This window comes from Hemiscyllium ocellatum, chromosome 9, assembly GCF_020745735.1.
Source record: "Hemiscyllium ocellatum isolate sHemOce1 chromosome 9, sHemOce1.pat.X.cur, whole genome shotgun sequence".
Classification (NCBI taxonomy): domain Eukaryota; kingdom Metazoa; phylum Chordata; class Chondrichthyes; order Orectolobiformes; family Hemiscylliidae; genus Hemiscyllium; species Hemiscyllium ocellatum.
The window spans coordinates 85,397,260-85,541,438 of NC_083409.1; the positions used below are offsets into that span (position 1 = coordinate 85,397,260).

General features: G+C 40.4%; 1 protein-coding gene across 2 annotated transcripts; it reads right to left on the bottom strand.

The window, feature by feature from the left end:
- Window positions 1-24,214: 24,214 nt before the first annotated feature.
- Window positions 24,215-36,852, bottom strand: dmbx1b (diencephalon/mesencephalon homeobox 1b). 2 transcript variants are annotated; one of them, XM_060829900.1, is made up of 4 exons: window positions 36,690-36,852; window positions 31,577-31,755; window positions 28,337-28,691; window positions 24,215-24,621 (listed from the first exon to the last, which is right to left on the bottom strand). In XM_060829900.1, exons 1-4 carry the CDS (start codon window positions 36,841-36,843, stop codon window positions 24,215-24,217), a joined length of 1,095 nt encoding a protein of 364 aa, XP_060685883.1. In that variant the 5' UTR covers window positions 36,844-36,852. The 2 variants fall into 2 exon arrangements, with proteins under 2 accessions (XP_060685883.1, XP_060685882.1); XM_060829899.1 differs by having other exon boundaries at window positions 31,577-31,791; window positions 36,690-36,843.
- Between the last annotated feature and the right edge of the window lie 107,327 nt (window positions 36,853-144,179).

The window sequence follows — 144,179 nt, forward strand, 5'->3', positions numbered from 1 at the left end:
GATGATGGACCTCCAACAACCACGCCTATCTTCCTATGTGTCAGATATGACTCCAACAGGTCGAGAGTTGTCCCCTGGTACCCACTGAATCCAGTTTTGCTAGGGCTCCTTAATGCCACACTTGGTCGAATGCAGCCCTGATATCAAGGGTTGTCACTCTCACCTCAATCTGGAATTCAGCTTTTTTGTCCATGTTTGAACCAAGGCTGTAACGAGGTCAGGAGCTGAGTGGCCCTGGCAGAATGCAAACTTAGCATTACGGAGCAGGTTATTGCTGAGCAGCTTGATGACACCTACTATCACTTTACTGATGATTAAGAGTAGACTGATGGGGCGGTAATTGGCTGGGTTGGATTTGTTTTTTTATATATACTGAACATGCCTGGGCAATTTTCCACATTATCCAGTAGATGCCAGTGTTGTAACTGTACTGGAACAGCTTGCCTAGGGGAGCATCAAGTTTTGGAGCACAAGTCTTTGGTACTATTGCTGGAATGTTGTCAAGGCCCGTAGCATTTGCAGTATTTAGTATCTCTGACTGTTTCTTGATATCAAGTGGAGTGAATCGAATTGGCTGAAGACTGGCATCTGTGATGCTGGGGACCACTGGAGGCAAGATGGATCATCCACTTGGCACTTCTGTCTGAAGATTGCTGCGAAAGCTTCAGCCTTATCTTTTGCACTGATGTGCTGGACTCTTCCATCATTAAGGATGGGGATATTTGTGGAGCCTTCCCCTCCAATGAGTTGTTTAATCATCCACTGCCATTCATGACTGGATTTGACAGGACTGCAGAGCTTAGCTCTGATCCACTGGTTGTGTGATTGATTAGCTCTGTCTATCACTTGCTGCTTATGCTGTTTGGCATGCAAGTAGTCCTGTTTGGTGGCTTCACCAGACTGACTCCTCATCTTTAGGTATGCTTGGTGCTGCTCCTGGCATGTCCTCCTGCACTCTCCAGTGAACCAGTGTTGATCCCCTGGCGTGACGGGAATGGTTGAGTGGGGCATATGCTGGGCCATGAGGTTACAGATGTGCTGAAGTATGGTACTGCCACTGCTGATGGCCCACTACGCCTCATGAATGCTCAGACTTGAGTTGCTAGATCTGTTCGAAGTCTGTCCCCTTTCGCACAATGATAGTGCCACACAACACGATGGAGGTTATTCTAAATTTGAAGGCAGGACTTCATCTCCACTTGGACTGTGCAGTGGTCACTCTTATTGATACTGTCATGGACAGATGCATCTGCAGCGGCAGATTGGTAAGGATGAGGTCAAGTATGTTCTTTCCTCTTGTTAGTTCCCTCGCCACCTGCCACAGACCCAGTCTAGCAGCTATGCCCTTTAGAATCTGACCAGCTTGATCTGTGGTAGAGCTGCAGAGCCATTCTTGGTGGTGGACATTGAAATCTCCCACTCAGAATAGATTTTGTGCCCTTACCATCCTCAGTGTTTCCCCTAAGTTTCATTCAACATGGAGGAGTACCGATTCATCAGCTGAGATAGGACTGTCCATGCTACATGTTATGATGCTACCAAAGTAATGAAAAAAAAGATGAAGTTTTGTATCTGAATGTGTGCAGCATTCATTACTAATTAAATAAATAGACAGTTCCCATTTGTGTCAATAAATACAAGATTATAGACTCATAAATGCATGGCTTCTAAATGACAAGGAATATGCCCTGAATATTGAGAGAAATATGATGTATAAGAAAAATGGAAAGCTGAGTAAAGGTAGAAGGTTGACATTGTTAATTCAGGATGGTATTTGTGAAAAAATTGTTAAAGACTACCTTGGTTCAGGAGATCAGGATGTGAAATCAGTTTGGGCCAACATGAAGTGTAATAGGGGAAAGAGGTTATTGGCAGACATGGTCTATTCACCTTACTTTCTGTAAACAGGATTAAATTTCACTTCCAGGTTGAAATATAGTCTTTTAAACTTACATAAGTGCAACTAGATGGACATGAAAGGTGAAAGTGAGGGCTGCAGATGCTGAAGATCAGAGTCTAGATTAGAGTGGTGCTAGAAAAGCACAGCAGGTTAGGCAGCATCCAAGGAGCAGGAAGAACGACATTTCGGGAAAAAGCCTTTCATCAGGAATTGCCTGATTCTGATGAAGGGCTTTTGCCCAAAACGTTGTTTTTACTGGTCCTTGGATGCTGCCTGACCTGCTGTGCTTTTCTAGCACCACTCTAATCTTGGTGGGCATGAAAGCTAAGCTAGCTGAAGTGAACTGATTAGGGATGGACCAATAGCGACACAGTGGCAGACAATTAAGGTGATATTTCAGAACACTCAGGATAAGTAAATACCTACACTAAAGAAAAATTCTAAAGGCTGACAATCCATAGTTAGCTAAAGAGTTCAAGAAAATTTCAAACTTATAGAGAGCAGGGAAGGGGTGTTAATAATAGGTAATTCGAACAATAGTAAAGTCACTATAGTCCTGTTTCCTTATTGCAGAGAGGCACAACTCGTGGTGCGTCAGCTTACGGGTCCCATATCTCAGGCAGGATTGAGAAGGAGAGTCCTTCTTGGTAACCTCAGCTAGTGCACGAATTGAACCCACGCCATTGGTAGTATTCAGCATGGCAAGGCAGCAAGTCACAGCCAACTGACTAAACCACCCCCTTAGTAAACAGCATGGAAATGGGGGGGGTGATATGATTAAGCATGTCACTTTTCTTTTCTCTGTGGAGGATTAAAAGAAAAAGTTCCAGTACTAGCTGGAAGGTGGAAGAGGGAATGGAACGTAGTGAAGTTACGATCACGAGAAAGTGGTACAAAGCAAACTGCTGGAGCTGTGGGCTGAAAAATCTCCAGGTCCAGATAGACTTTGTCATAGGGTCTGAAAAGAGGTTGCTAATTAAATCATAGTTGCATTGGTGTTAATTGTCGAAATTTTTCTTGGTTCTGGAAAGATTCCATTGGACTGGAATTAACAAATTAAGGTATAGTAAGTGTCTTTCACCTGTGTTATCATTTCTTTTGCAACTTAGACAAAAAATGTTTTAATAGAATTACACATCATCTTGCTACACATCCCAGATTATTAAACTAATTGGATTATCTAGCAGTACTTGCACTGGAACAATGCTTAAAAGCTACTTCTAATAACATGAACATACATAATCTTCGGCTCTACATTATAGAACAAATACAATCTTCAGGATTCTGTAGCACTAATATACTTTGCATTAGAACTATTGTTATTCCAACATTCAGCTGAGCATGGAGACACGAACAAATACTTGTACACCTACAGTTTAATATAGAAATACCCATCTAATAGCTTTTTCAAGTCATTCTGAAAGTTCAGGTGGGAAGGTAGTAGGCAATCTATATCTGCAATGTGGTAGACATGGTTCATTGATGGCCCTACCTTAAAATGCTATTTGCAACGTAATATGGTCACCTTGTAGACTGTGATGGAAGGTGTTCCCACAATGTTAAGATACTTCAGAGACAAACATATCAATTTTACAGAGAATATTTCAATATTGCAGATGCCTTCTTGTCATAATGTACTGGATCAATTGTTAACTGCATTGAGGCCCAGCATGGGTGAAGCATCATTCCACATAGTAGCTACAAAATCTCATTCCTGAAATAGAACAATGCTTTAGCCTCAACTGGAGTATTGTATCAAATGCTGTGTATCACACTTTAGGAAGGATGTCAATGCAAGGGATGTTATAGAAAAGATTTACCAGCACAAATCTGAGGATGAGAGATTTGAGTTCTGTGGATAGATCACCATAGACAGGAGATGTAATAAATATGTTCAAACTCATGACAGGGTAGATAGGTGGAAACTATTTCCATTAATGGAAAAGCCAACAACCAGAGGCATGAAGTGACTGACAAAAAACTGGAAGTAGCTGAGTGAAAAAACATTTTGCACAGTAAGTGGGCCTGGAATGCAGTGCCTGAGAATGGTGGTGAAGGGGGGATTTAATCAAGGCTTTCAAAAGGAAATTGCTTAACTATCCAAAGGGAAAAAAAATCTGCAGCCTACAAGGAAGGGCAAAGAAGTGGATATGGAATATTTTTATGACTGGCGAGGTCAGCATTTAGAAATGTAGGACCAGGAGTAGGATCTTAAGCCCATTGAGCCTGCTCCGCAATTTAATGCAATCATGGCTGATCAAACACTTCAGTATCATTTACCCACACTAAACCATTACCCTTTGCAACATTGCTAATCAGAAATCTGTCAATCTCTAACTTAAACATACTCAAAGACTGAGAATATATAGCCATGTGGAATTACAAATTCTAAAGGCTCACAACGCTTTGTAAAAACATTTTTCCTCATCTTGGTCCTAAATGCCATCTCCCTTATTTTTTAAGTACTCTGGAATGAAGCCTAACAGGCACTGGGATTTGATTACCTTTAATCACAATACCATTTCCCTACTGATATTAATTCATTTCCATTTCCTTCGCATTAAGCTCTGTTTCTCCCTACACTTATAGGATGTAATTGTGTCTTTCTTTGTGAAGACAGAACTAAGATCTGTATGTAATTGGCAGAATCCCTCATCTGTAACCTTCTTTTGTAGTCACAGTATTCAGAGGCTGGTTCCAGTTCAGTCTCTGGTCAATGATGACCCACAGTATGTTGGCAGTGGGGAATTCAGTGTTGATAATGCTATTTAACATCAAGGGGAGATAGTTAGATTCTCTCTTGTCGGAGACGGTCATTGCCTGAAAATTGTATTACTGCTGCAAATGTGTTGCTGGTCAAAGCACAGCAGGTTAGGCAGCATCTCAGGAATAGAGAATTCGACGTTTCGAGCATAAGCCCTTCATCAGGAATTGCTCTTATTCCTGATGAAGGGCTTATGCTCGAAACGTCGAATTCTCTATTCCTGAGATGCTGCCTAACCTGCTGTGCTTTGACCAGCAACACATTTGCAGCTGTGATCTCCAGCATCTGCAGACCTCATTTTTTACTTGAAAATTGTATTACGCCAAGACTCAGATGAGGTTCTCGAACTTTCTATGTTTCGACAAAGGATACTCCAAATTGTTAAGCTCCCAAATAAATGGGGTTGAACTGGCTCCACATTTTTATCAGCCACCTCATCAGCTGGTTGGAACAAGGTAACTTTAAATTGGTTTCCTTCCTTTGTGGATACCTTCCTCCCAGACCTCAACAAACTTATGTTATAAAAGGAGCCAACTTAGTCTGGCTTTCTTGAATTAACAAACAGAGTGAGTTTATTAATTACTACACATAAGAAGAAATATTGACACAACAACCAAAGATTAGGAATAAAATGTGAGTCCAAAAAGATAAAATTTAAAAGTGTTTGTGAAGAGCGGACTGTTGAACGTTGTGTCTGATGCAGTGAATGCTGTAAGTAGAGTTGATGTTGATAGTTCAACAGTCAGTTTCATGATCCTTCATTTTGCAGTTGGTTGAGAGCTTGTTGTTCTGATTCCTTTTAGTCCTGAATGAATTCCAGCATTCAGGGTGAGAGACAGTCCCTTTATTTTCCTGTTTCCCTTTTGCCTGGTTGTTGGCTAGCTGATTTCTAGCACTCAATGAGAGAAATCTTTACTTGTAACATAGGGATAATTAGGAAATCATTCTTCAACTGTAATATTCCGAGCATGTTAACACAAAACCCTGTCTGAGAATGTTCAGTCTCCTAGAGCACTCCAGTAGAGTTGAAAGTGGATTTTTATGTATACTACAAAGATAATTACAAAATGTGTCTGCAGCCTGTGTTGCGAAGCAGGTGCCTTGCTGTTGAACAGGCGTGGTCACCATCTCATTGTTCTTGTAATCACAGGAGATCACAGTCCAGTCTGTTTTGAAGTTTCTTTCATGGCTACATTTACTGATACCATGGAGCAAGCACTAAACTCTCCATGAACATGCATATGCACTTTAATTGATGTGACCATGAATGGGGAAGGAGTTAGGGACAGTCTGGGGAGGATGGTGAGATTGGGCCAGAGAGGAAGGTCGGGGCAGGGGGGAAAATATCAGGCAGGGAGTGGGTGGAGATGGGAGAGTTTGGACTGGACCCTAGAGGGGAGAGAACAAACAGGGAATGGGAGGGAGAGAATAGACAGGGTGAGGGAAGAGAAAAGAAAGCAGTGGTTGGGAAAGAATATACGGTGTATACTGAGGAGAGAATGGTTGGGGCATTGGAGGAGCGAGAGAACAGACTGCTCAAACCCCCAACCCACACTCTGCCCCATCTCCTCATCCTCCTATTCCAGAGTCAATCTCTCATTCCCTCCCATAGCATTGTTGTTTTCTGCCCATCCATTTTCCCTCCACCCAGACCAATCCCTCCTCCCCCACCCCACTCCATATGATTCCAGTTTCAATGTCATGCCTGTTCTGTGCACCCATGCAGTGGGGACTGTGCACATGACACAATGATGTACAGGGTCTGAAACCATGCTCGAGTGTGTTTCTGAGTGAACACATGTACACAGTTGCCCTGCAGTTCCACTGTTAACAAACACTGCTTCTTTTAACACCTTTAGGTATTATACACCATTAGTACCATGCTGAGTTTGTGCTAACCAGCCATTTAGTTCACATCTGCAATTATTTTGTCCCTCGCCATCCTCTTAAAAATAAAATTTGGAAATAACAACTAAAAACTCCAGAATATTTCAATGTTCTGACCTATCATTGTAACACATGTGTCGTGTGATTACTATTTGCCATTTATCAGCCCAATCCCATGTCTTGCTGCATACTGGCATGGGCAGCCTCAGTAGTTGAAGTGTGCTGAGTGGTGCTAAACATTGTGCAATCATCAGCAAGTATTCTCACTTTTGACTTCATGGTGGCTGGGCTGAGGGTGCTACGCTGAGGAACTCCTGCCAGGACTGGCACTATTGATCATCAACAACAACCGACATTTCCCTTTCTGCTCAGTATAATTCCAACCAATGGCAAGCTTTCCTGCTGATTTGTATTGACTCCTGATGTCACACTCAGTTCAATGAATCAAGGACAATCTGTCTTAGCTCACCTGGTCTGAAATGGGAGTTGGTGAATAAGAATCTTTTATTGAATTTTTTTTTTGTCTAAAGTCCTTTATTTTTTCTCTAGTTGAGTGCTGTTCTTTAAGCTAAGAAATACTAAGTTTTATTGCACCCTTAAGTAGGGAGAATACAAGCCCTGAGAGAGGTTTTAGCAAGTCGCATAGTGCCTGGTTCTGAGCTTTTAGAAGATTGAGTTGGTTGTTTACAGAAAGGATAAATGAAGGCCTCCCTCAGGTTACCTTGTCCACACTGACTGCTTCTTTTGTTGCACAGATTGAAAGGGAACAATTTGCTGAGTTAGACAGAGTTCAGTGCGCGGGAGGAAGGTGATCATGGAAGGACCACAAATACTTTAAAATGTACCTTATTATTAGTCATACTGGACTTTGAAGTAAACAAGATGAGTTGGACTCCTATTTCTGATTCATTAGTTTTACTTTTTTTCTTTCTGCGTTCTTCTTTCATTTTCAGTCTGTTATAGTTTACTCTCGCTTTGTTACAGCTGAAGAGAGTAAGTATTGGTAAGTTATTCTGCAATTCAAATTGAAACAAATCATTTTTAAAATTCCAGGCTGGCAGGTCAGCTCAGCCATGACGTAGTGCATACTTTACTGTATTTGGGAAGTTATGGATGCACCGTGTTTTCCAGGCAACACATTTGCAAGAACCTATCAGGTGCCTTTTAAATGTTGTAATTGTATCACCCTCCACCACTTCCTCTGGCAGCTCATTCCACACACGCACTACCCTCTGTGTGGAAAGGTTGTCCCTTAGGTCCCTTTTATATCTTTCCCCTCTCATGGACGAGGAGAAAGTGAGGACTGAAGATGCTGGAGATCAGAGCTTAAAAGTGGGTTTCTGGAAAAGTGCAGCAGGTCAGGCAGCATCAAAGGAACAGGAGAATCGACGTTTCAGGCATAAGCCTTTCTTCAGGAATGAGGAGGGTGTGCCAAGCAGGCTAAGATAAAAGGTAGGGAGGAGGGACTTGGGGGAGGGGCGTTGGGAATACGATAGGTGGAAGGAGGTTAAGGTGAGAGTGATAAGCCGGTGAGGGGGTGGGGGCGGAGAGGTTGGGAAGAAGATTGCAGGTTAGGAAGGCGGTGCTGAGTCTGAGGGTTGGGACTGAGAAAAGGTGGGGGGAGGGGAAATGAAAAAGCTGGAGAATTCTGCATTCATCCCTTGTGGTTGGAGGGTTCCTAGGCGGAAGATGAGGCACTCTTCCTCCAGGTGTCGTGTTGCCATGGTCTGGCGATGGAGGAGGCCAAGGACCTACATGTCTTTGGCGGAGTGGGAGGGGGAGTTAAAGTGTTCAGCCACGGGGCAGTTGGTTGGTTGGTGCGGGTGTCCCAGAGGTGTTCTCTGAAACGTTCCACAAGTAAGCAGCCTGTCTCCCCAATGTATAGGAGGCCACATCGGGTGCAGCGGATGCAGTAAATGATGTGTGTGGAGGTGCAGGTGAATTTGTGACGGATATCGAAGGATCTCTTGGGGCCTTGGAGGGAAGTGAGGGGGGAGGTGTGTGCACAAGTTTTGCATTTCTTGCGGTTGCAGGGGAAGATGCCAGGAGTGAGGGTTGGGTTGGTGGGAGGTGTGGATCTGACGAGGGAGTTGCGGAGAGAATGGTTTTTCCAGAATGCTGATAGAGGTGGGGAGGGAAATATATCCTTGGTAGTGAAGTCCGTTTGGAGGTGGTGGAAATGACGAAGGATGATACCATGTATCTGGAGGTTGGTGGGGTGGTAGGTGAGGACCAGTGGGGTTCTGTCCTGGTGGCGATTGGAGGGGTGGGGTTCAAGAGCAGAGGAACGAGAAGTGGAGGAGATGCAATGGAGAGCATCGTCAACCACGTCTGAGGGGAAATTGCGGTCTTTGAAGAAGGAGGTCATCTGGGTTGTTCGGTATTGGAATTGGTCCTCCTGGGAGCAGATGCCGTGAAGGCGAAGGAATTGGGAATATGGGATGGCATTTTTACAGGGGGCAGAGTGGGAGGAGGTGTAATCTAGGTAGCTGTGGGAGTCAGTTGATTTATAGTAAATGTCCGTGTTGAGTCGGTCATCCGAGATAGAAATGGTGAGGTCTAGGAAGGGGAGGGAGGAGTCTGAGACAGGTAAATTTGAGGTTGGGGTGGAAGGTGTTAGTAAAGTGGATGAACTGTTCAACCTCCTCGTGGGAGCATGAGGCAGCGCCGATACAGTCATCGATGTTGCGGAGGAAAAGGTTCGGGGTGGTGCCAGTGTAGCTGCGGAAGATGGACTGTTCCACTTATGCAACGAAGAGGCAGGCATAGCTGGGGCCCATGCGGGTGTCCATGGCTATTCCTTTGGTTTGGAGGAAATGGTAGGATTGGAAAGAGAAGTTGTTCAGAGTGAGGACCAGTTCAGTCAGTCGAAGGAGGGTGTCAGTGGAAGAAGTGGAGGGGTTTGAGGCCTTCATGATGGGGGATGGAGTTGTATAGGGATTGGATGTCCATGGTGAAGATAAGGCGTTGGGGCCGGGGAAGTGAAAATCATGGAGGAAGAAGAAGAATGAAAGTGCAATGGTGATAAGAAATTCCATAGTCAGAGGATCAGGCAGGCACTTATGTGGCAGTGATGTGAATCCAGAATGCCTCTTTGGTACCAAGATCAAGGTGTTATAGAGTAGCTGCAGGGCATTCTTCTTGGGAAGCATATTCAGCCACAATATGATCTATTTTGGTACCCATGACTAGGTAGGAATGAAAATGGGTTCTTGAGAGGGTAAAGAGATTGAAAGGTAGGACTTCTAAAGCAGTAGTCTCAGGATTCTTCCTAAACCCATATGCTAGTGAGCATAGCAATTGGAGAATATTTGCCCAACGAATGTGTGACTGGAAAGCTTGTGTAGGAGTTTTGGTATCAGATTTCTGGGGCATTATGATCAGTTCTGGAAAAGGTGGGATCTGAACAGCACCATAATAATTATCCTTGCAGAGTATTTTCTAGTGCTTTCAGAGAGGGTTTAAATTAAATTGACAGGGAGATGAGACCATCTCCTGCTCAAGCAGGAAATGGGACACAGAAACTTAGCAAATGACTGAAAGATGGAGAAAACAGAGATTAAAAAGTGTACGACACTGAAGTGTAGCATTATTGCAAGGTTTTTTTTATGTAAGTGCAATGAGTGTAGCAAATAAAGCTGATGAGCTGAGGACATAGATAGACACATGGCAACAGGATACCATTGTCTAAATGGAAATTTGGCTTGAAGAGAGGGGAGCCCAACAGCTCGACATCCCTGGATATGTTTTCAGGTAGGACAGTGAAGGGAATTAAAAAAGGTGGGAGCATAACATTATTGGTTAAAGAATTGGTTACAGCTGTGAGGAGGGATGTTATCTAAATGAAGCTCTTTATGAGGCCGTGTGTGTTGACATCAGACAAAAAAGGAGTAACCGCATTGTTGGGTGTGTATTATAGACTTCCCCAAATAGTGGGACAGTGGTAGAGAAGCAAAGTTTAGGCAACTTTCTGACTGCAAAGACAATAGGCCAGTAATGGTTGGAGACCTCAAATAACCAAATATCAAAAAGCATACAAACATCATAAAATTCACAGTGGACACAAAATCAAGAGAACTTTTTTGGCCAGCACATATCAAAACAACCGAGTGAGGGTATGGTTCTAGATTTAGTCTTCGGAAATGGAACTGGTCAGATGGATGAAGTAGCAAGGGGTGAAAATTTTAGAGATAGTGATCATAATACAGTTAGATTTAGCATCCTTTTTGGAAAGGACAAAGTAGAACAAAAGCAAAACTTGCAGAAGGCAAATTTTACAAAGCTGAGAGATAGTCTAGCAAAAGTGGACTGGCCACAGATACATGAAGCCAAGTCAGTGGCAGATCAGTTAGAAGCATTCAAAAGCGAGATTCCACAGCTATTGTATAGACACAGTATCACAAAGGAAAGAAAAGGGTAATGCTGCCAAATTTAGAATCCCCGGGTTATACAAAAGTGCACAGAGTAACTTCGAGCAGAAAAGTAAAGCTTTTGCCAATCTCAAAAAAAAGCCATACTTCAGGAAGCTTAAAGGAATATAGAAAGTCTAGAGGTGAAATGAAAATGGAAATTAGGAAAGCAAAGAGAGCATATCAAACAATACTTACTGATAAAATCAAGGAAAATTCAAAAACGTTTTATCAGCATGTTAACAGCAAGAAGCTGACTAAGGAAAGGTTAGAGGCTTTCAGAGATCTACATGCTAGCTTACGCATGGATACAGAAGACATAAACAGAGTTCTTAATGAGAACTCCTAATGAGGATTGACTTCTTTGAAAGATAAATTACCAAGGCTGGATGAATTGAATTCTAGAGTGTGAAAAAAAGCAGAGAATGGTACGTGTGTGGAACGGGCAGCCAGAGGAAGTTGCAGAGGCTAGTACAATTACAACAATTAAAAGGCATTCTGGATGGGTAAATGAATAGGAAGGATTTAGAGGGATATAGGCCAAGTGCTGGCAAACGGAACTAGATTAGGTTAGGATATCTGGTCAGCATGGATGAGTGAGACTGAAGGGTCTGTTTCCATGCTGTACATCTTGATGACTCTATGACTCTAAGGGAGGAAATAATGGATGGTTTGAGGATTATTTTCAAATCTGCATGAGATACAGACTAGAGGATTGGAGGTCTGCTAATGATTCAAAAAGGTTGAGAATGATAGGCCAAGTACTTACAGGTCTGTTAGTCTGACCTTGGTGGTGGATAAACTATGAGGAATTAAATTAGGAAATAGGATTAACTGTTTGTCAGAGGCACAGATTAATCAGCAGGAAGTCAGCATGGTTTTGTTAAGGGGAGATTGTGTCTAAGGAATTTAAAGGAATTTTTCGAGGAAGCAACCAGAAGAATCAATAAGGGTAATGCAGTGAGTGTTGCCTATGTGTATTTTTGATGTGGAGGTGACGGTATTGGACTGGAATGCCTGAAGAAGAAGCAGGGTTTCCGAAAGCTTGTGGCTTCAAATAAACCTGTTGGACTATAACCTGATGTTGTGTAATGTTTTGGCTACATGGAGCTCAGTGAGGCCCTACATGGTAGACTAGCTAGCAACATTAAAGCACATGGGATACGGATAAATTTGGTGAGATGGATCCAAAATTTGCTTAGTGACAGGAAACAAAGGGTAAAGGTCAATGTTTTGGCAAATGCAGAGCAATTTCTGCAGTGTTCTGCAGGGCTCGGTTTTGGGTTCCTTGTTGTTTATGGTATATATCAATGATTTAGACTTAAATGTGAATGGCATGTTTCAGAAATTTGCAGACAGCACAAAAATTGGTCTATTGTTAATAGTGCAGAAAATGTCAATTGCAGGATGACATCAATGGTTTGATTGAGTGGGAGAAAAAGTAGCAAATGCAATTCAACCTGGAGGAGTCTTAATAAATTGGAGGATGCTGATAAGGGTAGAGGAAGAGAGAAACCATGGCATATATGTCCACAGGGCCTTGAATATGGCAGGACAGGTAGATAAGGTGGAAAAAAATGGCAGATTGGGTGGTTTCCTTCATCGGAAAAGGTAGTGAATACAAAACCAGAAATGTTGCCCTGCTATTGGAAGGCTATTATTAAATTGGAGGGGTGCAGAAAAGGTTATACAAGGATATTATCAGGCTGGAGGGTTTGAGTTATAAGGAGAGGCTGGGATATTTTTCAGTGGAGCATACGAGGTTGAGGGGTGACCTTATAGAGATTTATAAAATCATGAGGGGTAGAGATAAGGTAAATAGCAAAAGTTTCTTCTCAAGGGTTGGGGAGTTCAAAACCAGAAGGCATAATTACAAGATGAGAAGAGAAAGATTTTAAAGAGACCTATGGGGCAACTTTTTCACACAGAGGGTGGTTCATGTGTGGAATGAACTGCCAGAGGAAGTAATGGATGCGGGTACAGTTACAACACCTAAGAGATACTTGGATGGGCACATGAAAAGGAAGGGTTTAGAAGTATATAGGCTAAGTTCAGGCAAGTGGGACCAATGTAATTCAGGATTCTTGGTTGGCATGGACAAGTTGGATTGAAGGCAGAAGTGGGTACCGTAGATACTGGAGATCAGAGTCAAGATTAGAGTGCTGCTGGAAAAGCACAGCAGGTCAGGCAGCATCATGGGAGCAGGAAAATCGATGTTTCGGGCAAAAGCCCTTCATCAGGAAGGACTTTTGCCTAAAATGTTGATTTTCCTGCTCCTTGGATGCTGCCTAACCTGTTGTGCTTTTCCAGCACCACTCTAAAGTTGGATTGAAGGGTCTGTTTCTGTGCTGTATGACATCATGACTGTATAGTGCTATAATTATAAAAAACATTGGTTAGGCTGCAGCTAGAGTTTTGTTAAAAGTTCCAGGTTATCACATTGCTGTAGGGTCATAATAGCACTACAGAGAATACAGAGTGGACTTACAAGGATGTGACCATTGAAATCTAAAGATATGAAGAAATATAGGATAGTCTGGCGCTGAGTCTCCTCAAACTGCAGAAGCTGAGGATTGACTTAATTAAGGTGTAAAAATCATTGAGGGGCTTGGATAGAGTGGACAGGAAGGCCTTCTTTCCCTAACAGAGAAGTCAATTAATAATCGAACAGGTTTAAGGTGGTTGGTAGAATTAGAGAGGGCATAAGGTACATTTTATTCACCAGAAAGCATTGGGTGTCTGTAATTTATTGTCAGATTTAAGGTTATGATGGAAACCCTCAATTCATTTAAAAGGAACATAGAACTACACCTGAAATGCTGTAACCTGTAAAGCTAGGAACCAGGTACACAGAAGTGGGATTGGAATGGGCTGTTAGTTTATTCAGTCTGGGGAAAGCATGATGGGCTTAATAGCCTCTTTCTGTAGCGTAACTTTTCTATGACTCTAGGATTTTACTGGAGTTCAGCTCTTTTGTATCAAGGCTGTACTGAATGACCCTGGGCGTCAGTGTGTAGTAGGCAGTGTCACCTGATAGCATTGTTGACAATCCCTTCCATCACTGTACTGACAAGATACTGGAAATCACAATAGCAGATTATCCTGAACAGCCGTGAACACATTTTGTCTAGTGTCAAATGCAGCACAGAAAGCATTTGCTGCAAACACCTTCCACTAGTGATCATGTGTCGCACCATGAGAGGAAGTATTGATCTTGCTTTCAACTACATAGCAAATTGATAACTGTGGAAAGGGACCTTCCGCCAATGATGTGGCCTTCATATATAAATTAGAGAACAACTCACGAAGGAATTATGCATAATACCAAGGAGAAAATCATGACAGATTCTGTACTGCTGGTGAGAGAGAAGGCAGCACTAAATGTAAGTAATAGAAATGATTATTAAAATGACATCAACAAACTAGGTAACCTGTAACTGGAAAATAATAATATCCAATGATTACAGGTGAGTAGAAAGTGAAGCAATAGACTTTGCCAGTGCATTTTTCTTCTGGGGATAAAAGAGCTTAAATGGGTAGCAGTTGGATATTTCTGGCTCTCCCATTCCTATTGGTCATCATCCAAAAAGACAAAAGCAGCCAATAGAAAACATTACCATTTTGTGATGTTCTTGCTACATTGGTGAGGAATTCATTTGGACACCAACAACTAACTCTAGAGTGGAACTTATGGGGACAGGAAATTTCAAGATTCTTTAAGTCTGAAGAAACTGCAGAATAGTCCATTTAAATTGGTTCCTCCCACCAACTAACAAGCTAAGTGAACAATATTCTCCACTGTCAACTAAATGTGGATTGCAAGCTCATAATTCAATGATGACATGAATGGCATAGTATGCAAGACTGATGTTTTCCCAACCCTTAACATATATCATAATTCACCATGACATTCTGTATACAAATGCTGGAAGTTAAGATCAGAATATGATCAGACATTCTAAAAAGAAAGGAAGACTTGGAGACACCATAAGGTACAGATACCTCACTTTATATACATACAGAATTATGTGGCTATTCAGATAAATACAGATCCCCCATTAAAAATCATCAAAATAAACATTTATAGTGCCTACAGTAAAACAAGTCAACAAAATTTCTCAATATTTGAGTTATTTTTACATTCTGTGTGTTTTTTTTCCATTACAAGCGGATGCACAATTGGTCTTGTAGACCTTACCACGGTAGTTGAGGCGATCATAGATTATGCCTCTGGAAACATGGGTTTATGAAGGAACATTTGCAAATGAATTGCTGGAGTTCACCCCATGATTGCATTACTTATACAGTACATACACACAATCAAAAATTCCCTTTTTTGAAAAATATTTTTAAGTGACCTTCACAAAGTGCAGTTTATCTAATTAGCTGCAGAAGCTTTTTATAATGAAATGTTTTACAAGGCCACGTAGCACAATACACTTAATGCAATTCACTCACTTTTATTTTTATTTTAAATAACTGCTTTGCACTTTCCCTTTTTGCAAGAGGCAAGCTCCTTCAGTGGCATTACACACTACAGTTCAGATACTAAATTATCATTGGCAACTTAGTTATTTACAAAAATCAAACAAATCACAATTACTGTTTTGAAAGTACCCAGAGTCATTGGCATTTTTGAAGTAGGCTCGATGAAGTAAATTAATGCTAACCTTAAATGTTATTCACTCATTATGAATTTTCATGGAGAGTAGAAAACTATCTTGTACATTGGCAAGAAAGAAAGATCAGAGCTTAAGTGGGAAAGTTCCGTTTTTCTTAACATTAATATCAAACCTTTTGGTGAGTTGAATTTGAACTCATGTCTCAGAATCTGTAGAATATATACATGATTAAATGATCCCAGAACAAGCAGGTTCCCATTCCCAGGGTATAGTTTTCTTTGCCAATGAAGCAATTGACTTTAACAGTATCACATTGGCTACAATATGTTATGGGGCATGATGAGAACAAGAATAAATTTTCTCTTTCTATAACATCCAAGAAAGAAGCAATGAGGCTGTCTGTTCCCTTCAAAACTAAATAAATTCCTTTCGTTATTGGTCAGATTTAAAGTCAAGTTAAATACAAAGTATCCTCTCCATTGCTCAAATGTTTTATTCATCGATAGATGGTTTGATATTTATCTTCTTGATGGTTCAGATATTATTACATCTAGGAGCTAGATTTAGCACCACATTCTTATCATTTCAAACATATACTGCCATAGTCTGTTCATTCCATTTAACATTTTGCAATTCACTGAATACTTTGCAGGACCATGTGCATGAGTTGCTCCATTTTGAAAAGTAAGCACCCACAGCAAAATATATTTTATACTAAATAAACAGTAATTATTCAATGTAATTGGTAATGTTGAAATTTAAAACAGAATGCATACTTTGAACCTTTGTGATGTGATTTTATTTTTCAGAAATATTGAACAGATTGTATAATAAATTATACTCTTTATTCTTACTCCAAGCTCTAGCTCTATGAAGCCAATATTATATGGTAAAGAGGAGAAATGAACAGTGTAGTCATCTCCTCTTCACTCATGAATCATCGTATAAAGAGATCAAGTCCTCATCAGTCAGTGACCAACTTTCATGCCCTCATGACTCCAGATTTCTGAAGTACACATTTTACTTTTTCATAAAATCTAGTGGTTGGTATAAATTATTTGGTTGGGCATTATTCTATGTATCCTCCATAAAACAAGCAGATTGTGATACTTTCAAAATAGTGTTGCTTGATTGCATGACTATGACTTATCTAATTAATGACTCCCAATTTTCATTTCTTTTTCTAATTTAAGATAGCTTACATGTATAATCATAACTATCATTGTATGGCTAACAGAAAGTTGTTGACATTGGAGCTTTGAAAGCATGTTATTCAGAATGTATTGACTTTCCCTTCCAAGTATTAAAAAGCGATGTTGTATACAGATAGAATGTTGTTTTTCTATAGTGCATTGGAGAACATGCAATGAATCATGGTCTGAATTTTTTTAAAATGCACTGCTAAGGACTCTGAGTTCTTTGATTAATCTAGTGTTGAACATTCTACAGAACTGTGGCAATTACTGAGGAATAAGGAAATAGGAAAGACTCTTCTCACCATCTGGGTAAGGCAACACTGACTTGATACACAGCTCATCAACACAATGGACATGTATTTACATTTCAGAGACAACACTGGCTAATCCCCATTAATATTGTAACCTAGGGATTAAGCTCACACCTCACTAACATTTTGAAAAATGTAAATAAAAATGATTTCATCTGTACAGAAAGTATTTTACAAATAACTTCTGAATAACTGATTCACATTTCTATTACAGTGGTTACATACAGATGTGATATTGTCACACCCTTCCTCTACCACAGATTGCCTTCTTCACTAATGCCTAGCAATGAGTAGGAAGAGGATGCATTTGAAATTCAATGCTGTCTTTTACTGTTTTGTTTGGACATAAGTTCAGTGTCAGGTTAGGAACAGTCACAGTCAGAAAAATATTAATCGTATCACAAATAAACCTTTTGGCATAAGCAATAAGTTTAATGCTTTTCGAACATAATGATGGTATTCTAGAAGATGATTATTTCTTCCCATCTCTTTTCTATCTGGTATCAATAAAATTGATGATTTGGGATGTTAAGATGTAATGTGTTATTAGAATTCCTTTCAAAGGGCTCAGCAATCCAGTATTTAGACGGTCAGTGTTAGGGATATGAATTTATGTGATTCAATGTAAGAAATGTCAGTGCTATGAATGAACTGCTATACTTGCTCTGAATTTAATGTTACTACTGAGCACTTTGGGGACAGGTACAACATTGATTAAATAGTAGCTAAAATACCCTTTATTCTGCCTTCAGCATCGTGTCTCAACCCCACTTTACATCAAGTACACTAGTCATTCTTATTAACCTCATTGTGACACCTTTTGGTGTATGATGAGTTCCCTGTGGTTGTCAGAATAAAAAGAGTAGTCTAGCTATATTTCTGTTCAAGTTAAGAAAAATGAGGAAAAAAAGGTATTCCATTTCATTACTTTCATCTAGTCCTTGCAGGGGAATATCTTTTAAGATAAGTTTATAGTCGACAGTGAGAAAGTCCAGAAAGTCTAAGACCAGCTGATATTTTATCTTGGCAGATTGTCCTAAATGTTCATTAATGTAGTAAAACATTTTTTTTTCAGTTTACAACTAGATACTGGTGTTAATTCATTTAATAGATACCAGACAATATCTTTAAAGCATGTTGGAAATATCTAATAGCAGATGAATAGAAGACATTTAATTTAAAAAGCATTTTACCAAGAAAGTAGTACTTACAATATGAGTGTTTAATGATTGAAAGTCTTCTTCCCACTATTTTAATGCTTACATTAATCCATGTATTTTAAATGGGTTAATGCCACCAATAGGATAGCAGAGAGTGCCATAAAAATGTGATAAGTATTTTTCCACTAATATTATTGTTTAACAATAACTAAGAACTAATCTAGTTATTTATTTTATATAGAGAGAATTTAACCTAAATGGCGGCAAAGACTGAAAATGGTGTCTTTGTGTTTTACTGATCTAAATGGATTAAGAATATTAAGACTACAGGGACACTGGCATTGCAGCTTGTGCATTGTGCCTCATTATGGCATGTAAGTGTTTAACTATACAATTTTGATGTGGACAAGACCTTGTGACTCAGTTGTCATTATTAATAATCTTTTATATCAATGATGATTTTTCCTTGTAGATGGCTGAATGAAAGTGAGATGTCGGTGTTGACTGTGGGTTTGCAGGTTGCATATGAGCCATATCTCATTCTTACAGACTTTCCCATAATGGGGCTTTCAGTTGCCACCTGGTAGGTTTGATTGCAGATTGTTAGTGTGAACAGCTCCATTCTCTTCTATGTCTCTTGCTGTTATCTCTCAGTGGTTTTACTTGTTGATTGAAAGATTCTGACATAATTTTAGCCAGATGGTCATTGGGATATGGGTCTGCATAGTGAGGGGCATAGACATTAGGAAGTGGTCCACTGTTAGGCTGTGAATAACAGCTACACTTTAGCCAGCGATCAACATAAAGGAATGGGAAAATTTTTTAAATGTGGTAATATCAATCCAAGGAATTTTAATGGGCAAAATAGTTAGAAAATAATGTGAAGTTATAATTAACTGTTGTTAGCATTTTTTGATACATAGATAGATTCTGAGAACTTTTATTTTAATGAAAGCAGTGAGCTTAAACAAGACATTAAGGCCAGATTTCTTTTCATGCTATTTCACTCTGAACTGACAACGTGTTTTATTGTTCATGATTTGAATTGTAGAATTTTTATTTGGATGATATTGCTATTAATCTGTGGTGTAATATCATTTAAATTTGTAAATATAGTCAAGGATCCATTAAAAATTGTTAGCAGTAACAGTGCTATTCATCAGTGTGGCCTTTGATGAAAAAAATCAAAATAATGTGGCTTCTTAGCAGACAGATGATCTCAATGCCATACCAGTTTCTGCTTGTAAAATGATTCACCTAGGGAGTGCTGCTGAACAAAGAGACCTTGGAGTGCAGGTTCATAGCTCCTTGAAAGTGGAGTCGCAGGTAGATAGGATAGTGAAGAAGGTGTTTGGTATGCTTTCCTTTATTGGTCAGAGTATTGAGTACAGGAGTTGGGAGGTCATGTTGCAGCTATACAGGACATTGGTTAGGCCACTGTTGGAATATTGCGTGCAATTCTGGTCTCCTTCCTATTGGAAAGATGTTGTGAAACTTGAAAGGGTTCAGAAAAGATTTACAAGGATGTTGCCAGGGTTGAAAGATCAGAGCTACAGAAAGAGGCTGAACAGGCTGGGGCTGTTTTCCCTGGAGCGTCGGAGACTGAGGGGTGACCTTATAGAGGTTTACAAAATTATGAGGGGCATGGATAGGATAAATAGACAAAGTCTTTTCCCTGGGGTTGGGGAATCCAGAACTAGAGGGCATAGGTTTAGGGTGAGAGGGGAAAGATATAAAAGAGACCTAAGGGGCAACTTTTTCATGCAGAGGGTGGTACGTGTATGGAATGAGCTGCCAGAGGATGTGGTGGAGGCTGGTACAATTGCAACATTTAAGAGGCATTTAGATGGGTATATGAATAGGAAGGGTTTGGAGGGATATGGGCCGGGTGCTGGCAGGTGGGACTAGATTGGGTTGGGATATCTGGTCCGCATGGACGGGTTGGACCGAAGGGTCTGATTCCATGCTGTACATCTCTATGACTCTATGACCAAACATCAAAATAATTTCATTTTATTTGATTCCATTCGGATTGAAAATTAAGTTATATATCAGAAAAAACCTCGAATAATTACAGTAGCAACTAACCAAGATGACAGCAGGATCTTTTCCTGTCCAAGCCACAGTCTGCTGAACCAGATTGTTTCCAACCTCCCTGTCATAATTGACCATGAGATGACCTTCCCACAACTTATCCTCTTCATCACCAATATCACAAACATTTGGCTCTATATAATGTATATTCTGCATTCTCCTCTGCTACTGAGCCAGAGCCATGTGTTTCTTTCTCTCTCCAGACTCAAGCAGGCCAATGTTATTGGTTGACATCAGACCCTCCATGCTTCATCAACATAACTCTGCACCAGATCTGGTCCATCCACCGACAATGTGCTTGCTAATGTTCATTACTGCTCTCTTTATCGAGCTTCATGAAAAAGAAGGGCAGAGGAAAAGCCTTAAGGACAGCCTCAAAGCATTCCTAAAAATAATGCAACATCCCCACCAGTTCATGGAAATCTTATGCTGCCCAATTTGGAGCAGAAATATCCACAGAGGAGCCAAACATTTAAACTGGCGCAAGCAGGAGAAGGAGAATGTGAAAACCCAAGCGTCTCACCCACCCATCTCAAATATTTTGGAAATGACTTGTATAAAATGTGGCCACAAGTTAAAGACTAGGCTCAAAAACAGAAATTGCTGGAAAAGCTCAGCAAGTCTGGCAGCATCTGTGCAGAGTTTACGTTTCAGGTCCGGGTCACGTTAACTCCGATTTCTCTCCATAGATGCTGTCAGATTTGCTCAGCTTTATCAAGAATTTCTGTTTTTATTTCTCATTTGCAGCAGTTTTTTTTTGTTCGGTTTTTAAAGTCTAGGCTACCAGCTTTTCCGGATTATCTTCATTATAAAATCTCACTCGCTGCCCAATCCCAAGCAAGAAACAGGATTGTATGCATTCAGGAAGAACATTTGCCTCCTGCGTCGGCAGTAAAGACATGTAAAATACCCAGGATCCCCGCTGTCTCTCTGAGGAACCTTCAGTTCCTCGGCACCCCAACTCTGAAGGCATGCCATTGCACGACCAGCATCACGCTTATAATGCAACGAGATACCCAAGTATGGTGCACGGTGTCTCCTTAAAGATAAACATTGCCATCAAGAAATTTAGAAACATGCACCCATGTTTTGTGTAAGTTGGCAATGATGAAACACTTTTGAAAAGGGGGAAACCTTTTATTGAGAACTTGCTAAGTTTGACCTGGATGGTGATATCAATTCAAATATCTGCAACCGTCCAATGTAAGGAGGTGGTTCATTTTAAACAGGAGGTGCCCATAAACATCTCTCTTGGCATTATAAATTCATCACTGAGTTAAGTTAATCCACGGAAAAGGAGCTGGCGCCCTGACTTCGTGTTTGAAACGCGCGTGTGAAATTGAAGTCAGCCCTCTTCGTTTTCTATTACAGCGATTTACAAAAACTGGTTGGTGAGTTGAATTTGGCGGCGCCGTTCCCTTCTCTACAAGCGCTAAGAGTTGGAAACGCCCTCAGCGCCGTGTACTGCGGCCGCGCCTGCCCGCATGCAGCGCCGATTACATAGACGGAGAAATTCCTGATCATTGGCGCAGCTCTCATTCAGCGCAGGGCGAAACGTTTCCAGAGCCTTGGGTTTCACTGTCAAAATAATGTTACCATTTCCTTTAAACGTCATTGGATCCATCATATAGATAGTTTAAGTGAGTGGGCAAAGGCCTGGCAGATGGAGTACAATCTTAATAAATGTGAAATCATCCATTTGGACAGGATTAACAGTAAAAAGGGCTGTGACTTGAATGGGAAGGAATTGCAGCTCACTGCTGTGAAGAGGGACTTGGGTATCCTGTGCATGGATCACAGTAGGTTAGGTTGCAGGTGTAACAGGTAATTAGGTTGGCAAATGCAATGTTGTCTCTGCATCACTAAAGGGATTGATTAGAAAGTCAGGGAGGTTATGTTGCAGCTATAGGATGCTAGTGAGGGCACAATTGGAGTACTGTGCAGTTTTGGTTTCCTTACTTGAGAAAGGATATACTGGCACTAGAAGGGGTGCAGAGGAGGTTCAGTAAGTTGATTCGGAGTTGAAGGGGTTGGCTTGTGAGGAGAGGTGGAATAGACCCTGGAATTTAGAAGAATGAGGGTGGATCTTATGAAACCTATAAAATTAGGCAGGGAATGGATAAGTTAGAAGTAGAGAGGATGTTTCCACTGGCAGGTGAAACTAGGACAGGAGGGCAAAGTGTCAAAATTAGGAGCAGATGTAGGACTGAATTGAGAAGGAACTTCTTCACCCAGAGGGTTGTGAATCTATGGAATTCTCTGCCCAGTGAAGTGGATGAGGCTTCCTCAGTTAATGCTTTTAAAGCTAAGAGAGATAATTTCTTAAACAATAAAGGTATCAAGGGTTATGGTGAGAGGGCGGATAAGTGGAGCTGAGGCCACAAAACGATCAGCCATGATATTATTGAATGGCGGAGTGGGCTCGAAGGGCCAGATGGCCTACTGCTCCTGGTTCTTATGTTCTACTGTAAATAGCATCATAAGCTGAGCAGACAACGTAAAGACCAATGTGAAAATCTACAAGTGATATAACCAGTAAGATCCTCCAATCAGTCAGACTATCACCTCAGCAATGTAAGGGAAACTATACAAGCTACAACCTCATGGTGTAGTGATAATGGCCCTGCCGCTGACCGGGGCAGCCTGTGTTCAAAGGTTGGTTAAAATTCAAACTCATAACTTGTCAGAATTTCTGTGTGGTACCAGCTTGAGTTTGAAAACGGTTGTTAACACTGGGCTGCAAGTTACACCCTTCTGTCTAGAGGTAGCTAAGTCCTAATTGCCTCGGACGCCGTTTGTGGAGGGAGACACTGCAGTGTCTCAATTCTACGTGCTTCTAAAATTTTAAAGAGGCGTTTTATGATGTTCAGGGGAACAGATTTCAAGTATGATCCTGGAATGCGATAAAAAAACGTCTGTTGCTGCGGAGCTTCGATTGCACAATTCCAATTCAGTAATAACATAAACGGAAATCAGCAGGTCTGACAGCATCTGTGGGGAGAGGAACAGAGTCGACGTTTCCAATCTAATCATCACTGTGAAGAACATGTTCTGAAGAAGAGTAGCTGGACTCAAAAAAGTTAACCTCTGCTTTCTCTCTCCACAGATACTGCCAGACCTGCAGAGTATCTCCATCGGTTCCGGTTTCAGGTCCTCAGCATCCGCAGTCCGTTGTTTTAACAGGGCTATAATCCCTGCTGGTTCAGTAAGCAATCCTGCAGTCAAAAGTGGGAAAAGGCAGAATCCGGGACAGCTCGGGCTATCTCGAGCAATTCCCACTACTTTCTTTGTATAGAGTGGCCTGTTTAAACGCAGTTGTTAAGAATCTCGCTGCCAGTGCCTTTTTAAAAAAGCAATTTGGAAACAAAAAAGTAAGTTTTTTTGACGGCTCGGTTTTGTTTTAACATTGAAAACTGATTACAATGATCCCATCCGGCGGGGCTGCTTCTTTAAGAAGCGCGGTATTGGGGCGTTGTAACTATTTCTCTTTGAGGAAACACGTGTTTTGCAAAACTCAACCTTGGGTAGTTTTGGAGCGGTTGGGACATTGCATCAGTAAAATCTGACTATCAACTGTCTACCAAATGTTATGGGTGGGCATTAAGTGATTGTTTTTGTTTCAATTTGAACAGGACTGGTGAGATATTAGTTGAAAGGGTTGGTTAATTTCAGCTGCCCTTGTAGAAGCGCAGTGCCTTGATTTCCTCCTACTCATTGAATAGACATTTCTCATTTATGGACGTGACTCTAAAGCATCTGGTCAAACCCAGGAACATCTAAATAGACCTAAATGATGTGTACGGTGTGTTTGTTTGTACGTTTCTCCAGACAAGCACGTCGCCTTCCTGCTGTTCCTGTCCAGCCAGCCGGGTCAGTTTGGTAGACTGTCCAGTCCCAGGGACGCTGCGTGCTGCTTGGCTCGGAGCCGGAGGTTCTCGATGCTGGTCGTTTTGCTGTTGAGATTGGGCAGGGCGCTCGACGCTTGCAGGATCGGGCTCGACCACACTTGCTGGGCGTGCGAGAGCGACTGGTAGTAGGACTGGCAGTGGAGCGAGCTGATGGGCGCTACATTCATATTCATGCCCAGGTATGGCATGGCCGGCGGGCTCCCCATGTCGAAGGAAGAGTAGTGGACGAGGTTGTTGGTAGCTGCCATGTGCTGGCGGAACTGCTCTTGCAGCCGGAACAGGCTGAGGGGAGAGGACGAGTAGGAGTGAGTTTGCACCAGGTTACTCCCGCTGCTGGAAGCTGGTGTCCCTGTCGTGTTAATCGGCGAATCTGTTTGAGGCAATGGGGTACAAGAAAGGTGCACGTTTAGTCAGAGTGTAATCTTACTTTTGTGTCGGAATCATGGAGGGTTTATGCTTTTCTGATGTAATTCAAACGATCACATGAAACAACACAGGGCACATGGACTGCAGCGGTTCAAGAAGGCACCTCACCATTACCTTCCCAAAAACAACTCGCGATGGGCAATACATGCTGACCCAGCCAGCAACTCAGCAGTGTTTTTAAAACAAAAATCTCAACTGCTTTGCATAGTCGTATTCATATCTGTGAAATATCAGCTACACTGTGTGCATCACATTCCCCATCCAGCGTTGCCATATTAACCAAAGTTAGCATGGTGCTGGAAAAGCACAGCAGGTCAGGCAGCATCCGAGGAGCAGGAAAAGGGCAAAAACCCTTCATCAGGGATGAGGCTGGAAAAGATAAATGGGAGGGGGTGGGGCTGGGGAGAAGGTAGCTGAGAGTGCAATAGGTGGATGGAGATGGGGCTGAAGGTGATAGGTCAGAGGGGAGGGTGGAGCGGACAGGTGGGACAGGTCATGAGGACTGTGCTGAGCTGGAAGGTTGGAACTGGGATTAGATGGGGGAAAGGGGAATGAGGAAACCGGTGAAGTTCACATTGATGCCCCGGGGTTGAGTAGCCAGCCTGTCGACAGCATGACCACACATTCCCTGCTGAGGGCGACTGAACTAAGCAAACTCGTTCATGCTTCACACTCCCATATCCTCCATAAGGCAGTGCAGACAATTGCAGAGACTGTCTTTTTTGGAGGACCCATTGGCCATATCCTGCAGGGAGAAAGTGAGGACTGCAGATGCTGGAGATCAGAGTCGGGAGTATGGTGCTGGAAAAGCACAGCAGGAATCCCGATCAAGGGCTTATGCCCGAAACGTCGATTTTCCTGCTCCTGGGATGCTGCCTGACCTGCTGTGCTTTTCCAGCACCATGCTAACTTTGGTTAATATGGCAACGCTGGATGGGGAATGTGATGCTGTGCTTTTCCAGGATCACACTCTGGACCCATATCCTGCAGGGGGCGGCCGAGTGAAGCCCCCCCATTCTCTCCAATCACCTCGACCCCATCCCCTGGTTGCAAAATCCCTCTCGCTGTATATTCATTCACAGACGCTTGAGGTCTCTACACCCTTGGGCCAGTTTTCGTTTTGATTTTTGAGAATGAACGCCGTTCAGGATTGGAGTTAACCTTTATGTCTCCTCTTTTACACAGAAATCAGAACCCCCTCCCAGGTCACCCGAGTGGATTTGACCCCCACGCCCCAGCTTTGAACGGACTGCAAGGTGCCATGGAGCCCTATAGCGGCCTCTGGCACTGGGAAGGAGTCTGCTATCCCATTCCATTTGCCACTTTACCGCTGAGGAGCAATGTGGGTGTGTGGGGTTGGGGAATTAGAATCGAAAGAATGGAGGCTGAGGTATCCAGGGCAGCTCATTAGCGTAAGCAGGTACACTCTGTTGTCAGGGCGGATTGTCACTTAAATCAAAGTTTGTACAAGTGAAAGGGGCTTTAACTCGTTCCATTCTCAGCTCCGCGGGGATATGCAATTAATTCAAACACTACTCTGCTAAATCCACCTGGTAACCACAAAAATCACATCAGCTTGTAGTCAAACAATGAACTCATCAGTCCTGACAGTCCTTGCTTTCATTCGCCTCCATTTGAAACCTGACGAGCTGTCAGAAAGCTAATCATTGGAAATATGAGCTTTATCTGATCAAAACCAATGTGACACCGACGCCAGGAGATTGAGTGGAAAATCCCCATCCAAACTTCTTCCCCACGCCCGCCTGTTTCATTAGGAGGGGAATTTTGGACCATTAAAGTGCCGAGCTTTTCAAATCGGAGACAGCAAGGGACCAACAGAGATTGCCGAGCTGAGGCTGCATGGGAACAAGGCATCGGACCAGTCCAGGACAAGAGTTATCAAAAACAAACTTCACCCGTTACTAAGGCAGGTATTAGTTTCACTGGAGATGCACACAATCTGATTTGCATATTCAGTTCCTTTTATAAAATCTTTATTTGTTTGTTATTTCCTTTTTAACCTATTAATTTTTTTCTAATGTATTCTTTCTCTTCTGTACTCTATTAATTTAACCAGGCTCTGAAGCTTCGGATCTTTTCTGTATGTGTCATTGAATCACAAGACGGCAGAAGAAGACCATTCGGCCTATTGAGGCCATGCTAGCTTTCTGTACAGCAATCCAGTGAGCGTCGTTCCCCTGCTCTCTCAGGTGGACCTGTGCGATGAAGTGGTTGATGGTCTCCGCTTCCTGCACGCTGCTAGGCAAATCACTGCCACTGAGAATCTCACACAGTTCTTCTTTAAAACCCTAAATCTGTCTCTTCCCCCACCCCCAACCCGTTCTGGTAGGATCAGCAAATGGAAACAGCTCTACCTTGTCCACCTTATATCTGTCATCTCCCTGAACACCTCTTTGAAATATCCTCCAAATTCCTTTACTGCATGTAGATTAACATCAGCCTCTGCATCTTAGCCTGATGTTACCCTCATCAAGAATTGTACCTTTATTGGGTTTATAATCATTGCTAAACAGACAAGCCAGCATACATTTATGCAAGTATGCCTGTTCCACAGGAATGTATGTCTTTTTGCAGATGAATCTGAACCTCCGAATAGAATGAGCAAAGAAATAAACCGGAAAGGCTCACCATTCTGTCAGGGTGAACAGTCTCTCGGCTGTTGCCTTGAGATCTCCCTAATTAAGCTTTACCACATCTGAGCAGCACTCTCACATTCAGGATGACTGGTTTCCACCTGTGAGGAGATTTTCTGTTTCCACCGCCAAAAAGCTTTACAGACAAATTCGAAGATTTGAGAGAAAGAGAGAGTTGGATTACTGTGAACAGTTTCAGGCCCTTGTCTAAAGAAAGCTATGCGGTAAAAACAATGACTGCAGATGCTGGAAACCAGATTCTGGATCAGTGGTGCTGGAAGAGCACAGCAGTTCAGGCAGCATCCGAGGAGCAGCGAAATCAACGTTTCGGGCAAAAGTCCTTCAAATAAAGAAAGCTATGCTGTCATTGGAGGCAATCCAGAAAAGGTTCACCCGGTTGATCCCGGATAGGTAGGGACAGTCTTATCAGAATGGGTTAGGCCTGCACCCATTGGAATTTAGAAGAGTGAGAGGCCACCTTAGTGAAACATGCAAATATCTTAGAGGATTTTGACAAGGTAGTTGAGAAGTCATTTTTCCCTTGTGGACCAGAGGGGAGAGTCTCGGAATAAGGGGTGGCATATTTAAAACAGAGATGTGGAAGATTTCCCTTTTTTTTGGTAAATAAGTGAATCTGTGGAATTAAATCTGCAGAAGGCTGGGCCGTTAAATCCATTTAAAGCCGTGATAGACAGATGTTTAAGAAGAGAATCAAGATTATCGGGAAAAAGTAGAGAAGTGGGAGTTGAGGAAGATTAGAGCTGTAGAATGTTAATATGTGAGGTTTGCAATTTAACATCATTTTCAAACAAATTAACTGGAACCTGGCAGGAGCCCCGTGAATTTGATTGAAAGTATTCCTTCTCTGGGTCGGAGCAAGAGTCAGAGAGCCTGTGTCTGAGATCTAATCAAATGACAAACGTGGCAAATGCACTTGAACCGCAAGTTAACCAGCTTTCAGTCTCCTCCCCATCACTCAGACACAAACTGAAAGCCCATCTTTACCTGATTTCGGGCTCCCCCGTTTGCAGGTTGTTGGTTTGCTGTCGGGACTGCAGCTCTTCTCTTGCTTAAACTCCTCTGCCGGCGATTTATACTCTCGCTCTCTGTCCGTCTGCTCCTCTGCTGATGATTCACTGTCTGACTGCTCGGCCGAGGTGACATTTAACTCGATGTTAATCGGCTCGCCGCCAGCACTGCGTGGCTCGCTGACTTCTGAGCAGCCCTGGGTTTCTGTGGCTGGTTTCTCGGCTTTCGTCTCCTCCTGGCTCATTTCGGCCTCTTTCTGTTTCTGGAGCTGCTCTTTCTGCAAGCTGCGTTGCTTCTTCCGGAACTTGGCGCGGCGGTTTTTAAACCAGACCTGGAAACATTCGAGGAAGACATGGCAAAACCCAAGCCATCACACTGCAGTGTGGAGGGCGCAAGTTCAAAGGGTGCGGGCCACACAATACTTAGAGTGATACAGCACGGAAACAGGCCCTGCCGTCGAACTCGACCCCCATGCCAAGCAAGTTTCCTAAACTAAACTAGCCCCCCCTTCCCTGTGTTCGGCTCAAAGCCCTCTAAACCGTTCCTATTCATGCACCTGTCCAATTTTTTTTTTAATTACAACGGCATCTTGACCAGATGGGCCAATGGGCTGAGAAGTGGTAGATGGTGTTTAATTTTGATAAATGCGAGGTGCTGTATTTTGGGAAAGCAAATCTCGGCAGGACTTATACACTAGAGTAAAAAGTGAGGTCTGCAGATGCTGGAGATCAGGGCTGAGAACGTGTTGCTGGTTAAAGCGCAGCAGGTCAGGCTGCATCCAAGGAACAGGAAATTCGGACGTTTCAGGCAAAAGCCCTTCAATTTAGTTTCAGGACTTACACACTTAATGTTAAGGTCCAAGGGAGTGTTGCTGAACAAAGAGTGCAGGTTCATAGCTCCTTGAAAGTTGAGTCGCAGGTAGAGAGGATAGTGAAGAAGGCGTTTGGTATGCTTTCCTTTACTGGTCAGAGTATTGAGTACAGGAGTTGGGAGGTCATGTTGCGGCTGTGCAGGACATTGGTTAGGCCACTGTTGGTCTCCCTCCTATAGGAAGGATGTTGTGGAACTTGAAAGAGTTCAGAAAAGATTTCCAAAGATGTTGTCAGGGTTGGAGGATTTGAGTTATAGAGAGAGGTTGAATAAGCTAGGACTGTTTTCCCTGGAGTGTAGGAGGCTGAGGGGAGACCTTATAAAATCATGAGGGGCATGGATAGGATAGATCGACAAAGTCTTTTCCCTGGGATGAGAGAGTCCATAACTAGAGGGCATAGATTTAGGGTGAGAGGGGAAAGATATAAAAGAGACCTAAGGGGCAACTTTTCATGCAGAGGGTGGTGCATGTATAGAATGAGTTGCCAGAGGATGTGGTGGAGGTTAGTACTATTGCAACATTTAAAAGGCTCTGGATAGGTATATGAATAGGAAAGGTTTGGAGGGATATGGGCCAGTGCTGGCAGGTGGGGCTAGATTGGGTTGGGATATCTGGTCAGCATGGATGGGTTGGACCAAAAGGTCATTCCACACATAAACCACCCTCTGTATGCGAACGTTGCCCCTCAGGTCCATTTTAAATCTTTTTCCTCTCATCTTAAAAACATGCCCCCTAGTTTTGAACTCTCTGACCCGAGGGAAAACATTTCTGCTATTTGCCTTATCTATAGCCCTCATTATTTTATAAATGTCTATAAGGTCACACCTCAACCTCCTTTGTTCCAGTGGAAAAAATCCCTGCCTATCCTCATAACTCAAACTTTCTAGTCCTAGCAACATCCTGGTAAATCTTTTCTGAATCCTCTCCAATTTAATAATATCCTTCCTATCACGGGGTAACCAGAACTGAACACAGTACTCTAAACGTTGCCTCAGATATGTCCTTTCCAACCTTAACGTGATGTCCGAACTCCTATATTCAGTGGACTCAGCAATTAAGGCAAGCATGCTAAATGCCTCCTTAACCACCCGTCTACCTGTGATGCAACTTTCAAGGAATCATCTACCTGAAGCCCTAGGTTTCTTCATTTGACAACACTACTTGGAAGGTAGTGTAGCACCTCATAAGGATGCCAATAAGTTAGTGAGATGGGTGGAGAGGTAGCAGATGAAATTTAATATAAAGAAGCCTGAAGTGATTCATTCTGGTAGAAAAATGTGCAGAAAGGCTGTAAAGTTGAACAACTATCTATAATTCTAATGTGAGTGCAGGAACTGAGGGATCTGGATTGGGGGCAGGGGAGGCTGGTACTATTGCAACATTTAAAATCATTTGGATGGGTATATGAATAGGAAGGGTTTGGAGGAATATGGGCCGGGTGCTGGCAGGTGGGACTAGATTGGGTTGGGATATTGGGTTGGCATGGACGGGTTGGACCGAAGGGTCTGTTTCTGTGCTGTACATCTCTATGACTGTATTATAGATCGTTAACTAAACTTACATATGTTTAAATAGGGGCATTCAATAAAAAGTAAAATCACCATAGTCTTTGTATTTTCTAATCACCTCATTTGTAGATCTTATAACACTCCCCTGGAGCAGGCAGGATTTGCATCCTCATGGCAAAAGTGAGGACTGCAGATGCTGGGGATTAGAGTCAAGAGTGTGGTGCTGGAAAAGCACAGCAGATCCACATTGATGCCATCATTTTGGATTTCACCAGATTCCTCATTTCCCCTCCTCTCACCTTATCCTAGTTCAAACCTTTCAGGTCAGCACCGTCCTCATGATGAGTCCCATCTGTCCATCTTCCTTCCCATCTGTCTGCTCCACCCTCCCCTCAGACCTATTACCTTTACCCCCACTGCACTCTCAGCCACCTTCTCCCCAGCCTCAGTCCCCTCCCATTTATCTCTCCACTGCAATCCACCCCCAAAGGCTCCCAGCCTCATATAACAATTCTATTTTGCCTTCTGGTGGAAAAATGTCTCTGGATGTGGAAGGACACAACATGAATGAAAAGAAATTCATGAAATTTGAACATATTTCCATAAAAATGGTAATTACACTGGTTTCATTACCTAATACAAGAAGCAAAGCTGCCATGTAATGACCAGTATCTAGACTGATTAATTGTGGGAAAATAACTGAACATATAAAATGTTTTAAACTATAAAAATTATTGGTAATAAGTTGGGCAACTGTAGTTATCGGCCAGTTATCTAATAAACCAGATTGTTTTAATAAATGGCTGATAGAGAAAGCAAAGGAAAAATGTATTGTACCTGTACTCTAGCTTCTGGCAAGTTCGTGCACATGGCCAACCTTTCTCTCATCACTACATCGGGATAGTGTGTTTTCTGGAATGTCTTCTCCAGAGCCTCCAACTGTTGAGCAGTGAATGCTGTCCGACTCCGACGTTGCTTACGATGCTGGGACCCATACCTTGCCTCAAGGATAATATCTTGAAATGCACAGCCGTTGGAAAATAAAAACACATCTAGTTTAATTATTGGGAAAGGTACAACATTCACCATCATTCTTTATTTCTTTATTTTGCTAACTTCTTTCCCGAGGAATTTGTATTTAAGAACCTGTACCTCGGTATCTTTGGACCTAAGATGGTGCTATAAGTGGCAAGTTGTAAATTTTTCACTTTACTCATTTGCGTATATGTGACAATAAAGCTAATTTTAATTTTAGTTCTATTTCATCTACCAACAAGTCTTTTCATAATCATGTGGCTTTTAATAATGTTGCCTTATATCATACCTTGGTGCCATTAGCAGCTGGCTTATCAATTGCAATTTCTTTCTAGAGATTCTCAAAAAATGCTCTGCAGTTGACTTGTACTCAACTTTTCCTTCTCATCTTGTTGGCTTGTTATATCATTTGGCACCACTTTTCAGAGTCACACTGTCCATAAAGGTCAACAGCACAATAAAGGTCCTTTGGCTTATTGAGGTTGGGTTTGTCAAAAATAACCACTTAAGTATTCTAATGCAATTTTCTGGTGTATTCATTCAGTTTTATTGCATTGCTATTTTCCAAAGATTGATTTGGAAATTGTTTCTGTTGTGAATTCAATACTGTTGAAGTTTTAAGGCCAATGGCAGATGTTTTTGTGGAACACTTGAATCACAACAGCAGTATAGTCTCAGAATAAATTATATTTGTTGTCCAAGGAAATTTTAGTACATTTATGGATTATACTTTTTTAAACTCACTCATGGGATATGACATCACTGGCTAGGCCAGCATTTATTGCACATGGGAGTTGCCAATATAATTTTTCATGTTTTATTAAATCTAAATAGATCATTAGGTAGGGCAAAGATATTTCTAAATTCCTTTTCTCTATCACCTATTCCTTACCTCCTCCACATTCTTCTCTAGCAATGTATGAGAAGGTATGCATTTTTAAAATATTTAATCTATCTCTGCCTTTTCTCCACCCCTCCCTGCCACATGGGAACACTGTTAACTCCTGCTTTCTTGATGCATTTCTATCACATACTATCAACCATCTTCCCTTCCTTGACCTATATAAACTGACATTGCAAATTGTCCTCTCTCCTCAGGCATTTTCCTCTCCCTTTCAAAAGCATTTCCCTCATTGTACTCCTTGACATATTTATCTTCACTAACTAACAAATTAATCCCCAACTCTCTGTCATCTCTAAAGCAATTGACTTTGCTGTCACCTTCTGGATGCACACAAACAGCTCTGCCACTTTCCATTTGAATTCTCCCAAGTAGTTTCCATTCCTTGCATAGATGGGAATTGGCTCTAAACAACTTTACAGATTAAGAATTCTGTGACTTTGATGCATTATTTTTCTCCTTCATCTTTGATGTCTGTTCAGGTTTCAGTGAGGTCGGTCACATCATCCTCTGTTAATGTCTCTTCTTTGTTCTCCATTAATTCTTTTCTACCTATCTAGACAGTGTGGCTCCATATTGCTCCCACCTCTGGAGTTGTATTATGATTAATTCTCAACACTTTCTTTCTCCTCCTAACAGGCTGTTCTTTGGCAATATCAAACAGAAGATCAGCTTTCATGCCTAAGTTGATGGCATCCAGTTGATCTTTAATTTTCTGACTGTCTGATACTGTATTCTCTTGTTATCAACTCCAATCCTTTGTCCACATCTACCTCTCCAGACCATCTAGAACCTCAGTGCCCTCTTCAATCCAGAGCACAGCCTGTGATTCTATACAATTTCCTTCACAAACAATCCCACCTATTTTCATTCTCATTAACATAGTCTGTCTCCATTCATCCCTCAGCCTATTTGCCAACAAAAAAAATCTCTAACTTGCCTTTCTCTTTACAAACTTGAAATGCTGAAAGGAAAATAATAAGGAGTATATAATAATCAATGGACCGTTTACCACCCATTTGCTGGCATTTCAGGAAATTAAAATCAACTTCATTGTTTCACAATCAAATAGCAATTCACAAGTTCATCAAGGATGAAGAAGACAATTTGGACCATTGAGTTCATTTCCCTGAAGGCATCCTAATCCCTCGGTTTCATCATTGGATTGTGTTTTAATTGACCCCAAAATTTCACTTCCACTTCTTTTCATCAGGGTCTGTTCTATATAATCTACATGTTGGCCACTCTTTGAACATAGAACAATCTCCTCATATGGCTTACATTTTACTATATTGAATCTATAACTTTTTGCCCTAATGTTACTCATTAGTGTCATGGAATATTGAGCTTACTTTTTCCATATGAATGTATAAACTTGACAAGAAAAGAGCCAATGGTCCAGCAAGACTGTTTCAACAGTCATGGCCCACCTGAGCAGCATGCTACCCAATGTGTCACATAACTTCCTGGGAGGGCAAATGGAACAGGTCAAAATTCCTTGGCCAATTAAGAGCAAACAAAATCTGAGGAATTCCTCTCTGACTCCTGATGTCGATCATAAAATGTACCAGGAGACCAGGATGACAATGAGACCAGAATTCATTTTTGGCACAGAGCGAGACCATCCACAGCCAGGAACATTCGCAGTTCCTTTTAGAATGCTGCTGCAAGTTCACATTTTATTAACTTACAATTTGTTCCAAACCTGATGACTCTTTTTCTCAGAGGTGGGGGCGTTTAAAACTAATTTAAGGTGAGAGAAGAAAGATGTAATATGATATAAGGGGCAAACTTTTCACGCAGAGGGTGGTATGCATTACAGAATGAGCTGCCAGAAGAAGTGGTGGAAGATAGTACAATTAGAGCATTTAAGAGGCATCTGGATGTGTCTATGAATAGGAAGGGATTAGAGGGATATAGGCCAAGTGCTGGCAAATGGGACTAGATTAATTTAGGATATCTGGTCAGCATGGACAAGTTGGATTGGAGGGTTTGTTTATGTGTTATGTATCTCTATGACTGTATGACTCTTGGCAAAAGAAAATCCTCCTGTCATTGATCCTGGTTCTATGATATGCACATCACTTGATTTTCCCTAAGCTTCTAATTCAAATAATCAAGCTCCATGGACTCTGTTTGGTGCTTTCTGTGTTTGAAGTAATTCAAATTTCCTTAATTTCCATGCTTTCCTTGAGCTCAGGTGATAAGAAAGAGATAAGGTCATTTTTTTTCCCCTCAGAGGTTAATCAATCTGTGACTTCTTTATGACTGTCGATGTTGGGTTAAGTATACTCAAGGCTGAGATGGACAGCTTTTTAAACAGTAAAAGAACCAAGGGTTATTACTATAAGGCCAGGAAGGTGGAGTTGAGGATTATCAGATCAGACACTGAATAGCAGAACAAACTCATTGGGCTGAATGGCCTACAGCTGCTCCTATGCCTTATGGTCTGAAAATGCTGGGTCTTTTTATTCTACCATGATATCTAACATTCTTTGTCCCAGTAGCTCTTTCTTAGCTTGTTGGCTTCTTTGGTCAATTTTAGTCTGATTACCATTCTGTGAGATGCCTTTGGGGCATTGTCCTACTTTATTGCTGCTTTTGTTTTAAACTAGATATCAATCTCATGATGTATCTCTGAACCTTTTACAAGTCATCTATGACATTTACAATATGAGGGGACCAAAACTGGGCACTAGTATAGATATATTTCATACAAGGACAATGGAGGCTTTTTAAAAATATTTAAGCACTCTAATCATACATCCCCATACTGTTTGGTTCCTGGCACTGTTGTGAATCCTTAGAAATTCATGGATTGCAACAGGCAGATTTTTTTTTCCCCCTTGTCAACCGCTTTTTAGCTCAGATCTCAATAAGATATGCATAAGCTGCTGTGAATCTTATCCATCTGAGGAACAATACCTTTATATGTATGTAATAACATTTTCCAGACATTTGCCCATTCCCTACCACATCTCTATCTAATTCTAGTAATTTTGTCAAAATTCTAAAACATTTGTAAACATTAGTATCATTTATGAACTTGTGGACAGCTCACCCATTGTCTTTATCAAATTAGTAATAACGAGTATGAATGTCAACAATCCTACCTCCAATCCATGTTGCTCTCCTACAGAGAGAGCAGTATCATTAGAACTTTGTGCCTTCAAGAATGCAAAAATTCCTAATTTGTCGCAGGTTCCTTTATCAATCCCAAATTCTTTATTTCTGAGTAACTTATTGTGTAGCACCTTGTTGAAAACTTGTTGGAAATTGAAGCACTTGGTATCACCCAGACCTTCCATCTTTTAATCCACCAACCTTTTGATCCATATGAATCAACAAATAAGCCAAAATCTCCTTTGCCAGAAGCCATATTGAAAATGTTCAAAGTCCTCTTGGTGTTTCAGGTGGAGAAAAAAATTCAACCTCAATGAGGACACAAAACATGTAATAATAAATCTGCTGTCCAGTTTTGAGACCATGTTTCCTATTTAAGACTGTATCTATATCTATTTTGACATTTTCAGTTTTAGAGTCAATTGTATATTGTGGAACTGGAGAATTATCTACTGGAGTGAGGACTGGTGCAAAATCATAATTTAAAACCTCAACTATATCCTGGAATATTACCTTAACAAATGCTTTAATGTTTTAAGCACTCCTTAATGTTATATCTGCAAAATACTGTTAATTTTTTTCGTTGCTGCTCTGTATTCATTGGGCTCACCTTTTTTTAGCATTGTTCTTATGTATTTCAACATGTTGTTTAATTTGCTTTCCTTTATACAATACCACATATTCATCTGTGTTGAATTTAATATGCTAATTTTGTTAACTGCTAATGTCCATACTGTATCCAACTCAATCTGCAATTTCTGACTGTCTCCTTTGACAATACTTCTTGTTTGCAATCACTTACATGTTTCTGAATATAATAAGTGCAATAACAAAAATGGAAAGCAAAAGCACAATTGTACCATACAATGAAAACTGACATTAGTATCTTACCAGCCAGCCTCTCAGCCAAAGTCAGTGCATGGACAGATGGCCTGTAGTCAGGAGCATGCTGGGCCTGTTGTGCTGCTTGTTGGTGAAGATTATACATTGCACTCAAAGAGTTCATGGCATGTAGAGAGTAACCATTGACCCCATAGTGCTGCATGGCTGTCAATCTCTGAGAGAAACAGCAAACATACAAAGACATCAATGAATGGCTCAGGTTTTAGACTCAGTCCATTAAATACTGTTTATGATCTATGTAATGTTATTTCTTAGGTTTCATGCTATAACATTCATGGATAAGATTTGGTACTCAGCGTGACTTTGCCTTCTTTGAGTAACTTTAAGGCTGATGTCACACTGTGCAATATTACTAAAAATAGCAGAATTTCATACAAACAAATGTATTAACACATTCTTATTAAGTCCCCTTACCTGCTATGTTAATCAGTTAGAAATCCATTAATATCAGTCAATATACCTTCAATTTGTGTAACCTTATATCTTCATTCATTGCGTTTTTGAGGAGCTACTCTTGCTGGCAATGAAAATTCAAAGAATTAAATGTTTCCTTAAGACTACTGAACTAAAAATATAATCAGATTTTGATAAGTGAGTGTACTTGTGTTTCATATGACTCATGCTAGGTGCCATTCTTACTGTGTGACTTTAACAATGTGTGAAAATTTTTTTTATTCAGAGTCCTTAACCAAATTTTGAATTAAAAACTGAGAATGGAATTTCTCCATATGACAGGACGTAGGATCCAAATCTGAAGAAAATGAAGTTGCATTTTCACTTGAATCAGTGTTTCTTTTAATAGTTATGTAATAAGTGAGTCAGGTTTGCATTAAGCAACACCTGTAATGGGAATTAAAGGTCAGTTCTTTCCCTCTCATCTAATAACATGTAAAGCAAATGTCATTCAAATCTGGATGCCACAATCAGCATAACATTTTCAATTCAGAGAGGCTATAACATTATATTTACAAGGATCATATCAAGCTATCAAACAGTTGAACACAGTGTATTTTTCAAAAACAGATTTGGAATTATGTTTTTGTACTTTATTGTTAATTGCACAATTTTTTCTTTTCAAATTCTTCTACCTCCATCAAGATCTGCATCGTTGGGATTGGTCCTGGAACATTTCCAGTTTTCTATGACAAGCATCAACAAGAAAAGTATAATAGGCAGCAGAGAAATAAAGCAAACTACCCTCTGTATTGCCCAAACAGCATACAATGATGCTCATCCTCAGAAAGTTATCTTTTTCTCAAATAATATTACATTTATTTCTCACAAGATTTATTTTCAAAACCTCCCTGAGTTAAGGCCCTAAATTGGAGCTAATTTGCATTGAATTGTTACTAAGTATGCTTCATGTCCACTTGAAGCTGATTTGAGACTGCCACTAAATTATTTTGATTATAAGCCTTATAATTATTAGTGAGAGGAGAGCTTTAACTCGTTAGTCTGCTTAATTTTCACTCAAAGATGAATGTTTTAACATCCAGTAACAACCTGTTATTTATCAAATTATATATGAATCCATAATTGTAGCTTTTGTTTTATAATTTGCATCAATATTTATATAATCCACTACAGGCTAAGACGATGCAGTTATTCACTAACTTCTAAATCATTCAAACGTTTCTAGCTCCTCAATGTAATTATTCAATTTAAAACTCTTACAGACCATGTGGTAACATATCCTTTAGTCTTTTCAGGCCACTGTGGATAAGTATTGTAGAGTTTCAAGGTCACCGGTACAATTTCCTTATAGTTTACCATAATAAGAGTAAATGAGCACTAATACCAGGCTTTTCAAATTAAAAACAAGACAACACAAACAGGACTGAATTGAATGGCATTTGAGTTAAATTGCCAAAGCTTAGAGGCTACATGTGGCTCAATAGCTGTAATTGGTATATCCTTGCTCTTTTAATTTTGGATCACAAACCTAATTTTGAAAAAAAAGACTTCTCAGATAAAATTGTATTTATAATAAGTTCCAAAGAAGGTGAGATCTGTCTCATTGATGTCCTTTCATAACAACTGCAACCTCTACTGACCCTGAAAACAATGTATGGTGTCTCCTTTCCTGCAGAGATTATCTCCTTCTATAATTCTTGTAGGCTCTACCATTAGAAATATAGTTGACTGGCGTCATGTTAGGCAATGACATTTAAATCAAATATTCCACTGGCAGTTCTAAACTTTTTCCAAGCATTTATGTAACTTGTCTTTCTGGTAATATTGATTACTTGCTTTGATTAGTCATATTCTGCTTAGATACTACATGTTTGCAATATTTCTTGGTGGTAAACAATCATTTCTCATTAACATTCTTTTCCATCTATTGAGTTACAAAGTATTTTGCCAAAGTCAGTGATGCCACAAACATGTACAATGGGTTCCAAGGAATGTTTCCAAGTTATTATAAAAGATAAAAAGTCATAATATTAGAGGATCAGCATTTCTGTTTGCATTTCTTCTGATTGGCAAGTGCCCTTTGGAAAGCCAAATATGACTGTAGACATCAGAGATATTGCAATTAATATCAGCTCCCAAACAGGTTTTCAATCCAGATGCCTGCATGTGTTTAGATTAATCAGGGCTTGCACTTTCAACATGTCAAAAAGTATTTCTAAGTCTTGAGCTGCCCAACCAACCACCTATAAAAAGACCATGAAAAGTTGCTCAATAAAAGACACCCAAAATGTTTTATTGTGGAGGTAGAAAGAGCAGGTGAGGTCCTCCTTTATTTGCAACAATTGCAGGCACTGAGTTTCCCATCCTCTTGAATCTTTCTCTGGATCTCAATATGGGCCATTTGATTAAACCCCAAAAGGTGAATTGTATTGGAGTGCTTAATTGTTACCTACAGCTGGCCTCAGTTATGATGAGACAAGGATGAACAGTGACAGTCCTTGGTCTTTCCCATTCTGTTATGATGGTACACCATGCTATTGGGATCTAATTTAGGCCGATAGAGTAACTAGCAAGAGCGCTTTCTTTAAACATTTCTATACAATGAAGAATATCATGCATTTATGCCCAGCAACACTGGATATACATGCACAATGATTGAAGTTGGCATGACGGGTGAGAAGGCTGCAAAAAGATGTATGTAGCATCTCTCTGTCTATAAGTAGAGACAAAAATATAAATGCAAGTAATTTGTACCAAACCTTTACAGAACAATATTTTGGCTCAGCTGGAGCATTGCAGCCAATTCTAGGCACCATGTTTCAAGGGAAATATTTTAAAAAAGACTTGCATTTATATAAGACATTTCATAATCCCAGAACATCATAAAGCATTTTATAACTCATGACGTTGTGTTTGAAACTTGTAGGAAAAGTGTCAGCCAATTTGTGCACGATATTATCCAACACACCGTAAAGTGATAATGACCAGATAATCATTTTGATGATATTAATTGAGGGATACCATTGGCTAGGAATCAGGAAGAGCTCTTCTAACTTTCTTTGAAATAGCATCACAGAATCTTTTATATTTGCCTGAAAAAATGGATTAGGGCTTGTTTTAGTGCATCAACCAAAAGACAACGTCTCTGAGTGTACAGCATGTCTTCAGAACTGCATTAGAATGTCAGTCTAGATCCTTGTCCTCAGACCTCTGGAGTTGAATTTGAACCTTTTGACTCAGCCAAGGATGCTTCACCTTGAGCTATTTGGAGTGAGCAGAAGAGGTTTGACAGTATGGTACCAGGGATCCAGTTATGTGGACAGTCTGGAGAAACTGAATTGTTCTGCTTAGAACAGAGTAGATTATTTGTAAATTTGATAGATACGTTTAAAATCACAAAGAACTTTGATACAGGAAAAAAAGACAAAAACAATCAGTTCCCCTTAGATGCAGATTGAGGGCAATTGACTAAAGAGCCAACGAAAATTGTATGTATTAAGTTGTTGTGATCCAGAATGGATTGCCTGAAACAGTGGTAAAAGATAGACTCAGTAATGACTTTCAAAAGGGAACTAAATGAATACATGAATGATTACAGCAAAGGAGTAGAGGAGTGGGGCTAACTGGATAGCTCTTGCAAACAGCTAGTACAAGCCTGCTTCTATATGAATAACTTTATAATTGATTTTGTAGAATGTTTTAACAAATGCTTATAACTAAATTTCTCTCTACATGTATAATTTGTTGACAAAAATATGAAATATCTGAGTAGGATCCAGCAATATTAATTTTGTCCAGCTCGAGATTTCCACTAACTTAGACAAATACAAAATGGCAGCTGGTATTCTAATGAATCCATTATAGAACCAAAAAAGTCAAAATAGCAAAAAATGCACAAAATGACATATGTCACTAACTGCTTCCCAGCAGCAAGAGAATATAAATATTGCAAGAAGATTTTTTTTACTAGCCTACACCTACTCTGAAAATTGTCACAATCATATTGCATTATCTTATCATACTTTGCCTCGATGCTGGACTGATAAGTATAGCATTAATCTAAAGCAGAAGCTGCTTCATATCAATGCTCAAATTATCATAGAATCATAGAATGGGTACCTGGTATGTGAATGCATGGATCCGTCTCCAGGGAACTCAGTTCTAATTGATTTTGATAGTGAAAGCCAGTGATGCTCCACAAATTTCTACTCATAACTTACAGCTCTAATTTCCTAAATTTGCTCTTTGACCTTGCTTTCAACTGTTCCCAGTACACCAATTTGCAAGCTGTCTATATAAGAGGGCACATACACTTTCAACTGAAAAAGAAATGTCCTCAGGGTGCAACCTACTATTTCAGTTGTGGATCAGAGTTTTAAGTCATGTTCGAGTGGAATGCTCTAACTTGTATCAAAGATTTTGGCACTGTAGAGAAACCTCACTGCAAATCTTACAATGTGTTCAGGTTTCAAATTGAACATCGCTATGGTGTACTTTTGCTTCACGTTAATGTCAAAGTTAAAGTACAGTCTGAATCCAGAGGTAAGACTTGCCCAAATACTGAAGATAAGTGGAGTGTAAAACCCCAGCAAACTGCTTCATTTTGAAGCCAATCTGGATGTTGAAATTTTAATACTGCATGCTTGATTCAGGCCTCGATACGAGATGTACAAGTTATAGCATTGATGGGAAGAGACGCTCTATATCAATGCTGAACTTATAGTGTGAATACACTGGTTGGTCAGCTTCTGGCATTCTGAGATCAAATTTAATTTGATAGTTAGATCTGAACTAAAGTTGTCGTGAATGTCAGTGAGATCGGGAAGGTTTGGACACTAAAATGGCAGTGACTCAACTATGTTTTTAAAATTCTTTTGCTTGAGAACATTTCTTGTGAGTTTTCACTTTTAGAAGCAACTTGATGCATAACATTTTTACCCTCACAAAATTATGAGTGAGATTTCTTTTGAGAATATTTCATGAATTTTATTTTATTGATGAGATAGATTGAAAGTGTTCAAATAACAATAAATAGTACAACTAATTTCATCAGACTAACACTCTGCAGTATAAAATAGTGAGGTTCAGTTTTGAGTCTATCAGTTCCTGTACACTGATTGTAGGATTTCAGCTGCGCCATTGACTAGCCAGCAAAACATCCAGGAGCTCTCTCATAAATTAAAATACATTGTAAGCACTGAGCCTGGAGCAGATTTCTACCTTTGTTTCCACACGTTTGTCGCAGAGAGGAAAATTAGTATGAGGAAGAAAGAAATTTTTAAAAAGTCAAATCATTCCAGAAAATGACAACATTTCTAGTGCACTGGTGGGTATCAGAGTGATGAAAGACCTTGAGGCTAATTTAACTTACAATGCCAGCATGCACAAAGTATGCAGTACACAAATAGGACAACAAAATCTTTAATGGAACATAAAAATGTTTGTCAAACAAATATATTACAAATTCAAATTAATACCCCATCTTAGTTGGGACAATAGAGCTCTCCTGCTAAAGCTAATTGGCTGCCGGGAATTTAGAATAAATCTGTTGACTTGTTGGGAAATAAATCTTCTTGAAGAGAGTGATGTTATGCTGGACATCAGAAAGCTTTGCTATAACTGTAGCTTCAGGGTTAAGGAATATTTGTTACAATGACACTGATAATAATCAGTTCTTGCTCATGTTTAAGATCCTTTTAAAAATACATAAATCAATTATAGAAAAGGACCTATACAGCATTTTTTAAATTACAAATGCATTTGTCAAATGGAGGCTCTGTTTTTAAAGCTGTCAAATTCTGCTTACAGTGCTTAAAATAATCTTTATATTTCATTAAGCAGCCAAATAAGTTGCACTTGCCCAGTGGCTGTATTGATGGGTTTCAGTTGAGGCCAGCAGGAAACATGACTCTCCTGTTGCTGTTCAGTTGCCATAGCATAATATCCAATAGCACTGTGTGAGACAGGGGATCAGAAGGGATTTAATTGACTCACGTAGAAGCAGTGCAGCATTGATCCTAAATGCAAGAAGTTGAGTTTGGAACTTTCTTCTTTATATTATTGCTGCTGTCTTTAAATTGATTGTTTTTAGTTGGAAACACTGCAATTTCCAATAATTTTATTTTTGACTATTCTGTATTGCAGTTTTGACATAACTAAATGTAAAGATGGAAAAGAATTGGTGTTAATCCTTAACATTTCAGCACTGATGGATTGAATAGTAAGTAGCATTATGTTACAGTCACAAGATAATAGATTACCAGTTTAATGCCAAATAGTATTAAATTATGGACAGTTTCTGATATGGATTCCTGTCAGCTAGAAACTGCTGCGAACTCATTTTATTTAAGATTATTGTAATCAACAGGGAGAGGGAATGTTCATCCTATCAGTGTGAACTGAATTTAAACCCATGTGTGCCAGATGATAAAGCAATGTTCTAACTGATCACACCTTCAGACATTGTACACTCAAGTTGAGAAGGCTCATATTAAGGCATTGGACTGAATTTTATCAGAAATTGCTCTCAGTTTTGGTGAGTTTCACAGGAGATTTCTCTTCATGAGTCCTAACGTCTTTTCTCACACAGTCTTCCCAAATGTGCCTCATTACCTATGCACAATATCCTGTAGTGCCTTGCTTGTCATATTTTTTTCCCACTTGCCACAGGTGCAAGTATTGGCCACTTGGTTTCCTGGGACTGACACCATCTTTAAAGCCTGGTTACGCACCCAGTCAAACACCAACACTTGCCAGCTACCCTGGGCAGTTGCTGTCAATTGTCCCAGACATGTTGGACAGAGGGAAGTTGGCACCCAACTTGGCAAACTTTTGTGGTCACTGCCTATGGAGCATATCCTGAGATGTAAATGACTGCTGTCCAGGGTGAGCTGCAGTTGCAGGGTCATTCATATTGAAAATTGTCACCATCTAGTATATATCCAGCAGATGGAAAAATGGAAAACTAAGATCAATGGGGTGAAAAATAAATAATATTGAAGATGTTAATACATACTTATACATGCAAGTAGGCCTGTTATTTCTCACAAATCAGAATGTCAGCTTGCCATTCAACACTTGGTTGGAAATTGGATATTTGATCTCAACGTCTAGATGCTCATTACTGCTCACCTCATGCAATTCTAACAACTTTCTTATCATTGCCCCCATGGGGCTGGGAAGCTTCCATCCATAAGGATCTTTGTTTTTATAAACAGAGTATCAAAGCTGCACTCACCCTTTATAAAGCACTGGAGAGTCTGGAGCTGGAGTATTGTTTCCAATTCTGCTAACTACTTTATGAAGGAAGCCAAAGCCTTCGAGCAAATGCAAAGGGAGTTATTAGAATGATACTGGGAAGGAAGACTTCAGTCATGTAGAGAGGACAGAGAAACCTGGGTCACTCTCCGTACAGCATAGAAGATTATGTGAAAGTCTGATGAAGAATTTTGGAAGATTAAGTAAGAAGAAACTATTTCCAGTGGCAAAGGATTAGGAATAAGAAGTTGTAGATTGACATTATTTAGCAAAAAATATGACATGAGAGAAATAATTGTATGTAGTTATTTGCTATTATATGGCATGTACCCCTTGAAAGGATAATAGTAGCCAATGTGATAATAACTTCCAAAAGGGAATTGGATTGAAGTACATAATAAACATTTATATATTGATGCAGAAAGATGAGGGGAGTGGTACTAATTGAGTCATCTTTTACTCTTTTATCATCCAGCGGAAATAAGACTTGCTTGTCCAAACTACCCTTATTAAATAACCCATTAATTTCAGGTGCATGGGAATCTTCGGCCATCTATATATGAAATAGTATAATCACATACATATTAAAACTAGAGTTGGATTCATTATTTGTATTAACCCCATGACTTATGGTGTGATCTGAACTACTTGATGGGCAAAATTGAGTAATTCTAACCAAATAAACATAAGTCACTTATATCTGCCCATCCCTACGTAAATCCTTGTCTATCTAGGGTGCTGTACACGGAGAATCAAAATTAAGTAGTGTATCTAAGCTATTATTATTTGTGGTTAAATAACGTGATGTGGAGATAATTAGGAAGGAGAGTAACGATATTGGTTGAAGAGTTTCTACTCTATAGCTAAGACATTGAAAAATGTAATACTGAAGCATTGCAGCATCACCACTGGAGGGAGGATATAATCACTGCATGACAAGTTTACCTCGTCAGTTTTCATGAAAAATGTGGGCATTGAAATAAACAAGTTAAAGCTAAAGTCTGATAAAAATGAATTGACAGCGGGAGTAAGGTTTTAAACAGCGAGTGCAGGAAGTTGGAAGATTTTTCATATATTGCAGCTATTGAACAATTTTCCAAATTAATTTTTTAACTTTATTTTATAAAAGAAGTTGCTCTTGGTTTTCCAAATATGAGTTGTTTTCACTGCTTTATCAAAAGAAAACATGAATTTTTGATTGCAGTACCATTGACTACAAATAACCCCCTGTCCTTACCAATCCCAACTCTTTCAAAATGGCCAAATGGAACACCTTCTATTACTTTCAATTTAATAGAAGTTCACTGGAGAAATAATTTCCCATTAATTTTTATTTTGGAGCAATCTTCACATGTTTCTTGTGTCTAGTTACACAGAAAGTAGGACATTTTGAATATCTGCAAACAATCTGGTGAAAGTATTGCAACAATGTCAGTTTAATTTACAGCTATTTTGTGGAATTTCAGGGACCGGTTCATCTCTCATCCATTTCCAAATTGCATTTCAATGCATTAAAGATTTTCTATTTCTTACTGTCCCAGTGGACAAATCCATTCTGTAATTTTTGATATTATTATAGATTACACCAATCATCCCAGTATATAAAATTATCTTGTTTACTTGTCCCTAAATGTTATACAGATTGATGCCCATAATTGTGCCTCAGCATGTTATGCTCACATTAGTGTCAGGCTTAATTTCTCAACCCAAAAAAGTATGATTGACAGAGCAGCACCTTTTAACCGGTTGTAAGGAATCAAGTGGGTCATATAGGTTATGTTGCAAAGATGCGAAGGCATTTAAGACATGCCCACACAGAAAATACTTTATGTGACGAATGACAAAAATGGTGACCACCCACACCCATGCAGAGATTTTTCAAGGCTTAAAAGGTCAAGTTATATCCAGGCATTCAAGAGTTTGTAGCATTCCTGAATAAGATAATATTTAAAGAAGTAAAATTGGTTTCCTTATGATTCAGCTTTGAACCCAACACGGGTATTATAAGACTTGTTAGTGAATTTCAGCCATAGGAAGAAGTCCGATGTCTGATTTAACCAATCTTATATAAAATAAATTCACAGCAATACATCCCAATGGACAAGCAACAAGCAATAACTTAAGGGCTGAGGTGATTTATATATAAAATAATGGACACATGGGAATGATTGTGTCTGTAATCTAATTGAGGAGCTTTATATGTTTTATTATTAAAATAATAGATAACAGCAAAGATTCTAAGGCTGTGATGTAATTATGAAGCTGAAGTATCATTGTTAAGAGAATAATGAGTACTTACAATTGATTGCATGATAATAATCAGATGAAGATACTTAACTGGTGTTATACATAACGATAAATATTAGTGCTTTGACACTGTTGCACCCTATCTTTCATTTTTGGTATTGCTGGTTATGTGAACTGTTTTAATTATTTATTTTTAATTTACTTTTCAATGAAAAGCGGTCAGGATCATGTTAGTTGGTGTTAATGTGCCCACCTAAATTATTTATTAGGGCATCCACACAGAACAATTACTGGCTGTAATGTAATCAATTTGAGTTGATCAGACGGGTTTAATCATGTATCTGTATGTATCATAAACCATAGTTTAATTTAGGAGTTTAGATGTTATAATAAATTAGAAAGACACTCTGATAACTTACAATTCCGCTCTGTTATTTGAGACTAAATTATGGGAAGATGAATTTGTATCTTCTTAAAACATTGTAAAAATATATATTATTTCCATACTTTCAGTTGTTGATCAGTTTTATTTTATTAAGATTTCCTACGTACATTAATTGAACAGTTTTGATTGCATTAGTGACTCATTAATAATGGAGAAAATGAGACTTCGTCCCATTTTACTGTTATATAAGGATTTTCACCTCTGGGTTTGACATCATTAATTTCTAACAGCATGTACATTGTTTTAATTTTAAGGTAAGTCTTTATTCAAGTTTGCTCTATTTTGGTACTATCATTACAAAGTCAATGAAAGCATGTTCCACACCTTGAGGCACATTGGCATTGGTGCTAGAAGATTCTTTACTGTACCATCATTATTTCAATTACTTTAAAAGCAGTCCTCTCTTTTCTTGCAGCATCCACAGTTATACGAAAGTTGAGGAGGTGCAAAGCTACAGGGAGGTGGTGCAGTAGGAGTGATGCTTACTGGATTAGTAATCCAGAAACCTGGCATAATGTTCTGGGGACATGGTTCCAATCTCACCTTGAAAACTAGTGAAAGTTAATTTCAATCAAGTCTGGAATTAACAGCTAAATGAATGGAAACTATGTAACTACTGTTAATGTAAAATCCTATCTGGTTTACAAATGTCCTTAAGGGAAGTACGTCTGCCATCCTTACCTGGTCTGGCCTTCATATGACTCCAGACACTTGGCAATGTGTTTGACTCTTAACTGCCTTCTAAAATTAACTAATGAACCATTCAGATCAAAGGCAATGAATGCTGGTTCAGCCAATGACAGTGCAACGCATGAATGAATGTAAACAAAAATGACTGTCCACACATCTTTGTTCCTCGCAATCTTTTGATGCTCCATGATATCATAAAAGACAAGTAGAATAAGCAGCTCCACAAATTACTTCAGCTGATGTAACTGACTTAAGCACCACATTCTAACCATCTGAGATGACCAGCTGTAAAAGCATTTCAATGACAGTAAAGCACTTTGCAATATCCTGAGATCACGAAAGGCACTATGTGAATAGAAATCATTCTAGAGGACCTAGCACTGATCCTTGTGACACTCCACTGGTCACGGGCCTCCAGTCTGAAAAACAACCCTCCACCGCCACCTTCTACCTTTGAGCCAGTTCTGTATCCAAATGGCTAGTTCTCCTCTTCTCAGATTCCTCAGGCTGTTCCTGGGGATGGTCCATTTCCTTTCAGATATTCTTGTGCTGCCTGATTTGGGCAATACTTCTTCAAATCATAAACTTCTCATCAAGGCCTATAACAACTACTGTGAACACCATATATTTTATTGGAGCTTATTTTCAATGTTGGGTAATAGGCTTCTGACAAAAGCATTTCTGCTTTTAGATGGGAGCAGAGGTAAGGTCAGATTTGGCACTGGAGACACTGTATGGACACACATTGCAGTGGATGGTATAGGCCTATTTAAAAATAGATTTTGAATACAAATCCAAAAAGTTAGAGTGAATGGTTCTTGAATTGACTTCCTACCACATCAGATGCAATGCACAGGGTAGAATTTGCGACTCACAGATTGTTTTTTTTAAGTTGTCAGCAAAATTGCATCATAGGAAGTTACCCTATTCCTAATTTGCAGCATATTCATCATACTGGCAATACCTCAGAAAATCAGCCCACCAGTTAATAGATTAAAAACCTGATATATTTGTGTGTGTGCATATGTGTAAATATGTGCACCTATACTATTGCAATAACAGACAATCATATATGGTCAGTATGTGTATATAAGATGTATTCTCCTGCTTGTCTCAGAAAGAGAGAATGTTGTTTTATTGTTTTTGGCATCTTTTTCCTTTATTGGATTACAAGTGCACACATGTAATCCCCATTTGGCAGCTGTTGCCTGGATTTTACCCGTTTGAAATGTTATCATTTTACCTTGTGGTAATCCAAGAGAACTTCAGAGAATGGCCTAGATGTTTTCACAGCCACTTACCCAAATTGTTTATTCCTCGTTGCATTTGTGTCTTAGCAGCCTAATTTTACAACAATGCATATAGGTTAAAATTCGGATAAATTGGAAGCTGCCTGATGAGTTAGATTACCATATGCGGGTCTCCAAAGAGTAAAAACATAAAGTGATGATGAAACTCAGCAGGCCTGAGGTATCTATGAAGACAGAGACAAAGTTAACCTTTCAAGTACAATTACCCTTCAGAACATGGGCTTGGGGTAGAATTTGCCTCTCGTTGATTTATCTTTTTAGCCATCAGCAAAATTAACCATAGGAAGCAACCTGATACCTAGCAGATTTAATTTGCAGTTTGTTCATCATCCTAAATAGATGGAATGATATTGATGATAATGGTTGTTCTGAAATTCAGCTAAACAATCACTAGCCTTAACCTGATATTCATATATTACATATACACACTTGGTATTTATATGTGCCCATATTGTTACAATATCAGGCAACTATATCTAATAAGTTTGTCTATATCAGACGTACTCTCCTTTTAGTCTCAGGAAGAAAGAATAATGTTTTATTCTTCCAATGAAGGGTCATTCACCTCAAAATGTTAACTTTGTCTCTCTGCCTCCTCAGATCCTGCCAGATCTGCTGAGTTTTTCCAGCATTTTCTGTTTTATTTCAGATATCCAGACTGAGCAGTATTCTGCTCCTGTGTGATTCTCCAAAGGCTCTTACTTTAGTCAAATCAGATAAGGGCTACTTCCAACTTATTCAATAGTATTCTAGCTGAATTATTCCACAATTAGACTCTATAGCACCAAAATGAAGAGGTGAAATGATTTCAAGAGACTTTTAGTCCATTATGTTCTTTTTCTCACCTTCCCTCCCTCCCCACTTTGCTATGAATATTTTTAAAACAACTCCTGAAAACATCCTCACTTTTAAATGATCAAGGCTGATTGATCACTTGGTGATCTCTACACACTTTTAACCAAATTGATTAAATTTAAAATTTAATGCAATTGAAATATAGTTTTGGAAACTGAATAAAAGACACCAGAATAAAAGTGTAGCATTACAAATTTTGGATTAAATGAATAGTGGCAAGAGGCATGTATGACATTAATACCAGTACTGACCAGTTGGCTAAATGGCTTATTTCTATATTTTACATTTTAAGCATGAAGAATTACAGTACCCAAGATATATGGGTTCAGGTCATACATGCTCCAGAGGTGTATCATAACATATCTGAACAGGTTGTTTAAAATTTCAATACTTTGTTCCCACATTTCAATACACGTTTACATTAGTGTTAATTTTGCAGTCCATTTTGACTAGAAATGGATCAGAGGGAGGGAATATGTCAAATGCCTCATCTAATCCATGTGTGTGTTGTTTCTATATTTCAACAATTATGAAAATTTGATCATGAGACTCCATGACATTGAAAGAATACATTCCTGCTATTTCAATAGAAATTATTTTACACATAATATTAAAGCTATAACTATAAAATATTGAAACAAAATATTCAAACATAAAACTCCACAACATCCAATGTTCTGTTCTACTAGTACAGAAAATAACAGAAAATAACAAATATAACTGAACTCATGATAATGTAAAAATGAAAAACAACTACGTTTCACCATACTGAAAGTATGTGTTCCAACGCATTCTAATATTAGATAGTAACTCTAATGTTGTGTTATACCACATCAAAACATGAAGCAAAAACACAGAATTGCACAGCATCCATATAAATTATTATGCAAGACCATAAAGTAAGTCCTGAAGTACAACTTTACGACGCAAATAGTTCAGTACTATATTCCAATGTGTAGCCAACATATCACAACATACTATTGCAATATATAACAAGACAATTATTTCATTGATACTACTGTAGGCAGTGCTCCTCTGAACTTTTTGTTCCTTCTAAGCTGTAAGTACACCCATCATATCTATATTCCTTCTACCTAGTCTCACTCATTTGAAATCATGACTCCTGCCACAATTTTGCACCTGAATTAATTTCTCATTCAAATTTGTAGAACACCCTACGTCCTGCAACACCTTTGCCCCCAAATAGTATTCCAAACTTAAATTTAGTATATAATTTATCACCAACTTTTTTTTTAATCTTTAACCTTTGTTGCATTCTGAACACTGGGTCTTCGTTCCCCTTCTGTTTCTTAAGTCTGTAAAACAGTATCAGAATTTACAGGTATACAACACTCCAACACAATCAAATCTAGAATTACCTTAATATAATATTTGAAGATACCATTGGAATGTTAATTGTTAGAATACCATACAATTATCCAACAGGAATGATTAGTTCCAAGTTTGAAATTCCTTAGTTGAGTCACTGTAAACAATTCTTGTACATTTTAATTTACAAATGTACAAGGTCCTATTAAATAGCTACATTAATTCCCAGGTTAATTTAGATCTGCACATGCTCTAAATACACTTGGTCATTAAAAATCAGATAGAGGAATGTTGCAAACAGTAATCAACTTGAGTTAGAGAATAATGTCCCGATGTGCTTCATAAACATGTAATCCAACAAAATATTTACAAAATATCAGATTAACATACAGAATCTTGCAATGGTCTCTGAATAGGATCTGGTAATGGATTGAATATAGGACAGGAATAGGCCACTCAGCACCTCGAGCATGTTCCATCTTCCAATGAGATGGTGAGATGGTTGATATGTGGCCTAACTCCATATACTTGCCCTTGGCCCTTAACTCTTAATACGTTTGCTAAACAAAAATTATCCATCTCAGAATTAAAATTAACAACTAATCTAGAATCAACTGCCATTTTTAGAAGAGATTTCCAAACCTCTATCATCCTGTGTGTGTAGAAGTGCTTCCTAACATCTCTCCTATACGGTCTGGCCCTCTTTTTTACACTATGTCCCCTAGTTCTAGAATCTTCACCCAGGGAAATAATTTATCTACTCTGCCTTTTCTGCTACAATCTTAAAGACTTTGATAAAATAACCCCTTAACCCTCCAATTTCTCAAGAAAACAGGCCTAACTTGTATCATCTCTCCTCATACCTAAACCCCTGAAATCCAGGTATCATTCTTGTACATCTATATTGCACTCCCTCCGAGGTCACAGTTATATCTTGCACCAAATATTTAGAATTATTTTGTGGTTAGATCAGATTTTTTTTTCGATTACTTTGTACAACACAACTCTTGTAACAGAGTTAAATAAATGTTTGCGTTTATAATTTTAACAGGGTGGCACATTGAATTGAACAGAAGGCCAAAGTCTAGCTGAGATAGAGGATTGAAAATTCACCTTTGCTGGATGCCATAATGTGCAAAGAAATTAAAGTAGTTTCACTCTCATTTCTAGTGTTTACAAAACTGCACCTAATTTGCTATTAATTGTCATTCTCACTTGTCATTGTCAAAAATTACATACAATTTTTTAAAAAATCATAATGTAACAAAAGGAACAAAATACAGGTGGTTGTTGTGAGTGGTCCTTTAGAACTGTGATATAATGGTAGCGCAAAGTAGATGGGAGAGATTTTACCGAAAACAATTTGTGCAATGGCTGACTTGAAAATATTTGACACTGATAGTTGGTGTCTGGAATGGGTTGAGTTTCCATTCCACAGCAATAGCATCCCTCAACATTGATGTAAGAGAAAAGCTAAAGGAAGACTCATCCCTAAATCATGTGGCTAGTTATTTGGAGCTAACTGTATGCTTCTGTGTAAAGAGTTAATTGGCTCTCCTAGCATGTTTAGACAATGCCGTATACTAAGGGTTTTGCTCAATCAATGCTAAATTGCATCTGTTGATGAAAAGAAGGTCTCCAATTATTCCAGCACTATTGAGAACTAGAACTGTCACACACTGGCAGAGAATTCACCTATTCTTACAAGATTTTGAATTAAATCTGTTGTCAAAAGATACTCATAATGTATTACAGTTAATTATATAAAGGTTGTGATTGACGAATAATCAAATTTCAAACAGGCTTACATGAAAGAAAAATGTTTTATCAGTAGATATGTTCATGTGTAGTGTGCAGTATGTTTGTGTAAGTCATCTGTGGGTTTTCATGCATGCCATTTTAAGCAGCATTTATTATAAATTTAGCATACATGGAAGGGATTTCAGGTTTATATTAGTACAAATTTAAAAGTTTGAATTTAGTGTGAGGACCTGACCTGCCCTTGCATAAAACAGAGTGAAACTCCCTCGAGGAGCTGCGTCACATGGCTTACAATTTGACACAGTGTGAAGTGTAAATCCAGTGCAGTGTCAAACCTGGTTTACAAAGTACTCAGTGGGTCAGTGGTGCCCTATGGACACTTTGTAAGCCTAGTCAATCTTCACTTAAATGTTTACAGAGGTGGTATTGCCCTTTCCCCATGCTCTAAGCATTTCAATGTTTAACATTTCGGAGACAGCTCTGGTGTGGTTGCACTCAGGCATGTGCACGGCTCTCTCCTAAAAAGGGTACTTAAAGTAATAGGTAAGCTCGAGCTGAGCAATATAAACAAGTTTACTGCCTAGACCTACTCTGTAGTAATCCATTTCAAACCAGTAGCTAAAGTAAATACATACAGTTTTTGGAAATCTATTTATTCCCTGTATTTTACTAAATAGCCTGAGCAGAACAAATGTAAGAAATATGACAAAATTATTTTCTAATCCAAAAATGTTTAAAATCTGAAAGGCTATTACTATATTTTGATTTAATCAAAATTATTGAACATTGTCAAAAACTACATACATTTTTTTTAAAAAGTCATAATGTAACAAAAGGAACAATAAACAAAAACTGTCTGAAGACACGAATTTTCTGGTGAAATGGTAATCAATTCAATATTGACATTGTGCATTGCAATGTTTGCAATAGGCATATGAATCATTTGTAAAAAAAAATCATGTGTTTAAATAGGTTTCTAAGACACTTAAAGAGTGGGAAGGGGGAAGCAGTGCACTTGATGTTTCTTTGTGAAATGTTTTCATGTTATATTCCTTGCAGTACTTTGTAAATCTGTAGTACAAAAATAAACTGTAGAAATGACTATCAAACTATTTCCAACATTATTGATGACAAATTTTTTAAACACAACATACTTAAGTTCCATTTGGTCAAATGTGTATCACCTTAGAAAGACAAACTGCTGTGAAACTTCAAAGTGTTTACGAGCCTGATGTAGCACCACATAAAAATATACATTTGAATTAAGGTCATTTGTTAAAAGTAAGAATCATGCAGAAGCAATACCGTACTATGTGTTTAATTACTCTATTTCTATTATTCTGCAGAAATTGCTATTAATATTATATTGAAGATAAGTGCACTCCTCTAACATTATTACTTTTCCCCACAGACACTGGAGATAATAAATTCCAAATGAGTGGACACACAGCAATAATATTTAAATTTGGACAAATTGAAACTAAGTTGACAATATTACTTAAAGGAGTATAAAAATGCCATTATGGGAAATAGAAGGGTTGCAAATGTGCAGTTCTAGAATTTGGGCTGCTGCTGGTTATTGAAGCTGAGGAGAGATTCATTGACCACCAAGCATGTTAAACCCAAACTGGGATTACATGGTATTGCAGTTGGGTGGCCAATATGAAAAAAGGTTTAATTTTAAAACATTGACTATCTTGTCCATTGAGCAGAAAAAGAAAGCTGTCAGGATCAGAGAAAATCCATTTCAATGTTTCCTGTGGATTTGCTGTTTTTCTCCATATGTAAATTGGGCTGTAGTGTTACATCATTCCAACACAACAATGTGTTTGTAAACAAAAGTACACATTTTGTGAATGAATACTTGTGGCACAGACCTTCTCCTGCTGAGACTGCATATTGGAAAACCGCAAATACATATTTATGATTTCCCATTCAGGAAATATAGTGCATGGTCTCAAATAATAGCAGGCAAACTGGCAGCTGTTGTGCTGTATTCAAACATTTTGATTCAAACAGTGTACTGCAACCATGCAAAAGCTTTTCTAAACTTCATTTAACAAGTTCCCAGCCTATACAGTAGACCACTTTTAAAATTGAGTTATTAGTAAAATGAATTAATAAATTAGTTATGTTTTTTTCAAGTTAGTTTTTTTTCCATAGTTCACATTTATAAATAGCACTTTTAGCTTATATTAATGTGAACCATGCAGCATTATAAAGTTAATAAGATTGCATTCTGACAAGTTACCTGAAATAACTTGGCGAGATGATCTTAGACTATGTTGGAGTATCAGAAAGCTGGAATGTTTGTCTTTTATTTTTAAACAAGTCAATGTTCACAAAGTGCTGCTTGTCCCATCAATTTTAAAATTTGAGCATTGTTTGAACACTATTGAACAAAGCTCTGCACTCAAATAACTTTGCTTGTCAGAAAATCATGCAGTCAGATAGAATAGCTCAACAATGTGTACCATAACAGTGCCATTACTAATGATAAATATCTTGCTGGCACTCAAACAATGAAAGCATGTAAATTCACATGTACATCTCCCATTTTCTTTGATTTTATGCTGACTTTATTTGACAGCTGTGGGATTGAGAATAGATGTTTTATTTTTCAAATGTTATTCTGAAACCAGGGTGGTTCATTTCTGGAAAATATGAAAATAAGATTCACAGTGGAGTGAGTCTTATTCTGTTTCATGCTAGGGACAGGACAGACCTTGATTCTGTTTGAGGAGACTGTTTCTTAGTGTTTTATAAAGCAAAATTTTGAAAACTTACAGTAGTGCAAATTGGCAACTATTATCAATGGATTTATTTCCTATGTTTGTAAGTTATTATATATAACAATAAATATGGAAAATAATAGAAGATGCATATATTGCTAACAAAAAGGACCAAACCATTTCAGACAGCCTCTGGGTTCTGTTCCTGACTATGTTTGTAAGTCAATTCATACACAAGTTCGAACACAATATAGTAGATTAATCTGTTTGGAAGTATAAGTGAATGGTCCCATGTCAGATTCTTAAAATTATTGGAATATGGTATCTCATTCATCAGTACAAGCATTTCTGAGTTGAATGTTCGTAAGTTGGGGATCACATGCATAGGCACTACCATGCAACAAGCAATGTGTTATCAACATATTGCACCATAAAATATTCTTATTACCTACATGTTTCTCTATATTTGCCACCCAAAAAAACCTGAACCAATGAAACATAGACTGGCAGTAGGCTGATCTGTTTTTCTTACGCTTCTCCGCAAATGTAATTTGTTCTGAGGATTATTACGCGCACATGAGCAAATATGATTCTATGAAATAATAAACCCATTATTTCCATGAACTCTCCACCAGGTGTTTTTTTGAGCCCACTGTATCGCTTACTACTTTCTGGCTCAGAATGCAATAAACCGTAATGCTGGTTTCAATTATATATGAAATTGAGTTTCTATTAAGAAGATTTTCATTCATTGCCCTCATTCTTTTATTACTGAATTAGTTTAAATGAAGATAGTTGAAACTCAAAGGTTCCAATCTCACCACAGCAGCTTCATTTAATTCTATTCAATTTATAAATCTGGACTTAGTAGCTGGTGTCTGTAATGGCAACCATGAAATAATTGTTGCAAAAACCTATCCTATTCACCAATCCTCTTTAGGTTAGAAAATATTCATTCTTATCTGACTGAGCCTAAATATGACTGTTGATGTGTGGTTGACTCTTAACTGCCCTCTGAAGTGGCTCAGCAATTCAATTAATTTGAGGACATTTACAATGGACAACAAATGCTAGCAATGTCAACAACCATGAAAAATATCAATGTTTTCCTAAGTGATCTCTGAAAGGCACTCACAAGTCTTTCTAAACACTACTCTTTCTGTAGTTGACAGCATTAGCAACTGTAACACTGATTAACTTCTTACGATAATAAAAATAGGAAAAGGCAAGTTGAAATTTTAGAAAACCTGACCCACAAAGACGGCTTTAATGGTTTTCTAATGGAACAGATATGCTGTACATTTTGAGTGCATAAGTTTCCATATCATAGTGATATAAAACTAAAGGTTAAACTGCAGCATAACTGTACCATTTTGATGTAGTATTTTTTAGAAGAGTTGGTCTCCCAGTATTACAATTGGTCGCAATTGAATTAAAATCAGTGCAGAATCATATGTTGAAATGCTTTAGGTGGTTTGCTGAACTACATGCTTGATTGCACACCAGTGAGAGCTGTACTGCCACTCAGCTCTGCTTCAATTTTTCATTACAATGGCTATTATCCAAAAGGTCCTTGTCCCATCATAACAATACACAACATAGGAAGTCTTATTCATTATATGCATGTATTATATCCTGAAAAAGTAGATTGAAAGTCATTTTGAATTAATATAACTACAAGGGAGTCTATTCTCTTCAACATGATTCAGTGAGGAGAAAACTATTTTTAACTTCTTTCCAGCACATCTGACATAATCCAACTTTTTGCTACATAGCTGAACTCTGTCGGGCCAGAGGTACAGTGTTGCTTGTACATTATTAAATAAATGTGAAACCCCCACGGGAAGAGCATCTGCTTCTTCTGCCTTAATACGCTATGGTATGCCAAATTAATGCCTATGTTCTGTTAGCATTTTAATACATTTGTAAACTACTTGACATCAGTGAGCTTTTAGTCACCCCCACAGCCAGGCCCAAGTTGTTACTTGGTGGGAGGTTTCCCTGATTGGATGATCTGATGAGGCAGAATAATGTGCTGCCTCCCTTAATAATTTTTATTTTGCTTACTTTATTTTTCTCATTTTCTGGACAGACACATACTAAATGGAAGATTTTAAATCATGACTATTAGCCATCATACACACCTTTTTCATACACCTATTTTTCATGGGTCTCTAAGAATGTTGTGTAGGTTTGTAGCATTTTGGAATGATGGTGGGGAAGAGGGGAGGAATGTGGGATGGTGAGAGGATTACAGTTTAGCCTGCTCCATGCCTCACTGGGCAAACACAAATGTACACTTTGGAGAGAAGAAACCAGGCCCTGGAATTTTGGTTGATGTCTTTACTTCTCTTTAGTCCCAGGTTTCTCAGAACAGGCAGCACAATTGTTGATTCACCATGGATTGAACTCAGGACCTTATTGAGCTCCACAGCTTATGTTCACATTTAGCAGCAAATTTATATGGCAGCTGCTCAGTTGGATAGTGTGCGTGCAGAATAATGACAGCAACTTGGATTCAAAGCCCCTCCACTGGTGGAGGTCATTCTTATGGCCTACTGGTCAGTTTGCTCCAAATTGATGTTATGATATGAACCACAGTTAGCAGTGAATGAGTGATGAGGATGCTACATAGAGAGAGCATATTTATAACCAAATGAATGCAGAATATCATCAGCATTATTACTTAGCTACATTGGTTTCATAGTTACAGACATCACATGAAAGATCTTGGTATTGTGGGTAATGTCACTACACCAGATATTCTGGTGTTCTAATCAAATTCCATAACAGCAGCTGGTGAAACTTAAATTCAATTGATAAATCTAGAATTAAATGCTAATCTCAGAAATGGTGACCATGATACTACTGGCTTACTATGTAAAAATGCATTTAGTTCATTAATATCATTTAGGGAATGAGATTTGCCATTTTTCCTTGTTCTGGTTAGTGATTCACAACAGATCCACAGCAGCAGGATTGACTTTCACCTCTGCAAATGGCGCGGCAATGAAAGAAAGGCAACAAATATTGGCCATGTGGGTAAAATCCACATCCCATGAAAAAGCAAATAAAGTGATTATAATTCAACATTTTGCAGATTAACGTACAAAGTTTATCATCACTGTAACAGGCCTCGGTATAAGATCATTAATTGGCAGACATCAGTATAAATTGATATTAGATCAGGCTATTTCATCTTGTTGCAGAAGGATATTTAATCATTACGTTATATAGAGTAACTCAGTGTCAAAACACTTATTATGTACGCTCCCATGTATAGACTGCCCAGTAAGTATCATGTGCAAAATAGCTGTGAAGTGGCAGAAGTCCAATTCACCTCACTGAAAACTAACACTAGACTGTTCTTATTGAAGTGGAAACCCTACACAAACTGACATTTTGGATAACATCACCAATTGCATAGTGCTAACAAGGATCAATATCCAAAAGAAATACTTGTCATAACCTGCTGTAGCCTAGCTATAACTTATACACTGAATTTGCAAGACAAAAAAAGGTCAGTCAGTCCAAAAGAGCAAGGCTAGCATTTATACTCATCATGGGCGTTTTCCGACGCTATTTGCCTTTACCTATACTGTGCTTACATCTCTCTATTGCTTTCCAACTTAAATATATGTTAAATTTCACTTTAAATGGAACAATACTCTGCTTTGACAACTATATGCAGCAGCAATTTCAATGTTTGCACCTCTCTGTGGAAATAAATGCCCCCCAAATACTACCTAGGATTTGGTGTAGCTACCTAACATTTGTGCTGCTTGTTTTGGCCTCAAACACAGTTCAAACATTGAATGTTTTCAATGGTGATAATTTTCAACATTAATAAACATTTTTGACACTGAGAAACATAGAAACTGGAGGAGGCCACCTAACCCATTGAAACCGCTGCATCATTTAGTATGATCATGGCTAATCAAACAGTTCAATTCCTTCTACTCACGCATACCCATAACCATAACACTGGTAATCAGAAATCTATCCAGTCTCTCTCGCAAATTCTGAGCCTCCACTGCTCTTTGTTCACCAACTCCTGAGTAAAATAATTTTTACTCATCTCAGACCTAAGTGGCCTTTTGTTTATTTTTAAATTGTACCCTCAGTTTTAGACTGCCAAACCAGCATTGACCCTGTCTGTCCTTTTGTGTATTTTGTAGTTTTCAATCACCTCTCATTCCTTGAAACTCCAGAAAATACAGGTCCAGATTGCCATATCTCTCTCCATAGTACATTCCTGCTTTCCCAGGAACAATTCTGGTGAACTTTTGTTGCATTTACACTATGATAATAATAACTTTCCTAAGATAAGGAGTCCAAAACTGTACACACTGCACCAGATGCAGTCTAAACAAAATCTTATACAATTGCAGCAAAACTTAATTACTCCTGTACTCAAATCCCATGGAATAAAGTCTAGCATTCTATGAGTCTTCCTAATAGCTTGCTGCACTTGCATATTAACCTTCTGTGATTTATCAACAATAACACTAGGTACCTTTGTATATGTGCATTTTTGAACTGATTACCATTTAAGAAATAGTTTGCACATCTGTTTCTTCTGCCAGCGTGGATAACCTCACATTTTTTCACATTATATTCCATCTGCCATGTTCTTGCCCATTCACTAAACCTGACAAATCCTCCTGAAGCCTCTTTGCATCTTCCAGGCAACACAAATTCCCACTTAGCTTTGTATCAGCTGTGAATTTTGGACCCACCTCCAAATCATTGATAAATATTTTGCACAGTAGTGACCCTTTCAGTGTCCCATTTGTTACAACTAGCCAATGCAAAGCTGACCCATTTATTCCTATTTGTTTGCTGTCTGTTAGCTAATCATTACCCCATCCCAGTACATTAACAGCAATCCCATATGTGTTAATCTTTCCAGCCAGGCTCCTATGGAAGACTTTATCATTATCAATATTGTTAGGAACATATGAAAAAAAAACTTCAAGTCCAACAAACACAATTTATATTTGAAAATCCATGTCGACTCTTCCAGTCAGATCATTATGAACCAGGAGTTTATTTATCCCATCTTTTATAATCAATTCTAGCATTTCCCATGCGACTGATGTGAAGCTAACTAGTCTGTATTTCCTTGTTCCCCACCACCCCCACCCCGTCTCCCTTCTTAAATAGTGGAGCGATATTTGCTACTTTCCAATTTATGGCAATCATTCTCGAGTTATTAGAATTTTGGAAGATGATCACCAATGCATTGACTATAATTATAGTCACTTCCTTCAATATATTGGGACGAGGACCATCAGTTCCTGAGGATTTGTCAGCTTTCAGCCCCATTAATTTCTCCAAAACAATTTTCTTACTAACACACATTTTGTTCAAATCCCTTTGTTCTCCTTGGCCACTCGGATTTCTGCTACTGGAAAATTTTTGGTATCTTTCTCAGTCAATACAGATATTTAGTTTCTGTCGTCTCCATTATGAATTATGACACACCTCGCCAGCAGGTGGGACTTGAACCTGAGGCTCGTCGGGCAGGAACAGTACCTCAGAAACCTTCCGTGACCACTTTATTAAACTATTGTGTAACTGTGCTGAAACTTCATTCAGCGCCCCTCTTAATACCTATCCTGGGATAACTGCATCCTCTGAATTCTGGTAGATCCGAATATTTTATGCACTTTGTCCAGTACTTCATTGTGCTTTTTACATATAGGGGCAGAACTGTACACAGTAGTCCCGTTTATCCAAGAGGTAAAAACAAGGACTGCAGATGCTGGAAACCAGAGTCTAGATTAGAGTGGTGCTGGAAAAGCACAGCAGGTCAGGCAGCATCCGTTTATCCAAGAGTTTGTGTGAACTTATCTCCTGTTTCAATACTTTATCCCTGTAGATCTCATGTACATTTGTACATTTGTTATTTATGGCCTCACCAACTTTCATTGCTACCTTTAACTGTGTATTCTGATGTCTTTTCCACTCCGCCCTCTGTAGTTGACACAAAGTTGCTTAATTTGCACACATAGCGTCCGCTGGGACCACCTGATTGTTGGATTTCTGCCGTCACTGTGCATACAATTGCACTAATGCTGTTACATTTGTGTTTCACAGAGGAACGAGCATCAAGATATCGGCAACTGGCGAGTATATTGACGCCCTGATACGCGAGCGGTTTCCCGCAGGTTTAAGCTCTCAAAAACTGGAGCGCAATTCCTGTCTGGTGTTACACGGGCGCAATTCATGAGCCTGTTAGCAACCCCTCGTCTCTCCCATGATTTGAAGAACAGCTCGCCAAGTGAAATGGGAAATCTAATGATCAGAAAGCCCTTTTTCTTTTCTGTAACTGTTCTGTGAATACTCCGAGCAGCAAAACTTTCTGTAATCCAGTTTTTGTCCCTTCCGCATCCCTCACACCCCCCCCCCTCACCCCCCACCCCCCCCCCCCCCCACATGAAAGGTGACCTGCAGGGTGACAAAGTGTTTCGGCAACACTGTTATCTATTATTATCAAATTATCTGTTTGGGGAGGGGGGGGTGAGGCCATTAATTATAAATCACGCGATTACAAAGAGGTAATTGGTATAATTATCTCCATCCTCTTTAATGTAGTGTGACTGATGCGTTTTTTTTGTCGAATTTAATCAGGCGATTTGTTTCGTGTTAAGAGACATAAATCCGGTTAAACTCAAACTTTAATTGCATAATTACTGAAGGATATCTCTGTTTCCCCCACTGATATTGATTCATTTTGCCCATCCACCAGTAATCTGGTACATGTGGTCCTCATGCACAGAACCCATATATCAAACTGCTTTTTTTCCTATATTTATTCAGTATCGATGCGTGGATGCTCATTCCTTTACTTAAAACAGAAATTCATTTAAATTGCCTTTATGTATATACATATATAAAAACGCCCCTACTGTGGATATTTGTGCCTTCAACTGCCTTTTATTGATTCAGTAAATCTGCATATAAATGGATGCCTTCCCTGTGTCTCCCGGGGGATTTTGAAGAATGCACGCATTTGCTCTAATCTCGGGCAGTGTGAAATGCCGAACATCAGTGATGTCAAATAACCCTAATAGATTGTTAAAATGTCTCCGGACATGTCGCACAGATTTCAGCTGAGACAATTATTTTAAAAATTGCTCATACTTAGTTTAAAATGCAATTCTACTGCAGCAAATTCTCAGGAACAGATTTCTCTGCGTTCAGAGTTGTACAAAGTTAAGAGCGGATATATCGTTGTGGGTGCGTCTATCTATATCGGGGAGAAGGAAACAGAAAGATTGATTGATAGGGAACGGGGCAAGTGGCAAATGAAGAGGAGTAGTTTATGTGGCAGAAAAAGGAATAGGTGTAAAGAGGGGGGAAATTCTAGAGGTTTTTGCTTGTTAACGTGTACAGGTATTGTTCTGACAACTGCTATCCAGGGAATTGGTTGATACACAAATTACCCGTGCAGGGGGTCAGGCGGCGAGCGCTTTTCGTGTCAGAACAGCAGCACCGTTGAGTTAATGTACAATGATCAGCATCGGAGGTAACCCAGAAGATAGCCATCGAATACCACAATGAGGCATCGAGATCAGAGTCATCATAAATAAAAGACCCAGCATGCTTAATAAATTAAATATTAAAGATTTATTAAATAAATGTAACATTTTGTTCGTATCTCAACCTGGAGTGAGTCTGCTCTCCCCCGTCGCTCATTCCTCAGTCCCATTACCATCACTCCCCCATATTCAGTGAATGATGTACTTGTGAAAGACGAATTGACATTCCTTTGCAATACAAGATCGCGCATCTCCGTACAAACTAAATGTCGACGGTGCAATTGCAGAATTGGGTCGTACGTCTGTTTTAACAACAGATTAGAAAGAAAGAGAACTTTCTATCTGCTGCCTTTTCTTCTTAGAGTTGATCATCTCTTGGTTTGTACAGTGTTAAAAGTTTGGCGTGGCGGAGCTGCCGTAAGGGGTCCTTGCTGCGGGACATGATTATATATTTATTACTGTCATCTACATCTGCAAAGGCAAATCTAACGACAGCGACGATCTGGAACCAAGTATACAGTTATCCTAATCGAACTGCATAAATCAAAGCGAGCGAGGAAGAAATGGAAAGTAGGAGGGTGAGAGAGGACAGCGAAGAGAGGAGAAATAGAGGTTCTTTTTTTAAAAGATGAGACATTTGACTTTATACATTACTAGATTTTATTAATAATGGTTCATTATTTGGATACACAACAGAACGTATTCATTAAATACTGCATTATTTTTCTTCACTGAATTTTGCAGTTCGGTGCCTAAAGATTATATAACATATGTTATTAGCGTGCTTATGTTTACTTTTATTATGTGCATTAATAATATAAATTGGTTGATTACTAACATTAATCAGAGCGCGAGTTCATACTTTACATGACAAAATAAATGCATCAGATCAAAATCTACAAATACATTGAAACAGTTGTTACGCATTCCAAAGGATTTGTACATATAATTGGAACATTGGTAACTTTAGTTTAAATAATTACGTTGCGATAATTAAATCTTTTTAGGGTGTAGCTTTAGGGCAAACGATATTCAAATGTACTAATTATAGTTAATTGAGATGTTTTCTCGCTGTCAAAGTGCGCTAAAGAGTATAGAATTGTTCACCGTCGCTCCAAGTGAAACTGAAAGCAATTATATTCATACTGTAAAATCAGAAACTCGTGCAACGCAAAATATTTCTTAATTGCTGTTAATTATTAAACAGTCAAATGGGCCTTGATTATATATTAGAGAAGTGCAAGCAAAACTGCGCACGCTTTAAAATCATGATTTATAGAAGTGCCATTGTATTCGATTTAATTCAGAACGCTGGGATTTACCATTTACATGGGTTTACTCTGTTCCTTAAGTCGCTGTACATCGAGAGGAAACTAATTATTTATGGACACTTGCTAAACAGTTTAAAAAATTCATTGAAATGAGATTTACAGCAGCGCCCAGGAATGTTGATTACTTCGACAGAGGCGATTTCTAAACATTTACTTTGCTACAAAGTAGGCCAGCGTTCAGCAGTCACCTCTGCATCGGGATCATTGCCGTAGGGGCGAGTTTGGCAAGATTTATTAGATATTCCTTAAAATATGCATCCTGATCCCCATTTGGCTCAGGACCTAATAGAAGTGGAAATAGCTTTCGACTGCAGTGCGGTTCATTCATCATCCTCTCTGACATCAGGTTGGTTCTCTCCCCCCACCCCCCCCCCCCCCCCAACGTCCCAATCCACCCCACCCCCCCCACGCCCCTATTTGCTGATCATATATATTCATTCTTCGAAGACAGTTTAGATAGTTCTTAGGAAATTTGCTCCTCTCCTCGTTATTTCTGTTCCAATGTCTCTATTTCCAGTCTCTGTACATAGCCCTCACTTTATCATGTTTTCTATTTACCTTACTGCCATACTTTGATTGACTATTCTGACTAACCATTGCTATCTCCATCACTGACCAACATCGTTGCTTTTACGCACAATAAATTAATTTCCATACACCGAGCTCATCAGATGTCAGTTATATTGAACAATTAGCATCTGTCTACATCTACACAAACATTGTAAATTAATGCACTTATGCCGATGTTTATTAAACTTATTCAGAGTTTTTGGACCTGCGTAAATTTGATACAATCTGGCTGTCTTCTGTATTATTGCACTATCAGTGCTATTTTATTTTAAATGTTCTTTTTTCGACTGCATTTTCTTTCCAGATTTGGTGAAACTTCCTGCACTACGCCATCGGTGAATCGCGTCCCTATTTTCGACTTGATATCTTATCGTGTTCTCTAGCTTCTCTTTATCATTTTTTTCTCTCTGTTTCCTCCTCACCTGTCACATGCGTGTGCATTATCTAAGCACTGAATTAAAACAGTGTCCCACCCTCCCAATATGATCCCATTTTGCCTAATGGTCGAAGGGCATAGTTAATATGAAAGTGAAGCTCCTGGTCTCTCCTCAGACAAAACTGATTTTTTTTAAATATAAGGAAACAGGGCATTAAAGGCTACTTTGGCAACAGAGTTGTTACAAGCACATAGGTGTTCTTTGAGGTGCACTATGACGGTTTTGCCAAGCTATCACAGTCAAATCTGACCCATCAACACCTTTTCAGCTTTTCGTCTGATGTCTGTCTCTATTCTGCTATTTCCAGTCGGCCAAATTATAACTGAAATAATAATTCACCAGCGGAGAGTTAGTGAACTTTTTCCAAGTTCTCGGAGAGCCTGTGGTGGTCCCGTAAAGGAACTGAGTGAGATGGGTGGGTGGAAGATTCTATCCCAATTATCAGAAAGGGATGACGGCACTTTGGAGATAAATGTTCCCAGTTTGGGGAGAATTTTAAAAGTCCAGTGCATGGAATCACAGTGAAAGTTAGTTGGGAAATATCTCCACATGAGTTGAGCTGGACTGATCCTCTATGATCTGCCGCAAACCTTCTAAAACATTTGGAACCGAGTTAACGCAATTTTATTTTTTTTAAAAGTCTCCACAGCGCCAGAAGAATTGTTTACGGAAATTGAGATGGATCTGAATAAGGAACCGAGTAGTTGATTTTCCTCCCTCACACTCTCTGCACCCACAAAGGGACATCTGCACGCCTCGAGTCGCCTCCACTGCTGCCTGTCAGACACGGTTCAGTCAAACACAAGAGTGGGACTTGGAGAGCACCCCCAGAAAACCAATTGTTCCTCACTGTTATACAACCTGGAGGGGAAAAATGGCACACAACTGCTGCGCAGTAAAACAGGGGGACGCGCAATCAGAAAGTCTTTAAATCTTAATTGATGCGAGAAAGTTCTGCAGGTATAAGTCAATCCAAATTCATTTTCTTTCTCTTTTACTTCCTTACCCATACTGCTCAAGAATAGCGTTATCTTTGCAGAGTATTCTAATCAATATAGACATTCAGAGCTGGAATCAGCCTCATCTGGGATTTCAGAAGAAACCTGTTTTGTAGAAGCTGCTAAGAGAATGAGGCGGACTTTGACTGGAGATACACAGTCAAGACGCCACTTTGAGATATTTTGAAATAATCAGTGGATTCTGATAAACAGCCTATCATTTTGTGAAGAAAAATCCATCTTCATTGCATGCATATATTTTGTTTGATAACAAATAGAATAAAAAAGGGGGTAAACATGGAAGAAGGTGGTCGGAGAATGGGACCCACCAGCAAACTAACTTGTCATTAACAAACCAGCGCAAATTAAACGGGGCAAGTCGGCAAACTGTTCCAAGCAAGCAGCCTGTACATATACCAAACAGCGCGGGAAAGGCATTCATTTGCATATATTTATATACATGCAAATATTAACTTCCGTCCATCTAGTTGCATACTCAAAGGCAGAAAGAAAGAGCAGCTTTGTTAAGTGCATGTGTTTAATCTAAAAGACCATATTCTACACTTACCTTTCCACAGCGGAACCTTGCGGTCGCCCTCCGAGAATATACTCCGAGTTTAAGTGGTCCGCGATGATAAGGCAGAACATATGATACTTAGGACTCTAAAGTCGTCAGTAAGACACTTCTGTCGGTTCAAATCTGCCTACAGATAGCTCTTGTCTCTCTTTTTGTATTCTCTCTCTCTCTCGAAGTCTCTCTCGCACTTGGTTCTTGCAGATTACACTGGAAAGTTGCAGCCAATGACAGGGTATGTTGCCATCTGCTGGGAAGTCGGCTGATGCAGGATTTTAAAACAGAATCACTGGCGTGCTTCAGCAGCTAAGAACAAGTCTGTAGGATTTCAATGGTCCCTCAATACGTCAATCAAAACATGGCCTCTCGCTCTCCCTCTCACTTCTGCACAAACTTCTTGTAACACAATCTGCGTCACATTCCTATCCAGACAGATCAAATCAGCTTCAAACATTAAAATACAACAAGGAATTTATAATACATTATCGATAAGAGGGAACAACTGTCCGTCTCCCCGCACAACAAAAGAAGGCAGTGTTTAAGTGGGGAGCGCCTATTGTACATGGCGATTTTTTTTCTCTTAGTGAGAACTGTACAGTTTTTTTAAGAGAGTTGACGAACTCAACCGTTGATTTTATTTGCTTTTCAGATTTGTCATGCTTTCCGCAGCAGAATGGACGGCTCGAACCCTCTGGACATTGCTAATAGAGTCCCGGGTTCTTCCCATACAATCTCTCCCAGCCCTGACGGTTTAAACTGGGATTGGGGCAACACGACGCCATTCCACACACCAAAAAAAAACTGCCTTAAAATGACTACTGGTAAGAGGATTAAAGCAATAATGCCCTTCTCTCCTTGATGTGTGCTAGATAGCGTCTCCTTCCCGCAGTGCAACAGCAAACCTTGCTTTAACAAGGGGCGGTTATACCTGTAAGGGGTAATGCTTAAGGCATTTATTTTAAAGATTGTTCGAAGAGTTTTGTGTCTAGCTGTCTACACTATTTGTGAAGACGCCAGGGTCAGTTTCAAAATGTAGCTTTGCTGTGCTGCTCGGAACTCCTCAGCTCAGCTTTCTTTTAAACAAAACTTATTTTGCATATTACTCCAATCCTTCTTTCAACTCCTTTTTTTTTGCTTTCACACCTTATTTTTCACACAGCTCCCCTGTTTCCACGCTCCTGCTGCTGCTGCTGTTTGGAAGTGTCCGCTAAAACACTGGCTGCTTATATGTTTAAGGTTCTGTCTAGCAGGCTCCCTTGTCTCATGCCAACTGCGGGTCTGCAGAATGAAAGGGGATTAACTTGTGAACTGCTGAAAGTAGGGACTTAAATGGACGCAAAATCTCTCAAATGAGTCATTGTGGGAGCCGTTCTAAAGCAATTAAAGCGAGAATAAATTCCTCTCAGCTTTTCCTTAAAGCCAGCTTTCAGTGCGGCTTAATGCAGACTAGCGTCCACTTCGTCAGAAGATTTAAAGTAAAATATTAAGAAGGTTGGTTTCTTTACAACATTCCCTCCATGCCTTGTACATATTTTATCTGGTGACCTCACCCAAAAAAACTGCTTTCCTTGTTTTACAAACTTATCCTTTCCTTTTCTCATGGTCTCTTCAATTCCCATTTATTACATTCACGCTGTTTTATTTCCCTTGCTTTCTTTCGGGCACAGAAAATAACGACGTTGTTAAAAGCCTTCAACGAGAGCTATGGTGTCATCCATAATATTTTGTTCAGATTTTCTGGGTTTTTTTTTAAAACGGAGAATAAGAACCCGAAAAGCTGAAAGGTCAATACTCTACAAGCCCCTTCTCCTGCACTTGTCCCTTCATCCCCACCCTGTTCCCCAACAATTGAACATCTGAAACTTAAAAAAAAAGCTCTTGGCGGCTGTCAGCTAATTAATAGATCTAATCACTTTTACTTTATGAATACATTATATTTGCAGCCCCTTGCTCTTTTCTGCATCTCCCCTTTGCATCCAACTCGTCCAAGGGTACCCAACAGCTGCTCATTTAAACGCAATTAATCATTTTGATGTATCGTTTAAAATTGACTGGTTCCTAGGGACCTCTTCTGACAAGAATAACAAAGCAATTTGCCAGCAGCCATCTCCACGACATGTTATTAGCGCCGGCTTCGTCTGAGCAGGGCTGTGGGAGAATTAGGCAGCGGGCTGCATGAATAGACCTACCTGTTAGTCAGGATCTCCACTCCTACACCTGTACTTCACACGGCGACCAAAAGAAAATCGTTTTATTGATGACAAGAGCCGCCAATTCTCCTTCTAATCTCACTTAAGGAAGTTTTAGGTGACTGGAATGTCATTTTCTTTCATTCACCCCCCCCCCCCCCCTCTCCTTTTCATAACTGTCCAAAGAAGGAGTTTAAGGTGATTGGAATGTCATAGACACAGTGGTGTTCTGTATAACCGCGCTGCGCGACGTCAAGTAGTCTGTTACTTTTTTTTAAAAGAAAAAAATTCTTTAAAGCAAATAATTTCCAACCCCATCAATGATCTTAGGCAACAACAAAATTCCATGTATGAGGCATTTGCACCGTATATAGCTTTGACTTTCAAATTCCGGAAGTCCCAGTTGTAGCGGATTGTATGTTGCAGTCTGCACAGTCCCCCACTTTTCACCACATTTGCAGGAAAATAGCAGGGGGAAAAAAAATGATTTCCATCCGAAAAGGCTAGAGTGACAAATGTCGTAGAAAGCTGAATATATTTATGCAGTCTCTAAATGAAGGATTTGACGAGCAGTGGCGCATTTGCTGCCAATGGACATGTTATACTGTCGTGTTTTTTGGCCTCACATTATCACTATTTTAAGTATAATGCATTATTAGACTTTGCCTGAATCTGAGGCGACCGGTAGTTGCTGAACGGAAAGGACTTCCTTAATGAAACGTTTGCAAAACTTTTTATTCCCCTATCCTCCCTTCGTTTCTATCTGGTGTTTCGCGGTGCCCCGTATCGATTTGTCATTCCTTGTGTGAGATAATTATTGGCATTTTAGACTTCATAGCTATAGTAGGCAAACATAGCTTCTAACCAGCTTACCAACATTGATTACTTTTATTACCTCATCAGTCTGACAAAGCGTCTAACGATAATTAAACAACTTTCCCCTCGCCTCTAGTTTATGGGACTGAATGAAGGCATGGTAGAAGAACTGCCAATATCCCCGCCCCAAATATTCAATTCAAAACAGGAGATAAGACTTTTGATTGTTTCCACAATAATGTGATAGCCAACCTGTTCTTACAGATCTAAAATGTGCTATCCACATCTGACTCATAACATTGATGCACTGGGAACAAAATAAATCCGTATATTTGCGCGCATTTGTTCATAAACTGGCCATTCCCAACGCCATTCTCTGTTCGACTATGAAAGTTGTAGCTCAGAAATACAATACTGAACATTTTGAAACATTTATCTCGATTAATAGAAAGGGATGCACAGAACTTTAGATGATCGTAAGACCAAAAGATCAAACTTATATTTCTGATTGATACAGATTACATTCAGATCTTAATGTACAGGCGCTGCAGTTAGTCCGGACAGTATATATCTCATCCCGGTGTGTCCTGATGTATTCGTGCACAATTCCTTTCCTCTATCTCCTGCCACGATTTCTTGTATACTTAGTTTTGCAGCAATAGATGACTTCCAATAATTGTACTCGAACAGAAACTACAATCCTGAGTAAACACCGAATCTATTGCAAAGACCGTGAATGTAAAGGGTTGCAGGGCATGCGAAGGAAAAACACCTCCCGGTTTTTCATTAGAATCCAGCGAACACTCTGGATTGACATTGCATATACATAAAGAGGGATTATACAAATATTATTGTTGGAAACCTGTTTAGAAGTTTCTGGAAGTTTTTTTTAAAGTCAGGTCGAGAAAGAAATACAAAGTGGGGATCATCCCTCGAATTAGAGTTCTCCATTAATGTTAAGTGCAAAGGTTGAAGAAGTAAGTACTTTGTGAGTTAAAATTGGGCATCAGGAAAAGCGAGAATCGATGTTTATTACATGCTGGAGACAGTGCTCCTGAGAGATGCTTAATGTAGGCCGCTTGCTGTGTGACTGGCCGTTTACCTCTCGCTGATAATGGCAGTGTTCCTGGAGAGAAGAATTCTGGCCAGCTGATGATCTAAGAGGCTACTTTGGGTCAGGACTTTTTTTACTGGTCAATGGCATTCTCCCTCTCTTTTCCCCCCAAGCGTTGGATCCCCTTAGAATGACGCCTTGTGTTCATAATTACAAAAAAGAGCATCAAAACTTAGGTTTTAAAAGCAAAATAAAAGCGATAAAATTTGTAGACATCTAAGATAGGTTTTCAAAGACTTTCCTATTATCTGACACACGACATTTATCTAGGCTAGAACTTAACTAGTGAACAAGTGAACTTTTAAACACATTCGGATATAACTAAGTAAAGCACTCTCTCCGCTTTCACTCAAACACGATGCAACATCTGTCTCACTCAACAACTACAGGAACTTTTCATAAAGTCCTCTCAAAATCAAAGGACTCTTTTAGAGTATTCATTCTCTTTGCTAAAGACAAAGTGGTTTCTTGAAGGTTGCTGTGCGTAAGGAGATGAACTGGCATCCCGCCTTCCCTTAATCAGAGCCCACTACATTGGAGTTGTTTAATTCCCAGTAACGTTGGAAAAGAATCGTTCATAATTTCATAAAAAAACTATTCGCGCAATGTGAAACTCAGTCTGAGTAGACGTCACAGAGACGAAGCAAGCCTATATTTACGAGGGACCTCCAGCAATATTTATTGAGTATTTATTCGATTTATTGAGTATATTTGCAGTTGTGGGAAAGTGATTTTCAGTACGTCATAAATTATTTCACAGATAAGGGAATAAGTCCTGCGACAACCTAATCAGTGTGGAGAGCTTCTCTTCAGCTTGTTTTAGGCTACCCAGCCCTATTGGCTGATTTTCTGGAGTTGTTTTCTAGTCTAAGTGAAACTTGTGGAGTTTTCAACATCATGAGGCTTCGTCAGTCTCTTTGTGTTGGGGTGTCTGCGTCAGTCAACGTGTGTCTCAGAGCCAGTGAACGTGTATGCTAGTTTAGTGCGTGCATCCGCCCACCAGAACCCCATCCCCCGCTCTCCCAACCCCAGCTTTGTTTATAGAGTTTTTTTTTGGACAGTGGGGAGTGTATTTTGAAACAAGTGGTGCACATCGGCAACCTTATGAAAGTTTTTTTTGTTTCCTGGACGAATAGACAGCTCAGTATCATCAGCGACAGTATACCAAGAGCCATAATGAAGAGTTAATTGTATTTCAGTGATACCCATTTCTTTGTGAAAGTAGGGGGTAAAGTAAATAGTTTTATAGGTTTTCAGAGAATGCACCGCTGATAGACGCATGCCTGCTTTCATGAAATCTGTCATATCCTGGCACAATTTGGGACATAGAGAAAGCTGCCAGTTGGAAAGAATAGCAGAATTTTCAAAGATGAATACGACATCTGGAGTGTGTAACTGATTTATTAGTTAGATACTGATTCAGCATATGATTTGTACAAAATATCAAGGGGAAATTAAATATTTATTGCTATTAACCTCTAGTTAGGTTGCGATTATTTATACAGCATTGTAAAAAAAACTGTTTTTGAAGGCGGCGACTTTAATTACATTTAAAAGCCCCTTCAATGCACACACCGTCTGCTCTCGATGAAAACCTTGATCACCAAGTGTGCGTGGGTAGAAATAAAGGCCCTCTCTCTTTCATAAAGCTCGAACCTTGACATTTTTTGATGCCGTGCAAAATAAAAAAAAGCTCAAGATCTTAGCGGTTTAAAGAACCATGCGAAAGGCCTCGTCATATAAACTTTTTTTTTCTAAACTTGACTATGGAACAGAGAAAATCCATATTGCTAGCCATTGGATCTGGCGGCAGGAGAATTTACATGCGGATTTGTGGCCAAGAGCAACTTAGGCAAGCCTCCCATATCCGTGGATTTGCACCTATCTGCCTCAGAGCAGCACAAGGAAGGTCTTTGTAAAACCTTAATCCTGAAGCAACACAGCTTTACCAACACGAAGGGATAAAAGGACGATAAAACCACAACGTTATGGTGGCAAATCTTCTCTAATCCTTCGATTTAGCAAAACAAAGCCTCTTGCTATAATCCGGTATTGCTTTAAAAAGCTCAGATTTTGTTTTGGTAAGAAGATGATCCAAACGACTAATTTTCTGAGAGACTAACGTACTCTGACAGCCTTAAAAAGACAAAAAAAAGGGGAAAAATGCGAACCTCATTCTTATACTGGGTTTGAATTCAGCTTTTTGGAACTGGGCAGTAGGAAAATAACAACTTGTCAGCAGTTTGTGGCAAAGGAGTTAAATACCGTCAGTAAGAGAGAAAAAAAAATCTCGGTGCATCCCCCCCATACCCCCAACACACAGCGCTGAGTGCCACTAAACCCTTTTGATCAATTTTAAAGCATCTTAAAAACTGTAACAAATTGCTCCCAAGAATTGCCAGAAAAAAATCAATTATCCAAAATGAAAGGAGCTGAAGCTGAGGATAAAGTCCAATGACGTCTTGCACAGTGGTTTGATCTTTCCCTTTCAAATGAAAAAGGTGCATGTTTATGAACATGTATATAATTCCACGTATTGTGGCGCTTGTAGTAGCTAGCAACATGAGGTGGACTGTACCTGTCCATGTCTGCGTATGCTGTGTGACTGCATGTTTCCGTGTGTTCAGTACTGCAGTTGTGCGAATTGAATTTGGCTGGAATATATAAGGATTCCTTGAATGTGTTCCCTCTCTGTTCATGCATACGCGGAAGTTGTTGTGGCCGTATTGGCATGAGTATATACTGTGTACTTTGGCTGTATGTATATATTTGGTACCCATCGACTGCAAAAAATACACTATTTGAATATTTTGAGCTATTTGCTTCTGTCTATTTTTGTGGTTGTTCATCACCATGAATCATAAGCATAAACATATTTCTGCATAATGTATACACACATTCACAAACGGATGAAGTGTTTAAGTGCTACTGTGTATACCTCTGCATTGGCCAAGAATACATTAGAAAACCAAATATCTAATGTTGCAGCTTGACTAAATCAACAGTGTTGCTTTCTACATAAGCTTAGAATGGTTCTGAGCACGATTGTCCAGCAGTGTACGGCACAGGAATTTAAATGCCACTTTCACCAGACAAGTTTCTTCTTCACCTCAAATCCAGGATGGCTCTGGGCTCTTTTGATCATTTAAGAATTATCTGAGGAATTATTTAAAAGTTAACCCACTTATGTACTGTCATCGAAATGTAGTCAAGGCGCGGCTCAACGTCGTTTCCCATGAAGGCAAAAGGGACCCAAGGTACAATTGCACCCGCTCACAAATGCACGCATAATTTTAGATAGATAGGCCTACACACACACACACACACTCATCCCCAGTATCAATGCACACGTACATAATTGTAGCACGCCTGCCAACACAGAGAGAACCATAGGTTCGGCATTTAGCGTAGATAAGACCATTGCACAAACAACATGAGCATACGCAAATAGAACAACTTCCAACAGAGTTTAAACAGACAGGGGGCATACATCGCACAGAGGAGGAAATGATCAAGGATGCTGGGAATCTGAACAGTAAACGATGGAAATGCTCAGCAGGTCTGGTAGCCTCTGTAGAGAGAGGAATAGAGTTAACCTTTCTGGTTGGTTACCCTTGTTCGAATGATCTATCTGAGGGTCAAAGATTAATCGGTCTGAAGCGTGAATTCGCTTCACAAGAAACAGTCAGATCAGCTGGCTATTTCGGATGTACATCATGTTTAATATATTGCTGAGCAGAGTGAATTTAAACTACAGCGCACCTGATATTAAATTAAACTGCACGGAATGAACAGTAACTGAATAAGTGATTAAATAAAACGGATTTAAAGAGTTGTCAATAGAAATATCCGTGTCGGCGTTATTCATATGTTTCAACTGCATTGTTGATACACCGTGGTATATTATTTTAACTCTTAAATTTATTGATTACATTTTCACAATCATGCAAATTTATTATCCGGGCTTTTGCATTTTGATATATTTATATAAGACAATTTATATGATTTTTGAACGTGGGAGCTTTGACACATTACTACCTGGGTTGTTGGGATCTTGATATTGTGCATATTAACAATTGCTGTGTGGTTCACATTTATCCCCATTGCCGCGCATATACAAGCAAGCAAGACAGAGCCAATATTCCTAGGTGCAGAGTGCGTCTTATTAGCAAAGCAAAGCTCTCTTTCGCGATTGTACTTTTTGACAATAGCGCCGGTAAGCCCGTGAAAGGTTCTGCGTCCTCAACATTGTCCGGTTCTCATTTGCTCAGAATGTAAGATATTGACACTCAGAATCAGCCTTCTACTAGTCCAAGCCAGAATTGTCTTTTTCTGTTCTTTTTGGTCTATAGTTTCACTCCCTCTTTTGTTCTGGCATCTCCATCTCCTCGGTATCTGTTTGTTTGTCTATTGCGTTCTAACAATTTCTGTCAACTTTGTTCTTATTCTCCCTGTTAATTTTCCTTTTCCATTTCGTTATCTATCAGGGTTGCTCATTCTATCGCTGGTGGACACTGGTGCGTGGTAAAATGCTCTTAAATGTCTCTTTATCTTTTAGCAGTGAGTATTTAAACTCCAACATAGCTCTCTGTAAGATGCAGCAACAAAACCGGTTTTTGGAGTTCCGGACACGCCGCTTTAGCTCACCGAATTTGAGCATCATATTCAAAAGCCAACAAAAGAAAGTTAAAGCCTTCTATTTCCGGCAGAACTACATGTAAGCCTCATTTACTTAACAAGAACTTAGCTTGCGTTATACTTATTTAGCTACTCAGCACCCCAGACAATTTGCTTCTTTGCTTTAAAACTCTGATTCGCTAAAATATTATTAATTGTGGCGAGTTTCCACTCGCAGACTTTCTTTAACACAATGAGCTTTCAAGATTTCAAGCCGGAAATAGTACGAGTATAAAGCAAGGGGGCTCCCAAATGAAAGAAGGTTCTGGTAGCCAACAATGGTGATCCCGGGTGACAAAAGAAATAGATATTAGAATTTAAAAAAAGGATTGTGAGAAATGTAATGTAAAATATAGAGTCAGGCGGTGTGTCGGGGGAGCAGACATCAGAAGGGCGAAGCAAGTATGAAATAAAAGCAAATTACTGCGGATGCTGGAATCTGAAACCAAAAGAGAAAATGCTGGAAAATCTCAGCAGGTCTGGCAGCATCTGTAAGGAGAGAAAACAGCTGACGTTTGTTAAAGGGTCAGTTAGACTCGAAACGCCAGCTTTTTTCTCTCCTCACAGAAGAAAGTATGAGGACAGATTAGAGCGCACAAAAGGCGAAAAACCCGTGAAAGTATAAGGTATATGATTAAAAGAATGGTGGGGATCACTTCAGAAACTTTCTTATCGAGCTAACGTGGAGAACTCAGATACAGAATAAATACTCTTCACAGAAGGAGAGGGTGATAGTGGGATGGGGGTGAACAGGTAGCCATTGTCAATAGCTTATATATATCGGAGAAATATACCATATTGGTTGCCATCTATCAAAGCAAACAAGCCCCCTGATGCAGATGGGAAACATTTTAAGAAGCTGGGTGGAATTAACAGAAGCTATGAATAAAACCATTCCACTCTTCTCTTGGGCAAAAAAACCTGAAAATGTTACAGACATCCTCAAAACAATGGGGAGGGATAAATCTGTTAATTGCACACCGGCGAGTCTAATGTCAGTTGTAGAAAAGTACGAGACACCATTGTCAAGGGAACAATTGATTCTCATTTGGATAATCATGCAGTAATGAAGGAACCAACACAGATTTAGTAAAAACAAATTGTGTCTGGCTAATCATCAATATGACTTATTTAATTAAGTAGCGGTTCATTGATAAAGGTAGCATGCTAGACACTGTGAAATTGGACTCTTATTAATCATTTAATAAAGTCCCACATAATAAACTTATTCAGAAAAGAAACCGTGTGCTAATAAAGGTATTGTGACAGCTTTAAGATGATGGTCCAAAAGTGTCTGCTCAAATACAATTAGTAATGGTTAATCAATGCTGACTTTGCCATTGGTAATACTGTCTGTTAGAAAGAAACATTTTGAGTAGTTGGTCACCCAGAACTTGAATATTGCAGATTAAATAAAAAACAGATTTTGTTGAAGCTTTTTGTTTTGTACTCGTGTGGACAATTCACAAGAATACCAATTCAAGAGGAGAGCCAACATGTATCCTGCATGAGATGAAAAGGCAAGTGGGCTTTGATTGCCATGGAGAATGCACGAGACAATGATGATTGATAGCTAACAGCCAGGTTTTGTTTGCATTTTTAACTCTGATTGGTCAGGAGCATTATCCCGAGAAATCAATCGGTGAACAGCTGTCAGGTGTTATCCTGGTTTAATTGGTGTTCCTGTGAATTGTCCTGATGACAGCAAGATGCTAACGTTTGACGAAACATGTCTTTTTCAGCAATAGTCAAATACTTCGGTTGATTGGCTGAGGAATAGAAAAAAGCGGGTAATGGAGAGCTGATTCTTTTTCCACGGGAAGTAAGTATGCAATGGGATGCCTAAGGGTCATTCTCGTTCTTGCTTTGTATAAATGACGTGGACCTGGATACAGGGAATAGAAATTTGTAGTTTGGCAATGACCACATGATAAACCGTGAACAGGATAGTAGCACACTTGAGGAACATAGACTATTGAAATGGTCAGATGCCTAGCATATGCAGATAGCGCAATAGTAATCAACTGAATGACTTATTTCTATGTTGTAAGTTTTTTGAGTCAATAATAAGAAAGGCAAGTAGTTAATAGGACGGCGGTGGAAGTTGCATTAATCTTATCTCCCACGAATCTTTGCAGGTTCTTTAGCCTGTAACGGAGAACGCTGTTCATCTGTTGCGTAACTTGCAGAATTTCTAATGCAACCTTAAATGTTTAAGTGGGTCTGCCATCAGCGGACAACCCCGTCATTTTGCCATGTGCATGAGACACCCACATATGTTCATCTACTTAGGTATGTAACAATGCAGCTATTAGATGAGTTGCAATTACTGCGGAGAGTTTTTTTTCTTACTGACCTATTTTTTTCTGACGCAGAGTTTTGCATCTCATACACGAGACTTGGTGATGGAAGCTCTGTATGCCGAGCAGGGGGGAGTTAGGATAAGCAGGAAGACTCAAATTCTAGAAAGCTGATGTGGGCTTTCTGTATCAAGAACAACCTTACTCGCTGCAATTTCAACTCCAGTGGAAAAAGAACAAGTTCCACATTTAAAGGAAAGGTGAGGTGGCGTTGGTAAGGAAATGAGAAATATACTATGGGTGGAATTAAAGCGAAAGTCTACTACATATCTCTTTCTCTACGTCTAGTTATTTACGGTCACATTTCCTATCGGTATGCATTTACATTTGATGTAGAGATTTCCTATTTCCATGTGGCTCATTGCCATGCTCCTCCTCCATAAAGTGATTCAGGTCTTAACAATGTTAAAGTAATCTCCTAGGTTTCTCCACACCAGGAGAATCAATGCTTGTTGAACAGATCACCCCCCGCCCCAAGCAAGTTGGCCAGGTTTGAATTAGAATTCCATGTGTCTTTACTCAACACGAACTGGTGCAACAGTAATGATCAAAAATATGGAATCCTGTCTCAGTTTATCTTCAAGGTGCGAATGCGATCTTCAAACTATAATAAGCTTAAAAATTGTGTTAGGTGTAACAAATACAGAATAATAAATGATCTCGGCCTTTTATTGGTCTACAATCCGCAACTATTTTCTGCGGTTTCAACATATAACGGTATGCGGGACAGCCTTCTTCAGAAAAGGCAAACTTAGCAAATGTCATCGTTAGCGCAGCAAGCGACATCGACTCCCAACAGCATTCTCAGTGCCTTATATTAGAAATATTTAACTCCAACATAGCCTATTGGCCTTCTGAAAATTGTCCTGGAAAACATAGCTGTTATATTAAATCAAATGATCATGAAAAGTGCCTTTCGGGATGAATTACATTCAACGAGAATTAATTTAATTGTAAATTAAAAGCGAAGTGAAACTAAAGGTGAGAGTGACGGATAATAAACACATTGACGTGTATTGAGTGGCACAACATTAAAAGAAAGGAGGGCGCAGTGATACGTCCCTAACTCTCGGCTAAAGTGCCCGGTTTCACGTCCCACCGGCTCCAGGGGTGTGTTATAACATATTTGACCAGGTCGATTAGAAATTTTTAGCAAGAACAAATAGGAATCAGTTTTGGGCAATCTAAACTAGGGTCTCCCCTTGGGACTTCAGTGGCACAGTGGCAATGTCCCTGCCTCAGGGTCAGAAGACAAAAGTTACAGTCTGAAAATGTGTTGCTGGAAAAGCGCAGCAGGTCAAGCAGCATCCAAGGAGCAGGAGAATCGACGTTTGGGGCATGAGTCCTTCGTCAGGAATGAGGAAAGTGCGTCCAGCAGGCTAAAATAAAAGGTAGGGAGGAGGGACTGGGGGGAGGGGCGATGGAGATGCGATAGGTAGAAGGAGGTCAAGGTGAGGGTGATAGGCCGGAGTGGGGTGGGGGCGGAGAGGTCAGGAAGAAGATTGCAGGTTAGGAAGGCGGTGCTGAGTTGGAGGGTTTTGACTGAGACACGGTGGTGGAAGGGGAAATGAGGAAACTGGAGAAATCTGAGTTATCCCTTGTGGTTGGAGGGTTCCTAGGTGGAAGATGAGGCATTCTTCCTCCAGCCGTTGTGTTGCAATGGTCTGGCGATGGAGGAGTCCAAGGACCTGCATGTCCTTGGTGGAGTGAGAGGGGGAGTTGAAGTGTTGAGCCACCAGGTGGTTGGGTTGGTTGGTCCGGGTGTCCCAGAGGTGTTCTCTGAAACATTCCGCAAGTAGGCAGCCTGTCTCCCCAATATAGAGAAGGCCACATCGGGTGCAGGGCACAGTGTCACTGTTCCATAGGTATGTTATATCATCTCTGGAAAAGTTATTTCAAAATATCTAAAACAAATGAAGCTCAGGGATTCCAGCGTTTAAAACTTTGCTGTACTTTTTCAATTACAACAGCTGTCTTACTGCGCAGCTCAGCTGATGGAACAGATGGTCTTCGATATGAGAAATAAACCCTGATATTATTGGTTATAATATCCAGTGATTTGTTTCTCTCTAACCACTTGATGTGGTCTTCCCACGTTGTACACGTTATATACGAATTGCAAACAAAAGTTCTTTAACTCTAGATAGTCTCCAGCATATAGTTGTGGTAGAGGTAGCTACACATTGACTCTAACGTTTGACATGGCAAGCTAATTGTTGAACAGGCTAAGAAGCCATACCAAAAATGTTAATTTTGGAACCAATGGAAATACATATAAGGAAAGAGATAAATAGCTCCTTTAACAAATTGTCTCCAAAAGATCCTGTTTAGAATTTGAAATATTACTTTAGACTTCTTTCTATCATGACGTTTGGTGCATTGATCTTCTTGGCTATGTTTTTCAATTTGAATGCTTTAATCCAGATATAACATGCAAATGGAATAGACACAGGCCATTTGGATATTTGATACTGCCTCACTATTCAATATGATCATGGCTAATCTTCCATCTCAAAGACATCTTTGTATATTAGCACCACTGATGCACTGATTCTCTTAGTAACTGACAATCTATCAATCTATATCTTGACTGAACTCAATGATTGAGCATTGACAGCCCTCTGGGAAAGAAACTTTCGAAGATTTACTGTTATCTGAGTGAAGAAATTCCTCTCCTCTCAGTCTTAAATAGATGGCCCATCTATTTAAGAGTAAGACTGTGGCCTTACGCCTGGACTCTCCAGCCCAAAACAATCCTTCCTCATTTATCCTCTCAAGAAGCGTATGTGTCTTTTTTCTAATCTCGAAAACATTTGAGCGCAGTTTACATAATCTCTCCTCCTGGTGCACCCACCTGAGCCCAGGAATCAGTCCAGTGAACATTCACTGCACTCCAGCAGAGGAAAGTAAATGCCTTCTTTAGGTAAGAAGACCAACACTATGCACAATATTCCAAGTGCAAGGAACTTAACAAGGAACTATATAATTGTCATTGTATTCCTTTATTCTTATACCCCAATCACTATGTATCAAATGACAATGTATCAACTGTTTTTGTTTGCTGTGCCTGATGCTAACTTTAGGTATTCATGCATAATTCATCCAGGTCACTCCAAATACCAATATTTCTCATTTTACAAAGTATTCTGCTTTTCTATTTTCTCCATTAAATGAATACCTTCACAGTTCTCCATGTTTAATTCTATCTACCATTTTCTTGCCCAGCCACCTGTCTGTATCTCCTTGAAGTTTCTTTCTTTCCTCTTCACGACTTATATACCAGTGCACGTCCCATACACTGGTTTTCTGGCCTGGATTGTAGTTGTAAGTTTCACTTCAATATTTTATAATTTTGGATATAGATTGCAATAAACCTCATACACTTTAAGAACAAGGACCTATTTAACCCCAGAAACGCCAAATCTTTGTTTTAGTTACAAATCAAATCTTGAGGAACATAGGAATAGGAGTTATGACTTGGTCACTCTGTAAGAACATAAGATATAAGAGGTGAACTGCCATTTGGTTCATTAAACCTCCTCTGCCATTGAACAAGTTTATGGTTGATTTATTTCAACTCCATTTCCCTGCATTAAAACATATCTTTTAATTTCATTAGCACCCCCAAATCTACCAACGTTCCTCTTGAATATACTCAATGAACGAATAACAACAACTCTTTTGTAGTGTAAAGAATTCCAAATAATGTCTACCCATTAAGCCGAGAAGTATCTTATCATCCCAATAGCCTCCTTTAATTATGAAAGCTCGATCCTACGTTTTAAATGCCACAGTATTTAAACAAAACATTTTCTCTGTGAAGCTTCTTAAGAATTCAATATGACCGATCTGCGACCATGGCCCAGTCATCCAGGTCAACAGTGAAACAACAGCGATCACCAATGCCTTCAAGCAAAGCTGCTTCTAACGATTTGTCAACTTCTGATATACCCACTTACCTTTCCTAATGATAGTTTTGAATCTGGCAGCATGTCGGAGGGATCACCAGGCATTAAGGACAGTGATATTAAGAAGTCAGGTGAACAGCCAATCATATCGCAGTATTCGCATAGACAGCAAACCAGGAAGTTAAAAATGCCACAGTGTTCACTTCTAAAGTTTCAGGTATCAAAATAAATAATTATGATTGGACTAAGATAGGGTACAGATAAAACAAACTTTAAATATTGTCTTTAAAATATGCAAAATGCATTATAACAGAGGAATTTGATTTTTCAACAAAACAGTTTTTCAATGGGGAGGGGTATTTGAGAGCAAATATGAAGTGATTGCCATGTTAAACGCCAGCTGCACACATTGAACTAAATATTTTTCTCGGGTTATTATAACAAGACTGCTAGTGCAACAGTAGAAGGTTGAGTCAGTTCTGAGATTTACCTATCAGTTGCTGTTACAGAAAACAGGTGGCGGAGCCAACACGCTCCCGAGGTAAAAATCGAGCTCTGTGTACGTATGAAAAGCCTCTTGTTGGCCAGAATGAGAGAAGTCCAGCGCGAGTTACAGACTAGCACAACTCACTGTACAACTTCAATCCTAATAGCTGAACTTTGGATCTGTAGTTCTAACGTTAGGCTGTCAATGTAATACAACCGCAATCCTGGTTTCTGAATTTTCAATTTGACTAAGGCACAGTCATTATGGAGGACGATAACTTCCCCCAGTGTGGAATACGTTGAACAGCACGAACGTGCTTTGGATATTTTCACGCAGAATATGCACATAGCGATTGTGGTACACGGAACACTGAGCAAGGAAATGAAACGTATCCTTATTCTTACTTTTGGATCTCTTGTGTGTAATTCATTCCGGAAGTTTTCCCTCAATGATCTATTCCCCTATTTGGAATTCAAAATCCCATGGAATGGTCTGAACAGAGGAAAACTATAGAATTCTCTGCAATTTGACCTCACTAACTCATTCTGAGTAATTCGTTGTAACTCATTTGCGAGTTATATATGATACATATAGGAGATATTGTAGCTACATGACATTGGATACCATGGCATGGTGTAAATTTTACTGGACTATTAAAATCGAGAAAGTGAGGGCTGCAGATGCTGGAGATCAGAGTCAAGATTAGAGTGGTGCTGGAAAAGCACAGCAGGTCAGGCAGCATCCGAGGAGCAGGAGAATTGACGTTTTGGGCATTGCCCGAAGGGATAAGGGCTTATGCCTGAAACGTCCGTTCTCCTGCCCCTCGGATGTTGCCTGACCTGCTGTGCTTTTCCAGCACCACACTCTCGACTCTGATCTCCAGCATCTGCAGTGCGCACTTGCTCCCAATAATGCACAGATTTTGGACTCAACTCTCATCAAGGCAATTTGAAAACTTGAGCTTGGTAAAAGAAAATGGAAATAAAGCCAGTTGAGGGCAAAAAAAATAAAACGAAGTTTGACATGGAGCAGAGAAGACTGATTCGCTAATACCGCTCAGGAAAAGAAAGCTGCCACCCTTACAGGTGACCCTTTATGGCCGATTCTTCATGACAGGGATACACATTAGTAACTACCTTGCTAACGTTTCGCACAAAGTGCAAGAAAACATCGACAAAAAAATGTGGATGTCAGCCCGAGCTGCTTTTCAACGTTAAGTTGCCCCTTTGGATTGCCAACACAGCAGCAAAGGGCCCCAACAGACCACAAACACTCACTACCCGGCTTCACAATGTGTTTGGAGAAAGCTCCGAGTGACTGCAGCTCTCTATGAAACTGTAGTCTGGATATACAGAGAATGGTTTTTCTTTAGACAAAAAAGGGCTAGTATTTTAACATGGGAAGAATTGCAAGATTGAATTGTAGGTTTGTAACTTAATCACACCATTGCAATGGAGCACTCAATGGGAACAGGGCCTTGGAAGTTGTCGCCAGTCAATCATTATCCTCTGCGTCAATGTTAACTGTTACAATGATTTGCAATAGTTTCCGCCATTTATTTTACTTTTATGGTATCTGATGATCTTCTTGGTTTAGCTTTTTTTTGTTATAAATCCTAATTCGAAACTTAGACCATCCTGAGCCTGGTTTAGACCTGCCTTTTAGGATTGGAGACGTTGCAATTTTAGGATTTGAACACTCGTAATCCACTGTGGATTGTCAGGTGACTTTCACCCAGGTCTCTATCAGTGGCATTAATATGTCACTACTCCAGACCCTCGTGCAATTTTTCGAGTCAACCTGGTTACAGAGAGAGGAAATGCTACATAGTGAGATATCGTGCTCAGTTTGCTTACTCAAGCAAGAAATTAGGTCGAGACTACCTTGTGACCACGCCAGATATGACCACTTACAAAATTTCATATACTATGTGTCGATACTGTGGTCCATTGGTGGCGACAGCTAGCATTGATCTTCCAACCTTCGCCGCGGAATTTAAGGTGGGCAAGGTAACCTTTGCTCCTCCAAGTTTAAACAAGATCAGGAGAAAAATGATGTGCTTACTTTAAGAAGAGGAAAAAAAGTCGAAGGAAATTAAACAGAGTAAGAGTCATTGAAAGTTGCTTATTAAGAGACTGGGATGTGAATGGCAACCCGATTGAATCTCTTAATAGCCTGTATTATAGGGCAAGTATTTCCATACCATTCAAAACTTAAAGGATATCATATTACTGTATACCATTAACACCTCAGAACTTAAAAGTGTGTTTACATTACATCTAAAATATGTGAACTGTTTCTTATGTTCACTAAAATACTCGTGATGTATCATCACCACTGTATGTGTATGGTCTATCAGCACACAAACGCCTCTAACGGGTTTCACTGGTGGTGAATCACAGACCCTTGTAACCAGACGAGTGGATTTTGTCTAAAAACGTCTGAAAACATTATGCGGTTAGCAATTCCCTGGAAGCCGGAGTTGTACTAGCATTACCAAATAGAATGGTTAGTGCTGCTTTTATTGTCAAGTTGCAGAACATAGTAAGAGTAGGTGCGTTTTTAAATCTGTTTCTATTTGCTCCTCAGTTTTATATAATTGTTACATTTGAACTTTTACATTTGGAAAACACTAGCAAAAATCATTCTGCTCTGTGAGCACTTCTCGGCTGAAGCCAAAGAATTGATATGTCATGGATTACTGCCTCCTTTCTTGGCTCAGACACAAACGAGCCACCAGGGTGGAACTCCTCCAACCAGAGTCCCTTAAATCTGGTGGCTGGGGACAGGGACATTTCATTCGCAGTTGATAACAAGTGCCTTCCAGCACTTATTTTCCACAAGTAATCTGCCCGCGCAGCTTGCAGATTGCTGAGGCCGTGTTCTTTCTCCGGCCATTGCAACCAGCGGTCACCAGTGACCATACATCACTTTCCCATTCTGGCAGGGCGGCCTCCCGAAGGTCTTTTTTACTAGCTCCAAGTGTCACTAAGGAGCACCAAATGCACATGTACGTGTCAATAATCTAGCCCCCAAGTCAAGTCAAATAGCTCTGTGAAAAGAGAGAAAAAAATGAATAATGCCTCTGGCCCATCAATAGCTGAATGTCAAGAGGCGTGATAAGGTATCGATCAAAAGGCAATGGCATTTGTTGCAATTTCAGCTCCTTAATGTATGACCATCAAGACAGAATAAGACCTCATTTTAAACAGTATCATTTGTGACAGATTTCTCTTGAAGCTCGCAGACTGCTGAGTATTAGGACGGAAAATCGCATCAGGAGCTGGGCAGGTGCCTTCAGGCTGCTCCTCTCTAGTCCTGTCTCCCTGCAGCATATTCATTCAACCAAACCCTCCTATGTTTAGCCCGGCAGTGATGCTATTATCACAGCCTTTCACTTACTTCGAATTTCAACATTGTGCTAAATACTTCACGTACTTGTTTGATGCTAACTAGTAGCTTCATCCAGTGGCGAAGTACTTCCACGCCATTTCCCTCATTTTTCTTTCGTTTGGGGTAAGCACTTAGTCAAATAGGACAGCAAAACAGATGAGAATCAATTATTAAAACACTGACAGTGTAAAATCGGGCAATTTTCTATGCTTACAAGCACGTTGGCACGAAAATATAAATAGATGTGTTTAATCAATAATATTCTGCTGGCAGCCACAAATGCGGTATATACCGCCTTCAACGCAAATGGAATAAATCATTCTATTGTTCTCTCAAGTATTCTCTATTTTCACAGATTATTATTGACACTCATCGGTGTCTCATTGGGATGAGTATTTAGCGAATACTCATGCAAACGTTAACTGGGAATGATATATAGATATTGACTTGGAAAGCAGGTAATTTAGACCTGTGGTTTAAGTTATATAAAGTTGCCTGTTGGGTATTTAATTAAAATTATGCTTCTATTAATATCCATATTGCCGATGTGGGGAGGCATGGAAAACCTTGGAGGCATCTTGTGTAATGATTGATACATTTCGTATTTTCCATTTAATTTTCAGTGGGAATATGTTTATTTTACCGTACACCTATAAATACTTCACTGAATAGCCATACAGACTCATTCTAACAGTGATGTTGGGTCTAAGATAGTGCAACAATCTTAAAGTTACTTATGTAATTAAAGTCGCAGCAAACGCTTCTAATTAAACTTAGCACATGCGGCTCTTACTTTAAATATGCTTTCAAATACATATTTTTAGTCGGCATTAATATCTCTGTTAATAAACAAGGAAGATTTCCTATGATTGAAAATAGGCTCCGTCTGTCTTCTGAGAATGGCGTCTTCTAGACTTGATATAAAAAGCTTCACTTCCAATCATTCTTCCTAAAATATGTTTATGCAATTGTGCTGTTACCATGGTCGGAGCTCAACTTTATAAAAAAAACCTACGCCCGTTTCCTGGAGGCGTCATCAATTAGCGTACTTTAGAAGAAAATGCTACCGTTTAACAGCACGTTCGGAAGATCTGCGTATATATAACAAAAACAAATCCACTCACCAGCAAAAGCACTTCATCATCCTAATGAGCTCACTGTTGTGTGAATCTGAATAAGCTCGCTGTTGGTGAATATTAATTGTACGAAGAGGCTTGGGATGCTGGTTACAAATGGCCTGTCCTTACACAGGAGCTTGTGGCCTAAGGGGGAAGGAAAGCTGGACAAACCTTCATTTAGCAGGGTGGTGCGGAGTCTGGCTGCTTAACCTCCGTTTTTTTCTCCCCCTCTCCCCTCGGTGTGCCCAAAGACAACTGCCACAATAGAGAGTGAAATTACAGCGAAAAAGAGCTGTTGTGATGGGCCCTAATAGAATGGGAACAGGTTGAAATGGGTTAATTAACAGGATAATCACCCAACAGAGCTTAATTTCTTTTCAATGTTTCAATGAGGATCTCATTACGAAGCTTAATGTAACTTTACAATGCCGAGCCGACAGAATGTGAATTGATCGCCAGCAGAGTTAGTATTTGCCCAACGATCTGTCTATTTCAACCGTTTAATGGGGGCTGCGGGGAAGGGGGGTGGTGATGGCTTTGGGTTTATTTGGAAAATAGAAATAAAACGAATACAAACATGGTTCCTGTTCAGATTGGAGAATGTAAATAAAATATGCACTTTAAAAAAAATAAGGTGCTTCTTTTCACAACGGAGTAGGGTAGCAAAGATATCCTCATTGTAGACGGTATTCCAAAGTATTGCAATTCTGTGTGTTGCATCACAGTTTCTGCCTTATTTTACTCCAGTGCTTGGATATTCGTCTCCCATGTCAGAGCAACAAAGATAAAGAGTTGTATACTTTTAAAAAAACTGATTCCGGCTACTGGAATGTCCACTTCATTTGCAGAGACCCTCAGTTAACCGAAGTAAAAATCATATTTGCAGACAGTGGAGGGATAGAGTGGCGCCAGGTATTTTCACAAGGGCGGTTTGTGGAGTCACCTGGCCATCAAAACAATTTGCTTTAAAGGTTTTGAAATCTTCCATTGTTAATTACGGTCCTTTGGTGATGGATATGTAGGAAAGGAAACAAAAACTCCGTTGCCTGATCCACAAACCGATCGTTCATTATTAATAATGTGATTATCACGATGTCAATCAGTAGGGTCGGTTCAGTCTTGTTGTCGCGAAATGACGTTAATCATAAAGAGAATCACCTTAATAGCTAAAGGTAGATGGGGACAGGAGCCGAACCGACTGTGCAGCCTCTCAGTGCAGATGACCAAGCAGACTAGATCAAAATGAAACCCCATTGCAAAGACTGGCCGGGAATTCCCTCTGCGTGACAGCTTCTCCACTTATGAAACTATAAATCTTACAGTTTCTAGAATTATCGACTCACTGAGGCAGATTGTTTTATTTATTTTTCTTTTGCTTTAATCCGGCGCTAACTCCATGCTTTACAAATTGCACTTTTTAGAAAGACGTGTTCTCGGTTAAATATCATCCCTTATTAACCCGCTGCCCTGACCGTTTATCACAACCTGCCCTGGGGTCTTCGACTGATCGGAGTGCGGATGGTGTCATTCCTAATCTGAACAGGTTGGGAGTCATTTGCCTTTATCCCAAATGCAGGTCCCTTTTTTGTTTAACATTCTTCCGGGCCTCTCCACATTTCCCCCCAGCACCCCCCCTCCAAATAAAAGGAATGGAGGATCGAGCCGATTCTAAGCCGCAGCTGTAAGCATTTCTATCTCCGATAAAGAGTCTCTTGCTGAGCCCAAGTGAGCATGTAAAGAGCTGGGCTGATCTCTCAGCAGCCGCTCGATAGCCCAGGGCTTGCCTGCCTCTCTCTCCCAAAGGGTCGCATCAACTCCCCGACGCGTCCTTTACTGTGTCCCAGCTAAGAGGAGATGGCGGAGAGTGGGAGAGGAGACTTGGTGCGGGGAGGGTGGAGAATGAGGCGAATATTCGTCAGGCAGCATCTGTGTCACTGGTGTGACCACCTGGCACAGCGCGATGGTACCAAATGGCACTGAAGCCTCAACTAATTCAAGTGAGCGAGGACCATGTCTTGTTTAATGCGCTGGGGACATCTATCAACTGGGGGAGCACCGTCAGCTCTTGGTGGGAAGGTGTGAGGGACAGGGAGCAGGAGCTAGAGGTTAAACCCTCTGTCACCGGAACGCTCCACAGGCACAGAGGCTGAGAGTGAATACACACACACACACAATATGAAGCCCCCAGGATGACGGGAACTGCAGAATGCAGCAAGCGACTGATTCAGGATGGACTGACATTCACTTACTGCACTTGATATTTCTGTTTCGCCCCGTTTAGGTTCTTTTTGATAGAAGGTGGCCATAACAATCCACTGAAGTTACCTGGGCCACATATCTACGCGCCCTTCATTGAAAACCACCTCACAATTCAACTCAAACGCGCCATTTATTTATTTTATTATTTACTTTTTATTTTGAGAATCATTTATTTCCACATTGCACTAAACGCAATTGCAATTCACCGAAGTAATATATGTAACACCTTGTTCAGAACTTAAATTACATGGCATGACCAAGGCATGTTACTTAATCGCCCACACGACAGGTATCGATTTTGCAGCTTGACCCACAACGTTGGGTAGTGCACGGTGGAGGTGAACCAGGCTGCTAGGCAACCCGTTTTAAAATAGCAGAGGGTCCCACAGTAAAGCACGCGTTGGGGATTCTCCCTGGACAGTTGCTTTTCCTCTGGGTATTCTGTGATTATGTACGCCTCTGTATGTTGGGCGTGACATGCACTGCCTATAAGCTGTGAACCTCTCGCACGGAGTCATTCTAATATCAGATAGGCAAGATTTCATCATAGCTCAAAATGTGCTTTTATGACAAGCTCAACAAATCAGTGATGGACCCGAACAAGGTCCGAGTTGGACTCAGCACTGGAAAAGTCAAGGACATTTGACACATTTGTCAAAGTCCTCATTGAACCCTGACCCATGTGGTTCCGAATGTATTGATTCCTGGCGTCTGGACCCAATTGGCCTGAAGACATCTGAAGAGGAACGCCACGCTGCTGTACAGGCTGGACTTGATATAAAACAAAACTAGATCGATGAGAAATGATTTAGCTTCGGAGAAAAAAATGAACACCGTAAGCTGTAGGTGAAACTAAAGCACTAATAAGCGCGAGGAAGAAATTCTTAAAAGGGCAATGGCCTTTTTCTTAATTCTGGGCGGGCTTGGATATGATGTTTACAGACAGCTAACTTACACAGATTGATATTACATGGCTGACTTCAGACACTGTAAACGACCGGGAAATGCTTTTGGTTTATGGACCATATTTCAGCTTAGATTTTTCAGGATTTCAAACACATTCAAAGTAGCGTCATACCATCTTTTTAATTTATATACTGCTTTTAGTTTATACAGTCTTCAAAACAGGCCATTTTTGCAATCATGGTCAGTTGGGAATGTATACCATTAGGATCCTTTTACCATATTTTATTTGCAATTAAGTCACAAGAATCACTCTGAGCAAAATAAAAAGGCCATCTTTGCATTGCGTTTTTACTGTTTAGATTCCCTACAGTGCAGAAACAGGCCCTTCGGCCCAACAAGTTCACACTGACCCCCCCGCAGAGTAACCCACCCAGACCCATTCCCCTCTGACTAATGCACCTAACACTATGGGCAATTCAGCATGGCCAATTCACCTGGCCTGCGCATCTTTGGACTGTGGGAACACCCAGAGGAAACCCACGCAGGCACAGGGAGAATGTGCGAACTCCACACAGACAGTCCCGAGGCTGGAATCAAACCCGGGTCCCTGGCGCTGTGAGGCAGCAGTGCTAACCACTGAAGAGAGTATACTGGATTGATAGAATAATGCAGTACAGAAGAGGCCATTTGGTCCACCAGCCTATGCTGCCAAAATACACTACCGAACTACCTACGCAGGTTCCACTTCCCTGTAAGAGATCCATAGCCTTGAATGCTATAACAATTCAAAATGATAATGCTGTTTCTCTCTGTACAGATGCTGCTAGACCTGTTGAGTTTCTCCAGCACTTTCTGTTTTTTTTAATTTTCAGCTTTCCAGCATCCACAATATTTTGCTTTTAATTCCTGTTATGCACAACAGATTATGCAGATTATTCGAAATGTAAGACATACATACCAACCTCATGTCTATTGATCAAGTCTGGATCTGTAGCTGGTAAAATCCAAAAGGGACATGAATAACCTATTTTTAAAATCCCTGGATTTATGTGAATAGGTTTACAATGAATATAGTAAAATAGGCACACTTCCAAACAAAAGCTATAAAAGATAATATTGTGAAATGCTTGTTTTACTTGTTAATAAACTATTTTAACTAGTTTGCTTAAATTTTACCAATTTAATAGGTCTTTTACTTTCCCTTCTCTTTAGGTTGACTCATTACTAAGATTTGTCCATGGATTTCCCAAGATAACATCATTAAGAACCTTCAACACAACTGGCTTTTGTGAGGAGTTCAGAGAATAGAAGGTGGCTTGCACAGACAAGCAATTTTGGTGTCGAGCTCTGTTCCCTATTAAACCTTAGCTTTATTGGCTGCTTCCAGTGGTCTCTTTAAAGAGCTCCAAAACATCATGGATGAGGCCTAATCAATATTCTGCTCAGTACTGATCAATTCCCAGAGGAGTTCTTCATATTGTTGATAGGCTCCCTATTTACATATGGAAAATGTCTCCAAATGTCAAATGGTATTTGAAGATATCTCTCATTATTCCCTGAAATTTGCCCTTTTCTTATTCTTTATTCCCAGAAAACTGATACAACGAGGACCAATTTCTCTCACAGTCAACCACATACAGTTCCTTACTCCTGTTCCATCCAACTACTTGATAAGGAGTGACATTTTAAGACTATAATTTTAATTTCTATACATTCATCGCATTGCTGTCATTTTACCTGTGTTTTGGACAACTGCTTTCTCCAACAGGAATGCAAACTAGCTACCTATGAAATTTTTGTACCAATACCTCTGCTGCTCACTTGTAAGTACAGCTATTTCCCTATTAGCATAAAGGCGGGTCAGACAGCTGTATAGCATTTGGGAGTAGGTTACAGCACATCCATTATGGGGCACAAAGTTGTGAGTTTAAGACTAGACACTTTAGCATGAAACATCTGATGACTCCTCCGTGAAATCCTACATGAATACTCTATCTTTGGAGGTACTGTCTTTTGGGAGTTTATGTTAAGGAATGCTTCTGCCTGCCATTGCAGTAGATTGTAAAGGTCCTATGGTACTATTCAAAGAAGTGGTATAACTGGCTTGATTAATATTTATTGCTCAACTAACATTACCAAAACAGTTTATATGTTCATTCACACAGCGTTGTTCATAAGTCTGTGCTGTGCTGAAATTGGCTGTAGGAATTGCAACATTACAATTATGATTCCAGCTTAAAACTACTAAACTGCAAAGGACTTCAGCACATCCTGATGTCAAAGGCATGATACAAATAACAAGTTAGACTTTGTTCTAAGTGAAAGAACATCTTGTTTTTTCCAACCAGAACATGAATAAACTATGCTAGTAGATAGTTTCAGGAGCCATTTCAGTATCTCACAGCTTGGTCATTGGGCCGTTTGAGTGCAAACACATGTCCCCACTCTGTTCTATCCTCACCAGTTCACATTCCCATTGCTTCTTGCTTTCCTGCTTAGTCCCCTGGAGCCCCTTGTTACTGACGTCTCACTGCCCCAGCTACGCCTTAACCTCCACCTGCACTCTAATGATTCTTGAACCCTCCCAAATGAAACTCCGCATTATCTTCTAAATTCTTAACTGCAACATTCAATTGTCACCGATCCCTGTGAGCATTCCTTCTGCTGCATCAGACCCCAGTCTGAACACCTGGCATGAGGTGGTTTCAGTGTGAATGATGCCCTGGACATAGAGTCTTCACCACCCTGATGGACTGCAGGCCACAAGACCATGGCACACTGGAGCCAGTCCCAGACTGACTGGAGAGCAACATCTCACCACCCACCCCACCCTCCTCATTTGACTGAAACACAACACTCCCAATAGACTGACTGGAGCCCATTCTGCCAAAGTGACTGCAGCACATCCTGCCTGGGCTGCCTCGAACTCTGCACTTGGACAGATTGGAGTACATCCTCAGACAGATTGGAGATCATCCATCACACTGTTGCACACCATTGCCCCATCTATCCTATCATACCTTCGTTGCTTTCCTGGTTCTTGCTCCTCAGACTCTTTTTCCTGATTTGGCACCTCAATGTGGCTCAACCTAAGGTAAAATTACAAATTATGATAAAGCTTTCCATTCAGCCATAAGCAGCACCTTTTTGTGAAGCGTACAAAAATGTACCGTTCAGTCATAAGATGGCCCCAATCTGAACTTGAAATCTAAGCCTGTCCTTGAAATTTAAACTGCCCCATATCTGCCATGTGCCAGCTGACCTTGGAAATGGCTGGAGAGTCAGTGGGCCTTGATGTAATTAGAACTGCGGACTGTTCTTAAAGAAATGACAGTGTGAGTGTCTGTAGGCATCCTTTAAAGCTGTATCATTATAAGGACAAAGCAGTGAGTACTTATCCTGAGGTGGAGGAAGAGGTATGAGTCAACAGGTACATGCCTGCTTTTTGCTGTTGTGTTTGTGAAGTGTTGTTTTTCTTAATTGGGTTGAAGTTAATTGGGAAGGTGATGTTAATTCCAGTCAGTTGAGGTAACAATGAGGTGTTATTGTCACATAGGATGACATACTTGACTCACCGACTAAAGGGAGAGAATCTCTGACATTTTTCCCAATAGCAGAAATCTGATTTTTGGCCTCTTGCTCAAGTCAGGTCACCTGATGTTTCACCATGGTGGAATGGAAACATTTCATTCATTATATCAATAGTATTGACCCTAACAAATCAGCTACATTCAGGAAAATAAGCACACGCGGAAACTGAGAAGTAAATCTGTCCAGGCAGTTACACTGTGAATGCACGAGGATGATGGTAGAAATGGGTTAGAACTTCTTTTTTACATCCTGGGCTTGGACTGATGGTGAAATTGTCACCTGTGCCACCAGCAAGACTTTAAGATGATTTTGGGGTAGTCTCCACCCAGATTTCAATGAATGTGAACATTCATAAGAAATAAGTGTAATTAAAATCCATTTAAGCACAAATAACATCCATAAGTATTGTATGCATAAATCTCATAGTTGCCATATGCATAAGTCTCATAGTTCCACTAAAAAAAGACACAATAATGAATAGTGTCAGAAATTGAATTATCACCTTGGTGCAGTGAGGATAGCTCTAATGAGACTCATATTAAAGCATACTGATGAAGAATTACTCTAGTTTCCTACATATATTAATTTGCTGAGGATACCAAAAACTGAAGTTAAGAAAATGCTGAAGTTAAGAAATTGGTAACATCGAAAAGGATTTAGAGTAATTTAAGATTGATACATAATGATTCCTAAAGCTTTCTAACATCATTATTTTGTATTATAGCTGTTACAAAATGGACCCTTCACCTCAATGACTACTTCAGCATGAAGGGGGTCCCACATTGCTCTTAATGCAACTTGACACAGGCTAGAAATGTGACCCTACCAATAACACACAAGTCCTGTGAACAATGAATGAAAACAAAAATAAATTAAGGAAAGAAATGTAGATTTTGTTATGGATTAAAGCAAAACTATGCACCCAAATTCTCTGTATAGAATTGTAATATTGCAATATTGGCTGTCCATTAACACAGATTGTAAATGGAAAATAATTTGAGGGTGATAACTACTAATCCACTGAAAGTATCCTTTAATGAGTAGCTTTTCTTTACATCAATATATAAACAATAAAATGTTTAAATAATATAGAATATTTATTATAGGAAAACATCATGCTGTTCTTCACAGTAGCTTTGTTAAATGAAGTTTGACACATGCTCCTTAATGAGATCACAGAATAGGATACCAAAAGAGATCAAAGAGGTCAGTTTAGATTTAACAAAATTCCACGCTGATCCATTAGGGAATAACAGCTGGGTTTGAAAGAGCACATGAAAAAAGGAGAATTGGAGACACAACGAGGTTTGAAGAGGAAATTTCTGAGGTCAGGAGCTCCACACCTAAAACTGTGACTTTCAATATTGAGTCAAAGAAAATCATGGGTGTGCAAAAGATCAGATTAAAGAACTGTTGACTTCTCAGAACATTGCAAATTTGGAGTTAGTTACAGAGATGAGAAACAGCAAAGGATTTGACTCAAGGTTGTGAATTTTAAACTTGAGGCATTGGCAGGCTGACAGGACAGGAGTATCTTGGGTGTGCTCAAATTTACTGAGGGAGAAAGGTAGACTTATTATCAGAAGAGCATTGGAATAGTTCAGTTTGGAGGTAACACAAAAGAATAGGTGAGAGTTTCACCAGGTCTATCAATCTGAGACAGCATGGGAGACGTAGAATCAGAGAAGATGGAAGCAGAAATAAGCCATTCCATTTCTTGAGCCTGCTTTTTGATTATGATCATAGCTGATCATTGATCTCACTATCCTAAACGACGACCACCACCACAACCATCCCCCTATGCCTTGATCCTTTTAGCCACAAAATCCATAATTGCCTCCTTCATAAAAGCACATAACATTTTGGCCTCAACCACTTTCTGTGGTAGTGAATTACACAGGCTCACCACTCTCTGGTTGGAGAAATTCTCACCTCAGTCCAAAAAGATTCATCCCACATTCTTAAACTCTGATCCGCTGGTTCTGGACTCCCCCACCATCGGGAGCATCTTTCTGCATCTAGCGTGCCTAGTCCTTTTCAAATTTTATAGGTTTCCAATGAGATTCCCCTCATTCTTCTAAACTCCAGTGAATGCAATTCTAACTGACTAAATCTTTCCTCAAATGTCAGACACACATAGAGGCAGAATTGAACAATCTTGATGATGACGAGGATATGGGGTGACAAACTCAGCTCACAGTCAAACAAGACAATGAAGTCTTGTTTAGCTTGAGACAGTGGCCAAGAGGAAAATAGGGTCTTTGAGGAAACATCTGTGGATGGGGCTTAGTATGGGGCTTTTGCCTTTCCAACATGAAATTGAATATTGGATGTCAGGTATTGTGGCTAATTATTTGCAATGGAAGACCTGAAAGAACTGACAGCATGGCAGAGTTGGACATCATTCATAATTGGAGTAGGCTTATTATACTGGTTGACTTGCCATTGTCATTTGACATCTACTTTTGTTGTGTATATCTTGGTGTGCTGTTTGTGGCAGCAGATATCAGATCCCTTGAAACAGGGTGCTTACAATGGTGCTGCAGAAAATATATGGGACTCTCAGAGTTGTAAGAGAGATATCTTCTGTGAAAAAGGACAATAAGAATATCCAACTCAAAATATACAGATTTTTAGAGCTCCGTGAGTGTGCTTTTAAAAAAAAAGCAAGGAAGAAATAAAAAGAAATGCTTGCAGTTTTGAATTACTGAGTGATCAAAATGGCTGAGCATTTTCTAATTTCTGCTCTTGTGAAAATGAATTGTGATATGAGGAAAAATTGGAACTTTGTTCACTCAGTGGCAAAGCTATACAATAGATATAGAATTAAATAAAAAGATTGAGCAAATCAGAGTATTAATCTTGTTATAATTGCTAGAGAAACAGTGCTATAAGCTGTATTGCAGCCTAGATCTCACTGAAGAGCAGTAACTCCAGACAGAAACAAAATTGCAGGCAAGGAAGACACTCTTTGAGTGTCATATGCATGTTTGAGTAAAAAATGAGGTCTGCAGATGCTGGAGATCACAGCTGAAAATGTGTTGCTGGTCAAAGCACAGCAGGCCAGGCAGCATCTCAGGAATAGGGAATTCGACGTTTCGAGCATAAGCCCTTCATCAGGAAACTTGTGATGAAGGGCTTATGCTCGAAACGTCGAATTCCCTATTCCTGAGATGCTGCCTGGCCTGCTGTGCTTTGACCAGCAACACATTTTCAGCTGTCATATGCATGTTACTAATGGACAATATTTATTCAATATCTGATGTCAAGAGGAGAAGGAGAATACTGATGAATATGTGACCACGCTGATGCATTTAGCTGAATCCTATGAACTTGGACAACTGAAAGATGATTTCATCAGATAAAGGATTATCTTCTTCATGAGAGATCCTGCTGATGGACCACGGTTGCTAAGAAAAGGGAAACAAAGTCTCAAGAAAGCAACAAATGTGCAGCTAAAGTTGTAAATCATATGTGAGAACATATTGATGGGAGAACAAATGAGACTTTGCAATCATGCTGAGAGATATTCCAAGCTGAATAAGATGACATATTGGAAGAAAATAAATATTTGCAGAAAGACCAAGGCTAGAATTCCGGCTGTAAATATCGTGCAGGGCATCACACAGACAAAAATGAAGTATTTCCAATATGGGGAAAGTAATATTCTTAATGCAAGAAACCGAACCACTCTACCTGCACATGTCTAGCTAAAGGAAGCATTAGAAGCCTATGACTAATCCATGGTGCTAGAGTATCACTGTCTTCAGGTGAGATTCTGAATTTCAGGAGGCTTTCAGGCACAATCCTACAGATGGTAGCTTGAGAAAAGCTAGCTACTGCAGAAATGTCAGCTGATGAGTCTGATGAATTACTGTTCACAATACAATAGTTTACCACTATCAGGTCTAAAGGTGATAAATAATTTGTGGTAGAATAATGATTGTAGAAGGACAGCATCAAGTAAATGTCAAGTGTCAGGTAGACATTTGTGCTTTATCCAAGATTTTCAGGCCTCTGTTAGGTACATCAAGATGTTCACCCAAAAATGAAATCCTTGGAAGGGAAGTTGAGGCTATATGATTAAATAGGAGAAAGTGAGGACTGCAGGTGCTGGAGATCAGAGCAGAAAATGTGAGATTTCTCCAGTTTCCTCATTTCCCCTCCCCCCACCTTGTCTCAGTCCCAACCCTCAAACTCAGCACCACCTTCCTAACCTGCAATCTTCTTCCTGACCTCTCCACTCCACCCCCATTCCGGCCTATCACCCTCACCTTAACCTCCTTCCACCTATCGCACTTCCATAAGACCATAAGACATAGGAGTCGAAGTAAGGCCATTCGGCCTATCGAGTCCACTCCGCCATTCAATTATGGCTGATGGGCATTTCAACTCCACTTACCCGCATTCTCCCCGTAGCCCTTAATTCCTCATGACATCAAGAATCTATTAATCTCTGCCTTGAAGACATTTAGCGTCCCAGCCTCCACTGCACTCTGCGGCAATGAATTCCACAGGCCCATCTCTTGCTGGCTGAAGAAATGTCTCCGCATTTCTGTTCTGAATTGACCCCTCTAATTTTAAGGCTGTGTCCACGGGTCCTAGTCTCTTCGCTTAACGGAAAAAATTTCCTAGCATCCACCCTTTCCAAGCCATGTATTCCAACGCCCCTCCCTCAAGTCCCTCCTTCCTACCTTTTATCTTAGCCTGCTTGGCACACTCTCCTCATTCCTGAAGAAGGGCTCATGCACGAAACGTTGATTCTCCTGCTCCTTGGATGCTGCCTGACCTGCTGCGTTTTTCCAGCAACACATTTTCAGCGTATATGATTAAATAACATACATCCCAAAGGACAAATGCAGCTGATAAAACATTGAAATGGGAAGAACGAATATCTGCAGTTAAAAATAGGAGACAGTACATACAATCCACTTATCTCAGCCAAAGCAAGTCTGAATCTTTCACAGTGTGGTGATTATGTCCTGACCTTTGAGCTAGGAGGCCCAGTAAAAGTTACACCTGATCCAGAAGTGTGTAATACCATCTCTGAACAGGTTGATGAGAAAATGTCTATAACTTGGACTGGTAACCCTATATATTCTTGAAGAAATTTGCAGTGTTTTGCAGACCATTAAGCCATTGACTGCTGAACAGATCACAGAAAATAATGAAGATACTTTTGTAGGTTTAGGATGTAGGTTTGCTCTCTGAGCTGTAGGTTTGATATCCAGACGTTTCATTACCTGGCTAGGTAACATCATCAGTGGCGACCTCCAAGTGAAGCGAAGCTGTTGTCTCCTGTTTTCTATTTATATGTTTGTCCTGGATGAGGTTCATGGGGTTTGTGGTGATGTCATTTCCTGTTCATTTTCAGAGGGGTTGATAGATGGTATGTAGATCTATGTGTTTGTTTATGGCATTGTAGTTGGAGTGCCAGGCCTCTAGGAATTCTCTGGCATGTCTTTGCTTAGCCTGTCCCAGGATAGATGTGTTGTCCCAGTCGAAATGGTATTAAGGGTGGTTTTTTTTTTGGTGGTGGGGTCCGTTTGGAGGTGGCGGAAATGGCGCCGGATGATACGTTGTATGCGGAGGTTGGTGGGGTGGTTTTTTTTTTGGTGGTGGGGTCCGTTTGGAGGTGGCGGAAATGGCGGCGGATGATACGTTGTATGCAGAGGTTGGTGGGGTGGTTTTTTTTGGTGGTGGGGTCCGTTTGGAGGGTTCCGCAAGGACCACTCCCTTCGTGACTCCCTCGTACCCCTCCCCTATGAGCGTTCCGCAAGGACCACTCCCTTCGTGACTCCCTCGTACCCCTCCCCTATCAGCGTTCCGCAAGGACCACTCCCTTCGTGACTCCCTCGTCCCCCTCCCCTATCAGCGTTCCGCAAGGACCACTCCCTTCGTGACTCCCTCGTCCCCCTCCCCTATCAGCGTTCCGCAAGGACCACTCCCTTCGTGACTCCCTCGTCCCCCTCCCCTATCAGCGTTCCGCAAGGACCACTCCCTTCGTGACTCCCTCGTCAGATCCACACCCCCCACCAACCCAACCTCCACCCTCGGCACCTTCCCCTGCAACCGCAGGAAATGTAAAACTTGCGCCCACACCTCCACACTCACTTCCCTCCAAGGCCCCAAGGGATCCTTCCATATCCGCCACAAGTTCACCTGTACCTCCACACACATGATCTATTGCATCCGCTGCACCCGATGTGGCCTCCTCTATATTGGTGAGACAGGCCGCTTACTTGCGGAACGCTTCAGAGAACACCTCCGGGCCGCCCGAACCAACCAACCCAATCACCCCGTGGCTCAACACTTTAACTCTCCCTCCCACTCCACCGAGGACATGCAGGTCCTTGGACTCCTCCACCGGCAGAACACAACTACACGACAGCTGGAGGAGGAGCGCCTCATCTTCCGCCTGGGAACCCTCCAACCACAAGGTATGAATTCAGATTTCTCCAGTTTCCTCATTTCCCCTCCCCCCACCTTGTCTCAGTCGGTTCCCTCAACTCAGCACCGCCCTCCTAACCTGCAATCCTCTTCCTGACCTCTCCGCCCCCACCCCACTCCGGCCTATCACCCTCACCTTGACCTCCTTCCACCTATCCCACCTCCATCGCCCCTCCCCCTAGTCCCTCCTCCCTACCTTTTATCTTAGCCTGCTTGGCTCTCTCTCTCTTATTCCTGATGAAGGGCTTATGCTCGAAACGTCAAATTCTCTATTCCTGAGATGCTGCCTGGCCTGCTGTGCTTTGACCAGCAACACATTTGCACCAGTCGAAATGGTGTTTTTTTTCATCCGTGTGTAGGGCTACGAGGGAGAGGGCGTCGTGTCTTTTTGTGGCTAGCTGGTGTTCGTGTATCCTAGTGGCTAACTTTCTTCCTGTTTGTCCTACGTAGTGTTTGTGGCAGTCCTTGCATGGAATTTTGTAGATAACGTTGGTTTTGTCCATGGGTTGTACTGGGTCTTTTAAGTTTGTTAGTTTTTGTTTGAGAGTGTTGGTGGGTTTGTGTGCAACTAGGAATCTGAGGGGTCTTAGTAGTCTGGCTGTCATTTCGACACAGTCGAAAGAAAGGACAACGGAGAATTATAAATCTGCGTATACAGAAAACCGACAAACACTGACCAACTACTTAATTACACCAGCAACCATCCCAACACACATGAAGCTGTATCAGAACACTATTCCAATGAGCCACCACACACTGCAGCACAGATGAACTTCGGAAAACAGAGGAGAACCACCTATGCAACGTATTCAAGAAGAACAGATTCTCAAAATATACAGTCCGCAGATTCCTCAGGAACAAACCACGACAAGCAGACCTAACACAGCCAGAAACCTTAACCACCTTACCATACATCAAAGAAGTCTCAGAAATGACAGCCAAACTACTAGGACCTCTCGGAATCCTAGTTGCACACAAACTCACCAACACTCTCAAACAAAAACTAACAAACTTAAAAGACCCAGTACAACCCATGGACAAAACCAATGTTATCTACAAAATTCCATGCAAGGACTGCCACAAACACTACATAGGACAAACAGGAAGAAAGTTAGCCACTAGAATACACGAACACCAGCTAGCCATAAAAAGACACGACCCCCCTTTCCCTCGTAGCCCTACACACAAATGAAAAAAAGACCCACCATTTTGACTGGGACAACACATCTATCCTGGGACAGGCTAAGCAAAGACATGCCAGAGAATTCCTAGAGGCATGGCACTCCAACCATAATGCCATAAACAAACATATAGAGCTAGGTTCAATCTATCAACCCCTCAGAAAACGAACAGGACATGACATCTCCACAAATCCCAGGAACCCCATCCAGGACAAACATATAAATAGAAAGCAGGAGACAACAGCTTCGCTTCACTTGGCGGTCGCCACTGATGATGTTACCTAGCCAGGTAATGAAACGTCTGGATATCAAACCTACAGCTCAGCGAGCAAACTTACACCCTAAACCTCAAATTGAGCTACAAACCTTCACAAACCTTGCAAAAAACTTTTGTAGGTCTCAGAAGTCTTCTTGGTGAATATCATCTGTGTGGATGAGAATGTGTTGTCAATGCAGCATTTGTCAAGGAGAGTTCTATCTGTCTCAAGTCTAGCTTGACATATAAGGTAGAAGATGAATTAGATGGAAACGTAAGAAACAAGAAAATGGCAGCTCTTTAGATTGAATTCCGCCTCAGAACACTTCAACTCCAGGTCATCCATGTGGACTTCACCAGTTTCCCCATTTCCCCTTCCCCCACCTCACCCCAGTTCCACACTTTCAGCTCAGTACTGTCCCCATGACTTGTCCTACCTGCCTATCTTTCTTTCCACCGATCCACTCCACCCTCCTCTCTGACCTATCACCTTCATCCCACCCCCATTCACCCATTGTACTCTTTGCTACCTTCCCCCACCCTCCTCCCTAAACTATCACTTTCATCCCCACCCCCATTCACGCATTGTACTGTTTGCTACTTTCTCCTCACCCCCACCCTCCTCGCATTTATCTCTCCACCCTGCAGGCACTCTGCCTCTATTCCTGATGAAGGGCTTTTGCCCAAAACGTCGATTTTCCTGCTCCGTGGGTGCTGCTTGGGCTGCTGCGCTTTTCCAGGACCACTCTAATCCAGACTGAATTAGCAACATATTCACTTTAAAATAGGTCTGGCAAATGGAGAGTTAGCATTTCAAATGGGGAGCATCACATGGAATGGGGACAGTTAGTGATCTTCTTGGAATAGAAGCAATTGTGGATTATCTACTAGCCTATAGATTGTCAGACACAATATAGGAAGCCTATCACAGAGGGCAATCTGGAGTAATTGCTGGAATAAACATACTAGATGAACCTGAAGCTGAAGAAGAAGAAAATGCAATTGAAAATACCTGAAGTCAAGTACATATGTCATGTACTGACAGCAAAAGGTATTTTCCTGGATCTTGACAAGATGAAAGATTTTATAGAAATTCAGCAACCAATAGATGTGAAAGTAGTGCAATGATTTGTCAGATCTGTGACAATTTGGGAAAGTTCCTGTCCAATTTGTACTCAGCATGTGAATCTCTGGGTAAGATCACTCCAACAATGTACAATATTATTGTGGCCCAGTACAAGAACTGTAGTCACTGTATATCCATGACTGCGTCGCCAAATACCAGTCTAATGCCGTTTACAAGTTTGCTGATGTCACTGCCAAAGTCAGTTGAATCTTAGAGAGTGATGAAACAGACTACAGATGGGAGTTGGAAGACCTGGAAAAATGGTGCACTGAGAACAATCTAGCTCTCAATGCTGGCAAAACCAAGGAACTCATTATTGACTGTCAGTGGGATGTTACTCATGCCCCCCTACATATTAACAGTACAGAGGTGAAATGAGTGGAAAGTGTCAAGCTCCTGGGAGTGGTCATCCACAACAAGCTTTCTCGGACTCTTCATGTGGACGCACTGGTTACAAACGCCCAACAATGTCTCTTCTTCCTCAAGCAGCTGAAGACATTTGGCATGAAAGCAAATAACATTGCCAACTTTTATAGGTGCGCCATCGAGAGTATTCTGTCTGGATGTATCATTAGCTGGCATGGCAACTGTACCATTCACGATTGAAGACGGTTTCAGAGAGTGGTGAACTTGGCCTGGACAATTACAAAGGCCAACCTTCCATTAATAGAACCCATCCACCAGGCCCACTGTCAAAGTGGCAGATGGAGTTTAATTCAGATAAATGCAAGGTGCTGCATTTTGGGAAAGCAAATCTTAGCAGGACTTATTCACATAATGGTAAGGTCCTAGGGAGAGTTGCTGAACAAAGAGACCTTGGAGTGCAGGTTCATAGCTCCTTGAAAGTGGTGTCACAGGTAGATAGGATGGTGAAGAAGGCATTTGGTATGCTTTCCTTTATGGAGTACAGCATTTGGAAGGTCATGTTGCAGCTGTACAGGACATTGGTTAGGCCACTGTTGGAATGTTGCGTGCAATTCTGGTCTCCTTTCTATCGCAAAGATATTGTGAAACTTGAAAGGGTTCAGAAAAGATTTACAAGGATATTGCCAAGGTTGGAGGATTTGAGCTATAGGGAGAGGCTGGACAGGCTGGGGCCTTTTTCCCTGGAGCATTGGAGGCTTATAGAGGTTTACAAAATTATGAAGGGCATGGATAGGATAAATAGACAGAATCTTTTCCCTTCTGTTGGGGAGTCCAGAACTAGAGGGTGAGTGGGGAAAGATATAAAAGAGACCAAAGGGGTAATGTTTTCACACAGAAGGTGGTACGTGCATGGGATGAGCTGCCAGAGGAAGTGATGGTACAATTGCAACATTTAAAAGGCATTTGGATGGTTATATGAATAGGACCGGTTTAGAGGGATATGGACTGGGTGTTGGCAGATTGGGTTGGGACATCTGGTTGGCATGGACGGGTTTGGACCAAAGGTTCTGTTTCCACGCTGTACACCTCTATGATACTATGACTCTCTTAAGGCCGCCAGCAATCTCAAAGATCCATCCCACCCTGGAATGCTTTTCTACAACCTCTATCATCAGAGAGAAGGTACAGAAGCCTGACCATGCTCCAGCCAGTTTCGAAACAGCTTCTACCCTACGTTGTTAGAATACCGAATGGACTCACAAACTCTTAACATTCACCCGTACCTGTTTTTGCCGCTGTTTATCTATTATTTATTTATCTATGCTACTTAATTCTGTAATCAGCCTGTACTACGTGCAAGACAAAGCTTTTCACTGTGCCTCAGTAGACGTGACAATAAGTTCAATTCGATTCATTTCAGTTCAATTCAATACAAGAAGGTAATTTCACTAGAAACAACTAGTGATGACAAAGCCAGTGCTGAGATCCTAACTGCCAATGATGAGGTCTTGCACTATCAAAGATGGGGTTATCTGCTAGTGAGACAGGGCATTTAAAAAAAACATTCATAGAATGTGAGCATCATCGACTGGGCCAGAATGTATTGCCCAATCCCTGGTTGTGCTTGGGAAGATAGTGGTGAGCTGCCATCTTGAACCATTACAGTCCATTTGCTATAGGTAGACCTCTAATGCTGTAAGGGAAGGTGCTCCAAAATTTTGACCCTAAAACACGAAAGGAAGAGTGTTATATTTCCAAGTCAGAATGGTGATGGGCTTGGAGGGAATCTTGCAGTTGATGATGTTCACATGTATCTGCTGCTCTTGCCTTTCTGGATGGAAGTGGCCATGGTTTTGGAAGTTTTTTTTCCAGATCTCAGGATATGAGTATGTCTGGCTAGGCCCAGAAGGCAGTTAAGAGTCAACCACAGTGCTTTGACACTGGAGTCACATGTAGATCATATGAGGTTAGGATGACAAATTTCTTTTCCTAGAGGAAAGTTTTCCCTCATGTTGGGAGCTGTGGGAGCAAGGGGGAGTGACCTTATGGAGGCTTATAAAATCATGAGGAGTGTGGATAGTGTAAATAGACAAGGTCATTTCCCTGGGATGGGGGAGTCCAGCACTAGAGGGCGTAGGTTTAGGGTGAGAGGGGAGAAATTTAAAAGGGACCTAAGGGGCAACTTTTTCACACAGAGGTTTGTGCGTGCATGGAATGAGCTGCCAGAAGTGTAGAAGGCTGGTACAACTACAACACTTAAAAGACATCTGGATGGGTATATGAATAGGAATGGTTTAGAGGGATATGGGCTAAGTGCTGACAAATGAGACTAGATTAGGTTAGGGTATCAGGCCGGCCTGGATGAGTTGTACTGAAAGGTCTGTTTCCATGCTGTTCATCCCTGTGACTCTATGACTTTGGCTTAAGGAAGCCAGATGGATGTTTCCTGACAACCAACCACAGTTGGTCATCGTTAGTCCTTAATTTCAGATTATTTATTGAATTCAAATTTTACCAATTGTCATGGTGGGATTTGAACATGGGCTTCTGGGACATTAGTGAGTTTCTAAACTAATAATTTAACAATAATACCACAAGGCAGTTGCCTCCCCTTGATGTTGTCTAAGGAACCTTGGTGAACTTCTGCAGTGCATCATGCAGATGGTACACACTATGTTGGTGGTGGAGGGAGTGAATGATTGTGGATTTGGTGCCAATGAAGTGGGTTATATTGTGTTATGAAGATGTGGGTGTAGTGTACCTTTAAGAGAGTTAAAAGATAGCAGAACTACCTGACAGTACCAAGTGTTCTGAAAAAGGTAACAATGTTATGCTTGGTTGAAAGCTAGATTAGATGGTTGCCTGGAAACAACAAAACAGATTCGAATTATGCCAATCAATTTAAATTATACCCCCAGAAATACCAAATTCCAATCAAGTTTGAATTTACTATATTGACAATCTTAAAAGCCAATGACACAATCTGATGCTTTGGGGGTATAAGACCAAGGAAAATTGAACAGTTGAGAGGAGAACTACCAAGCTAACGACATCTGCAGACTGTCAGGAGAATAGCTCTCTTAAAGGTAGCTTTATCGATCAGTAGCCTGTGAAGCAGAATCCCCAAGAAGAAGAAAAGAAGATTCCACATGTGACTGTTCTTTTTCAAAAGTTAGATTTTGGTAAATCTCAATCGGGGGTTTTATTTGACTAGTATTGAAGAAGGGAAGTTAAAAGATAGGTTAGAGGAAGGAGTTGTAAATAGTTATTAGTTAATTATTCTCTGTTATACCTTAAGAAATAAAGTGGTTAATTTTTACTTTAAATAGTTCTTGGCCTCTCGAATTTTCACAGATTATTGTTTGGGATAAATCTTTTTTGTGTTGCTGGTTTAAATTAAGCAGAAGAGTTTACCCCATGCCATAATAATTATCATGGATGGTGTCAAACTTTTTGAGAGTTGTTGGTGCTTCACTCATCCAGGCAAGTGGGAAATCAGAAGGTGAGGCAATAGCTTGACATTCTCAGGAAGTAATCAACATTGCAGTGATGTTGAATCTGAAAGGCAAGGATCTTACTTAAAACTAACAACTTGTATAATGAAATGTAACCACCCAAATGCCACAGGAACTAATGATGAAAGGTTGGTTTGAAAGTATCCAGGCCGTAGCTTGAGACAATATTGGACATGAAGAAGTAAAATGGTAGCCGAAGATGGCATCTTGCACCAAGGAAGGAGGGCCATTATCCTGAAGGAGATTAATAAAGAGGTGCTGAAGTTCATTCTTGTAAACATGAAAGAATTATATTTGATCTCAGGAAGAAAAGTTCTCTCCTGCCAAAAATGAGCAGTGAAATAAAGGAGCACACCAGGCAATGGAGAGCCTATAGTAAATATCAAACCAAACAGCTGATGACACATGACATCCCTGATAGACCATGGCTGAAGTTTGGAGTAGACCTCTTCACTCTCATAGGAGCTAATTATCTTGTCACTATTGTGATGAAAGGTGTATTATAAGTTATATGTTTGAGTTTGGATTTAAAACAGAAGCAGATAAATACGAGTCAGTTCTTCGGCATTTTAGTTTAGACATCAGAAAGTGAATTTGGAACAGTGCCATTTAATGCATCAATTCCAAGCAAGCTTGTGGTTGAGTGCCTGGGATAACCCCTGTAGTGTTTATGAATAAAATGCTTATACTGTTGGCTTTATGACAGACAGAACAAACACATTAAGTCAATCAGTTTAATTTTGAGCATCGAACAGAAGGTTCCAGGTCTCAGTTCAGAAAAATGCATAGTTCAGTTCAGTCCAGCTATAGAAAGGGTACAGAAAAGGTATACAAGGATGTTACCAGGACTGCAGGGCTTAAGTTATAAGGTGATGCTGGATAAGCTGGGACATTTTTCACTCAAGCATACGAGGTTGAGGGGTGATCTTAAAAAGGTTTATAAAATTATGAAAGCCATCGATAAGGTAAATAGCCAAGGTCATAGCCCTAGAGTAGGGGAGTTCAAAACTAGAGGGTGTAGATATTATGGTGAAAGGAGAAAGATTTAAAAGGGACCTGAGGGGCAACTTTTCACACAAGATGGTGCATGCATGGAATGAACTGCCAGAGCAAGTGGTAGATGCAGGTACAGTTACAGCATGAAAGAAAAGGTTTAGAGGGATATGGGCCAAATATAGACAAGCGGGACTAGTTTAATTTGGGAAACCTCATGGACAAGTTGGATCTAGAGTCTGTTTCCATGCTGTATGACTATATTACCCTTTAGAAGTAAACAGTTTCTCTTATAGCAGGAGAAAAGAAATCAATTCAGGGTAACCAATGACCTCAGCTACATGTGATTTCTATTTTGTGGAGCTTCCAAACCAGGAAACACTGGATAGAAATCTTCAGGTTGTTAGAATCGAGAAAGTTCAGGCCATCAGAATTATGAAAGGTTCATTTCGGTAGACTTGGAAAGGAATTGTAAAATAACAGTTTTATCAGTCCAAGGGAAGAAGCTGGAACACAGCAGTTAAGTAAACATTTAAAATGTTGAGATAGGAGTAATATTTTTCAGACGTTGAATATCTGTAACATGTAGTGTTGAGAAACAGGCTGAAATGTTATTTGTTTGTCTGTGTTTAGGTCTTTCTAAATAACACTTTGTATTTCTTCTTTTGTGTAACAAACCTATAAGAACATGAAAAGTAGGAGCATGAGTAGGCCATTTGGCCCCTCAACCTTGCCCCACTATTCACCAAGATCATGGGTGAGCTGCTGCAGGCCTTAACTTCTCTTTCATAGCAGTTCAGCATTGCCATCAACTCCCTAATAGATTAAAAGTCCTTCTAGCCACCATTTTCTGTATAATCAGCAAGTTTGGATACATTGCACTCTGAGTAAAAAGTGAGGTCTGCAGATGCTAGGGATCAGAGCTGAAAATGTGTTGCTGGTTAAAGCACAGCAGGTCAGGCAGCATCCAAGGAACAGGAAATTCGACGTTTCGCGCCAGAGCCCTTCATCAGGAATGAGGAGAGGGTGCCAGGCAGGCTAAGATAAAAGGGAGGGAGGAGACACTTGGGGGAGGGGCGATGGAGATGTGATAGGTGGAAGGAGGTCAAGGTGAGGGTGATAGGCCGGAGTGGGGTGGGGCCGCCCCCACCCCACTCCGGCCTATCACCCACACCTTGACCTCCTTCCACCGATCACATCTCCATCGTCCCTCCTCCAAGTCCCTCCTCCCTACCTTTTATTTTAGCCTGCCTGGCACCCTCTCCTCATTCCTGATGAAGGGCTTTGGCCCGAAACGTTAAATTTCCTGTTCCTTGGATACTGCCTGACCTGCTGTGCTTTAACCAGCAACACATTTTCAGCTACATTGCACTCTGCCCCTCCTCCAAAACATAATGGAGATATTAAATAATTGAGGCCCTCAGACTGATCCTTGTGACTCTTTTGAAACCTGATGAAGACTCATTATTCTGAGCTCTCTTTTAACCAATCCTCATTCCATGCTCATGCATTACCCCAGTACTGTGAACTCCTATCTTGTGCAAGAACGTATTTAATTAATTAATTGTTCATCTATTTATTTATCAATGGCCTTTTGAAAATCTAAATATGCTATATCTACTTGTTATATTCTCAAAGAACTCTTGCAAGTTTATCTAAAATGGTTTTCTCTTCGCAAAACAATGTTGATTCTGTTTGATTGTGTTAAATTTCCCAAATATTCTGTTACTTCTTCAATAATAGACTCTAGGATTTCTCCATGACATCTGCTAGGCTAACTGGCCCACAGTTTTCTGCTTTCATCCCTCATTGAGCAGGATGTCACATCAGCCATTTTTCAATCCATGGGAATCCTCCTGGAATCCAATGGGTTCTGGGATATTTCAATCAATGCCTCCACTGTTTTTGCAGTCACTTCCTTCAATACTTTTGTGTGAAGGCTATTAGGTCCTGGTAAATTATTTGTCTTTCATCCCATTTGTTTATTAGAGATTATTACGAAATCTTTCCTGCCAATTGCACCTTGCTTATTTGTTATCTTTGGAATGTTTAGTGTTCTTTGCCATGAAAACTGATGCAAAATATTGGTTTAGATTATCTGCCATTTTCCTATTCTCTGTTATTAATTCCTCTCTGCATCCACATTTACTTTAGCTCCTCTCTTTCTTTTTATATGCCCATAGAACTTGTTGTTGTTCCTTTTTATATTTATTACCAATTTACTTTCATAATCAATTTTCAGTGTCTTTACCAGCTTTTATACAATCACTGATAGTTCCTAAAAGAATTTCCAATCACCTGGCCCACCATTAGTTTTCACCACTGTATATGACTTAACTTTTGGTTGATTACTCTCCTTGGCTGTCCTTTTTAGCCATGATGGTCTATTCTCATAGAGTCTTTTTTTGACCAGAATAAATCTTTGCTCAGGATTATGACATTTCTGCTTAAATGACTGCCACTGAATTTCCCCTTAGTCTATTTTCTCAGACACTTTAGACAATATTTTCTTTATACCTTTTTGATTTGAGGATATTAGTTTGAAAGCCAAGTTAATTGCCCTTCAAATTGAATTTGAAATGATACTATGTTGTGATTACTACTTCCTAGAATATCCTTAACTACAAGATTTCTTATTAATTTTACCTCATTACACATTATTAGATCTAAAATAGCCTTTCCTGGGTAGGTTGTACAACATACTGCTCTAAGAAATAATCCCTAATGCACTCTACAAATTATTTTTTCATGTTGCCCTTGAGTTCATATCAATATGTTATCTTAATATGACAATGTAATGTCCTTCTTACACACCTCCATTATTTGCTGATTTATGCTTTGTCCTACATTGAGATAAGTCTGGGGTGGGGACATGTAGACAATTCTCATCTGTGATTCCTATCCCTGGTCATTTCTTCTTTCTACCTGAACTGATTCCACACCATGTTCTATTGCACCTGTACAGGTATCCAACATTGCACTGATTAACTCCTTTATTAACAAAACTACCCCATCTCCTGTTCTACTTTACTTATTCTTCTGGAATGTCAAATTCCTTTGAATATTGAATCTTGGTCATTTGTAACCACGTCTTTGTAACATCTATCAAGTCATATTCATTTATTTCTGACACACAAAATCACAGAGAATGCTGGAGAAACTCAGCAAGTCTGGAAGCATATGGAGAGAGACACTGCTAATGTTTTGAGGCTGGTCTGACTCTTCTTCAGAACAGATTTTGCCTTTGCATTTTTTTGTTCTATTGTGCTGTCAACTGATGTATGTTGTTGTAAATGCAATGTGCATTCTTATCAAGAGCCGTATGCATTTTATTTACACTATAACTCCCTCTGGTTCTAACTGCTGCTGTATGCTTCTGCATATTTTCCACTCGTTCCGATCAAACTTTGATTATCATCAGTCTCTTCACTATACTTTCTCATTTCTTTTTGAATTTTTAAGTTTTGCTCCTATTGACCCTCACATCCTCCTCAGAATTAAATAGTTTAAAGCACTATTTACAATCCAATGTATACAATTTGCTAGGACCCTGGGGCCAGTAGGGTCCAAATGAGGCCTGTGCAGGTGGAACACTTCTCTCTCAATACTGATGCTAGTGCTCCATGAATTGGAACCCATTTCTCCCACACCAATCTTTGAGCTATTTACCTTTATAATCCTATCAGGCCGTGGAGGCCAAGTCATAAAATCATAGAGATGTACATCATGGAAATAGACCATTCAGTCCAATTTGTCCATGCCAACCATATATCCTAACCTAATCTAGTCCCATATGCCAGCACTTGGCCCATATCCATCTAAACCCTTCCTATTTATATACCCAAGCAGATGCCTTTTAAATGCTGCAGTTGTACCAGCCTCAACCACTTCCTCTGGCAGCTCATTCCATACATGCACCCACCCACATGCACCATGTGAACATGTTGCCCCTTAGGTCCCTTTCATATCTTTCCCCTCTCACCTTAAACCACTGCCCTCTAGTTGTGGACTCCCTGATCCCGGGGATTTGAGTGGATTTAAGACAGAGATAGATAGGTTCTTGATTAGTAAGGGGATCAAGGGTTACAGGGAGTTAACAAACATATCAGCCATGATTTTATGGAGCAGACTTGATAGGCCGCACAGCCTAATAATGCTGCTCTATTTTATGGTCTTATTTGAAACTCAGCTTACATGTGGAATCTGTCTTAAGCAATTCTTGCACCATTTTAGAGCAGTATACCTCACCTAAATTTTTTCCCTTATCAAAAATAAGTTATCACTTACTTTGTTCTCGAGTTTTGTCTTGAAAGATGTCTTGGAGCTGTGTGCAGGGTTTATAACATGTTCCGTACCTGAGCTGAGATTGTGCCATCCTGACAGTGGGTGTAGAAATTGAGAAAACAAATTGTTCTAATTCCCAATTTCTCAGAATTATCATACCTCAAGTTGATGAGTACAAAAATCTTCGCTTTCCAAAAAAAAAATCACTTACTTTGTTATTGAACTGAGTTTTGAAAAATGCTTTGGGCAAGAACTAAAGGTCAGATTTAAAAGCTTGAGCTAAAATAAAATCTTCAACAACAAACTTTTCTGAATGAGGAGAAGCAATCTCAACACACCTAGATATGTGGATACTAACAGCTGCGCATAGTCCTCCACAGTATCTGTTTCTCCCCCACCATCACCTGCTTCCCCAGCCTTTACTACCCACTAATCACATCAAACCATGTCAAATGCTGACAGGAATTACTCTCTCTTCTTCACTAGCTCAGTTTCCCATGTTATTGATGAATTTAATGAGAGATTAAATTTAATCTCTTTCTGCGTTATGATGGATCAGTCAGGCATTCCTCAAAACACTTCCAATGACACTAATCTGTATAATCTTTTTTTTCCAAATTTGCCTCATTTCATCTGATCATTCACTTTCCATCACTTTAGGGTAGTCTCAAACCACTGTTCTTCCTGTAAATGACCAATATTTTAAATATATATGCTGAGACATTGAGTCATTAAAATTTAAAGAGGATTATCATTGTCCATTAATTGATTGAATATGTTTATCATGTGTGACGTTTATTCTTCTCCAGAGCTGAAGCCCTATAATCTGTTTATGGACAGTCACACTGTGATATTATTCTTTCAGCAAATTTTTATTTGACATATGTGCATGGTATAAACATAATTAGATTAATAAACACAATTCCTCCAAAGTTAGTAGCTAACAACATCTGGCCAAAACATTGTTTGGGGCAAACTAATTCACAAATAAGAAAATATTTTATTTATTTGCCAAAGGCCCATTTAACTAATTATTTTGACTTTCTGTCCCAATTTGATACTGAATTCAATTTGATAGTTTACATTTCCAGTTTCAGACCCATGCTACTCCTTAATGAAACTTTGACCTGACTAGCTGAGGAGATTCACAGGAGCTTGCTCTGTTCATGTAAGTTTCCACAAAAAGCAATGACACAAAATTACTCTTTAATCACAGACATTTCCAGTACCACATCCCAACTAAAGAGTGCAGGTAAGTGTGAGAGCAATGAACACTGATGCTACTGATGAGCATTAGTGATTCAGACTATATATTAACACAGTGACAGTGACAGTGCTCCACACTGCACATAAGCACAATAAATCCCAATGCTTCACACTGTGCAATACGATATCGGTAATTCACACTGTTCATTAGTACTCTAACAGTGTCAATGATTTAACACAATAACAATCCCTAATTTCCCTTGAACTGAATGGCTGTTTTAGAGGGCAGTTAAGAGTCAACTGTCTTATTGTGGGTTTAAAGTCACGTATAGGCCAGATCAAAATGAGGGAAAAGGACGTTAGTGAGCCAAGAGGATTTTTGCCACAATATATTGTCAGTATAACTGAGACAAGCTTTGCATTTCAGATTTATCGCTGAAATTTAAATTTTACCAACTGCCATGGTGGAAGTTGCACCCATGTACTCCTGATTATAGTATCCCAATGATATCATTATGACAAGCATTCCATCATTTCCTGAATGCTTTATTTTTATTTCAGACTTCCAACATTAGCCGTACTTTGCATTTGCTGCAGGGATAAATAGTTGGGTGAAGTAGAAAAGGTAAAAGGCAAATTTGTAAAATATTTACTGAGGGATGTGAAGTTAGTGGAAGTGGAGCAGGTCAGTGGAGATGTGATAGGTGATTCCTGCAAACCCATAGACAGAATAGATACTCCAGTGCCAATGTTCCCTCTCAAGCCAACATTTTCAGTATTGATGAACTGGTTATGGTATAATGTTTCAGAAATGATAATAATGTTAATACATTGTATGAAGTGAACAGAGTACCAACAGTAGCTACAGCCTGAATGAACAGGAAGAGGAATAGAATAAGTTGCATAGGAGAAAAACTCCTTGTGTGAAATGAACAAGAGGAGGCAAAGTGGACAATGATATGTGGCTTGGTATAATAGGACAGCTAGAAACAGAATCAATAACAGCAATGTAGCTTGACAAATTTTTTGTTCAAAGCATGTCAATGATTAACAATATTAATAAAGCAGAAGTGTTACTATCAGAAATCTGCAATAAATACAAGTTCAATAACATAAACAATTACTCACAATGCATCCTACAATCACATGCAAATTGATAGAGCTGAATTGTCCTTTCTTTGGCTAAATGTTAGCTTCATGGAGTTTCATGCAGAGTATCTTGGTTTGAAAGTTAGAAAGATCTCTCATCATATTACACCAAATTTGCTTCATGATTTCCCTACCCTGCCCCTACGGTGCCACTTCTACTGAGTTCTAGCCCCGTCCTAGCATCAAGCATTGCTGGAATGATCTGCTACTCACCAGATATCTGAGAAAGACTAACATCCCTGCCACCTGCACCAAATTTACAAGGCAGTTGAGGCACCAGCATGAGCCCTGACATTCCAAAACTGCCTTGTTTGGTGATGATCAGTCATTTTGAAAATGTGAACAAAGGGGAAAATGGCACCACAAATTTCCAATAGGGAAATGGAGGGCCTCGTGGATGCAGAAAAGGGGAATCCTTTGCTTGAAGGACAAACAGAGAAGGTCACAGCCTGGTTTGTAACTGCCACCTGGGTCAGTACATCATCATGGTCCAGAGGAATGAGCAGCAGTGTCACAAGATGGTCAATGACCTTCTGTATTCTATTTAAGTGTCACACTTTTCTTTCTGCTACCTATTTTATCTCTGTTACTGCACCCACATCCCTCCCAAGGCTCAACCTCTCCCAATCTCACTAAGATCTGCAACATCTTCCTTGATTCTCTGATCCCCAAATCTCTCACACCACGGTCTTTTAGCTACCTGCTCTCTCTCATTCATTCAAGATACTATCTGGTGGCCAGCACTTGCACTGGCACTGAAAGCTGTGCCAACCACTTTCATCTCACTCACTCAATCCTTCCCTTTCTCTCATTCCAAGAGAAAACAGCCCCCATTAGGGCAGAAAGAGCCTGGATGGGTGCCCAACATCAGGCTCCTCACTCTCTACTCATAGAGAATCCTGCCCCAGGGCCATGCTGCAGAGATGTTGAGACTGCTGTGTCCTGCTAACTAAGTAAGTACCACTGTCTGTTCCACTGTAACTCTCACATGAAACCCACCATCAGTCTGTTTCATTGTACAGTGCTGTAACTATAGGTCGCAATGCTTTTTGCTCTTGTGTGTTGCAGATATGAATGGAAAGGCCACAAGTTCTACTAGAAGTCACCTCCTCGACCTCTGTGCAACAGAGCTGAAAAATGTGTTGCTGGAAAAGCGCAATCCACGGAGCAGGAGAATCCTGAAGAAGGGCTTATGCCCGAAATGTCGATTCTCCTTTTCCTTGGATGCTGCCTGATCTTCTGTGCTTTTCCAGCAACACATTTTTCAGCTCTGATCTCCAGCAACTGCAGTCCTCACTTTCACCCTCTGTGCAACAGAGCATGGATTCCTCAGAGGGAAGCACTGGCAAGGTATCCACATGTGGTTATCATACCTTATATGGTTGTTCACTGTTCCACCACCTCCCCCACCCCACACCCAAGGATCCAAGGATGGCTTCCCTTCCTGCATTGTCCCATTTTAATCCATGCTTTAATGTATCCCGACCCCCTTACACATATTTTTCCCTTCACTTTATAGTTGTGATCTCCTTTCCCTAGCCTAAACATAAATCCCCATGATTTGTTTTCTGAGTTTCCCTCCTACAGCAGCAGTCCTCCTTGTAGCCCTGCCAATCCCCATTTCCCTAGTTTCAATGGATGGACACAAAGAACTGACTGTGGTCCGTTCCCATGAGCTACCTAACCGTACAGTCCTGGGTAAGAAGTGACATATCAGCGTGCATGGGCTTATGCTGTACTTTCCTTCAGTTGATAAACTCGCGATCACAATCATACTGCATAGAAGTCAGCCACTTACCTCACAGTTGAAGCCTTGAAAAGTAAAACTGATGGTGAGGCAAATTGTATCAGCTCTCACATGGACAGTCATCTGCAGTGGTTCACTGGAACAGGGCTGTGAATAAAGATTAAACAATGCTGTAAATGCACATTTGGTCAGGAAACATCTGTGGATTGCGAAACAGGATTATTTTCTCGATCAATTACTTTTCTTCAGAACTGTAAACAGAGAAGCGGTTTGTGAATCAACAGCAAGTTTATCTTAAAAATGGTTTGAATGGGATTTAACTAAACTAAATTGGATTTACAATTTTAAATATTTTGACAAAGTGCAATTTAGTCTCTGATGCCACTACAGTCTTCAGTAATGAGGCAGTCAGTAAACTGTTAGAGCTATCAAACTGCCCAGTAGAAGTGATTTGATCAATTGTGTTTGAAGACAGTTGGAGCTAGTTAGAGTCTGTCACACGCAGTTATTCTTGTATTAAATTAGCATCTGTTTCTGTAGAGGGTACCTTCAGTGTGATGCCATTCTGTTGTCTCTTAGGCCCAGCAAGCTCCAACAAGTCCAGAATTCTCTAACACAAGCCTATCAGGGTAGAGGGCAGATTAACACCTATTCCCTGGATGATCATAAATTATTTTTTATATTATATGAGCGCAGGGATTTTCACATCTTTCTGTGAGGTTTAGTGCAACCAGCAGTACTGTGAAGGCATTTATAGAAAGAATTTGACAAATCACTGTCTAAATAAAGAAACAGATTTTTGTGTTCATTGACAGTAGCTGAGCAGCTGTTCGGGAAAAATGGATAGATATGGAAATAGACACTACACTGCATAAACACATTGAAGAAGGGATAGAGAGTCCATTGGCAGTGAGACAAAAATAATTCATTTATTTATTGAAATGAAATTTCTCTGAAGTGCATTTTTGCTGTTGTGTACTACCAGGTCAGTACCTCTGCTCTTTAGAAATAGTGCAGCAGTTTATTTTTAAGTTCCTCCTCTTTCTAAAATTTATTTTCCATTTCTTTCCTCCTTTGTAGAGATAGCCATCCAACAGAGAACATCATGTTCGGAAAGCAAAACAACAACTTCCTTAAAAACTTGTCACAATGTCACTAACAGACCAAGGATGAGACATAGCATTAGCATTTACAAAAACAGAATACATAGGCTAATATCTGCATCACTTCACTTTCTTGATGAATGCTAGGCAGGTTTTGGAAAAGTATACATTTTGTCAATGCTTTTTATCTTGAACTCTTCAGGGCATTTTGCAAGAATACTAATTCAACAGAAAATGCTTACATTGCATGAGAGGAGAATAATGATTGATTAGTTGAGTTCTGAATATACAGGCCTTGCCAGGCTATGGCAAGAAAAATGATTGACAGTTAACTGCCAGGCTTTGTTTAACTTTTGAACCTGGTAGGCTTATTCTGATTGGTCAGGGCATTGCCTGCGAAATTAATCAGCGAATTTTGCCACCTGTTTTGTTGACTTAAAAAGGTGCAATATTTGCACATTTTCTTTCTGCCCACAAAACAAGCAGTCTAGTGGGTATTAATAAAAGTAACTTGCAGTAGATGTGAGTGCAACATGCAATGAGACTGACTGACAAGCTGTTCGTTGGCACAATACTTTGCATATTATGGATTATCTAGTAAATGTTGTCAATTGCAGAATCACATTTAAAGTTGGACAAGGTATTACATGTTTTGTATGCATGGGTTGCTTAGAAGCAGTGTGAACCATTGCTAAAATTTCTGAGGCACCTTGCCTGAGGTAGACTGGGTACTTTTCATGGCCACAAGTGACCATCTTAGGGCTTTTCATGAACCTGTATGATATACAGTGGGAAATGATCAGGGAAGCTAATATCCAGAAGGATGTCTTTGGTGCACCTAATTTCAGCATCAACTTAAAATTGAAACAAAGCTTGGCAGTTAACTGTCAATAATGATTTCTTGAAAAAAACAATAATAAATAAAAAATAGTGGGTGCATCTTTCATGCCACTGCCTCTACCAGAGTCCACTTGCCAATCCATCAACACTCTTTTCTCATGTAATATTGTTGGTTTTCCTCTTGAATTGCTATTCTCGCAAATTGTCCTGATGAGAGCAACAAGGAAAGCTTGACAAAATGTGTTTTCTTAGTATACACAAGTTCTATACTACCAAACAACTATTAAAGGTTCAATTAATATTCTAAGAACAATGAAAGTTTGTTGGACTATTTTGTGAGAAATCTTCAGTAATCCTTTTTAAAAGCCATTTTTTCCACTTCTCCAGGCTAATGTGAGATATTTGTAATATGTTGTCTACTAGAGTCATAGAGTCATAGAGATGTACAGCAGAGAAACAGACTCTTCGGTCCAGCCCATCCTTGCCGACCAGATATCCCAATCCAAACTAGTCCCACCTGCCGGCACCTGGCCCATATCTTCCAAATGCTTCCTATTCATATGCCCATCCAAATGCCTCTTAAATGTTGCAATTGTACCAGCCTCCACCACTTCCTCTGGCAGCTCATTCCATACACGTACTGCCCTTTTGTGAAAAAGGTGGCCCCGTAGATCTCTTTTATATCTTTCCCCTCTCACCCGAAACTTATGCCCTCTAGCTCTGGACTCCCCGACCTCAGGGAAAAGACTTTGCCTATTTCCCCTATCTATGTTCCTCATAATTTTGTAAACCTCTATTAGGTCACCCCTCAGCCTCCGACACTCCAGGGAAAACAGCCCCAGCCTGTTCAGCCTCTCCCTATGGCTCAAATCCTCCAACCCTGGCAACATCCTTGGAAATCTTTTCTGAACTCTTTCAAGTTTCACAACATTTTTCCGATAGGAAGGAGCCCAGAATTGCACGCAATATCCCAACAGTGGCCTAACCAATGTCCTGTATGGCCGCAACAGGATCTCCCAACTTCAGTACTCAATACTCTGACCAATAAAGGAAAGCTTACGAAACGCCTTCTTCACTATCCTATCTACTGGTGACTCCACTTTCAAGGAGCTATGGACCTGCACTCCAAGGTCTCTTTGTTCAGCAATATTCCCTAGGACCTTACCATTAAGTGTATAAGTAGTGCTAAGATTTGCCTTCCCAAAATGCAGCACCTCGCATTTGTCTGAATTAAACTCCATCTGCCACTTCTCAGCCCATTTGGCTCATCTGATCAAGATCCTGTTGTAATCTGAGGTAACCCTCTTCGCTGTCCACTACACCCCCAATTTTGGTGTCATCTGCAAACTTACTAACTGTACCTGTTATGCTCGCATCCAAATCATTTATGTAAATGACAAAAAGTAGAGGACCCAGCACCGATCCTTGTGGCACTCCACTGGTCACAGGCCTCCAGTCTGAAAAACAACCGTCCACCACCACCCTCTGTCTTCTACCTTTGAGCCAGTTCTGTATCCAAATGGCTAGTTCTCCCTGTATTCCGTGAGATCTAACCTTGCTAATCAGTCTCCCATGGGGAACCTTGTCAAATGTCTTACTGAAGTCCATATAGATCACATCTACTGCTCTGTCTCATCAGTCCTCTTTGTTACTTACTCAAAAAACTTAATCAAGTTTGTGAGACATGATTCTCCATGCACAAAGCCATTTTGACTATTCCTAATCAGTCTTTGCCTTTCCAAAAACATGTACATCCTGTCCCTCAGGATTCCCTCCAACAACTTGCCCACCACTGACGTCAAGCTCACTGGTCTATAGTTCCCTGGCTTGTCCTTACCACCCTTCTTAAACAGTGGCACCACATGAGTCAACCTCCAGTCTTCCGGCACCTCACCTGTGACTATCGACGATACAACTATCTCAGCAAGAGGCCCAGCAATCACTTCTCTTGCTTCCCAGAGAGTTATAGGATACAATTGATCAGGTCCTGGTGATGTATCCACCTTTACCCATTTCAAGACATCCAGCACTTCCTCCCCTGTAATATGGACATTCTGCTTGATTGAAGAAATTCATTTCTGAATGGAACAAGACCTGGACAGTATCCAGACTTGAGCTGATAAGTTGTGAGCAACATTCGTGCGATACAAATGCCAGGCAATGACTATTTCCAATAAGAGACAATATAACCACTGTCCCTTGACATTCAATGGCATTATCATCACTTAATTCCCCCACTATCTTCAATGGGGATACCATTGACCAGAAACTCAACTGGACTCATCACATAAACACAGTGTTTTTTTTTATTCAGTCATGGAATGAAGGTGCTGCTGGCTAGGCCAGCATTAACTGACTATCCCTAATTGCCCAGAGGGCAGTTAAGAGTCAACCACATTACTGTGCGTTCGGAGTCACTTGTAGGCCAGACCAGGTAAGGATGGCAGTTTCCTTCCCTAAAGGACATTAGTGAACCAAGTAGGTTTTTTTTCCTGAAAATTGACAATGGCTTCATGGTCATCGTTAGACTTAAAATTATGGCATCTTCTGTGATGGGATTTGAACTCAGGTTACCAGAACGTTATCTAGGTCTCTGGATTAACAGTCCAATAATACCACTATGCCACCACTTCCCCACAGTAGCGACAAGAACAGGTCAGAAGCTAGGAATACTGCAGCGGGTAACTCACCTCCTGACTCCCCAAAGCCTGTTCAACATCTACAAGCTACAAGTCAGGAGTGTGATGGAATACTCCCCACTTGCCTGGCTGAGTTCAGCCCCAACAACACTCAGGAGCTTGACACCATCCAGGAGAAAGTAGCCCACTTGATTGGCAGCACATCCACAAGTGTCCATTCCCTTCACTACCAAGGCTTAGTAGCAGTGGTGCACACTATCTACAAGATCCACTGCAGGTATTCACCAAGGTTTCTTACCATGACCAGTTCCATCTAAAAAGGCAACAGTTGGATTGGAACATTACAAGCCGCTCACCATCCTGACTTGGAAGTATGTCACTGTTCCTTCACTATTGCTGGGTCAAAATCCTGGAATTCCTTCCCGACGGGCATTTTGGGTCAACCTGTAGCACATGGTCTGTGGTGATTCAACAGTCAGCTCACACCCACCTTCTCAAGAGCAATAAATGCTGGTCAGTCAGCAATGCCCACATCCCAAGAGTGAATAAAAAAATTCAAAGACAACAGTTCACGACAGCTAAGGTATTTAAATTATGTTGCTTAAACAATTGGAGAATTCAAACAAAATCCAGTGTCAGCAAAGATACCAATAAAACTATTGGATTATCATACAAACTCATCTGGTTCACTCAAGTCTTCCAGATCCCAAAGCAATGCTGCAGACTCTCAATTGCCATCTGAAATAGCCTAGTAAGCCATTCACTTCTATCAATCACTACAAACTCTCAAAGAAATGAAACCAGATTGACCACTTGTCTTTGACCTGGGGATCAGAAAAGATAATGCCAAAAACAAGTCTGTTGACCTTGTAAAGTCCTCCTCACTAACATGGAATTGGGAGAGCTGTCTCACAGGCTAGTCAGACTACAGTCTGACATAACCATACAGATGGAATCATACCTCCCAGACAATGTCCCGGACACCACCACCATAATGGCAGGACAGACCCAGCAGAGATGGTGGCATTGTGGAATACAGTCAAGAGGGAGTTGCCCTGGGATTCATAAACATTGACTCTGGACCCCAGGTATTCTTGTGGCTTTAGGTTAAACATGAGCAAGAAAACCTCCTGCTGATTACCACACTCTTGGCTGATGAATCAATATTCCTCCATGTTGAACAACTCATCAAGGAAGCACTGAGGACGACAAGGGCACAGAATATTGTTGAGGTGGGGAATTTCAATGACCTGCTCAAGTCCTAAAGGACTAGTTATTAGATTGGGTTTGCAACAGGAGGTGAGGGAACCAATAAGATGGAAAAACATACTTGGCCTCACCCTTACCAATCTCCTGTCTGCAGATGCATCTGTCCATGACAATATTAGTAAGAGTGATGGCCACTCAGTCCTTGTGGAGACAAACCCTGCCTTCACATTGAGAATAACCTCCAACATGTTATGTGGCACTGTCACCATGCCAAATAGGACAGAATTCAAACAGATCCAAACTGCACATCCCATGAGGCACTGTGAGCTATCAACAGCAGCAGAATTGCACTCCAGCACAATCTGTAACCGCATGTCTCGGCATATCCCCCACTCAACCATTACCATCAAGCCAGGAGATCAGCCCTAGTTTAATGGAGAGTGCAGGAGGACATGCCAGGAGCAGCACCAGGTATACCTGAAGATGAGGTGGCAACCTGGTGAAGCCACCAAACAGGACTACTTGCATGCCAAATAGCACAAGCAACTGATAAACAGAGCTATGTAATCCCACAGCCAACAGATTAGATCTAAGCTCTGCAGTCCTGCCATATCCAGTTGTGAATGGTAGTGGACAACTTAACAACTGACTGGACGAGGAGGCTCCACAAACATCCCCATCCTCAATGATGGAAGAGATCAGTGCAAAACTGAGGCTGAAGCAATCACAGCAATCTTCAGCCAGAAGTGCTGAGTGGATGATCCACCTCGGCTTCATCCAGTGGTCCCCAGCATTACAGATACCGGTCTTCAGCCAATTTGATTAATGCCACGTGACATCAAGAATGGTGGGAGACATGGAATACTGCAAAGATTTGGGTCCTAACAACATTCTTGCAATAGTACTGAAGACTTGTGCTTCAGAACTTGGCACTCTCCCAGCCAAGCTGTTCCAGTATAATTACAATATTGGGATCTACCCAACAATGTGGAAAATTGCCCAAGTATGTCCTGTACATAAAAAACAGGACAAATCCTCCCCATTGGTCTACTCTTGATCATCTGTAAAGTGATGGAAGGTATTATCAACAGTATCATCAAGCAGTACCTTCTCAGCAATAACCTGCTCAGTGACACCCAGTTTGGGTTTTGCCAGGGTCATCCAGCTCCTGATCTCATTACAGCCTTGGTTCAAAGGTGAGGTGAGAGTGACAGCCCTTGACATTGAGGCTGCATTTGACTGACTGCGGTATCAAGGAGCTTGAACAAAACTAGGATCAATGGGAATCGGGTGCAAACTCTCCACTGGTTGGAGTCAAACCTGGCACACATGACAATGATTGTGATTGTTGGAGGTCAGTCATCTCAGCTCCAGGACATTTCTGTAGTAGTTCCTCAGCATAGTCCATGGTCCAAACATTTTCAGTTGCTTCATCAATGACCTTCCCTCTATTATAAGGTCAGAAGCGAGGATGTTCACCTATGATTGCACAATATACAGCACCATTTGCAACTCCTCAGACACTGAAGCAGTCTATGATCTGGAAAATATCCAGGCTTTAGCTGACAAATGGCAAGTAACATCCGTGCCATACAAATGCCAATCTATGACCATCACCAATAAGAGACAATCTAATCACTGTCCCTTGACATTCAAAGGTGTTACTATTACTGAATCTGCCACTATCAACATTCTGGTGTTATCATTGACCAGAAACTCAATTTGATTCACCACATAAACACAATGGCTACAAGAGCAAGTCAGAGGCTAGGAATGCTGCTGCAGGAAGTAACTCCCTTCCTAATCTCTAAAAGGCACAAGTCAGGAGTGTGATGGAGTTCTCCCCATTTGCCTGGATGGCAGGAGCTCCAATAACACTCAAGAAGCTTAACACTATCCAGGACAAAGAAGCATGCTTGATTGGCACCAAATTCACAAGCATCCACTCCTTCTAACACCAACACTCAGAAGCAGCAGTGTATACTATCTATAAGATGCACTGCAGAAATTCACCAAATATCTTCAGGGAGCACTTCCAAATCCATAAACAATTCCATCAAGAAGGATAAGGGCAGCGGATACATTGGAATACCACCACCTTCAAGTTGCCCTCCAAGCCACTAACTATTCTGAGTTGGAAATACATCACTATTCCTTCACTATTCTGGAATTCTCTTCCAAATGTCATTCTGGGTCAATCCACAACAGGTGGACTACAGCAGTTCAAGATGACAGCTCACCACCACCTTCTCAAGGGCAACCAGGAAAAGGCAATAAATGCTGGCCAGCGAGCAACGCCCATTTTAATTCATTTTTGCACTTCCTAACCAACATGACCATCTTTGGCATCCTCCATTATCATAATGAATTGAACCACAAATTGGAAGAGTAACACCTCATCATCCGCCTGGGCAGGCTACAGCCTGAAGGACTAAACACTGAGTTCTCCAATTTTAATTAATCTCCCTTCCCATCACCCAACTCCTTTTCCAGCTCTTGCCCCTCCCTCCCATTTCTCTCAGCCATCTACCAGATTCATCCCTCCCACCAACCAACCAAGTCATACCCTCTACCTGTCTTCATCTTTCCCCATTTCACCACCCTATCCCCACCAGCCCCTTTATCTGCAGCTCTCCCTACAACCCCAGTCCTGAAGAAGGGTTATACCCAAGATGTCCACTTCTCCACCTTCTGATGCTGCCTGGTTTACTGTTATTCCAGCCTCCTGACTGTCTACCTTAGATTCCAGCATCTGCAGTATTGCTGTTTGTAGCTCAAACATGAGCAAGAAATCTTCTACTTTTTACCATCTAAAGTCTTCTGTCAATACTCCTCTGTGCTGAGCATCTCTTGGAAGGAATATTAATTATAACAAGGGCTCAGAATGTACTTTGAGTGGTGAAATTCACTGTAGATCACTAATGCATTATTGCAGCCTGATCACTCGATTCGTGACAAACCTGGCTGAATCCTAACGGACAAATGGCCTATGACACAGGAGTCGATCCAAATAAAATACATATTTGACTTCACCCTCATTAATCTACAGTTAGAGATGCAACTATCAATGTTGGTAAGTGTGACCACTGCACAGTCTTTGTGGAAAACAAGTTTCATCTTCACACTAAGAATATCTTTGGCATGTAACATGGCACTTTCAGTGTGTTAAATATATATTTAGCACAGATCCAATACTGGTGAGTAACTCAACAGCATTGTCAAAGACACCTTCCACTTATTCACTGCCAGATGAGAGTAGACTGATTGGTCAGTAATTACGCAGGTTGGATTTTTCCTTCTGTTTGTGGATAGGGGCGTGTCTTGGGCAGTGTTCTCCTTTATTGAAGAAGCACCTTTATTGTAGATGTACAGGTACAGGAATAACTTGCTAGAGGAATAGTTTGTGCTGAAGTGGAAATATTCAACAGTGCAATGAGGATGTTGTCAGGCCCTGTGGCCTTTGCTACATTCAATGAACTCAGTTGTTTCATAGCTCATGAAGTGAATTGCATTGGTTAATGACTGCCATCTGTGATGGTGAGAATGCCAGAAGGACACCAAGATGGATCATCATTCAGCTCTTCAGGCTGAAGATGGTTCCAAATTCTTCAGCGTTGTCCTGTTCACTCATGTATTGAGTTCGGTCATCATTGAGGATGAAATGGTTCATTGAATTTCCTCCTCCAATTAGTTGTTTAATTGGTCGCCACCACAACCCCTGGATTGGGAGAACTGCAGAGCTTGCATCTGATCTGATGTCCTCTATGTATAACATGTAGCTTCCACTTTTGCATTCTTGTTGTATCTTCACTAAGTCAACACCTCTTTTCAGTGCTGCTCTTCATGTGGCCTTCTCATTGATCGAGAACTGATCTCTGTCATTGTGATTAGATTAGATTAAATTACTTACAGTATGGAAACAGGCCGTTCGGCCCAACAAGTCCACACTGACCCTCTGAAGAGCAACCCACCCAGACCCATTCCCCTACATTTACCCCTTCACCTAACACTACAGGCAATTTACCATGGCCAATTCACCTAACCTGCACATTTTTGGACTGTGGGAGGAAACCGGAGCACCCGAAGGAAACCCACGCAGACACAGGGAGAATGTGCAAACACTACACAGTCACCCGAGGCTGTAATTGAACCTGGGATCCTGGCGCTGTGAGGCAGCACTGCTAACTACTGAGCCACCGTGCTGTGGTAATTATTGAATGAAAGATACACTTTGAAATGGAGTTACACATTCTGGTAAGTACAAATCTGTTGCTGCTGATTGCTCACAGCACCAGATAGCCACTTTTTTAAAAACAAAATTCCTCTTTCTTACATTGAGTGGTTATGTTATGGAAGTATAAATACAGAAGGGCTGAAGGAAGTAGATTCAATAGAAACTTTCAGCAGGGAGTAGAATATGTATTTGAAAAACAAAAAATTGCAGTCCGTCTGCGTACGTAATATGATAAGTTTGCCATGCAGTGATCATGTCTGTATAAATGCAACAAGGGTCTGAAAAGATTTAAACATCCTTTACAGTACTTCAAATAAAATTAAACTTGTATTGTTAACTTTAAATCAACCTATTCTAATATTTGGAATGCTGTAGCATGACTCAGAGATAAAGTATTGTTACTAACAGTGTATTAAACCTGTATCAAACACAGTTTGACACATTAATATTTTGACTGACTGTCAGTTAGATACTGAAAGATTAATATTCCAATAGAAAAACTGGGTAACGGGAAATAAAAACAACACTCATTTTAGTTCAGGGGAGGAGTGGTTTGTACTCCAAGCTATCATCAGAGGTAGTACTTCCATCTTGTTTACATGTGAAAATTTTCTGTGACTCTGCTTTGTTGGAAACAGATTCGATACAACAAAACGATGAGTTTGCTTCAGGTATTATGGTCATTACCGACCCTGAGGTGGCCATTTCAGGCTTGAGTGAAGCGAGAGATGGTAATGAGACCCTTAGGGCTGGTAATGACCGTAATACAGGAAGAGATGATGTTATTATTATTCTATCAATCTCAGTGCAGTATAGTATATATGTAATTTTCTGTACTTTTTTTCTCTCTCTCTCAACTGAGCTTTCTTGTGTACCAGCTGAGCTTTGCAAAATCTTTTCCAATAAATTAGTGCCCTGTTTTATGTGACATGTTCAGAATAACTTATTTTTAATCTTAAAGTGAAAATGAGTGTGAAAGTAACCTGGCCTAATCAATTATGTCCAGATAATTTCCACTGTACAAACATTCAAACTCTAAAATATTCAGTCCCTTGATTTACTACTGGAAGTATATTGGACTGGGAGATAAATGTGTCCATTGTAATGAAACTAATCTACTCAAAATACCAGAACAGACTAATGTCAATAGTATTGTTAGGTGGAACATTTTGGGTAGGGAGCACCAGGAATTGAACCTCGTAACAAGAAGAAACAGCAACATACTTCCAGATCAGAATGGTGTGCGATTTGGATGAAATCTGCAACAGTGTTCCCATGCATCTGCTTTTCGTGTTCTTCCAGATAGTGGAAGTCACTGTTTTGGAAGATTCTGAAAAAGAAGCCTTGTTGACTTACTGCAGTGTATACTATGGATAATACAAACTATGTAACGGTATGCTTGCAGTGGTTTAATGTGGTGCAAGGTTATCATAAAATCTGCTTTGTCCACACTCCAGGTGACGTCTTACATGTTTCAACATCATCTTGTACTCAACAGGCTCTTGTACTCAATGCCTCTTTTAATAAAGCTGGGGACACTGTATGCTTTAATTACTGCTCTCTCTACCTGTCCTGCCACTTTCACTGATCTGTTTACACCCAGGACCCTCTGCTCTTGCACATCTCTTAGAATTGTATCTCTATTTTGTATTGTCTTTCAATGGGCTTTTAGATTTGTCCTGGATATTACTGAGTTTCTTGATTGTTGCTGAAACTGCACTCACCTGGCAAGTAGAGAGCATTCCATCACACACTTGACTTGCAGATGACAGAAATACGTTGGGATGTCAACAAATGAGACAGTTCCCACAGAATACATGATGTCTGACTTGATCTAGTGACCATGGTGTTTATTTGTCTTGCTTAGTTGGGTATTTTGCCAATTCCATCCAGGAATACGACCATTGGGAGTTTGGAAAAGGGAATACAGTGAAATAGCAAGGGGAGTGGTTTAGCGTCCCTCTTTATAACTTGCATGGTACAAGCAGTACATGTGATTTACTAAACCTGAAAACTGTCCCAGTCATGTTGCATCATTACTTAGTGCCAATTTCCAGTTTTTTTTCTCCATATCCTTGCACATTACTTTTAACCAAATAATCATCCAATGTCCTCTTGAATGGCTCAGTTGAACCTTACTCCACCACGTTTCCAGGCAAAGCATTCCACACCCTAACTACTCGTTGAGTGAAAATATTTTCCTTCACTTCATCCTTGCTTCTTTTACAGATCCATGCTTTCTTGCTCTTGTTCCTTAATCACTAGGGAACAATTTCACCCTATCTACTGTATCCAGCCTGGTGGATGGATATAATTTTGTAAGTCTCAGTCAGACCTCCTCTTAGCCTTCTTTTTCCAAGGAGAACAGTTCCAACGTACAAAACAGAAGTTTCTAATCACTGGAACCATTCTTGTAAATCCCCTCAGCATTCTCTCCAGTGTGCTCACATCCTTCCTACTATGTAGTGCCCAGAACTGCATTCAAAACTCCAGGTGAGATCTACCAAGTTCGCCATTACCTTGTACTCAACAGGGACTTGTACTCAATGCCCCTTTTAATAAAGCTGGGGATACCATATGCATTAGTTACTGTTCTCTCTACCTGACCTGCCAGTTTCACTGATCTGTCTACGAACACACCCAGGTCCCTCTGCTCCAGCACCCCTCTTAAAGTTGTATCTCTATTTTGCATTATTTTTCAACAGTCTTCCTACAAAATGCATCACCTACACTTCTCTGCATTGAAATTCACCTGCCACCAATGTGTCCACTCCATCAATCTGTTCATTGTTTATACTTGTGTTTAGATCAGAGTGGTGCTGGAAAAGCACAGCAGGTCAGGCAGCATCTGAGGGGCAGGAAAATTGGTGTTTCGGACAAAGGCCCTTCATCAGGAATCATTGTTTATACTTTGTGTTGACTAGTCACTGTTGCAATGCAAAGAAATCCAGCAGCAAGTTACACAAAATGTAACACCAGAAAGAACAAATGTGATACCTTCTAAATAAGCTGTTTTTGCAGTGTTGATTAAGGGATCAGTACTGATCAGAGCACCACAGATAACTCCGCTACTCTTACTGAAATTAGTGCCACGTGAAATTTTACATCTAATTGAGAGGACAAATAGGACCTCGCTTCTACATGTCATCTGAAATATGGCATCTCTGACAGTGCCGAACTCCCCCAGCAACCTTGAAAATTCTCCTCAAGTCCACAGAGTGAACCTTCAATCCACAATTTTCACAATATCAGAGGTAAGGGTGTGACCAATTAAATTACAGATGGCTACATAGCAATGATAGACAGTGACCTTTTCAATGAGTTAATCCCGCTCTTGTTTACATTCATGTTCATAACTTCCACGACACGTGTTTTCTCCAAGAAAATCTGATGGATATACAAAAATACTGATTTAGACATAATCTTGATCATAAAGCAATATTCTGATTAAAAAAACTGATACCATTCTGAGGATTTGAGTACATTGCAAATTGATTTGACCTAGATCGGTATGTTTTTGTGAGGAAGGGAATAAATCTGTGTAAGCTGGTTGAACCATCATATTGCATTATCATAGAGGTGTGAAGTCTTGAGGAATGGTAGCAGCCAATTCCTGACATCTCTTGAAGTTGTTCTGAAGGGAAGAACATTCTTTGTGCAACCGTAGTCCTCAGTAAAGTGTGAAAGTCAACATAGCATGTTTGTTCAGGCGACAAGCAGACCAGGGAAGCAGAGTGAAATTCTCTCCTAGCTGGGGTCTTTCAAAATCTGTGCAGAATTAGTTAACAAGCTATCAATAAAATAATGAACACAATGGAAACTACCTACTGGAAAAGAAAAACAATTTAGTCATCATTGATAAATTTCAAAATAAACGAAATGAAAGATTCAATTGATACTTTCATTTAATCTCAATACAGATCCGTGATGATTGTAAGAGAATGGAGTTAGGTAACAGTGAGTTAGTAAAGTGCTTTCAGGTGGTCCAAAATACAACATAAAGTGAAGTGTTTTGATGAAGGGGAAAATAGAGTCTTCACATATATGTCAGTGAGGTCACTCTGACAAAAAAAGCAAAGAATTGTAGATACTGAAAATCAGAAACACAAACATAAATTACTGGTAAAACTAACCAGGTCTGGCAGCATCTGTGGAGTGAAAGCAGAGTTAACATTTTAAGATCCAATGAACTCTCTTCAGAATTCTCGTGGGCTGGAGCTGGGGGCAAGGTTCAAATGCAAGGGCAAGAGTGCAATTTTCAGTGGTCACTGTCCTTGTCCTCATCTTGCCCCCAATATGTAGTAAACTGAAGCAAATTGAGGCCCATCATTGAGGCTCATTGAGGCCTGACATGCAGGTCACCCTGTTTCTCTGGGAAGGAAACCAACAACTTTTCAAGCCTACACAGAAGGCTGGCAATTGAGCCAGTAGTCACTTGAGACACTCAAGCAATCATTAGTTGACCACATAACAGCCTTAATTGCTGGGGTGTCAAGGGAACTTCTTGCTGAGCACATAGTTGCTGACAGAATGTGTCTCTCCAATGTCAACTCCAAAAGTAGTTGCCCTTCTTTCCACGTTCCTCATTTCTTCCAAGGAGGGAGATTTGCACACACTAACAGATGGTGATCTAGAGATGATCATTCTGGGAGTTCACATTTCAATAAGCATGAATGTCCATTGCCAAGTGAAGGAACAAGATAGTGGCAATGTTACTAGATCAGAGCCCCAGTCTAATGTGCTGGGTCTGATTCTACCATAGCAAATATTGAAACTTGACTTCAATCTAAAATCTGGAATTAAACACTAGTTTAATGGTAAGCAGGTAACTGTCATAAGTGTAGAAAAACTTGTTTAGTTCACCATAACATTGAGGGAAGGAAATTCACTGTCCATAACTGCTCTAGTCTACATTATACTCCATACCATGGCAATGTGGTTGATTTGTATCTGCCCTCTGAATAGGCCTCAGCTCAAAGAGAATTAGGAATGGGTGACTAATGCAGTAGCACCGATATCCCATTGAAGAATAAACAACATGTAGCATAAATTTAATCTCTGCATCCAATCTGTACAATATTTATTATGATCAGATGGGGAGGGGAGAACAACTCCCCTATTATTAACTCTTTCTTGGTCAATTGCAAAAAAAATCTTTTTAGAGATCAGCTATCGTACTTCATTTAAAAATGATTTGACTGGATCGAAAGGAAGGAGGCAATTCCAAGGTTTTCTTGAGTGAAAGAAAGAGGAAATTTAGTACCTGCTATCCCCCAAAACATCAAACAAGAAGTCACAACCCGATAATAAATTTGAACAGGATAGCAGCATGTTGAGTACAGACGTAGTTTAATGTTCTGAGAGTCCTGAATTGTGACAGTAAAGCCTGAGCCTTTGACTGTTTAGTTAGTTCCTCATCAATAATCAAATTTGTACAATCTTAAGTTCTTTTTACAAATTGCTTTTTCACAGTATCTTTTGAAACATAACAAGGAACAAGCAGGAAGAAATGGAGGGAAAGCCCTCCCAGTTCTGTTGTTATGAATCCACTCTCTTCACTCTCTGTTCTGCCAGGCAAAAGACTGAGCACTGGCCCATTTGGATCTTCCCAAGTCTAGAAACCTTTACTGTGTCAAGCTGAATATACTGTAGGCAGTCTTTCATCTCCCAAATAGACTTATATTGCAGAGGATGTGATGCTTGTGAAATGAAAATAGAAAGTGCTGGAGACAGTCGGCCAGTTTGGTAACAGAAACAAAGTTAACATTTTGTGTCCAATATGATAATTCTTCAGAACTGACGATGGGTTGTGTGTGTGTTTGGGGAGGGGGGAGGTGGTTGTGGGGTGGGGGGGAGGTTGGGGGGGCGGGGGTACTGGAAAACGATGGTTATTATGTTGTTGACAAAGAGGGAGAAAAAGCATATAGCATAGATGGTGAGGGTGTCCAGAATAAAAGGCAAAGGGGGTGCTAATGGTAAGTTGATGAAGGATAGGCATTGATAGTAGGTATTAATAACAGAAAATAGATCAACTCCATTGAAGGAAAACTCATGCTGACAAGATGCTGGAGAGAGGGGAGGAGGAATCTAATCAAAATGGAAGACAGTATTCATGCTCTTAAGGAACTCAATGTTGAGTCCTGAAGACTATAAAGTGGCTGCAAAAAAATGTGGTGTTGTTTGTTCAGATCACATTGGACTTCCTTGGAACTTTGCAGCAGGCTAAGAGCAGAATTGTTAGCATGGAAGCAAGATGGATTATTGAAATCACAAATGACTAGAAGTTGCGGGACATTCCTATGAACAGAGGAGATCCACAAAGTGGTCAGCAAGTCTGGAGTTAGTCTCACCAATGTAGAGGAGGACACATTGTGAGCAACAAATATAGTAGACTAGGTTCAAAGAAGTGCAAATAAATCACTGCTTCACGTACACGGTGCATTTAGGACCTAGAAGGAGATAAAAAATGCAGCCGTTGCTATTTACATGGGAAGGAGCCACAGTGGTGTAGAGCGGATGGGGTTTGTGGTTGAGAATGTGTTAGGAGTGGACCAGGGTGTCACAGAGAGAATAGTTCCTGAGGAATGCTGGCAATGTAGGAGGGGGGAAAGATGTATTTGGGAGTCTGCATCTGCAATACTTTTCTTTTATGTGAGTTTCTTGAAGCTGACTTCACTGTTTTCGGATGAAATGGCAATTTCAATGCAGCTGGTTTCATATGGATTCCTTGAACCTGCCTCAGTCTGTGTTCAGATAATCACAGCATCCATTTTAGTATTTGTCCTCTTCAAAAATCACTTTAGCCCATGAAGCTATAAAAATTAGATGATGGAAGTTGGGTATTGATAATCTCTGCTTCCTAACACTGTAAGATATTAAACATATTGTCTTAATTGCTTAAATCCTCATTTTAAGCCGTTACACTATCAGGCAATTGTTGGATTGCTTCCCTACCATGAATATGCAAGGGTACATTGCTTTCCCCTGTATAAAGGAAGTGAGCATATCCAACATGTTACTGGTGCTTTCAGGAATGCAAAGAAATTAATATATTCAAAATTCGGGGGTATACACAAAAGAAGCTTCTGCCTCTCCCATGCTGTTGGTGGGTTATTGGGGATAGGGACTTCAACTGGGGGTTTATTGTATATCTGTAAGTTGTAGATGGAGAAAATGGGAAATGTTTGATTCACTAGCTGGCATTTCATGCCTGTTCCTTTTTAATATCATTTAGAGAGATCCTTGTGGCTGAGGAGCATGGATTAGATGAACAAGTTAAAATAGTGTGAAAGAGGCTTTCCCAAAGATAAAGGGTATGTATAAATTCCCATCACCCATCACATGAACTCTGACCTCTCCTCTTAGACCATGCTTGTGATGCCATATGGTTTAAATCACATCCTGCTTCCTGTCCAATTTGTTCATGGATTATATATTTTGCTGAGAAATGATGCATGATTATTTAAACACTGAATCCTGAAATTCAAATTGAAATGATGGAATGTCTGAGAGCTGAAGAATCCAAGGTTGATGGCTTCTTAACACATTGATCCTCGAAGATTGGTATAGCAGAAAGCATAAGGGACTGTCAAAGAATACAGGAGAACATAGATAAACTAGAGAGTTGGGCAGAGAAGTGGCAGATGGAGTTCAATCCAGACAAATGTGAGGTGATGCATTTCGGCAAGTCTAATTCTAGAGCAAATTATACAGCAAACGGAAGATCCTTGGGAAAAGTTGATGAGCAGAGAGATCTGGGAGTGCAGGTCCATTGTACCCTGAAGGTTTCTGTGCAGGTGAATAGAGTGGTCAAGAAGGCATATGGTATGCTTGCCTTCATTGGATGGGGCATGGAATATAAGAGCTGGCGAGTCATGTTAAAATTGTACAAGATATTGGTTCGGCCGCATTCAGAGTACGGTGTACAGTTCTGGTCACCACATTACCAAAAGGATGTGGACACTTTGGAGAGGGTGCAGAGAAGGTTTACGAGGATGTTGCCTGGTATAGAAGGTGCTAGCTATGAAGAGAGATTGAGTAGGTTAGGTTTGTTTTCAAACTCATGAAGGGTATAGACAGGGTAGATGGCGATAAGCTTTTTCCCAGGGTGAAGGATCCAATAATGAGAGGTCATGCTTTCAAGGTGAGAGGTGAAAAGTTTAAGGGGGCTACACGCGGCAAGTACTTTATGCAGGGGGTGGTGGGTGTCTAGAATGCATTGCCATCAGAGGTGGTAGAAGCAAGCACGGTAGATTCACTTAAGATGTGTCTAGACTGATGCATGAGTAGGTGGGGAGCAGAGGGATACAGATGCTTAGGAATTGGGCGACAGGTTTAGACAGTAGATTTGGATTGGCTCAGGCTTGGAGGGCCGAAGGGCCTGTTCTTGTGTTGTAAATTTTCTTTGTTCTTTGTTCTTTAGTTGAGCTGAATGACAATCAGACAGGCTAGGAAGGGAAGTTTGAAACATTAAAGGGGCACAAGGGACAACATGAGAGGAGAACTAGGAAAGAAGAAATAATAGAAACTGAGTAGTGGGGACAGAGTGAGCAAGTTTGTTTGTATGCAAATTTGAGGGATAAAGTTTCAGTTAGAATGACACAATGTATTTATGTAATGCCATTAATGCAATCTAAATCCCAAGGTACTTCTGCAGAGGCTTTCAAACAAAATGTTGATGCAGAAAGATATTAGGACATTGCAATACATAGCATTGAATACATAGAGTTTGAAAATAGGATAGATTCAGACAGATCTAACATTTCAACACTGAGCACTTTTGAGACACTATGGGTCATCAGCAGCAGGATTATATTCAACCATAATTACATAACTTCATGGCCCAGCATATCTCGCACTCTACCATTATGTATGTAATAATATTGTCTTCCAATATGCTTATGGTAGACAGTAAGAGTTTCTTGGTCAGCTAGAGCTATGTGCTCACTGTAGTACAAAACATCCCCACATTAAAAAACTCTATGCACACTTTCTTGCCATGAGCAAGCGTTATCCTTGTTCTGAAGGTTACCAATATACATGCAAGTTGATAGATTTATATGAAAAGCAATGTTACTGTAGCAAGGAAAAGCAAAACTGATACAGGAAAACTATTTATCTAGGTAATTAAACAATAAACTTTCTTGCTTTTAATTTATGCAAAAATATCAAGCATTTTATGTACAGGGTGCATTCTCGGTACCCCAAATCAGCATTAAGTTCACTCACAGTACAACGTTAGGCATAAATCTAAGGGTGATGTTTCCTAAATCAATTTTCAACAGTCAACAATTGGAAGAAAGTTTTGTTTTATGTGTCTGAAAGGGACGCAAAGTCAAATAGAATGTGATAGTATAGAATCAGCTATTCTACAAATCTACATCAGTCATTCCTTCATTGACAGCTACCTAGTTTGAATTTACTTTTCTGTTTGCTCCTTATAGTCTTTCTGAGACACCTTTTCAATATTCCATCTACCCAAACTCATTTTATGTATACTTATGAAGTTTGCTTCAACCATGGTTTGCGACATCAGATTCCACATTCTCACAGCCTAGTGTGTGAAGGTTTTTACAAACTTCCCTCTTTTGAGATAATCTTAAATTTTGCCATTTGTTATCACTTCATTTATGATGAAAAAAATCTATCACTATCTACCATATATTAACATATGGAGACTTAACATAGGTCACTACTTAATGTTCTCAGTCCAAATATTTCAAGTCTTTCCTATCACTAATTCATTATCGCAATAACATCTATCCTATTTAGTCATTTCTTTTATGTCTTTCCTAAAATAAAATTTGGAGAAGTTAAAGACCGATGTGCATTTTATAATTCCTCACTTACTGAGAACAGCTTTTGAGGTAGAAAGCTTTAGTGCTCCTTATACTGTCAAAACATTCCTTTACATTTTCATCTGACATACTCCTTATTCATTCCCTGCAGAATAAAACTTTGGAATAATTCAGTGTCTGACTGCTGTTGATGTAACTGAAACATTTCGTAAAAAATTAAGAGACTCGACTCAGCTCTATTTCCCTAGAGATGCCCGACTGTTGGGTTTGCACTGGAATGCAATAATGTAGCATGACAATATACTTTCAATTTGTTGTGGTTCTGTTCGCCGACCTGGGAATTTGTGTTGCAGACGTTCCGTCCCCTGCCTAGGTGACATCCTCAGTCTGAGGATGTCACTGACACAGGGGACGAAACATCTGCAACACAAATTCCCAGCTTGGCGGACAGAACCACAACAATGCCTCGGAACACTTCAACCCCAGGGCATCAATGTGGACTTCAACAGCTTCCTTATTTCCCCTTCCCCCACCTCATCCTAGTTTCAAACTTCCAGTTCAGCACTGTCACCATGACTTGTCCGGACTTGTCCGACCTGCTTATCTTCTTTTCCACCTATCCACTCCACCCTCTCCTCCCTGACCTATCACCTTCATCTCCTCCCCCATTCACCCACTGTACTCTATGCTACTCTCTCCCCACCCCACCCTCCTCTAGCTTATCTCTCCTTGCTTCCAGCTCACTGCCTTTATTCCTGATGAAGGGCTTTTGCCCGAAACGTCAATTTCGCTGCTTGTTGAATGCTGCCTGAACTGCTGTGCTCTTCCAGCACTACTGATCCAGAATCTGGTTTCCAGCATCTGCAGTCATTGTTTTTACCTAGAACCACAACAACGAGCACCTGAGCTACAAGTCTTCTCCCAAACTTTGAATACTTTCAATTTATTTTCTCCTGTGCTCCCCAAACATAAGGTACAGATTGGGGCCAATTTTCTGAGAGTGATCTGGTGATAAATCCTCCAGCTGACGTTAGCACTTTTTAGAAAATCATGGAGCCGATGCTTGCAGTTTTCCAGTGAGTGAGAAACTCTGGTTACATAAAGAGATGGTAGCCATGATTTGGAGGTGCCAGTGTTGGACTGGGGTGTACAAAGTTAAAAATCACACAACACCAGATTATAGTCCTAAAGGTTTATTTGGAAGCACTTGCTTTCAGAGCGCCACTCCTTCATCAGCTGGTTGTGGACTTCCAAGTAAAGGACTATAACCTGATGTTGTGTAATTTTTAACTACATAAAAGGATACCTGGGTTGTTCTTCTCGGAGCAGAGTAGCTTAACTGAAATTTAATAGAGGAATTCAAATTTGTGAGGTATTTTCAGAGTGTGAAAGTGTAGAATGGCATTTTAGACTATGAGCTCCATAACGGTTCAATAGTTGTTTTTGGAGAGCCCTGGTCTTGCTTCTGCTTTTCTTGCTCTGAAATTCCTCATATACATCATCCTTCTTTTAAGCTTGTGCTCAACGTGTTATTGCCATTATCACACAGAGGCAGAATTCAACACTACCTGCATAAATACTTGCTATAAACTTCTCCGTGACTTTGGAGTCTTCAGGGTGGTCACAAAGTTTACAGTTTCACAATCTCATCATAAAGGCAAACAGAAAGACACCAGCTTTTGACAAAGACACTGATTCCTTTTTTGTGAGGATACACTGGCAGCACTTGAATAAATCAGTGGAAGGATGATTCAGCCTTTATCTCAGATGCATTATTGGCAAAGTAGGATCCTCTGAAGATATTTTTTAAAATGAACAGATTTACCAAGTACTGTAAAGAAAAGATTGTCCTAATCCTTATCTTATCAGGCCTGTTAAGTAGATTGATGGCTTGAATTTGAAGGAATGGAAAGGATTTTTTTGACATTATAGGGAGCACTAAAGCTTGCTACTCAAAAGCTGTTCTCAGTAAATGAGGAATTATGAAATGCATATTGGTCTTGAATCTCTCCAAAGTTTACTTTGGGTGAGTTAAATTTTATATTCCGTAATTCCATTGTCTACGCTATATGGCTGGAATTAGACATGACTGTGAGGTAATGTGATGGTTGGAGTTTCATATTTGCCGCCAGGCTCATCTAGCTAGACTCCCACTCATTGTGTTATAAACTCATGAGAGACAGCTGCATTTCATGTCTTTCAAACTTAAAATATTTTCTTACTTGTTTAAATTTATTCCTTATTTTAGAACATACTCTCCAATTTCTTTGGCAATATCTGGGAAGTTAACCTGCCCTCCAATCTTTCCCAATTTTGATCTTGAAGAAGGGAACATATCATGATGAGGTGACTTCATTGTAATTTTCCTCTGCTAATCTTTTTGCCTCTATGCATACTATCAACTCTACAAGTAAAAAGAAAATCTGGAATTGCTTGTGTACGTGTATCTATATATTTATACATATGGCCATTGGAGAGCTTAGATATTGCACTGTTGCATTTCCTTAATCGTGAAAACTAACATTAAGTCAAAATGCTAACAGAGAACATATCACTGACACATGAATGAGGGAAGCTCATGTTATTACAAGCTAGCTGCAATGGGTAGATTCAAGATGACTTTGTGTGATAGTATAAAGTGGGTGATAGTGAGTCAAAAGCTAGTTTCACATCTTTTTTCATTCCCATTGAAGTATAATAGAAATGAAAATTGGAAGTGATATAAAATGGGTTTCTGATTCACTATCACCCATTTTACAAATTACATACAATTGCAATTGCCACTGTTGAAACAAATATTGGCACAAGGATATTATTAAATTCCAGAAAAATGAATAAGTCCACAGATTTTTCCAAGCCTGTTGTAATCTAGTGTAATTGAGAAGCTTATGAAACCAACAATATAAATTGAATTCTTAATAACACTTTCATTGCTACCCAATTATTTATATGTGGAAGATAAGAAAGTAAGATTTTGAAGCATGAGTAGACTATTTGACCCTTCAAGCCTGTTCCACCATTCAATAAGATCATGGCTGATCTACTTAGGATCACAACACCACTTTTCTGCCTGCTCCCGATAACTCTTAGCTCCCCTATCTGTCAAAAAAACTATCTATGTCTAAAATAAATTCAATTGCTCCATTGCTTTCAAGAGAAGAAAGTTTCACATACTAATGATCCTCTGAAAGAAAAGACTTCTCTTCATCTTCATTTTAAAAGGGAAACCTCTTATTCTTAAACTATGGCCCTACTTTTCCATTCCCTTACAAGATGAAACATCTTGCCATTTACCCCACAAAATATAAGTGTTGTGACTGACTGAACAACAATTAACCTTTGCTATAGAGTTTTAAGTGCAGAGAAGCCATTTGCACTTACAGAGAATAAATTGTAGCAACTTATGATTGTGATTCGTCACAAACAGCCCTGATTTTCTCAAGATTGATTGCGATGGGGAATGAAGGGGAACTTTCCAGAATTTTTCCTGAATTTGTCATAGTTTTTTTTCTCTGTATTCTTCCAGGTGAGAAAAAATGTATAATTAGGTAACAAGATTGAACACTTCGCAAGATTGTAGGGTTAACTAGATGGAGCAAATTGGATGTGAATTCAGACTTCTCTTGAGAAGTCTGTGTACATTTGTGCAATCCTCAAGCAGCATTTTATCCCAGATGCAGGGAGGAACCAGGGTGGCAATTTCTAGGTTCTGGAACTCAGAAGTATAAAGTTCCCAAACATCATGCAGTTTTAACTAATTGCATCATTGAAGAACATGAGGTTGAACTTTGGTCAGGATTCTCAGCCATGACTTTGGCAGAAGAGCAGCAGAAATCTTGGAAAAGTACAGGAAGAAAAATTTACAGAAATCAACTTCCAGAATGCATGTTATATGAATATATATTCATAATTACACTTTTAATCATAAGAAGAAGATTAACCAACTTTTAAGTCCCTAATTATTTTTGTTTTGTCGGGTTTTGGCATTATTTTGCTAACAAGGGAACAACTTTCACTTTTGGCTCACGTACTGGTGTTTGCTGATTGAGAGCTTAATAGATATTTTAATGTTCATTTCCTGTCTGTGACAAAGGTGCGTGTTGTTTCTCATTATAGTTAACACGATTTGGAATACATATGTACGTGTCTTGACTGTATGACACCGTCAAGTTTGGCAAGCGTGAAAATTTGAGGGGCGGTAGACATGATAGACATAATCCTTTTTGTGTAATGTTTTGCATAATACACTACCCATCAGAAATATAAATATTACTGTATTTTTGCAAAAATTTAGTGTTGCCCTTTTTTTATTTTTCTGTAGGATGTATTGCCCATTCCTAGTTGTTCTTGAGCAGAGGTGAGCTGCCTTTGTGCTCTGTTGCAGGTCCCCCCAATGTAGGCACAATGCTTTAGGGAAGGAATTCAGCACTTTGCCACCTTATTCAGAATTTCATCAGGGAGCTAGGAAGCCAGCAAGAGCCCAGGCTGTTTCTTCCATGAAAGTCTTGTCAAACCACACACCAATTATTACCAGGAGAAAGTGAGAACTGCAGATGCTAGAGATCAGAGTAAAAAATTGTGGTGCTGATAAAGCACAGTGGTCATGCAGCACTCGAGGAGCAGAAGAGTTGATCTTTTGACCATGAGTTTTTCATCAGGAAGGGGTGTGGTGGGGTGCCAAGGGGCATGAGAGATAAATGGGAGGGAGGTGGGGCTGGGGAGAAGGTAGCTGGGAACGCAATAGGAAGATGAAGGTGGAGGGGGATGGTGATAGGTTAGAGCGGAGGGTGAAGCAGATAGTTAGGAAGGAAAATAGATCTGTAGGACAGTTCAAGAGGGTGGTGTTGAGTTAGAGGGTTCGAGATGGGATAAGGTGGGGCAGGGGAAATGAGGAAACTGGTGAAATCAATATTGATCCCATGTGGTTGGAGGGTCCCAAGACGGGAGATGAGGTGTCCTTCCTCCAGGCGTCGGGTTGCTAAAGTTTGGCAGTGGAGGAAGCCCTGGACTTGCGCTATCCTTGGCAGAGTAGGAGGGGTTGATTAGTGTGTGTGTCCCAGAGATGTTCTCTGAAATGTTCTGCAAGTTGGCATCCTGTCTCCCCAATGTGGAAGAGACTACATCGAGAGCAACGGACATAGTAGATGATGAGTGTGGGGATTCTTTGGGGCCTTAGACTTAAGTGAGGGGGGAGGTGTGTGCGCAGGTTTTGCACTTCTTGCAGTGGCAAGGGAAGATGCTGGGAGTGGAGGGTGGGTTGGTGGGGGTCATGGACCTAACGAGGGAGTCGCAGAAGGAATGGCCTTTGTGGAATGCAGTTGGGGTAGGGAGGGAAATATATGCCTGGTGATGGGGTTTGCTTGTAGGTGGCGGAAATGGCAGAGGATGATGTGTTGTAGGTGGGGTAGAAAGTGAGAACCAGAGGGTTTCTGTCCTTGTTGCGGTTGGAGGGGTGGGGTTCAAGGGCGGAGTTGCGGGAAGTGGAGGAGATGCACTGAAGGGCATCGTTGACTACATGGGAGGGGAAACTGCGATTCCTGAAAAAGGACGCCACCTGGGATGTTCTGTGGTTGAGTTAGTGCTCCTGGGAGCAGATGTGATGGACATGGAGAAAGGGATAACATTTTTGCAGGTGGCAGAGTGCGAGAAGGTGTGGCCCAGGTAGCTGTGGGAGTCAGTGGGTTTGAAGATAATGTCCGTGTTGAGTTGATCACCAGAAATGGAAATGGAGAGGTCCAAGAAGAAGAGGGAGGTGTCTGAAATGGTCAGAGTGAAGGTGTTCCTGAAGTTGATGAACTGCTGAACCTCTTTGTGGGAGCATGAGGTAACACCAATACAGTCATCGATGTAGCAGAGGAAAAGGTGGGGAGTGGTGCTGGTGTAGCTGTGGAAGATACTCAACAAAAGGCAGGCATAGCTGGGGCCCATGTGGGTGCCCATGGATACCACTTTGGTCTGGAGAAAGTGGGAGAATTTGAAGGAGAAATTGTTGAGAGTGAGGACCAGTTCAGCCAATCGAATGAGCGTGTCAGTGGAAGGATACTGATTGGGCCCGTGGGAGAGGAAGAAAACAGAGGGCTTGGAGTCCTTCATCAGGGCAGATGGCTGTGTACAGGGACTGGATATCCATGGTGAAGTTGAGGTGTTGGGGGTGAGGGAAACGAGAGTCACAGAGGAGGTGGAGGACATGGATGGGGTCCCAAATGCATGTGGGGAGATCCTGGACCAAGGAGGACAGGAAGGTGTCAAGGTATGTGGAGATAAGTTCAGTGGGGCAGGAGCAGGTTGAGATGAAAGATCGACCAGGGTAGTCATGTTTATGGATTTTGGTTAGAAGATAGAAGCGGGTGGTGTGGAGTTCCCAGACTGTGAGGTTGGAGGCTGTTGGTTGGAGATCTCCTAAGGTGATGAGGCTGTGGATGGTCTGGGAGATGATGGTGTGGTGATAGGAGGTGTGGTCGTGGTTAAGGAGGCAATAGGAGGAGGTGTCCACGGTTCAGCACGTGGCTTCAGTCGTGTAGAGGTCAGTGCACCAAACTACTACAGCGCTCCCCTTGTATGCTGGTTTGATGATGATGAGGTTGGGGTTGGAGTGGAGGGAATGGTGGCTGCACATTGTGAGGGTGAGAAGTTAGATTGGGTGAGCGGAGTTGACAGGTTGAAGCAGTTAATGTCTCAGCGGCAGTTTGAGATGAAGAGATCGAGGGTGGGTAACAGACCAGCACGGGGTGTCCAGCTGGATGGGGTGTTTTGGAGGTGGGAGAAAGGGTCCTCGGGGATTGGGTGTGGGTTCTGATGGAAAAAGTAAGCATGGAGGAGGAGGTGGTGGAAGAAATGTTCGAGGTTGCAATGCCTGTTGAATTCATTGATCCGGGAGTGTAGGGGGATGAAGGCGAGGTCTTTACTGAGGACTGATCTCTCATCCTCAGTGAGGGGAGATCTGGGGGTTGGGAGCTAGTTCTTGGTGTGGGGCTGGAGTTGGAAGTGGGGGTGGAGACTGCCTCTGGAGTGAGTGTCATTATGGGATTGTGGCTGACGTCACCAGTGGAAGTAACAGTCACCATGGGAGTTGGGGGCAGAAGCGGTGCCTTTGGTGGCATCCACGGGGGCGGAAGTGATGTAACAGGTGACGTTTGCGATATTGTCGGTAGTGTTCCAGTGAGTGAAGTGGTTGAGATAGTGGCATCTACAGGGGCGAAAGTGCCATGCTGGGTAGTCTTCACGGTGGTTTCGGTGGCGGTGGATCTTGCGGTGGTCACAGCGGCAGTTGTCTTGCCAGCGATTGCAGAGGCAGTTTAGTTGGTGATGGCTGTGGTCTGTGAGGCGGCAGGGGAGGAAGTGATGTCATCGTTTGCCACGGTGGCCTCATTTGCATCCTGCCTCCTGCAACAACGCTATCCCTTACTCCCAATTCCTCTGCTCTGACCTATCACCATCACATTCATTCACCTTCGGGACAGCACGGTGGCACAGTGGTTAGCACTGCTGCCTCACAGCACCAGGGACCTGGGTTCAATTCCCACCTCGGGCACTGTCTGCGTGGAGTTTACACATTCTCCCCGTGTCTGCGTGGGTTTGTTCCGGTTTCTTCCCACAGTCTAAAGCTGTGCAAGTTAGGTGAATTGGCCATGCTAAATTGCCCATGGTGTTAGGTGAAGGGGTAAATGTAGGGGAATGGGTCTGAGTTGGTTGCTCTTCAGCGGGTCGGTGTGGACTTGTTGGGCCAAAGGGCCTGTTTCCACACTGTAAGTACTGCATTCCTTGCTACTTTCCCTCAGGCCTCCACCCCCCATTTATCTCTCAGCTCTTTTGGGCAACCCCTTATGAAGAGCTTATTCTCAAAACATCGACTCTCCTGCTCCTCAGATACTGCCTGACTGGCTGTGCTTTTCCAGCAACACACCTTTTGATACCAATTACTACCAGACCACCAGCAGACTTTCTCCTGGAATCACCCCGAGGGACACAAGCTCCAACCAGCAAGTGCTGAGGCTGGCAACTCTTACACCTAGTAGTGCTATGACTACTTCCAGAAAAGCACTTCCAGAATCTGAGGATCAAAGAGGAA

What these genes read in the sequence shown, in the direction of transcription:
- dmbx1b (XM_060829899.1), bottom strand. Translation starts at nt 36,843, where the DNA reads ATGCAGCACTATGGGGTCAATGGTTACTCTCTACATGCCATGAACTCT. An exon ending in TTTGGCTGAGAGGCTGGCTG is followed by an intron (nt 31,792 to 36,689) that starts GTAAGATACTAA and finishes TAATTAAACTAG; the next exon opens with ATGTGTTTTTATTTTCCAAC. An exon ending in ACGGGGGAGCCCGAAATCAG is followed by an intron (nt 24,622 to 28,336) that starts GTAAAGATGGGC and finishes TGCCTCAAACAG; the next exon opens with ATTCGCCGATTAACACGACA.